This window comes from Rhamphochromis sp. 'chilingali', assembly GCF_963969265.1.
Source record: "Rhamphochromis sp. 'chilingali' genome assembly, chromosome: 2".
Taxonomy (NCBI): Eukaryota; Metazoa; Chordata; class Actinopteri; order Cichliformes; family Cichlidae; genus Rhamphochromis; species Rhamphochromis sp. 'chilingali'.
The window spans coordinates 36,504,390-36,648,568 of NC_137930.1; the positions used below are offsets into that span (position 1 = coordinate 36,504,390).

A 144,179-nucleotide genomic window follows, 5' to 3' on the forward strand; every position below is an offset into this window, starting at 1 on the left:
TGAGTACAGTGAACTCATGTTCAAGAAACCAGCTTTTGCGACATGGTGTGTTATCCTGCTGGAAGCAACCATCAGAGGATGGGCACACTGTGGTCATAAAGGTATGGACATGGTCAGCAACATTACTCAGGTAGGGAACGGATGACGATAACACATAAATAACTGTGTGTAATCTCAGTTTAATACATACTTTAAGTAAGAGAAATAGAGGGTAATTTAAGACAATATTATAAAGATTATTCTTGTGAAAGAAAACCTGCTGTCACTGTGAGGTTTCCTCTCCAGGAAATCAATCTCCAAGATTGGAAACATGTAAATCCCTCTAAAACCTTTTTTTTTTTTTTTTTTACATATTATTTGGTGCACAGATGCAACTCTGGTGCATTTCCAAAATGTCATAATACTCCTTTAAAGTTAGGGTTGCACAAGAAACACTCACATTCATTTCACTGCGGCTATTATGTTGACACAGTAGAAATACCAGTGTGCACCTTCCATTGTCTTCTGCAAAATTATCTACAGTTGCACTAGCTGGTAAATCAAATAGATAGAAACAGGCATTACAGCAGATTAAGATCAATAGCAATGGGCTTTTTTTTATAACTAACCTGCCAATCACCACTAAGCAGAGTAAAAGAAAGATGATCATTGTATCCTGAGTTGTGAAATTGTATTGTGCAGTATTGTAAACTGTTGTGAAATGCTATTGTGTCTGATAAGCATTCAAAATGATTCATTTTAAGAAATATGCATCAAGCTGGCAAATAAATTCTGAGCATTTTGTACAAGTGGAAAATACTACTTCGAAGGTTGTATCTCATACCAGACTAGATTTCTAAACCTTTAGATCTGTAATCAGTCTGTGGATGTTTGGAGATGACTGCTGTTGGGATTGAAAATGTTTGATTTCTTTTACCAAAATAAGTGGTTATAATCATTTTCATACATATACTGCAAATGTGCTCATAATAAGTTGGCACTCAGTCTTCTGAAGGTCATAAGCTTCGTTCGGCGTGACTGTCCGGACTGATATATTGTATTAAAGGGCTTAGAGTGCAGAGGGGTAACTGCAAACATGCTTACACACATAGATTGTGACTAGAATAATTCTCTAGGTCAGAGAGTCCCGAACATGATATTCTAAACCAACTTTGAATCACTAGAATCTTTTCAGTCTCCTGAGAAAGAAGAGGCGCTGCTGCGCCTTCTTTCACTGTTTTACAACGTACTTTAGTGAATACGTCTGTTCATAGACAGAGGGGTGTGTGTGTGTGTGTGTGTGTGTGTGTGTGTGTGTGTGTGTGTGTGTGTGTGTGTGTGTGTGTGTGTGTGTGTGTGTGTGTGTGTGTGTGTTTGTTTAAGGGGACGTGAAAATCTGGGACAGAGTGAGCCTAGGGGTGTATCAGCAGCCAAAAGCCATCACTAAGAATGAGGTTCAATCCTGTGATAAGAACTCTGAGAGTTTATAAAACCTGGCACCACGCAGCCCTGTGGAAATCCCAAAGGCCTGGTGATCAAAATGGGGGAGAAATAGTATCAGACTAAGAGAGGAAAAAAACCTACAGCTGAATTTGGCTCAGAAATTTGTTATTCAGTATTTGGAAAGTGAAACATATGCTCTTACAAAATGACTGGCAGTGAAACCAACACATGGTGCTCTTGAGGTGCTAGGTGATTTCAGTCTTTCTGTGCTGAAATGATAACACATTTGATCTCCAGGCATTCCACATATAAAAATGTGTAAATGGGATAACTCCTGCTTTTCTTATTTGGGTATTTGGATTCAGTACTTATATAATCTTCAAATGTATCACGTTTTATAGATAAAGCCTTATTTCCTCTTTGAAAATAGTCAAGGAAGAGCTAGAGTCCTGAAAAGAAATACTGGGATTTTTTGTTTTTTGCGCCATTGTTCTGTAATTACCACATGTGGCCACAGGGCCCGCTGTTAAACAAATGGTGCAGTGATTTCTTACTGAAAGGACACGAGTATATCCCGCAGACTTCATTGCACTGGTAATAAAGTCGAAAAATATATTGAACACAATACAAGGCTGCTGTTTTGTGAACCTATCAATACATTTAAAAAAATCGCCCAGGTCTTTTTTTCTTCTTCTAATCAGGATAATATATAGACTGAAATATGTCTGTGAAGGTATAGACTGAAAGTAATATACTGCAGTCATTAGTTGTATTGCTTCTTTTATCTGCGTTTATAGTTACTTAATGTAATCATTTAGATTTTTAGGGAGGAGTTGTTTTGCTTTTCTTTTTTGTCTCTTTGTCATTATTTTAAGTCTATCAGACGAATAGAGCCTTTTATGTGTCTTTGGAGTCCTTTTATGATCTTTTGTGTTTGTTTTGCAGTGCAAGTGCACTATTAAACTGAGAAACAACAGCGGCGCGTGGGGGTTGGTAGCTGAAAAAATCTTCCATTGCTTCTTTAACTGAGCGCTGTGACTTTTCCACTAAAAAGGTGTATTATAACCCTATCAGTAATCCAAAGGATAGGTAGCTTAATGAAATCAGACTGAAAATGGAAAACAGGACACAAAAAATAGCCCAACACAAGACACATTTTTGTCTAGGTTTAGGACATGTATAGCAGAATTTGTTTTATCCTTGTACTTTGACATTGTTGAAGGTTTAAAAATGAATCTATAATAGTATTAATAGTATAAAGCTGCTTTCCTCATGATCCCAACAACTCCTTTTTCAGTGGAGTGAGCTGGAAAGTGTTGCCACCCTCACTGGTGAAGGCAAAGGATTTCAAATGCATTACTACATTAGCTACAACCACCTGATTTTAGTGGACTAATAAAGATGGTAGGGTTCAGCAGATCCTATAATGATGCTTCCCGAAAACTTCCTATGCATTTTGGCCTTGTCTGAGTGTTAGGTCTATCTAACACTCAGGAGATTATGTCTCTTGAGACATAAGAGATTATGTGATTTGTTGTAAACGCCTCAGGGTCCCACCAGAAGAGCTGGAGGTGGTGGCTGAGGAGAAGGAGGTCTGGGAATTTCTGCTTAGACTGCTGGCCATGTGACGTGGGAGAAGATGGACGGCTGGATAAAAAGAAAAAGAAAAAACAGATGCACTACTTGTGATCACCCATCCTCCAAATTAGCAAGGCGTGGTGTGGAATTAGCAATATCTTGCTCACAGAATTCAGCTGGCGCATGAACATTAACTTGTTGATTTAGAGTCTGTGCAACATATTGGAGCCAGTAATCTGGACCAGGAGTGTCAAACATAAGGCACAAGGGAAGGAATTGTCTCAACAAAGACAGTAATCTGGCTCCCCTGGATGGCTTTGGAAAACGAGACCTAAATTTTTTAATAGATTTTCTTAATGATGAAGTGGAGCTCCATTGTTGTAGTCCATTAAAGATAAAAGTATGTGCCCTACAGTTTGACATCCCTGATCTAGAGAATACAGAACATAAACATAACATATTCTATTCTAGTACAAGACCATTTAACACATGCCCAATCTTCTAAAATCAATGTAAATGAGAACTAGATTCATAAACAGACACATCATAACCTCACATTAATTGTATTTATTTATTTATTTTTACTGCTTTTCTTGCAGGAGTAGATCAAACTCGTGTTTCCATAAGTTATTTGCCCTTTATCTTTGATACAGCCACATGACAGACACTACTCAGGCTGATGACATCTCAGCCTATAGTTTCTTCATGTTTGATGCTAGCCCCACCCACCTATGCCATGTCACACCAATGAGGATGTGCAATTTTGATTATGCTGTTTCACAGATTTCACTTACCATTAATAATAAGAACAATAATAATTTTACCTCTTTAGGTGTGAAAACAAAGCTTATATACAGCACGTTTGCTGTATATAAGTATCGCAGTCATAGTTACTGCCCTTATGTTTGAAGTATATGCAAAAATATATTCATAATGGATATTGAAGAAGCCAACTGTGTCTTAATTTATCTTTGATTTAAGATAGAACTGCTGTGTTATGATACACAGTTACCAGTTTCTTTGAAGTGTTTCCTGCCATATAAAATGTGCTTTATTGTTTTATTACTTCATGCGGATAGCGAAGGGTTAACGTGTGCCGAAGACGTATTGAAGGAGGAAAAAAAAATCCTCCTCAGCTGTGGCACCAATACCTAACGACCTGACCGGTCTCCGCTCGTTACCGTCAATTTGGGGAAATGGATTTAGCCTTGATAGGACAGGACGGGAGCCGTGCGGGCTCGTGGTTGTAGAAGGAGATCAGAAGACGCGTGGTGTGCGCGGCGAACCCCTCCGTGTCTTATTCTCAGCGCTCCTCTCCCCTCGGCCGGACTCAGGTCTGTGTGGCGTCGGCAGGCAAAAGCGGCCCTTCTGCTCTACTCATTCTTTGTGTGCGCATGTGTGGCTTGCGTGTGAACCGGCAAAATCAGAGAGCAAAGCAGGCCAGCGCGCGACAGGGAAGACGGGCAGTGTTGAGGTAGCCCAGCTAGCAGCCGCACGGTTTTTTTTTTTTTCGCACTGCCAGAGATGGTCACGTCCACACAGGGGATCCTTCTGCTGCCGATGCTAATATGTCTCCAACGCTTCGTTAACGTTCACGGTAAGTCCCGAGCCACCATTTCTTTTGTGTGTGCGTGTGTGTGCATTTGGAGTCACCGTACCGGCGAAACGCGCACCCTGTGCGGTGAGGTTAGCTAACCTTAAACGGAGCTGCACACCTGTCTTGGCTGCTCCTTGAAGAAAAGCCCGTGCTTGGCTGCACCTTGGGGCCACTCAACCCCTGCCGCTTCTAATCGAGGAAAGCTCTCAAACTGCGTCTTTCTTAAGGGGAAAAAATGAGAAATACGTGCTTTAAATGAATCTGAGTCTGCATTATTTTAGCTCTATTAATTATTGGAAACTACAGGGAGGGGGGTGGCCCCGTTGGGTTCAACGCTGCTCGTTGGGTTCAACGCTGCTCGTTGGGTTCAACGCTGCTCGTTGGGTTCAACGCTGCTCGTTGGGTTCAACGCTGCTCGTTGGGTTCAACGCTGCTCGTTGATGCCCAATTAGCCCCACGGTCATTTAATTTAGCCCTGAAGACCCGCAGCCATTCAAATTGTAAACCCTTGTCGTCCTGATTTCTCCTTTACTTAGACTGTTGGGATTTTCTCCTGTCATCTCCACCCCCATCGAGCTTCGTAATTTATTTATTTATTCATAAAGTGGAAGCGGACTGGGGAAAGGGGGTGGGTAGGCTGAAAAGCGTGGACACAGTGCGTTAACACGGAGAGAAAAAGCCACAAATAAGGGTAGCAAGCAGCCCCGCAGTTTCGGGAAAGGAGTATCAGCAGTTGACGGATTTTTTTTTTTTTTTTTTTTTTTTTTTGGGGGGGGGGCGCAAATTACGTACTGCAGGGGATCCCAGTGAAGGCCCAATTAAGAGCAAAGTGGCCAAGCTCGAGCCGTTAGCAGCTGGTGGTACTTGTAGAGCTGTGCGCACTGGGGTTGCAGCTGTTGGTGATTTTCATGATTGGTTGTGGAATGGAGAAAGCGCTCTGGTCTGCAGAGTAACAGAAAATGTCACGGAGTGTCTGTTACAAGTTCAGAGCATAGCAACAATCAAAAGTTAAAAAGTTGCAGGGCTTTTGTTTGTTTCGGGTTCAGAAATGGGCATGTGGAGGTGGACTAAGCACAACTGGGCTGCATACACTCAAATATATGAGCAACTTTTTTTGGGAGAAATATTTGTATGTCACACAAACCCCTCACTTAAATTCTGTGATGCACCTGCTAAGTTATATTTTTTTAAACATTGTATCATATGGATACTTTTACATATGTGGATACAGACAAGGGACTAATTAGAATGAGCTTTAACTGCATTTAATTACTTCAGAACCATAGTCATACATCGATCCCCTCTAATCTAAACTCTGTATCAATGTAAAGATTGATGCGTAGATGTAGAGGGACCTCTAGAATTTATATATGGCTTTCCATAAATGGTAAACGCATCCCTTTTTTTGGCAACATCTGTGACTGAGAATATGAAGTGCTAAAACGTTGAGGAATTAAGCATATTGATTTTGGTCTCTATTGGTGGATTTCCCCCCTTTAATAACTGCTAGAGAAGGTGATTTATTTATTTTTCATTATATTTTTAATAACTCATCTATCAGGTGTCCCAACACAGGCTTTTGTAACAGATTGTCTGTTACAGGGCCTCACTTCATCTAATTAGAGCCACTGAACTTCATGCTGCTTGGAGCATTTTTAATGGAATTGGCTGCCAAATAACATGGCTTGTTGTGTGATTTTTTTTTTTTTTTTTTTTTTTTTTTGGAGGTTTGTTAATGTTTAAGTAATATTCTAGTGTCATCAGTGTAGCATGGCAGCAGCTGTGATGAAGCCTCAAAATCCAGAACATAGCTTGTCTTTTTTCCCTTGATTAGGATGACTTCATAGTCTAATGGTTATCACATTTGCCTAACAAAATGGTAAATGGCCTGTATTTGTATAGCGCTTTACTTAGTCCCTAAGGACCCCAAAGCGCTTTACACTACATTCAGTCATTTGCCCCAGGGCACACACTGGTGCCCTGGGGCGCACTGACAGAGGCGAGGCTGCCGGACACTGGTGCCACCAGGCCCTCTGACCACCACCAGTAGGCAACAGGTGAAGTGTCTTGCCCAAGGACACAACGACTGACTGTCCGAGCCGGGGCTCAAACCGGCAACCTTCCGATTACAAGACAAATGGCCAACTCTTGAGCCACGAACAAAAGAAAGATTACCAACTTGATCTTGAGAGAAGACTGAAATCCTTTGGGATTGTTTTGGGAATAACGGAGCAGCTGAAAGTAGGTTATTATAAAAGTGCTTCAGTATTGCTAGAGTTTGTTTCATGCATCCATCTATATTGGTCTAAACTGAGGTGCATACATGACTCTGGACCTGGTCCAAATGTCGGTATATGAGAGTACTGTCAGTGATTAGTTTCTTTTCTGATAATTGTGCACTGTGGATAGCTTAGTTTTAGCACAATGTTGCAGCCAATACTGGAGATTTTCCTAAGCCTTGTCAACACATACTATCTGGTTACAAGTTTCTGGATGCTTTCAAAGTTTTCAGCAACTATGGCATTACTAGCAAAATGCTAAGTTTAGTCATTTACAAGCAAAGTTTAGGAATCTGGGCAGAACCCCTAAATGATTCATTTCCAAAGGCCTGAAACTTGTCTGAAACCTGCCCGAACCCCAAACTTTGTCCTAGTAATGTGGTAAGCTAATCAGAAGCACACACATAAGCTATTAACAGCTAATAAGAACATGACATAGTCAATCTCGCAATTAACATTTAAACATGTGGGGGATGTGAATATTGATGCTTTCATTGGCTTTTGAACTTGCCCCCCGCCCCCAACTTTTAACAGGTCTTTATGGCATCACATCATGTTCTTAAGCTATTTAAAGTGCTTTTATTTAAGGCTGTAAAGTCTCAAGTCCAGGAAAACAAGATGTTTGTCCTATATTTTTGCCTTCATGCCACTTGCTCAAAGATGGCATCTCTTTGTCCTCATGCAACTTGCATTAAGCTTCATCACTGTTGGATGACATCAGTTGTTTCCTAACCTCAAGGTCAGGTGTTGAACAATACCCGTTACCTTTACAGAATTGAGCAGCTGCAGTATCACATGTGCAGTATTTTTTAACATTGTACTCTAACTTGTGTCTATAGACATGTCTTACAAATTGAAAAATCTGTTAGTCCCTTAGGCCTGGCAGTATGCAGCACACTGGTAGAAACTCTGAACATGAAGTGAAATGCACGGATCAGTTACATCTTGAGTTTGCTCAACAGACCCAGATTCACCATTATGTATAATAAAAAGCATTAAATGCTGTGCTGTAGGGGTTATTGCACAGTTGAATCGATCAAACTAGTAATTTTGTGTGAAAATGGCTACATTGTAGTAAGAATTCAGTAATTTATAAATGTATCAGTCCCTTTAAGAAGCCTAAAAAACCCCATGTGTATCTTTTGATCAGTTTTATCCACTTATCTGAAGTAATGTTGTGGGAACATCAGGGTTTTCCAGACTTTCCAGACTTGGCTCTAATATTGACCAGAATTTAGAAAATAAACTTTGCTTTACTCTAAGACTGTGACTGGTGCTGGAGCTCATGACCTCAATGTCAGAGTAAGGTGAGGGCTTTCCCCCCATAGTCTTGTTTTTGTTGCTTTTAATTTTTATTTTTTGCAGTAAGAGCAGTTGTCCCCTGCTGACCATTAGTAGTGCAGCTTTTAGACACTACTTGGTTGGTGCTTGTTGAAGAAATTTTAGCATTTCCTTTTTGGCCCCAATTACTTATATTTTAATCTATTGTTTTTTTTTTTTTTAAATGTGTGTTTAACATTAAAAGGAAAAAAATGGCAATATTTTCTGTGCTTCACACCCTCCACTGGTGACGGCCCCTCCCTGAGCCTGGTTCTGCTGGTGCTCTACCTGTTAAAGGGAGCTTCTCCTTCCATCAGTAGTTTGATGGTTGGGGTTCTCTCTCTATTGTAGAGATTTATAATAAGAAGGCTCCATAAAACAGTGGTTGTGAGCTGGCAATATGTAAATAAAATTAACCTGTGCACGAAATATTAAATTTAATCATGAAACAAGTTATTGAAAGAGATGATTCCCTGAATTCCAGCCTGCTGTGGAAAAATGGCCTTTGGGGGGAAACTGGTGAATCAGAAGTGCTTATAATGCGCACACACAATACACCCACCAGCAGCACCACCACCACTGTCTCATTCTCAGCTTCTCACCAGGCCTGAACGAACACACACACACAGACCGTGTGAGCCTATTTGAACAAGATGCCACGCAAATTAGGCAACAGCGAGATCAGCAGCAGCAACCCTGGCCTGATTAAAATGGATGTATTTTTTTCCCCTCCATGGTTACTGTGATACCATGCTAGACCCAGATCCTCGGCTATAGAGGGGGGGGGCGGCTATGTGGGGGTGCGCTTGATTCTTGAAGTGGGCGGGGAGGTGGACAGGAGGAGGAGAGCACTGCAAACGTTTCTGTTACTGGGGAAAACTGCATCACCATGACCTCAACTGTGAAAGCAGTTCTATAGCACACAATGAGCTGCTATTTTGGGCAGGAGATGGTTCATTACAGCTCCATGCCTGTTGAATCTGTGGTTTAAATTAGGAGAGTACTACTAGCTGACACAGTTGGGTTGTATTTCTCACAGTAGTAATAGAGAATATTCTGTAAATTAGTCTTAAAGTAGTGTAGTTTTGACAGTTTACTGAGACATTAAACAGTTCGTGCTCTGTGCCCAGTAATGCAGAACAGTGCTGGTTCACAATGCTTTCCACCTCGCAGTGATGGAGAGGGAGAAGTGCTCTAATTTCTCCAGGAATGCCGACTTGGATGGTGGCAGATGGCATCGCTACATTTCAGTTAACTGGTGTACACGATATTAAAAATCTAAATTGCTTAAGCATCTTTTACTGTGGGTGTCAATGAGAAAGGTGGCAACCAATATCTGTATTGCACAAAACATGAAACGATGTCAGTGCGACAGGTTAGAAAATCAATAAAATTATTTAAAAAATGTATTGTTTTTTGGCTTTTTTAAGTTTTGTTTTTATATATTTGAGGAGAGAGTGGCTGCGCCACAGAAAATTAGTGCAGTAGAGTTTGTGGCAGTGTGGCCGTGCACATCAGTCCTTTTCTTCAATTAAGAATACCACGACTGTTTTGTGACAATGAATAACAGAACACAGTAACCAGCAGCCTTTAAGTGCTGATTCAACAGGGTTCAGTTGTGCTGGACAGCAGCTGGTGAGCGTAGTCTTCCTTTTGCAGAGCAAAAGCTTTTCAATTTGGCTCAAATTGTTTTATGCTGCAGTCTCTGAGCTCAGTGTTGTGTCACAGGAGCCATTTGGAGTTATGGATGGGCAACTATGTAGAAATCACACTTGTATTCCAGGTATCATCATCTGTTACTACACCAAAGTTTTGCTCGTGCTGCTTGTTCTGAAAAGTTGAACATTTTCAATCATGGTTGTTCAAATACTCCAGTGCTGCTACTAACCAAATATCCTGTGAATATTGTGGGAGTGAGGTGGATGCACACACTTAAAAGAGCATGCATCAACTGGAACTTAAAAAAGGCTATAAATCGATTTGGTGGAAAACTGCAGTCGGTGCACTCGAGCCAGTATTCTGGAAAATGACAGACCAATCTGAACCTGCTTCTGTGCTGCTCAAACAAAAGTAAACAGCAAATCAGAAATCGAGTTTTTATATACCAGATGGTTGAAAGTGAGACTAGCTGGACAGCAGCAATATTTAAATAATGACTACAATCAAAGAGGCCAGGTTTTTGTTTTATTTCTTGGACGTGTTGGGCTTCAAAAAAAAGCTGTATGCAGAGTCTGTAAAACATGGCTAAGTAATGTGATCTTTAGTCATGTTAAAATATTTAATGTAAAGGTGCAAACAAAGAATGACATTAAAGCAGAGCGACATTTCTCATGTCATTGTAAGCAGTAGTCCTCACTCTGTACAGTCTGGAGGGTTCAGGCTTCAACTCTCAGCTCAAAATTGAATCTGACACTGCAGGGAGAAGGAGCTCGTACAGGTTTGTATACTCGAGCTTACTACTGAGGTGTGTTGTTGCGATGTGTGGATCAAAGTGCAGTTTTCCAGACAGCAAGCCGATGGTTTTCTGTGTAGATATTGGAATAGTAACCCAGGAGGATACGCTCTTAAAGAAGCCAAAAACAGGAATATATTTACCATTCCCTGCAGCTTGGCTTTATGGTTACTTGTATGCGCCGCTGCACCCCATTTACTACACCTCATGTTTACACTAGCAAATGCTGCATATTTTTATATTTCTATACTGTGCTTTGGGCTTCTGTTTTCTTTTTGGATTCACTTTAGAGTCCCACAGAAATTGGAGGTGTATCAGTGTTGCTGCTGGACCTTCTATGATTTCTCTGGTTTACATGGTGGCGCTTTGTTTTGGAGTTAACAGCTACTGTGTGCCAGAGGCTCTTTATGTGATCTCACTCTTTACCTCAGTCAGCATTAAATGTACATCAGCAGTGTGATGAGTCAGGACTTTTGTTCCTGTAACATGCAGATATGCAGTTATTTGTCCAAACCCCCCTCTTCCCCCCCCCCCCCCCCCCCTTCCCCTTGAAATGAAACATGAACAACTGGGCTGAGTAGTATGAAGGTGAACACTGTAAAAGGATGGACACTTCAGGGGACAAACGGTGCGTGTTCAGTGTTAGAAACTTGGAGGCCAAGGGGACTAGTAGGCTTATTCTAAAGTCACTCACCATGTAAGGGTTGTGTTGAGGAGTGAGGGTCATTCTCAGGGTTAACTTAACTGGTTGAAGGACTGCAGAACTGTCATTTCATAATTCACAAATTGTTGCTGCTTGGGTCAGATTTTAGTGAAACTTGTGCACAATTTGGGTGAAAACCAATAGGGTGATCATTGTGCACAAGGTCAAGGCTACATTTGAATTGTGAATGAGCCTTATGGGTGACTAATATCAATGTTGTGGTTTTTATCTCGTTTCCTCATTCCTCCCCTCACCCCAACTGGTCACCCCCCTCCCTGTGCCTGGTTGTGCTTGAGGTTTCTTCCTGTTAAAGGCTTTTTCCCTTCCCAATGTTGCCAAAGCGGTTGCTTAAAGTATGTCATATTGTTGGGGGGTGGCATGGGAGATCAGTAACTTGCAAGTTGCTGGTTCACGTTTCAGATACAAATACTGCTGTAATCATTGCCCTGAGAGTAGTTGCAGTTGCACAGAATTGATTAAACTGTGCCGAATATGTGTAATCACTCGCTGAAAATCAAGTCTTGTATGCAGCACAGTATCCTGACATTTTTTTTTTCTTCTGAGAAAGTTGGAAGTTTGGCGAAATCATGAATAACTTTCTGCTTGTGTATTTTTATTTGCGTAGATGTGAATATGTTCAGAAGATGGGTCAGGAGTTGTTGAACCCAGTTAATGGATTCTGTTGCTCATTGAGCTGATGGCCAATGTCTCTGGCTTCATAACAGTTTAATTTATTAATTTTCTTCATAAAATATAAGGTCTTCCCAGAAACACTGCAGTGCTGAGGGATTAAGGAAAACACTAGGTGCTGGATAAGCCCCCCCCTTTTTTTTAAATTTATTTTTTTCTTTCATTGACACCTCAACACTTTTGCTTGGCAGTGCCTATTGAAGACTTCAGTGAATTCCCAGATCCAATGTGAATGTTAGTGAGGCTCTCGGAGTGCTTTATTTATTCAGCTTTGTCTGCTTGTTTTGGTCATCTTACAAATGGGAAGTCTTTATGTAATTGCTTGACTCATTTAGCAGTTTCTCCTTTTTCAAGGAAATGTATTTGTCATGGTCAGACTTTATTTTCTCAAGTCATCAGAAAATAAAACATTCTGACAGGAGTCATGTTTTTGGATGGATCTTCTTGTAGTAACTTTTTTAATACTAAGTCTAATCTTAGTCTCCTATCATTTCTAATCATCTTGCCCGTTATAAAGTCCATATGTCACTGTCAAGTCGAATGAAACTTGGGACAAATGTGGCCATGAGGATATATAAGGGAAGGTTCTAAAGAAGTTGTGCAAAGTCACAATAACATGTGGAGTCATTTAATCATTCCTTTTAAAAATAGCATTATTTTAATTATAAATTTCCTTCCGCTCTTACAGACATAAAACCTATTGCCTTTTTTTTTTTTTTCAATTAGTTTAAAGGCATCAACCTGACTGATTTCCTTCAGTTGGGCTCTTTTCATTGTCACTTTTGAGAAAGATACTTAATTCCCAGTCTTCTGCAGCAATAAAGCTTATAAAGGGCTGTTAATAAAATCGAAGCCTGCAATGGTAACAAGAGCCGTACTATATCAATGAGTGAAGTTATGGTGTAGCCTGTCAAGTTCAGTGGAAACATTTAAAATTTCAAAAATTGGAACAATGGCCTGTATAAATGTGGCTGCAGTCATAATTGACTCCTCTCAGTAATATGAAGTTTAGAGCTGTTGGATCTTATCCACTTCATTGTCGGTTTCCCACAGTGCCCTCCACCATTAACAGTTGCTATGAATAGTTTTGCATTAGATAAATATACTGTTTTTTTTTTTTGTTTTTGTTTTTTTTTTTTAATAAATGTTTGCAGTTTAAAATAATTTGCCTTTACCACTGACCTTTTCTCTAAACATTTCCTCCTTTCTATGATTTCTGTCTTAATGATTTTTTTTGGTCTCTTTAGATTGATTTATATTTTTAATATGGTGAAATTACTTGCCGTTTTCCTGATGTAATGGAAAATGAATGAAATGAACTCTTTAAGTACAGGTGGTGTAGTCTTGGATGAATGGATGTCTGCAGGCGTGTATTTGCGTCCTGTGCGGTGAAGCTGCTGGACTCTGATCAACAGCATGCTCTGATGAAGCGTTCAAGTCTTTGCTTTGTTAGTGCAGCGCTGTGCTTGTGTTTAGCATCTCTGTAGATGGTTTGACAGGAGTAAATTTGACTTCGGGATAGAAAGCCTGTAGTCACACCCTTAATCTACAAGGCTGTGTTTGTAAAAATATGTGAAAAGGAGAGCTTTGATTAACTTGACCCTGTTGACTCATTAAGAATGTCCTTCCCAAGTGTTTTGTTTCTTACTTGGGTGTATTATTGATTTGGTTGGTGTTTTTTTTATTTATTTTTTTTAAGTAAGCTTAAATGTTTTTATCCCTGAAATAATCCTGCCACCTCCTGTGCTTTAGAATTTGTCAAAGCTCTGTAACTTCCAATATTTTCCCTGTAAAATCTTACATGGATACTTTAGCTGATGTATTAAGCTCTGAAAACGTTAGATTAAAAAAAACAAACAAAAAACAATAATGCTATAATACATTCAACAAATGTACCAACTATAAGTGGGAAATGTCAGAAGTCAAATGCAGTCTTGCCAGGGTGTAAAGCTGGCTTGCGTCATGAGCCCCCTCCCCTGATGCCAGCAGTGACATATTAAAGTTGACAGATTTGCATTTTTAAAGTGTCTGGCCTCTTACAAAACATTTGAATATTAGTCGTTGGTGTTGGCAGCATGTCTTGAAACTGTGGCATGGTTTCATTGATGTAGATCTTGAATAAAGTGTTGCAGCTTCAGCTAAAGGCCCGAAGCTGTTCAGGTTCAAATCAGTGTGGGGTGTTTTTCTCTCTGGAGGAGCTGCTGACCCACTTAAGTATCCTTCAGATGGCGTTTCAGTGTCTGAATGCAGTTTTTAGAGGCTCTTTCTGGCCTGACGGGGCTATAATTCTGGTGTGCATTCCTGCAGTGCTTTTGATCTTTTATACACATCTCAAGTTTTATCGGGGGGAAACTTTTTTTTTTCATACATCTTTAAATTCATTGACCTCAGTGGCATACAGATTCAGTTGGAACCGTGACTTCCTCTGGGCTGCTTTTAATCATTATGTGCTCCAGTTATCCACCTGGTCAGGCAGACAGTCGACACTAAAGCAAGGTCAGACTGTGGTATTTTAAGACCTGGAGTAGCGCCTCCAGTACTCTGGTAATAGACTGCACTGCACAGTACTGTCTACAAATCGGTGCTTTGCTTATGTCTGTTTTACTTGTAAAGTGTCAAAATGAGCTTAAGGTTTTCATTTTAATGTCTCTATTTAAGAGGCTTTGATATCTCATTGCAGGCTGTGGGTAGGTGCATTACAGTGTATTGAAAGTGGGATTGTGTTGTCATTTAGGACACAAGCAGACTTTTAAAACTCATAATTGGAATCTGGTTTTTATGGAGAAGCCTAAGAATCATTCTTCTGGTTAAGCCATCATTTTATTTTTTTCCCACCCCACTTATTTATTCCACCTTACTAAATTATAGTGATGTGGTAAACATGGTAATCTTGGCTGTTTAGGCTCCACTGAATGATCCTCATACTGTCATACACCAGAAAACTGCAATATTAGCTGCTTCTCAGAGTGCCACTGGGGATGGCAGCTGTCAGCTTCAGAGTCTGGTTAGGACAGTCCTCTGGGAGCGTAGAACTAGTCACCAGCTGTAGTCAAACATGGGGATGAAATGTTCTAAGGGGAAGCATCTGAATGACGTAAAGAACCGAACACAATAGCTACTTGGCTATAGGGCTAGATAAGAATGTCTTGGGGCTGGTTTGCAGCCATTATACTTTCAAGATAAGAGTGGGGGAACTGGTGGGTTTTGGAGCAGTCCAAGCACGTAAGAGCTTCCTATAGTTAAGGCACTGTGGGGAAATCCATGTTTTAACAAAATTTAACCCTACTTAAAAAAAAAAAAAAAAAAAAGTTTCAAATTTTTCATATTCTTGTGATTTTTTTTTTTTTCTTTTTATATATATTCCTCTTTTCACTAGCAAAGAGAACCTGTTTGTATAGTATTAAATCAGTTCTGCACGGCAGCATTATTTCAGATTTTTAAAGTTACTCGCTGCATATTTCTGGGTGATGGTTTGACCTTGAGACGATAGTTTGCACTGTTGCCTCACAGCAAGAACATCCTGAGTTCAGGCTGGGGTCTTTCTGTGTGAAGTGTGCATGTTCTCCCAGTGTTCACGTGGGTTCTCTCTGGGTACTCCAGCTTCCTCCCACAGTCCAAAGACATGCAGTTAATGGAGATTAGAGCAGGGCCAAAAATGTTTATCGCAATATAAATTTGAGAATTTGCGATAACGATATAACTGATATAATTGACACTAGACAAGATACTTTACAACTCCACAATTTTATTAGTGCAAAAAAACCAACCAAAACGTATTTTCACTTAAACAAGCAGCTGGGGTTTTTTTTTTGTACATTAAAGTTATATAAAAATGTAACAGTACAAATTCCTTGCTAACAGTTTAACCAAAATGCATTTCCAGTGGAAATTGGCCAACATCCTCACCATAACCATGTTTAACATCCACAAAACTTAGAGGTTACACACACACACACACACAAAATACGGTAATATTATGTTGAAGCACAGTTCACATCACTCCGCGAGGCTCCTGCCTAATATAGCCGTAATGCTCCGACAATCCATCAAGCGGTGCGGCTTCGTAGCTTAGCAAAGTCGTACTGAAACATTTGACAGATTTTCGAGCGCCGTGTACGACATAAAATTGTTTCGAGGTCAGTAAACAAAACCAGAATCCATAAGGGGACCTGTCGATTTTCAGAAAAATCAAAGGATTGTTTTAAGTGTGCCGTATTTTCCAAACAACACGGTAATAACGACGGCCCGCTAGCATGCTCTACCAAAAATAGTGCTTTGTTGTGTATCTGACGGATGAAAGCTAAACCAGCTCCACACCACTGAAGTTGCAGCTTTTTTTTTTTTTTAACAAACAAATTCTGGTTCATCCGTTCCATTCAACGATCTGCTTTCACTCTTATTCTGCACCGTGCCTTTTCTGCCATGTATGTATGAAAACAGACACTGCGCATGCACGTTTTATCCATATTCTATCGCAATATTTCATTTTCCTATCGTTGCCCAACATTATACCGGTATTACCGTTTACGGTATAATATGGCCCAGCCCTAATGGGGATAGGTTAATTGGTAACTCTAAATTGCCTGCAGTAGTGAATGTGAGTGCGATTGGTTGTCTGTGCCCTGCGACAGATTGGCGACCTGTCCAGGGTGTGCCCTGCCTCTCACCCTAAGACGGCTAGGATAGACTCCACTGTACTTAAAGGCAAAATAGGAGCGTATTGGTGAAGTTAAAACAAGCACAATTTGTTATCTTAAGCGGTGAGTCAAAGTTGTTGCTGTAATTAAAGTGATAGTTGCAAAGCCCAACAACTACTCAGTTTACTGTTGCACATGTTTTTCAGTTGACATTGTCATTTCTTTGTGAAATACTAGTGTTACATTTTAGTTGTTGAAGTTTGAATTGTGAAACAAGTTACTGTGGATTTCCAAAATATGTGCCAACTAATGTTCTTTAAAAGGAGATTTAAGCACTGGAGCGAACCTTGATAGAACTAAAACAAAATGGAAATGACATCCCAGACTCCAAATTATATGTGGAAACATTTGGGACTATAATAAGTTGAGTTTTTGTTTTTCTTCTCTCTCTCAAACTGTCTGTCCTCTGTAGGTACGAAGACAGAATGTGAAGCCAATCAATTTCAGTGTGGAAACGGTCGCTGCATCCCGTCCGTGTGGCAGTGTGACGGAGATGAGGACTGCAGCGACGGCAGCGACGAGAACTCATGTGGTGAGGAAAAACACTCAGCTGTCACACAGCAATGCCAACAACTTGAAGTGTGAAAGACTAAGACTAATGCACGTGGCCAGATTTGTTCCATTATGAATCACTGAAGTAAATGGTTTCCAAATGTCCCAGACTATAATAGATTATTATAGTCTGAATTTAAACATTCAGGTCATCAGACCTTTGCATATGTCAGGAAATGTAATTTACCTTTGCCACACACAAATTCTCATCTGTGTTCTTTGGATGAAGATCTTTTGAATATAGCTAATGCCAGATTCTGAAAACTGGCTAAAGTGTATTTAAGAAAATTCAAGTCTTACCTCTGTACACCACCACAGTGGAAATGATCGAGAGAGTTGAAGTGCACACTCTAAACTTTAATTCAAGTAGTTGAAGAAATGTATTCCACTTAAGCTGCTATATGTCTTTGGGTGGTTATCGGCTGGTACTGAGAGGCACTGTCCAAACTACTTTACTGCATTTGGCTGAATCTGAGCTAAATGTTCTGATGCACATCAGAATTCATCCAGCTTCTCTGTACGATGCTGCACATGCCCATGCATCTCATAGACAGGCCTCGACTGTCTTTCTAATGAGGCTGTATGTTCATATCATGCCCATTCAAAGCCTCCGCAGTGCTTACTAGTTCCAGTTATCCTTATGCTGACTGATCTTCTATTATCTCTAAAATCAATGCCATTTTGGAGCGAATCCTGCATTATCTTTTTTAGATATGCATTTTGACAAATTCTGGAAATGGCCTTATTTTGAAACTTACTGGTTTGTACCCTGTGGTGAACTGTGCTCTCGTAAGTTTTCTTTCTTTCTTTTTTCTCCTCCTTGACAGACTTGGATAATGATCTGCGTGCCTCCCAGAGAGGGTTCCTCTCTTGACTGCATGTTCTGAAGGAATTTTTATTGGGGCAAAAGGGATATTTTCAGAATGTACCAACTCTGTAGACTATAAAAGATGAATGTGGTTTTCTGGCTCTGAAAAGCCATTTGTTGTAGGACAGACTTTTTAGTTTTCTAATGACCAGCAAGCACTGGACATTTATAGAAATCTTTGAAACTGACCTCGGCTCCCTTGCTCTGACCTTGATGAATGCTTTGCTGTCCTGAGTCCTTATTTCCAAGTTTGATGAGATCATTTTGTAAATTAGTCCTTGGTGGACTCAAAGGTTTCAAACACAAAGATTGCAAATGTGCTCAACTTGAGATTTTACAGCACGACTTTGTGAACAAAAGGATCGGTGACGTCGAGTGGTTACATTCATCACATCACCCGCACTCTTTCGGAGACACTTTCTGAGAGTGCTGCAGCCTGTAGCTGGGTTGGTTCTGTGCTTAGATCGCATTAACACAGGTTACATTTATACCTGCACACTTGTCTGTATTCTTGTTGTTATGAGTGAAGCTGAGCTGCTAATGTTAGACTTGGAGCTCATTGATCTTTCACCGTTAACTTTACTAAGAACTTTTAACTGATTAAGTCAGAGCTGTGAAAATGAGATGTGTCGTAAACACTGAGAATCCTGGTTAATAGAGTAGTGAACAAGTGACTTCCTTCCAGTGATCAGTAATAGTTTACACTGGATATTGCTACCAAATAGACCCATCAGTAGTTGAGGTCTCAGTCTCTGGAATGTGTAACTACATTCCTGGGATGCTACCTGCCCAGTGTGGGGTATGTGTCCAAGAAGCTTCAGAGTCCATCATCAAATTGGCTCAAACTTTGACCATTAAAGAGTCAAAACAGGTTTTCTGCATCTTAAGTTTTAAATCTATTGTGCTGACATACAGAGCTTGGAATTGCAGCTGTCCAGATATTTCTGGAGTTAAATATATCAAATCTTTCAAATCACCAATGAAGTGATTGTGTTGGTAACACTTAGTCTGCCAGGCTCCAGTTATACAAGGGTCTTACTTTCTGCTGTAGAGCTATGGTTATTGAGAAATGTGTAAAAATATACTTGGTGACATGTTCCTTTATCACTGTGAACACGTGGGAGTTTATTTTGACCCACTCCCACATGCCATCCTGCTCATGGAAGGATGAATTGGTGGCCTAAATGTCACCACCTCAGTTCACTTCTGTGGCAACACAACAAAACTGATTCTGGATTTGGTTGGCGTACAGATTATGTCACAGTCCCATCAGAAATGTAAACATGTGAAGTTAACATAATCCATCAAATGCATTACATGGGTGAGGAGTGAAACTAATAAGCCAGAATAAATTTGTTGGTCCCACAGTCAGGTCAGCATTAGCGTGGAACCGGGGAAGGAAGTAAATGATTAGAATTGCTCTTTTTGTGCTCATTTCATTATTGACTCTTATTCATGAAAGTAGGACCAAACTTCAATTTTACTTAGTTTTGAGGTGTGAACATATGTGACTTTTTTTTTTTTTAACTACTCCAAAGACGCTTGTCCTCAATACAGACAGTGTAACAGTCAAAAATCAGATGGATTAACAAACTGATTTTTATTTGTGTCATCAGTTTAATGAGAATGTCTCTTCCTTACTTGCTCACCTCCTGAAAACCCTCAGCGTCAATGTTTGCCTGGAGCTTGTCTGCACTGCTCTGTGGATCAGTTGCCATTTATGTCTCTCGCTGTAACTGGGCTGGAAACTAATTATTTACACCGTTTGTGGCCTTTTGGAGTGTGGGCGACTGAACGACAGTCCCCCTTGCTTGCAATTAAACGACTTTTCCTGCCAATGTGAACAACATGTAAATTAAGCAGGAAATGGAGTCGAGCTGTCTGTAAAGGTCAGCTCACAGGGTGCCAGATTTGAATTGATTTTGTATTTACAAAACCTGTTAGAACAGGTACTAAAATTCTTAGTTTTGCACTAATTTTTTCTTCTTTTTATGCTTGGCTGCAAGGGACACACTATATATTAAGATTATATTTTTTATTACACCTGCTGATTACTGCTTATCCCATCAATTTATTATGTGCATTGTGTTTAAAAAAAAAAAAAAAAAAAAATCCCTCAAAATTGCCTTTTACTCCTCAGCCATAAAGACAGTCACCATGCTAGATGGGTAGGCAGGCATCCATGGTGCCCGCCTACCCATCTAGCATGGTGACGAAGTTTGAAAGTAAGAACTTGAGTAAAGTGACGTGTGAGGTTCAAATTGATCCACCAATATTTAAGTCATAAAAGGACCTGACGAATGCTGCACACATTTTGTCTGTGATGCAGATAAATGCATTCGAATCACATTGTCCTCTTCTTTCGTATCCTTCACTGAGTTTTAAGAGTGGAGTTGATGGGTTATTCTCCTCTTAACATTTGCACACATGAATATAATCTCATGACATTCAGAACCTGCCATGTTGGCTCAGTCCCCATCAGGAGCTTTGCTAGGTTCCCTTGGGACATGATGACCTGGTGATGTCAAGGTGGCACATAGAGCAGAGCTAAATATAGTTACAGCTGTGTGTGTCTCCTATACTTTCATCTATCTGGGTCATGTGATGGTGCTAGGAGGGAGAAAAGAACAAGGGATGATGGGAGAGGAAGTAGGGCTTTGCTGTCAATTGAAATTATGGCTTCCAACAATTATTAAAAACAAGATAATTGAGATGGAACGATTATATTGCTCCTTTTTAAGAGCGTGTAGGTTTATCAGTACACAGTACTGTGCTTTAGCACTCTCGAAATGGCCATACTTAATTCCCAACAATGTTTTGCAGGATTTCCTGATGGCCAATTTTAATTAGACTGGGAACTCTATTTCAAACGGGTTTTGGAAGTGTACACTATACACAGCATCGAGTGACTGCAGGGAAGATTTGGAGTTTTACTTATAGCCAGTTAGAACAGAAGCAGATGACTGGTTTTGCGAACAGTGATGGTGAACTGAAAACTAAAAATTAGTTTTATTCCTTCACGCTCTCTCAGCTGCTGACGTGTTGTTGTATTTGAGTCTCAGACTGTTATTCTCTCTGGGAGATCAGAGCTGTTTTACTTTCAGCCCAGACTGAACTGAGGCTCACTGATGCGTGAAAGATGAGAATCCAGATTTAATTAATAAAAGAAGAGTTTGGTAATGAGTCCCACTGTGGCTGGCTGTTGTCATGAGCTTCAAATTGGAGTTGGTTCTGAAGTCTGTATTTGTATTCTGGTCAGATGGTGAAGAGGGCTGAAGTGTGTTCTTGAGCCTCCAGTAGAGATGCTAGTGTTGGAGTTTGTTGTTTCACAAGTTTTCTTGGAAACCTTTCTGTGTCTTCTCTACCGACATGAGAAATTAACATCTTTCCACATTTCTAGTCGTTCCTATCAGATTCTTTGAAACTTTGGTTTGGTTGAGATTCATCAATTCAACATAGCCTGGAGACTGCACTTGCATAAAGGTGTATTTTCCTTTTTAATGTGAGAGTGTTACTGAGAATAATTTAAAGGTTGTGTTATTAAGATAAGATAACCTTTATTAGTCCCACACGTGGGAAATTTGTTTTGTCACAGCAGGAAGTGGACAGTGCAAAAGTTATGAGGCAAAAATTAGAATACAATAAGAATAAATACAGTACACAACTGTACAGAATAGAATAAAATACTATATACAGTAGAATAAAATAAAATATACAGTAGAATAAGATAAAAAAATAGAATACAAATACTATATACAACTGAGTAAAAATACAACGATGACAGAAAGTCAAAGGTGTAACCACATAATTAACATGGCAAAAGGACAAGTAAACTATTATACTCCAGACTTTAAGTGACATTCTAGGAACAATATTCTCCTTCCAAAGGGAGTATGTGATCTTTTAGTTTGTCTGTTTGCAGTCTAGCTTAAACACTGGAAGCTACACCAACATTTTCAAATACTGTGATGTAGAGGCTAATAACAAAATGGCCGACCTAGGTACTAATGTCCCACAAGGCCTAAGCATTTGACCTTGAAATTCACTGTTTGCAGCCAAGGTCAAAATTGAATGCCCAGCTTATGGTACCCAAAGATTTCAGCTAGTTCTGCTCCAATCATGAGTAAAGAAAATTCACCCTTTTGGTATGTAATGCTTCAGTCAAGGGTCAGGGTCACACGAATTGGGGAGGAAGTGGATATTTTCAAAACCTCTTAAAGAAATATTAGTTATTTGGGAGATAATGAGCTCAAACGAAGATCGAAAAACATTTTTATACGTGTTATGGCGTCCCCATTAATGACACCTGCATCGTTTTCATAGAGCATTTGTGCCAATGCCAGAGTCTTTGTCATTCTAATTTCCATATTAACAATGCTAACAACGTAAGAAATCATTTTATTATAACCCTCGCCCTTTGGGTGGAGTTGCACTCTGAGTGCTCTTATGCATATACTGTTTGTAGAAGTTGACCGACCTGTAAATTATTACCTAATTACTACCTAGTTTTGTAAACCTTATGTTTATATGGTCTTTAAAATGGGGGAAGCTCATGGCTTTAAATGGTTTTAGCACTTTATTGATATTAATGGAGAATAAAATAAGTGTAAAAGATGGAAACCTGAGGCAGGGCAATAATTTCAAAGGAATGAACCACCAAGCCAGTCGTTCACAACCATTTATGGGCTTTGGGCATTCATGGTTCTTTGGCTATAGCACACATTTATTGTGCTTGGCTGTCTTCAAACACAAGTGAACTAATGTAGTTTCTAGTTGGACCATGAAGATTTGGGTTTAAACATGTGTCAGGTGGGGGCATGTAGCTTCAGCATAGCCTTGCATCACCGTAGTCTAAAAAACAGCAGTGCTTGAAATGTCAAAATGTTTGTGGTGCAATAAATCTGTAAAGCTAAAGCAGTGTGAGAGCTGCTGATCTTCCTTTTCATGACTGTCACTGATATGTTCTGTTTGAAGGGTTGTGAGGTCCCAGAACAGACCTACAACCAAATAAAAATTACACTTTATTTTTGTCTTCAGCCCCCCTTTGATGGAAGGTGAGCGAGACACTCAAACCTCCCGAGGACCGTATTGACTGCATTCCTTATGCAAATGTAGTGTTTGAATCTCGCTTAATCAGAACAGGTTGTAAACTGACCTTTTCACAGGAGAGGAGCAAAAATGAATTCATATTCATGAAGTGCGCCAGTATGGATTTGATCTTTCCCTTGATATTATGTGTTTTTCTTTGTATAATGTGAGACATTTCATTCAAACAGTGATTTCATTTTCTCTCCCATGTTTCAGTTAAAAAGACTTGTGCGGAGTCGGACTTTGTGTGTGACAATGGGCAGTGTGTCCCGAAGCGGTGGCACTGCGATGGGGAGCCAGACTGTGAAGACGGTTCTGATGAGAGCTTGGACATCTGCCGTAAGTAGATGGTTTTTGATGAACGCTGCGCTACACCAACAGTCAAGTGTTACAAGTGCAACTAAAGTAAATATGAATCTTTCGGTCAGAATTTAGTTTTGAACCTGTAAGCTGTTAAAGTGGAACCTTTCAGTTTGTAAGAATGTAATTGTCTAAATGCCTGATTATCTCATTAGATCAACCTTACTTTATTGTAAATTTCACAATGCAATCAATATGAAATGTAACCAACTTTAACGTGGCAGTGGTCATTTCAGTGTGCTGTTCAGTCTGCAACCCCATGTAAATCTTTTAAGAAAATCTAGGCTTGGCTGTAACAGAAACAGGAAGGGGATGGTGCTTTCAGTTTTCCCCAGCAGTTAAGAGTACGGTTATTATAAGACCAATGGGGCAAAGAATTGGTCTTGGGCTAAATAATCAGCCTCGATCGCACACAGTGAGAGCCCCAGAACTGAAGTCTTTTTAGTGCTGAGTAAAAGGTTTGCATGCTGCAAGATTGATTATTGTTCCTGCTGTATCTGCCGCTGGAGAGGACACTGCTGTATGCAGGTCGGTTACTCCTGTTAATTTATAAATTACTTGGAGGAAAATGGGTTCATTCACAGGTTTGCACAGCAGCCATCACACAGATTAAGATTAACGACAAGGAACAATATCATGAACATTAACGTGTGAAACCTGAGCTTGTATACACATCTCTCTCAGGAGGTCAAGCAGCATGAGATACTTTAATTCTGTGAAAGATACAAACAGCAGTGGAAACTGTAGGTTCAGCCCCAAAAAAACTGAGGATAAACTGACCTAAAAATTGTTTGTCCAGCCTTCTTTGGCTCACATCCTTGTGACTGGCTCACATCAGCCACAAGGATGTAGGCCACCACAGACAGGTCGGCCTTCCTCCCATGGGGTCGTGGCAGACACAAGCACGCATCACACTTGTAGCAAGCAAGCAAAACGTTATTTTATACCACATTTTAGTTGAGGTGGAAGTCCATTGTCACCCCAAAAAGCAAAAGTTGCACTATATGAATTATGGAAAACAGAATTGATAAGTGTAATAAGCTGAATTAATAATAGAATCATAACCAGTGATGATATAAAGGCAACAATAGACCGATAAAAATGACACACTGATTTCAAAAACCCAAATTTGATGTAAATGTGATGGCTCGTCTGACTTGTGTGGTTTTAAACGCTAGTCTTCAAATGTGTTATCAGTTAGTCTGTTGCTCCAGCAGCTTGGTGCATGAAAGCTAAAGCTGCTTCCCCATAACTGGTAGTGACTGGGATCCCAGACCATGCATTAAAAACAGTGAAAATATGAAATGAATTCTAAGATTAGAGTTGACAGTTGAAGCACACACGATCAAATGTCTATGCATGTTAGTTTGCATGTTAGTTTGCATGTTTGGTTTGCTGCCTGGTACAGTATTAGGTTTACATTGACTCGAGAAGCAGCTGCTGCTGGTCCTGTAATGCCCATTTGAGACCCACCTTTTACAGTATTAAAAGCATGCTTGCAGCCTGGTACAGAAACTCTTTTTGGGGAGAACTTGTCACTGAACTGGCTGTTCGTCGTCATTTGTGCGTCTTGGTGCATTTTAATTTCTTAAAGTGACCAATGGCTTGATGTGGTTGGTGAAGTTTGTGCTTCAGTTGTAATGAGTTAAATTGATTTAAAAGTTTTTTACTCTGCACTAATTAGCTGGTTTAAGATTTCATGGATGTGGCTTGTTGAAGCACTGATAGCATTTGCTGATAACAGTCCACACACTTTTCCATAAATGGTCACTTCTAGGCCCCAAAAACCAACACAATGGAAGTTCAAAAGTACTAATTAAAAAAATAAAATAAAATTCTTGGCCTAAATTTAATGAAATTGAATTTGCACACTGAAATGTATTCAAATAGTGCAGCGAGATGTTCCCGATGCAGAGCTTTCTACAGATTTTAACTGGTGTAAGTTTCATACCTGCCCTTTGTGGGAAGCTAAAACTGTGGCTGAACTTGTATTTTCAAGCACAGTTGCCTTTACTCATGCTAGAGCACATTTATAAACTTTAATAAGCTTTCCATGAGGTCAGACTGGGTTTTTTTTTTTTTTTTTTTTTTAAAGCTCCTCAAAGTGAATGGTAGTCTCCCTGCTGTTCATAACAGACGCTCATGCTGCTGCAGAAATTCAGCGAGGTACTTGAAAGCAGTGAGGGAAGAGTCCCCCCCCCCCCCCCCAACAAGCAGTACTGTCAAATAAGTTGTTTAAATGGGAAAGCTGCTGTGCTTTAAATATTGTGTGATATGAGGTCTCACCAAGGTGCTTGTTGAAATCAGAGATGACTCATGATGATGATCTTCAATGAATCACTTCTGTGTGCTGCCTCCACTGTGCTGCGTTAATGACAAATGGACTTTGGTGTCTCCTCAGGTGTATAGATAAACATCAGAGTGGAGATGAAAGTGGTTTCACTGCAGCTTTAAAATCTTGATTGCAGATGATAAAAATGCAGAAAGTATAGCTCATGAATGCTGCTGTAAAAGAATACTGAAACTCTGGTCTGGCACACATCAACACCCTTCCTTTGTTATTTTTAAAGCAGAAAATCAAACTACGTTTTAGTCCTGAATTCCCATTATGTCATTTCTGTGACCTAGAACTCGACTTGCATGGCAGTGAAGGTTGGAAGGAACAGTTTTGTTGTGGGGGTTTAAATTATTGCAATAAATGGACTAAAATAATGACTTTACAGTTAGACAGTTTCAAGCTTGTTACAGACATGACTTTCAACATTATTTGGGGGAACACGAGCAAATGGTTAATGTTACAATTATAGAACCAGGCACTAAATTTAACTTGGAACACGGGGGTGTCAACACTTTTATCAGTGTTTGGAGTGAGATTTGCTGGGGCAGCAGAGAATCTCAGGTGTCTGACAGGGTTGCGCACCAGCTCTGAGTTTTCACAATGAGCAGTCGTGTGTCTGGTATAGTCCCTTTCCTCCCACTGCAGTATTTCAACTCAGCAGGTTCAGTGCACAAACCTGAAAACGATACGAAAGTAACAACCAGCAGAAAAGCAACATCTTAGAGTTGGGGCCAATCCTTTCTGCACTCCTGTGAGGGGATGTTTGGTGCTTTCTGCCAAAACATGAGCGGGACCCGTTGGGGAGTCGTTTCAGCAGCAGTTGTTCCAAGCCGTTGGCTGTTAGGTGTTGCTGAGGCTACAACAGAATTCCTACAGTTAGAAAGACAAAGTGGGTGAAGTGAAAACAAAGACTTTTAGGCCTATAAAATGGAGAGAAACTCCACTGTAAAGTCGTCAGTGAAATGAATGAAAAGGAATTAAATCTCTAATTCATCCCCCTGTGCATCAGTTCAAACATTGAAATAACTTTGTATAATACAACCACTGTTAAACAAGACTTGGCTGACCACCTGCTGTTATCCATTCAGTAACTGCAAATCAGTGTATGGCTTCCCAGATGGGACAAATGAGAACTAGAATGTCTTGGAATACTAAGCAGCCAGGTCGCGTTGTTGGATTGAAGACAAACCCTTCTCTGTGTATTTGACAATAAACACGTCTTATTGCCTGCGCACCACATTTTGACCCAGTGTAAAGCTGATCATGTTGAATGTGACAAAGTAATGATTAGACTAGTTTGGACAGTTGTGAGGTTTCAGTGTTCTGGCTAAAGCAGACTAATGTTGGAGTAACAAGGTTCTTTTTACTTAACTGCCAACTGTAGTGAAGCAAGTTGACATGGCTGAAAAGATCCAACAGTAGTTGTGTTTTTCTTTCAGTCGCTCCACTATTTGTTTTCGCCCGTGACGTTCAGTCAGAAGGCAGAAGCCTGATGGATGCTGGTTTGAACACCTGTTGGGAAGCTTTTGTTACTTATAGTAACACAGCATGCTGTGGTGACACCATTAAATATAATTTGACTTCAGCTGAATCTTGTCAGCTCCACACGCCGACGTAGGTTTCAGGTGCAAGAAAAGGAGAATATGGTGACTGTAAATGACAGCAGGATGCAGCAGTCGAAAGACTCAGTAAGGGGAAAAAATAACTTGCTGTTTTCTTTCACTGTATTTATCCTCAGCCTGTTTAGTTTTGGCCTAAGGAAAAGCAAATGCATAAGTGATGTCATCTTAAAGACCTTTGTTACACTTTGATTTTGTTATTTGGTAAAATAATTAAGTTGAACTTTGTTTTTGGGTTGGGTTTTTGTTTTTGTTTTTTTGTTTTGTTTTTTGTTTTGTTTTTTTTAACCCATAAAATGATTCGGGGACTTCATATTTTAGTGCTGGTAATGAATTTGTACCAGATGTATACAAATGCCCGTAACAATGTATTGGATTGGACCACAAGTGGAAAAAGTAGTTATAGGTCACCAATTTTTAAAAGTATCAATACTCAACAGTAAAACCTGACACTGGACATTATTTTACTGTTAATACAAGAGCACGAAACCCCATTAGGGGCTCCAAAGGACACGAAGGGCCAGTCAGGCAAAACGCTAAAATAATGGGGGCGCAAACAAGGTTGGTGAGCTGCAGGTTAACACTCCTGTTATGTTGCAGGTCAGATTGACCCAGAACAGAAGAGATGTCACATGTCATCTGCATCACTACAGAAAATGAAACTAATCATAATTATAAAAGAAAATTGTAAAATCAATGCCAGTGTTTCTGACACTTTTCGATGAGTAAATTTCTCCCGGGTCAAATTAACCCAGAAGCATAACTCGTGTTCCTGGAAACCAACATAACAGGAGGGTTAGGAGTATTTGGGAGTGCTTTCAGAACTCAACCGCTCCTGTCAAAAAGCAGCTCTCATAAAGTTGTGCGTATGTAAAAAGTGTGTCTGTCCATCCACTAGCTTGGTTACAAAATGCAATTACAAATGCAACATACGCAGCACATACGTAGGCCATCAAGCAAATGTTAGAGGTCTGTATTGCAACATTATCAAGGTTTGAGCACAAAACAATGGAATAGAAAATATTTATGAATGGGAACTTGTATATAACTGGTGTTTAAAAATTCACATTCATAGATATTATTTATAATCAGAGGTGTTGTTTGTGTATTTATGAACATTAACTGACGAGTTGTTAGAGAAGCTTGAAGTGGTGAGACTCTCTACTGTAGTAACACATTTGAGGAGAATAACAACCCCAGGATAAACGGGAATGTTGGCAGGTGAGAGTATGGTCCGGTGGGTTGGAGGAGCCACATTCCCAAGTTTAAGAACAAAGTAACTTTCAGTTGCCATTTAACTGCCCCCCCTTTTTTTTTTTTTTTTTTTTTTGTTTTTCTTTCACCCCTGATTGAAGTCATGAAACTTATCTAAGTGTTTTTCTCTGAAATCAGCTTGAGCTTTTGTACGGTTTATGCTCTACAAAAGCTTGTAGTGCATGTCTCACTTTTCACTTGGAAAAGTGTCTCGGTCAACTGAAGGTCTTGACAGGGATATCAGTTTGCAGTCTGTGTGAGAAGTTCCAGTCATAACTACAGTGGTGTACGTGCCAGTCAACACTGCTACTGTAGCATTTATCGCTGTACTGTTTGACCAGCTGTTGCTCATGACTTTACAGCAGGCAACAGAGTGACGTCGTCTGAGTGGCTACATGCCTGTTTTTCCTTCACATTTGCATGAAGGACTTTTGTACTGCAGTTGCATTTCTGGAAATTTCAGTTTATTTCCCTGTACAAAAACACTTGAGACCTCTTGGTAAACAGAACTTGCAGAACAGGCGTAGTTTCACTATGTGGATCTTGGCAGGATTCTTCCATGTTTGCTTTGTCTCAAGTGTCAGTTTTATGTGGCTAATGAGAGAAATTTAAATTGGTGTAAACTCGAGGCTTGGAAAGTGTTCATGATTGGAAGTAGCATTAAATAAGATTAATAATTTAAAGCTTGCTTCCTTGAAACAGTGTTAACATGTATTTAATCTTGTGGTATAATTGTTATACCAGTCTCAATTCCATTTTAGATTCTACGTAATTGGTTACTGGGAGCACTTATCAGTGTATTGAGGAGAAACTGCATGTGTATGTTAGCTTGGAGGGGCTCAGAGCTACGTTCAAAATCAGTAAAGACAAATGGACGACACAGAGCTGCCATTTGGTCTTTGATTTAATCACAGAATCAAGTCAAAGATTAAGCCAACAGCTGTGTTTTTGTGTACATGAGTGTTTCAGTTTTCAAGATTTTTCTTTCCTCAGAAGATTCCACAAAAAGTCCAGTTGGATTCAAAACAACAGTTTGGTTTTTCATAGTTCAGACTTTACAGAGTTAATAAAATATGAAGAATTTTCAGGAAAAGGTAATGGAGGTTTTACCTGGAGGCAGTGATTTGCCATGAAGGTTAGAAGGAAGGGTCCAAATGGAGTTTCGTTCAAAGCCAGCTTCACTGTGGAAACATCACTAGTTTATATAGACAAATGATTTATTTATTTTTATTTCTAGTCTAAAGGGAGATGAATGAGCCTTTGTAAGCCCCTATAAAGGCCTCCTTAGGCAAAAATGTTAATGAGAAATGTTAATGTCATTTGCTGTGAAACTACCATAATCTTAAAATGCCATAATACAAATTTTATTCAGCTCAATTGTAGTTTGTTGGAATTTACCAACTGCTAACTCAAATTTGACTTCAGTCACTTCATTGTTGTATACCTTGCTAGTACCTGGTTGGATAGGGATGGGAATAGAGAAGCAGTTCTCTACAAGAACTAGTTCCCAGTGGTGCAAGTAGTTAAATTTCTTGGTCTTGTTAAGCTTGGCATACACGGTGCGATATTATTATTATTATTATTATTATTATTTATTTATTTATTTATTTATTTATTTATTTATTTTTTGGCCCATTTTGAGCCAATTTTTCAGTCGTCTGACTGTTTTGGGGGTCGGCCCGAGTTTCGGCTTCATCGTGTGTCGTGCATCGTGTAGTATACGTGGGGTAACGAGAAGCGATTAACACCTCACGACCAGCTTCCGATCATCAATCGCTTCGTCGTAAGAAAATCAAACCTGTTTGAAATCCTGTTGGCCATCGTGAGGGTGTCACCGCAGCCTGTCACACCACGCATGAGCAAACACAGAAATGAAAGTGAAGACGGAGTAGCACAACAGTGCAGCGTGTGATCTGGACACAAGTGATGAAAGCACAACTTGTAGAGCTTGCCAAAGTTCTACAAGTTGTGCTTTCATCACTGTTGTGCTGCTCAGTCTTCACTTTAATTTCTGTATTTGCTCATCCGAGCCTTTTCGATGTGGCCTCACAAAATTATCACGACCGCAACAACCGTGAAAATAGTTGGATGGACATTGCTGCTCAATCACAGCTGCCTAATCAATGTTTTTCATTAGCAATTTAGCAAAGTTGATGGTGGTGGTCTGTGTGTCACTCAGAGCGAGAGACAGATTTTGTTATAACCTTCATGTTATGGAGGCACAGTGTGAGCACTGAGGTCGCATCAGAGCATCGGGCCGTATAGTGTGAGACCCTGCATCGTGAATTAGGAACTTCTAACCCCTGCGAGTCAATCGTACAGTTTGAGCAGGAGCTGAATAACGCGACTAAAAAAAATCGCAGTGTTTGCCCAGCTGTAGTTGGCTTGCCTATCGATTCTGCTTATTGGTTCCACTTCCACCGCAATCAGCTGATTTCAATTCATGTGTCTAAGTGGGAAAATAATGGCACAGTTTATAGCATGGACAAGAGCGTGGTGCATCCAGGACAGAAACAACTGCATTATTCTGCTAACACAATTTCAGCTATTTGCAAGCATCTGCATAGCCAGCCAGCATGCTAAAGTTAAGCTAGCCAAGAAAACAGTGAATGCTAACCCCAGCCCAGCAGCCACATTCTGAACTTAAACGGGTAACAAAATCCCAGCATATCATCTGAAAGGCTCAGGTCAGCCTGTCTGGCACCAACAAGCATGCCATTCAGTGAAAACCTTCATTCTGATGCAGACATCAAACCAGCCTGCTCAAGTACTTTGTGTGCGCGTGCAGTGTACAGACTATGCAGAAACTTGTACTCTACTGATTAATGGCTGAACTGGAACTTTTCACCCTGTATTCTTAAGAGTGAAGAGGAGACTGCAAAATCAACTAGTCAGTGATGGGGATAAGTGTTAGTGCGCACACTGGCTCCTGTGCACTGTGTGTGCAGTGTGCAGCTGAGAGACCAAACTGGGTTCAGAATTATGTCAGTATATCACCAGCCTGGCTTATCACCCAAACTACAATTCTCATAGTCAATAATTCATACATCTGTGGGAGTCACTCTTCTATTCACCTTCATCTGCTGCTCCACCGAGCAGCTCTTATCACTGCACAGCCAGTTTTATGTGCATGCTGCTTATCTCCAGTGTGAGATGAAGGGATAAGAAGCGAACTTGATCTTGGAGCTGAAATTTTATGGAAGAAAGTATTGTTAGGGGAATATGTACCCTGGGGGAGGAAAAAGGGGCTTCCTGATAGTTCAGTAGAATTCTGAGTCGCATTTCTGGAGATGGAATTTAACCCCTTTTCTGGCCATAAAGGGGATCGTATTGTATTAGTAGCTGGCTTTTAAAATAAAGTACATGATCAAGAAAGTTGACAATGCTAAAACAAAACCGAAGACAATGGAAAAGATGATGTACATTCTGACAGATTAACCTGGAAAATATTTGCACCGTAAACATGAAAGGAATCTCAACACTGGTGTATAAATAGTATTTTGCTGCATCAAAGCTGTTGCTGTTCCAGCTAAATGGATTATCTAACAGCTTGCAATTGTATGGTTCTTGAGGTGTTGTGAACATCTGACTTTGTTTTCAGTCGCACCTCAGTGCAGCATAACGTTGCCCCGAGCCCTCCAGCTCTCACAAAATGTCAGTTACTGTCATTGGGGCCGCCACGAATGAACCTAAAAGGTAACGGAGTCGCTGCAGCCTTTAGATGATACAGTGTTTTTGTTCATCACATAAACATGATGTGCATCGTTTCCTAAACCCATGTAAAGGAGTCTTGCATTCTTACCTCTGCTTACAAAAGCACGCAGACAGTTGAGCCATCTCAGCTTAAATTGGTCCTTTTTAATATCCCTGTAGAATACATCATTCATTGGAACAGCACCAGCAGTCAGCTGGACTCTTAGTGGTACATTTTGGCCTTTTAGTGACTGCAGCAGAACGCCAAACATCTCTGCTGTTCTGTCTTTTTGATTTCCTGTGTTGTTGGTAAAGGGAGAAAATATGTAATTTACAAAATATGTTAAACATTTAAAAAAAAAAAAAAAAATATATATATATATATATATATATATATATTTTTTTTTATACACACACGGAATATATGACGGAGCATGAAAATATCTAAGATCTGTTTGTTTTCTTTCCATACAGACATGAGGACATGCCGGATGAATGAGTTTAGCTGTGGCGCCGGCTCAACCCAGTGTATCCCAGTCTTCTGGAAATGTGACGGTGAGAAGGACTGCGACAGCGGCGAGGACGAGGTCAACTGTGGTAGGTGGACGCTGTTTGGCTTGGAGTGCACATGACTTCAGTTGATTTCAATAACTGGCTATTCATTTTAAGTGATGAGGATATTGTTCGGTGTTCTTGAAATCCTTTGGGATTTAAAACATTCCCAGGTTGCCATCAAACACTCGTGTAGTTTGTCACAGCTAAGCAGTGACATCTTCATTTCTCATGTTTGCTGTTCATTGATGAGCACCGTGATGCTGGGAGCTGCAGAAATGCTGCCGTGGACGTAATGAATTGAGACTATCACTGTGAAGCCATTTGAAGTCTCCTTTAGAGCTGCAGCTGAGCAGTTTTCTTTGCCATCTCATTAATATCACAAGTGCGCATAAGTTCTTGGTGTGTTTAAGTGTTTCAGAAGTGTTCGAAGTACTGCTTATTACTTGTAGCATTTGGTTTCCAGCTTTTATTGAAGTATTAAACCTGCTTCTAATCGCTGGCATCAGTTTGCCGCCTCCAGCTGTTTATCCTAAATTCTTGCATAAACAAGCTAACGGCTTTTCCTGCACAGCCCAGTCTGAACGATAACACAATCTGACAGTGAAGCACCCTGTAGACATTTAGATTTTTAATTAGGGCAAATGATTACTTCACATACACATTAAAATGGCTTGCATACTTTTAAGCCATATCTTGGAAGATTTTAATAATTGGCTTTGCACATTTGTGCTGAGTGCGTGACTCATGTTGTCTAAAAGGTGCAAATTTTGAGCATTAGCACTAATGTGTGACACTATACATATATCATTGTTTAAATACTGCTTAGTATCAGCTCTGAAGCAGCTGAAAACACTCAGAAGCTCAGCTACGGGTAATTGTTTGTTCCTGTTGAGTCTGCACCCTTGTTGTCCTTGAACTGTGTGCTGTGATGACTTACTGCAGCGTAGCGTGCTTAGACGGTGACTTTTTTTTTTTTTTTTTTTTTTTTTAAAAGTGAGCTGCCACAATACAGTGTAAATCGCAATCTTGCAAACTCAATGTCTCGCGCATTCTTGGAGCTTCCAGTCGCTGCACTAAACTAACACTGGTGTTATTAGAGAAAGCAGAGAGGTGCACACATGATGGGTTTTGCTGTTGAGGTTTTAAAAATGGCTGTGAACTGGTCATCAAGCTGGACTTGTAAACACAAAATGCAGTATTTTAAATATTGAATATTTTGGATGGAAGTCGTTAACAGGCACACAGCAAGTTGTTGACTCGGTTCTGCCCTGTGTGAACTTTTCAGGACTCGGTCTGTGTGTGTTCATGTGACAAATGTTTTGCTCCAGCTGAAGCGTGGCATTGCGCTTGTTAATCTGAGACATGTCCTCTGCTGCTTGTCCAAGGAAACAAAGGCTGAGGCTTGAAACTTAAGTTTAGCCTATTGTTTTAAAGCTGTAATAACAGTAAACAGAGGTCATAAATTCTAGCTTTAAAAAAAAAATGTCTTATTACTGTTACTGCATTAAAAATTCTGTGCTGTCAGTCCTTTCACAGCACACTCACATTTTTCCCATAACCCTCTCCAGGAAACATCACATGTGCCCCAAATGAGTTTACATGTGCCAGTGGACGCTGCATCTCCCGGAACTTTGTGTGTAATAGCGAGGATGACTGCGGCGATGGTTCGGATGAGGTGGAGTGCGCGCCGTCCTCCTGCGGGCCCAGCGAGTTCCAGTGTGGAAACTCTTCATGCATCCCGGCCAGCTGGGTGTGTGACGATGACGTTGACTGCCAGGTAAGAAAGAATGCCACACACTAATTTGCAACACACACTCTGACACAATTCTTAACTGAATATGGTCCTTGTGACCCAGCCTGTCTCAGTTATTTATTAATGGGAGCAGATGATTAGGGTCTGACTAAAGTACGGTCGCATGGCAGGAAGTGTTTTGGTGTTATGCTGATTCAAACTAAACAACCCATGTAGGAAAAAATTCTTATGGTGTTCTGATCAGTAAACCTGACCTTTGACCAGTGTAGCTTTTTAGTACTTATTTGCTTAATCTCACAACACTGTCAAAACTTGCCTTTGACTTTCTATGAGAATGTGTCGAACCCAGATCAGTGTTTGTTTTTAGGACCCAAATTTATTAAATCTAATGAATACAACCCAGCTGCAACCTCCAGGGCCAAAACATTAAGCCAACACAGATGTGCCAAAAGCAGTTTCCACAGTCTCGTGTTCTTTAAAACTGGATTTTAGAATAGAATTGGTGTGTGTGTGTGATGAAGTTGTGTTTAGAGTGAAATTCTAGTGTTAGTATCTTGAACTAATTAGAATTACAAGATACAGCGGTACAGTACCACTGTGGCGTCGCCAGTTGCATCACTGCTGGGCAGCAAAGGAGGTTGTTGTGGTGCTATACTATAGACAACATGTGGATCAAACACTTGATATAATTGACATTTATTTTTGACCATAATTGGTCACTGACAACATCCATCAGCACAACCATATTATGACTCCAGCTTGCTGTTCAACTGCCACAGTGCACGCCACCCTCTGATCTAAAAATGGTTACTTCTGGTACCAAACAAACTACCATAACAGCAACTGAAATACTACAGATGTAGTGCCAAAATGTGGAGTTGAAACCCAGTGGATGATGTCAGTTTTAACATCTGTCTTTAAAACTGTCGTATGGACAAAACAGAAAAATGAATGCTGGCTCTTCAGTGGGAGCAGTAGAGGTGAGGAGAGGGATGAGGGGGATGTCGGCTGCAGACAACGAGTGCACCAATCCAGAAACTGCAAACTCGCTGAGTTAACTGGTCACAGGGCTCGTCCTGTGTCAGCATTATACACACCCACACACAAGCTGGAGGGGAGATGCATCTGCCACATGTCAGATGACACAAATCTGATCTTGCACTTTATTCTAGAGAACACTGAATGCCAGAACTGAAATCTGATTCAGAGGCGCTGAATAATGGCAAACTCCATGAAATGGATGGACATGACAAATCATTTTACATCAAGATAGTAAAAAGAGAACCTTTGTCAGGGTTGCAGTAGGGATACGGTCTTAATTTGAGGCAGACTGCCAATCAATGGTCCGATATTTAACACCCCCACATAGTTATTAACTGATACTTACTATACGTATTCATGAAGAGGTATTAAATCATTTTCTGCTCTTGTAATACTTGACCCTTTATATGCATTGTCAACTCAAACTTTAGTCTATCCTTAAAATACTGATGTTCTTCACATGATGAATAAAAGCTTAAGCTCACTCTTTCCTTTTTATGAGGAAATGTTTTTGTACATGAATACAATTTAGTCTCTTCTAAATCAGTCTTTTCTTTTATAACATTAAAACTTTATTTTAAGATCCTACATTGAATAGGCAAAATCTGTGACTGAGACATGCAGAGTTAAAACTCGGGTTTCCTGACTCTGGCTTTGCATCTTCACTTTGTCTTCAGGTGTTTTTGTTGAGCCTTAAGTATCTGCGGTAGAGATGGCACGATACCACTTTATGTTCGATACCGATATCATAAATTTGGATTTCTGCCGATACGATAAGAATCTGATATAGTGTGTTTTTAATCAATGAAACTGGTTTTTTTAATATCTTGAGCATGACTTTATACAAGATGCAGCAAGTTTAAATAAACAACACGAGAAAATTAAGCTTGCAAAACTGGTGTGCATGGATGTGCACGCCTAGGGATGTCATACTGCTTTCTTTACAGTGAGGCTACACACATTTAGGAAATGAGGGAGTGAACTTGTGCATCTTTGCTGAAATGCATGTGGGAAATCCAATGCAGGTGTACAGCAAAGAAAGCAGTATGACATCCCTAGGCGCGCACATCCATGCACACCAGTTTTGCAAGCTTAATTTAGTCGTACCACCCAGCAGCCACTGACCTGCCTCACACACAAATATTGTCACACACTGCAGAACAAGTTCTACTGATGCAACAATATGCTGCATACCCATTAATTGGCTCACCGGACACAAACACTCACCCACAAATATTTAAAGGGCTGTGTTCAGTGGGAATGTCGTTATTGTTCCCTCTCTGCTTCTCACACCCCGCCTGCCCTGTGTCAGTATTACGGAGCAGCAGACACGTGCGTTCTCACACTCCATTAATCTGCTCCCATGTGAGTCGGTGACTTTGTGAGATGATGAAAGTGTGAGAAACTCCTTCGTGCTGCTTCTCTTGCTCCTGTTCTGGTCTGTTTGGCAGAGATTAATTCTAATTAATGAGCTAATCATCAGAGATCTAAGTGCTAAATGCTTCTGGCTATGTTATCTGTGACCTGTATGCCCCCCTCCACTTCCAGATCATATGTAAATAATAGTGTGAGGAACCGTGTGTGTGTGTGTGTCTGGGCTCTGTCCTTCAGTGGCTGATGGTGCAAAACTTGGTTTAAAAGTTTTAAAATGTCTCATTAGAATTATAAAACCCACAAATGGCCTTTGACATGCAGCTTGACTAAAGTTTCTCATACACTCAAACCAGACCCTAGTAAATAAGTTTGTATTAAAGTATTACATAACAGATGTGCTTGTTTTAACTTGTTTCAGAGCTGGTTTAATAAAGGACTCGTTTGCTTTTTAGTCATTGTATTTCAGATTACAGTGACTTAAACCTCAATTTCACACTTTAATATGAAATAAGCTGCTGATGGCCAGAGAATGTTTTGGTTTTTTAAAAAAAAGAACACACCTGTCATTGCCAGGAACATCATCAGTAGCCTAGATAAGCAAATGGCTGGCCAGCCAGCTTGCCTGATAGGTGAACTGAGTCTGAGCCATCAGCTCTCCCTGCCAGGTTTACTAGCTTTAAGTTAGACACAATTTTGAGTTGGGAGTTTGCCAACAAAACTTTAGGATGATGCACTCAATGTTGCTTCTCTGCAAAATTAACTAGAGTTCAGACCTGTTGTATTTATGAATGGTGAAGGGAGGCAGTCTGTGCCTTCAGATTGTTCCTGTCTACTGGAATAATGTAAAGAAACCTTCACCCTCAGCTCCATCACCCACAGCTGTTGATACTCCAGGATGCCTCAGTGAAATCACTTTATGGAGGCTTTGTCAGTCGGCATAATTTTAAAAATAAATAAAATATTGTCAACATGAGTTGCTCGTGTGTGGCAAACAGTGTTGTTACACCTGGCTTGGCAAATCTTTTCTGTCTGCTTGGATCAGCTGGAGGGACTTAATGTTGCTGTACTGCTGTGCAAATTGGGAGTTTCTGTGAGGCAACTGGTGATGCTGTGATTAATTGAAAAGGTGGCACAACGGCTGTTAGACTTAACTTTTTTTTTTTTTTTTTTTCTCTGACAAGCAGTCTCAAGTCCCCAAAAACCTCCTGAATTATGATTTTTTTTTTTTTGCCCAACTGAAAGGATGAATGGTTTCCATGGGTGGTCTCTGTAGCTTTCAAAAGTCCAAAAGACAGTCAGAGCGGAGTCTGACACCACTACAATGATGCTTTGTTCAACCAACACCTCAGACCTTTAAATTATGTAAAAGTATTGCAGAGTTGCACATTTAAAAAGCTGGAACCATTAAATTTCAGCTTTTCGTTATATAATTTACATGTAATTTTGGTCAGCACTGTGCATTTCCAGGGGATTTATTCAAAAGCTTCAATTCTTAATGAAAGCTTCAGATTGAAAGTGTAAAACTGACTAAATTATATATGCTAAATCAAAGAACTCCAAGGCACTCGTTTCAAATAAAATTTGAAGTGCTTTTATTCTCATGACATGGCTGTGCTTAACTTTAAACTCAACACAATTCAACAGACAAGTCTTCCAAACCCTTCCAAAGACCACGTCAAATAGAAGCGGTTTGAATTTGTGGTTTGTTTGTTTTTTTTTTTTTTTGATAACTAGCACTGACCAAGAAGACAAATGTCCTTTTTAGACTGTACATGTTTGCTTTTTGCTCCTGCTGGCAGTCTTTAATCTGATGGTCGCGTAAGGTCAAACACTTATAACCCGTTTTCCATTGTAACTGGTATTTACTTTTACTTATGGCAGGCTCCCTTCCAGAAAATTGCTAGACGAGGCAAGAAAACTGCGCACAGAAAATTTTGCAAACTGAATATTTGCTGAAATAAACATCGCAAAACACTTTAACACCATTTAACCAATCAGGAGGTCCTATAATATGATTATGTCAGTTTCTCTGTAAAGTAAATGAGTATCAGCTCTTGCGGTGCCCTAAAAGTCACCTTGTGTCCTAACAGGACCAATCAGATGAGTCTCCATCCCGCTGTGGTCGGCACCCAACACCCCCAGCCAAGTGCTCGCCCAGCGAGATGCAGTGTCGCTCAGGAGAGTGCATTCACAAGAAGTGGAGGTGTGATGGAGACTCCGACTGCAAGGACGGCAGTGACGAAGCGAACTGTCGTATGTACACAAGCTTTGCTTGATTCACAATCCCAAATAATCTTTAGCTGATACTGGACAGAGGATAAACTACAGCTTACTATCTGAAACAAGCAGTTTGGGCTCCTTTCCAGCTCCATTTGATCCAGTGTTGTTCTGATGGGTAGCCTTTCCCAACAGCCAGCGGGTGGAGCTTCTGTTTGCACATAAAGTGAAATGGTCACACAACGATTATCACCCACCATTTTGGCGGCACTTGGCATAGAGCCACTACTCCTCCACATTGAAAGGAGGCAGTTCAGGTGCTTGACATCTTACTAGGATGCCTGCTGGATACCTCCTAGTTGAGTAGCTTTGGGCATGTCTTACAGGGGAAACGGTCCTGAGACAGACCCCAGGACACATTGGAGAGAGTGTCTCTCGGCTGGCTTGGGAATTCCTTTGTAGTCCTCTGAGGGGAGGTTCAAGGTTCTTTATTCATCACATGCATAGTTATACAAGTGTATATAACACAGTGAAATGTAACCTGACACGCTCCTTGACTTGTGCAAAAGGGGGGAGAGAGGAAGAACATTATATATTATATACATTAGGTGAATGTGCAGTAGTAGCATTGTATGCCGCAAGCAGGTGAATTCTGTACATTAAGTGAATTAAATAAGAAGAGACAATATGAACATATTTAAAATTAAAGGAATTTGAAATGTACATTGTGCCAGTGGGTTTAGTGTATAAAAGAGTCTTCTCAGTCACTTATGGATTATGTGAGAGGGAGCATGAGTTAGTGTGTCAGGGCCCGGATGGCTTGGGGATAGAAGCTCCTCTTGAGTCTCTCTGTCCTTGCCCGGATGATGCGGAACCTTCTACCAGATTGCAGAAGTTGGAACAGTTTGTTGCCAGGATGGGACGGGTCCTTCAGTATCTGCGCTGCTCTAGTCCGGCATCTCCTGGTGTAGGTGTCCTGAAGCGGGGGGAGAGCAATCCTGCAGCAGCGTTCTGCTGTACGGATCACTCTCTGGAGAGCTTTTTGGTCCCTCACACAGCTGTTCCCAAACCACGATGTCATGTTCTGTGTGAGGATGCTCTCCACAGCGCCTGTATAGAAAATCCTGAGGATCTCTGGAGAGACCCTGAACTTCCTCAGTTGTCGTAGATGGTTCAGGCGCTGCCTAGCCTTTTTGGTCTGGACCTGAATGTGGGCAGACCATGTTTTGTTTTGTTTTTTGTTTTTTGTTTTTTTTAATTGTCACATCACATGTGCAGGCACACTGGCACAGCACATGCGAGTGAAATTCTTGTGTGCGAGCCCCACAAGCAACAGATGTGCAAACACAACAACACAAACGAGCAAAATACAAGAATGGCCAACCTGAAACTAATAAATATATGTACAATATATAATAGTGTATGCATTTCTGGATGTTCTGAGGAGATGTGGACACCAAGATACTTGAAGGACTGCACCCTCTCCACTGGAGCTCAATTGATGATAATGGGCTTGTAGTCTCTGTGCTGACTACTTCTGAAGTCCACCAGCAGCTCCTTGGTCTTGCCAACATTCAGCTGGAGATGGTTGTCCTGGCACCATGATGCCAGATTCCTCACTTCGTCCATGTAGGCCACCTCATTGTTGGAGATGGCACCCAACACCACTGTCATCAGCAAACTTTACAATGGTGTTGGAGCCGTGGGTGGCCACACAGTCTGTAGTGTAGAGGGAGTAGAGCAGTGGCGAGAGGACACATCCCTGTGGTGCTCCTGTGTTGATGGTGATGCTGTTAGCGCATCTACCCACCCTCGCCACCTGAGTTCTGCCAGTGAGGAAGTCCAACACCCATGCCCAGGTCTGGGCATCTCTGCTCCGATCGCTGCCCTCTGTTAGCCAAACGCAGATAAATGGCAGAAAGTGGATGCACACTTGGATATAGCATCAAACAGCTGTTCTAACAAGTGCTGAGTATCAATTTCTACAGAACAGATTAGCAGTATTGCTTCTGTAGAAAACTTGGCTTTCACTTGTTTTCATTTCATCTGTATCAAAGGAAAATGTTTGGTATAAACTGGCTTAAATTATTTCAGTGTTAAAGAGGTTTAATAAAACAAACCCTCCAGCTGTGGGTGCTACACTCCTACGTTTCTTCCATTAATTACCTGATAATCTGTTCATTGCCTATCAGTCGATGCTCTCCACTTTAATCCATGCTGTGATTAGGATTCAGTAAAAAAACAAAACAAGATGTCAGTCATCTGCACATTTTTAATTGGCTTTGTTTTTTTACTTACAAGAGCTTTCGTGGCTGATAATTTTAATATGGTGCTCATGAATACAAACATAATTATCTAGTGATGTTTTTCTTTTCACTCTTTGAGTGAACAGCTATCACAAATTGGCTGAATTCAAACAAACTTGGGTATTTTAGTTATTCTGCACTGATGAATGGATTTTGAATGGTTCACTGAATATTCACAAATGTTTAGTGTTTAAAGAGTAGCCCATGTCAGCACATGTGCAACTCATGTTTGTGTCCTTGGCAGCTGTTCGCACCTGTGGGTCGGATCAGTTCAAATGTGACGATGGAAACTGCATCCTGGGCAGCAGACAGTGTAATGGCCTCAGAGACTGTGCAGACGGATCAGACGAGGCAAACTGTAGAAACAGTAAGTGTTGTGTGTTGGTGTGAATGTTCACAAACGTATCACCTGAGTGCATTATCAGGATGTGGTTTTTTTATTTTGGGGGGGGAATTCTTCTACAACATGCAAGTTTCCATTTCTACATCTTGAGGCTCACCTGAGGTACCAACAGTGTTTAATTTTAAAGCTGCTCTGGGCATGCAAATGTTGACATTTTTCAGGGGTTTTTTGTAACAGTCAACCTCAGGTGGTGCTCCTTGTTTCTTCAAAGGAAAGCTGTCACTCTCCAGATTTGTGGCAGTTTCATTTTTGTGTCCTAATCTAGAAGATGTATATTCGGTGAAAAAACAAACACCCAATTATCTTTTGCTGATTTTGCTCCAGTGTAGTTTTAGAAACTTGTGATTACATTTGTTATGTAATATTTACTCTGACAGATGGAAAAATTAATGAATATTAAGCAACTTCAGCTTTTTAAAGCGCTGAATGCTTATTTTAAACAAGTCTAGTTTTAAACCATGAGGTTAGTGCATATAATCCCTGTGAGACGTGTGTCTGAGAGCAGATGTCCTGTAAAATGGGTCAGGCACACACCTTTAGCTTTGAGTTTAGAAGCTCTGCCCACATGTGCTTTTCCAGGATGTTTAGGGGCAGATAATGAGAAGAAATTTGGCTTAAAGGGGGAGGAGCTAATTTTCACACAGGATAGACTGAGGGCCTACAACAAGCCCTAAAGCAGTTTAAGTACAACCTTCCATAGTTGTATTTGCCTCCTTTTGCCTTTAGAACTGCCTTTGATATTTAATTGTATGGATTTTAGGTTTTACTGAGATTTTGTTCCATGTTAACATGATGGCATCAAACAGTTGAGGTCTTTACTTAACCACATCCCAAAGGTGCTCTTCTGGTTTGAGGTCTGGTGATGCTAGAAGCAGTTTGAGTTCACTGTACTCAACCCGTGTCACAAATTTCCATGTTCAAAAACTAGTTTGAGCTTTGACATGGTGCATTGTCCTGTTGGAAGCAGCCATCTGATGAGTTCATTGTAAACATAAAGGGATGGAGTAGCGATACACACGCAGCCTGTGATGTTTAAGCCACGCTCAGTTGGTACTAAGGAGCCCAGAGTGTGCCATCCCCTACATCATCACACAACCACAACTAGCCTGAACTCCCTGCTTTCATGTTTTAATTCTGACCCAAACATCCAAATGTTGAATGAGGTTATTCTTCTTCCTCCTACTCCTTCCTCCTCCCTGCAGTGACTCAGTGTAATGGTCCAGAGAAGTTCAAGTGTCGCAGCGGGGAGTGCATAGAGATGAGCAAAGTGTGCAACAAGGTCAGAGACTGTCCCGACTGGAGCGATGAACCGATCAAGGAATGCAGTAAGTGTTCATTTTTATTTTTTTAATTAAAAAATGTAACTGAATTCATCCATGACTGATTTTTCAACTCCGGGTCATGCCCCTCTTAGGTCACAGACTTGCTCCTTTTCTGATTTTGACATTGATGCCTCACTGCAATGAAAAGATGAAACGTGTTCAGGAGATGATTTGCTTTTCAGCGAATTCAGATGTCTTTTCCCGCGGGCCTGAAAGTATCCGGGAGAGTTCATTTCAGGCAATGACATTCCTTCCTCTGTGCTACACATGGATTTATGCTGATAATATGTGGATTTTTTTTTTTTTTACGTAAATCAGTCCATGAATCTTTCATGCGTCCTACAGTTCAGGTCTAAATAATTCTCTTTCATGGATCAAACAACTCAACCAAAAGTGACTATCAGGCTTTCCACAATCAGAATACTAAATATATGAATTCAGCTGCAGCTCAAACAACTGAAAAGATCTGGAAATAATATAAAAAGAAATCTACAATCACTCATGAAGAAACTTTGACAAATTTGCATGACAATTCATGACTATTTATGTAAGAATGTTACAGATTGTTGTACAGAACTAGTGTATATTGTCAAAATGCATATTGGGGTACATAAAACTTATTCTTGGTGGCCAAACAAGTGTTCAGAGTGCTGAAATGAAAAGCAATGGTGACATCCTAACCACCACCACCCCACCCCCTAGAAATAATAACAGCTGTAGCTTGAGCACGTGAAAGGATGTTGGCCTGTGGCTCATTAAGCCTTACACCTTAATAAATCACACTGTATGTTCTTAATGATGGTGAATTTCAGCCATCTCTGTACTGACACTCTCTGCCCACAGACAAACTAAAGCACCGTGATCTGAAGTTTACGCCAGCTTCTAAGCTGATGCCATGCTGAGGGATTTTCTTCAGTTTGTCATGCATTTGGTTCATTTTCTTCTATTTCAGCTTCGGGAGGTTTTTAGAGATTTGCTCTGACCACCCAGAACATGTGCTTACTGTTGTGATCGCAGGGTTCTGGGAGATCAGTCTCTCCCTGCTGTTGGGTTTATTCTCATAATAATTATAGTTGTGCATTTTAAGATTTCAACAAGCGCACTAATTACAAACATGGTCTTTGTGCTGTAAGTACAGCCTTTGACTTTGTGCTGATGTAAATGATGGTCAGCCAAGTGCATGTTAAAGGAGGTTAATCCTGACAAGGATAGCAGTTGTTGGTTCTTGTTGCTGCCTGTTTCATACACATGCTTGATGTATAAAGAACAAGAGGACGACAACTTCAGAAAGCCAGATTCCTTTAATACAACAGGATGAAATTGCAGTTTTGTTTTAAAGCAGATTTAAAAGAAATTAGGCCACACCTGTTTACCCAGCTTTCATTATGGCACTGATGCTCCAAAGACCTCAACACAACACTGGTTCGTGCCTTTTAGTTACCACTACATACTAAAGGCAAATAAGTGTCTTAACAAACATTGCTCTGAAAAATGAGTAAAAAAGCAGTTGGTGTCCAAAGAACCTTTAAAAGACATTTAAAAGCTTTGAGAATAACTAGTGTCTTTCCTTGGAAGCAAAATATTAAAAATTGGGAATGGCTGAACAGTCGCTCGTCATCACTCTGGTTTTCCAATTGGTTGCTTATCATCTGGCTACCTTACACAGTACATTGCTTCACGTCCACACAGGTTACTGATGCACGTTTTAGCCTTTTTGGTTTTAAATGTTTTTCTTAAAAGTTATGGGGCTTTTCCATATTGTGTTCCACCCTCTGAGTCTACTAACAAATGCCAATTCATGATATTCAAACCTCTTGTGGTTTGAAGATCTTTCAGTGAATACAATCCTCGTTTAGCTTCGACTCAGACTTCTCCCAAACCACCTTATTGTAACCTTTTAGATCTAATTGGACACACAACTACAGAGCTGTTTCCTGTGTTCCAGATTTTAACGAGTGTCTCCTGAACAACGGTGGCTGCTCGCACATCTGTAAAGACATGGTGATTGGCTACGAGTGTGACTGCACGCCTGGGCTCCAGCTTATAGACCACAAGACCTGCGGAGGTATGCGATCTCTGCATTACACAGCTTGGTGAAAAATGCTAAAAGAAAATTTTAAATCAGTTTTGACAACACTGCAGTATTTAGCGTTGGGAAACTATTACTCAACACAGGATGAATGCATTTTTCTAAAAGGGTTCAAAAGTGTGAGACTGTCTGAATGTACACAAGTATAGGCATCCATCCAAAAACCAAACAACTTTGATACACTGAATTCAATCTAAAACCTTTAAGACTTAAGGAATATTTAATTATGCTTGCCCTCAAATATCTAATCACATGGGTCAGATGGGCTGGTGGTGTTGTGCACTTCTGGCCTCTGAAGGGTTTGGCGTGTAATGTGATTGGGCGTGTCGTAATCTGTTTTCCTAAAAGCAGAAATCCTCTTGGTTACGTTTAGGAGGCACTGATCCGTCACAGTTCTGTTATTGAGCCAATCTTGGCCTCAAACCCTGCTTTGGATATTTGGTAAACGTGTATAATCCCATCTGTATGAACCCCACTGGTTCCACAGAAGTGTTAATCTACTCCAGGATGTAGAATGATCACTAAACTCTGGAAAACGTTTGATAAATTTACATCTAATTCTGATGAGAGCAGCTCGTCGAGTGTTTTGGCAAAACATCAGCGGCAATTAAAGCAAGTTTTAATTTGCATTTTGTGTATTCGAGGCTCAAATCACTTTACACTCATGCAGTAGGAATCCCAGGAACATCCTATTTTTGAAAAGCAAGATAAATTTTCATCAATACACACGGACTATACAGCTGTTGAGCCCCCATAGAAAGATTTGATTATTCAAACTGAGGCATTTAGCAGATTTGATAGATGAAACATGCCGCATACAGCTGTTCTTTCTTCACACACGCCTCATGATTCGCCTTTCTGCTACTCTTCTGCAGATATCGATGAGTGCATGAATCCTGGCATTTGCAGTCAGATCTGCATCAACCTGAAGGGAGGGTACAAGTGTGAATGCCACAACGGCTATCAGATGGATCCGACCACCGGCGTCTGCAAGGCTGTTGGTGAGTTAGCAGCTGGGTGATCTTATTAAAATTTCACCTCAACATTTTGATCATATTTGTCTATATTGTTGGCTCTGCCACTGTCTGGGTCCCGATCTCTGGATAATAACGGTCTGAGCTGACCCCTCAGATCCTGCAGGAATAGTCCTGAGCAATGCAAACTTGGGCTCTTTTGAAAGATTATGGTGAAATATCATCTTCATGGCAGAAAAGACATTTCAGGATATATTCATGTACTGGGGGGGCAGCGGAGTCACTTTGATGCTCACATGTGTAACTGTTCATATATGGAGACGTCTGTCCAGTACAGACCCAAAAACTTGGATTTGTCCATCGTGATCCAAAATTGAGCCTCACTTACTCCTACTTTTCACAAACGGCTGCATCCAGTGTGTCTGAGCTGCAGTGGCTTTAGATGACACTGAACCCTTACAGATTGCTGATGTGACTGAACTGGCAGCTTCATGTCTGATCAGGGTTATGACCTTTGGTGTGCGTATGATTTGCTGCCAGACAGAAAAACATCTAGTGATTCACACTCGGTGTCTGAAGACTCTGTGTGGGAGAAAATTGTAGGCGTTGCATTTGGTTTGTCATCGCTTATAACCAGCAGCTTTGAGGCTTTAGTTGACTAACTGCTTCAGATACATCGAGGTAAGAGTGCTGAAAACACACCCACAGATCTATTTCTTCTTTGGGGGGAGTTCACTCGGATTCTCCAGCTCCTTTATTGCCAACAGTAATATAGTTTGCAGCCCAAAAGAACTAAGTGATAGAGTTCAACCACTATACTGTGGGCTCTCACTCCGAAGCGCAGCAAGTTCACACCATTGACTCAAAATGGTCCATAATTTGCGGATGCAAAGTGATGATAGTGCCTTTGTATGTCAAATCAGTATTAAACTTTTAGGCTTGTTCGCTGCTAAAAAAAACCCCAAAACACTTTAATGTCAGGAGGAGGGATGTTGACAGCATATGAAGGTCCACAAGTTGAAATGGTCCGTTTCTCTTTTCTGAAAGGCTTTCAGAGTGGAAAGCAGCGTTTTAACACAGGGCTCTTGTTGGATTGCATTAGTATTAAATGGGTGAAGCTAATTAACTGTAAAAACTGTGGTTTTAATGCAGCTTTCAGCTATGGGGAAAAATCCAGCAGAATGACAATTCTGTGGAATAATGGGGAAAATGATGGGTTGGCACTAGAGCTGGGTGGTGAATTGATTTTTAAGGTGTATATTTTCAAAGCAGGCTTAGGATCACAACAATACCACGGCTGAACATTTTCATTTGTAAGTCGTTTTTTCGGGGGGGGGGGGCAAAGAATGAGTTATGTACAACCTGAGATGTACTACTGTGTATTTGACAACACAGGGTCTGGTGTTATCTGGCTGCAGGTGTCATCCATTGTAGGTCTTATGTGTTTCTGCAGTTAAAAAAAAAAAGCTTAATTGTTCAGCTTGTTGACAAAGATGACGCCTGTTCCCTTCCACTACTTTACTGATGAATAGAAATCAATGGGTGAAAACAAGCTCTCCTACTTTAAGCACACAATAATCCCAATTCTTAAAATAGTTTTAAGAACTATGACCAATAATTTTGTCCTAAACAATAAATGGAAGGCATAAAATACTTTGGAAAGATTGTCGTCATTCAATAACCCCTTTCCTGTCCTCAGGTAAGGAGCCCTGCCTGATCTTCACCAACCGCCGTGATATCCGTCGTCTGGGCCTGGAGAGGAAGGAGTACACTCAGATTGTGGAGCAGCAGAGAAACGCAGTGGCTCTGGATGCAGACTTTGACCAGCAGACCATTTTCTGGGCTGACCTGGGCCAGAAGGCGATCTACAGGTAGGGTAGTAGGTGATTAGAGGGAATGACGCAGGCAAACGGGCAATAGAGTATTGTTGTAGGACTATGGGAGGCATTGACAGTGCAGCACAATGTAGTTGTAACTTCACAGGGTAAATGGATTTTATTTGTAAGGTAAACTTAAATTTTTTCCTCTGGTCTGTTAAAGCAGTAAGTTTTTCTCGTGGCCGTGTTGCAATTCAGCTGCTTGATATTTTCATCAAAAAAATCTAAATGTGTAGAATGAAAGGTTCTATTTTACTGAGCTGCCTGCAATAGTTTTGAATTTTATGTGATATAGAGGTCTCAGACTGAAAGGATAATATACTGGGAGTCCTAGCAGCATTTGAAAAACTGTATACATGTATAAATTCTCTATGCATCTGTCCGATGCTGAACTCTTCTCCACTCAGCACTCTTCTGGACAAGCGTGTAGACATTGGCACCCATAAGAAAGTCATTGACAACGTGCAGACTCCAGTGGGAATCGCTGTGGACTGGATCTACAAGAACTTGTACTGGTCTGATCTCTCAACCAAAACAATCTCTGTGGCCAGTTTCAATGGTACCAAGCAGAAAGTTCTGTTCAACAGGGGCCTCAAAGAACCGGCCGATATTGCTGTGGATCCGCTGTCTGGGTAAGTGGACGGCTCATTTTGGTGTTGGATGAAACCCTTCTGATCTCCCGCTTATGGTCTGCTTTTACTTATGATTGTGTCGGTCCTACAGGTTTCTGTACTGGTCTGACTGGGGAGAGCCAGCCAAAATAGAGAAATCTGGTATGAACGGAGTGGACAGACAGGTTTTGGTGGCGACAGACATCCAGTGGCCTAATGGAATCACACTGGGTAGGAACAAACCAACAAGTCACTGCACATTTTTCTTTAAGTCTGGGGTGTCTACAGGTCATTTAAAAAAAAAAAAAAAAAAAAAAAAAAAAAAAAAAAAAAAAATCTTAAATTCAGTCTGGATTGGTCTTAAATTTTAGTGATGTCACTGTGAGAATTTCAGCACAAGCACTTAAGCTGCCTGTGATTTTAATACTTTGACTATAAATCGCTTGGTATTTGAATAGTTCACTCTTTAACCTCACAGGACCTGGCGTCCACATATGTGGACATCACATTTTGGGTTATTTAGACCAAAATACTGAATTTTGCTCTACGTGGGCCTGATATCCATTTACGAGGACATTATACCGCTACTGTTCTATCAAAATTTTAAACAAATGGCCTCATATTTGGCTCTTAAAAAAAAAAAAGGTTAAAAAAAATAAATCTGGTAATTCTTTGGTTTTACATTCATCAGGCCCCAATATGACCAAATATCAAAGAAATTAAAAATGCATGCCGTGGAAGAGTTCAGGTCTTAGGAGGTAAATGAGAAAGAAGAAAATGAGTTGCAGAGAATCTTTGAAGAGGACGCTGCTCGACCCTGGCTTGCTGTTGTTTGAGTCTATTGTGTGATCTGTCAGTCTTTGATGTTTGCCCTCTGATGGAACTGTGTGTGGGACTTAACATGCAATTTGAATGAACTTTGGCTTGACTTTGGCCTCCTTTTCAATCAATTTTTGTAAGCTAAATTCTGAGTAACCAATTGTGCAGTCTCTAAGAAGAGTCCTTTTTTTTTTTTTTTCTTTTTTTTTTTTTTTTTACCAGGTAACAACATAAGAGGGCGGCTGTAGTTAGGGGATTTTACATTAAATAAGCTGAAGTCCTGATGTATTCAGTTTAACAGAGTTGGTGAATTCATAGTAATACTAATCAATAGGCTAGTCTTGTTTTGTTTTTTGTTTTGTTGCGAAGTGATGGTTATGTTGCTGTAGCAGCTGTAGGTTAGTCAGGCGTTCTGGTGAAATACAGATTCAAATATGTGCCTGTACAAACCAGTCTGAGTCAATGTTCATTTTATACATTGTTTCCAAAAATGTCACAACTCCTAGGTTAATGTGTTTTAAAAAGTTCTCATTCATCTGATTGTTTTGTTACATTGTTTCTAGTAAAATGGTGTAATCTCAGTATATACTTACAATAACTACAAGGTGCTGGAAAGCTTGAAAATACCTTACAGGAAATGCTTAGTGTTTTAAATTGACTTGGACAGTGACCTTTTACAGAAAGAAATGGGTAAACAAACTGCAGTGCGGCTTTCTTTTGTGACGTTTGCACCATTAAGACTAAAAGTCAGTTGATTCATCCTGTTAAAGAATCATCAGTACAACAATTTAATCTTTCATCTCATTCCACTTTTCTGTCTTTCTACTTTCCTTCCCATTGTTCTCCCTTCTTTAGTCTTCCCATTTAATTCCTGCTTTTTTTTTTTTTTTTTTTTTTCTTTTTACCCCAGATCTGATCAAAGGCAGGTTGTACTGGGTCGACTCAAAGCTGCACATGCTCTGTAGCGTCGACCTAAACGGGGACAACAGGAATAAAGTGCTCCAGTCTTCAGAGTACCTCGCTCACCCCTTTGCTCTCACCGTTTTTGAGGTACTGCATTTGTCTTTTCTCTAAGCCAGTCTGGGTCAGTTTATGTTGACAGCTGGAAGATGAACTGTCTGACCTGTATGTTGGGCATTAGAGCGCTTTACATCACATGTCTGAGGATAATGAACAAAACATTTTTAAAATGTAGTTCTGATCCAGGAAATTGGTTTCATGACACAATCAGTTATTGCACATTGCATTTAAGAAATCTGTCTGGGAAAATTTGCCACAGACCTCATCGCCTGTGTACATGAGTTTATTTGCATGTTTTTAAATGTGTCTTTGGTGCCAGTTGCCTTGTCCTTGATGACGTTTCATCTACCAAAACAAACTGGTCCTAGTTTTAAGTAAAATTACAAAAATCAAACACAGGAAAGGAAAAGCTGCTCCCAGCTTCAAACCATGTACAAGTATGATAAAGACTTTTGTTGCACAAAATCCTTTAATCAACCCAGTCGCCCTCAATGTGTATTGTACATGATCTGCCAATGACCCACACAGCAACTATATGCAGACTAATGGAAAATGAACCAAAAAAATTTTTTAAATCTGTTTTTTGCATATTTTATAGAACTGCAATGTGCAGGTACAGTGTTGACATGTTTTAGTATCCACCAAAACACTTGATGTTGTTTGTGTTTAACAACATGCAAAACAACTAGAAGATATTACCTTTCAAATCGAGTGTTCTGTGTACATTTTTACCTTCCAGTTCTTGAATAAAGACTTTCCCATGTGTTTGTGTGTGGGGTTTTCAGGTATTCTGTATAAAAGTATAGATGTGATGGCACATTTATTCACACGATGGCATGAGGTCTAAAACCATCATCAGATTTCTCCTAACAGCACAGTTTATAAAAATCCATCCATTTAATATCATCAGGAACATTTATGTTGAAGCAAAATTTTGCTTTATTTTGTCCATAAAGCTTTTCAGGGGTTAAATTGCGTTCAGTCATTATAAAAAGTCCTCGTCCTTATTTTATATTTTAATATATTAACACATGAACAGGCTTAACGTAAGCATCAAAAGCCATGTGGCAGCTTCATCAGAATATTTAGATGCAACTTTGCGTGCAGTGCAGGAACACCACACATGATCTGAGCAGATGTGACTTGTATTACTGTGGATTCATAAATTTCTTACAATTGTTGAAGGGCTACTCAGTTTACAGATTATTGTAGAATTAACTCTTATTTTATATTGGTATAAAACAATATCACAACAAATGACATGTAATTGTTTCTAAGATGTATAAATGTTGGTATGTTATGGCACTGAAATTGTTTCTGATAATTTAATGAGTCATATTAAACGTGGTGTTGGAGGACTTAAGTTATGATTTACTTCTTAAGAAGTCATGTATTGCTTCCTGAAGGGAATACATTTCTTGTGCTACTTAGTGCTTTAGTGCTAACTCTGTTACAAAATTTCAGAATAAAGCCAAAGTTTTCATCAGTGTAAAAATCTGCCCAAATCTTAATGGGAGCAAGTTTTCTTGTAATAACACAAAGCTGACACTTTATTGGCACTTAAGCACTTGTGTGATGACAGTGATTTATGGAAGTTTTGTATTGCTGTGATTGAGAGGACTTCAGTGTTAAAGTTTTTGTTTATTCTTCTGCCCTTTGTCCAGGATCGAGTCTTCTGGACTGATGGGGAAAAGGAAGCAATCTACGGTGCAAACAAGTTCACAGGCTCTGACGTGGTTACGCTGGCCAGCAACCTGAACGACCCCCAGGACATCATAGTGTACCATGAGCTCATTCAGCTGTCAGGTAAGAAAGGAGGGAGCTGAAACTAGCAGAGGAGGAACTGACGGATATTAATACTTAAGCTTGGAAATCTTTACTCCTGCAGGCTCAGTGACATCACAGGAACCCCAGTATCAGAGCTGATGTCACTTCTGAGTTAATGAAAGCTAATGAGGGGAAAGTAATCAGAAATTACTGTAATTACACATGATCAAGGTACAAGGAGTGCCAGTGATTATAATTTTAAGCTGTGATCATGTCGCCATTATTGACGCGAGTTTTAATAGCTAATGATGCAACCAAGTTGAGAATCATGTAAAGGGTGTAACAGAGGAGGCTAGTACGTCGAGCCCCAATCTTTAATTTATCCTCACATGTTTGTGAAGCCTTACAGTCACATGTTGTGCTCTGATTGGATTATAAAGGGAAACATAAGCCAGTCGATCCTCTTAAAGTTCTCATAAGAAAGGTAAAGATCCATGACCATTGAGCTCTGTCAATGGGCTATACCTGTATCAATGAGATCACCAGTGGGTCCAACACAGTACTTGTATAGAAACTCAGCAGTATTTGTTTCCATGATGTACAGTATACTTATGTATGCAATACATACCACCACTTTAATTTTGTACACTTAGAAGCTGTAGTTTCTTGATATTTTGTGGTTAATCTGTAATATTTAAACACTTAGTCTATCAAAATGTGTCCTCTTGGTTTATAATGATCATGTGTGCGAAGATCCATAGGATGAAAATGTCGACGATCACACTATGGATGAGACTTAAGCCCTAATTTTGTTCCGTCAACCTGTGGATATACTTCATAGAAGAGGCCGTTAAAGCTCCTTTCACTGTGGATTTAATGTACCCATGTGACACTTGTTAACTGAAATGGTTTGATTAGCTTTTATTTGCTAACCTTTGTGTGCAGGTACTAACTGGTGCTCAGAGAAAGGTGAAAATGGAGGCTGCAGCTACATGTGCCTGCCTGCACCACAGATCAACAAACACTCCCCCAAATATACCTGCGTGTGTCCTGAGGGCCAGGAGCTGACTGACGGCTTGCGCTGCAGACCTGGTGAGTCACGGCACCCTCGCGGGCTTGAGTTGTGTTTTGGCACTTCATCTGTGTTTACACCTGGCTGAACCCCGGAGCAAATCTCACCAAAGCTGCAAACTTGAATGCTACAACATAAATTTTGACATGTTTATATAACTGAAACAAATACTGATGATTTGTGAGCATTTGAAGTACGAGCAGTATTCAGATACATCTGAAATGTGCCAGCAGCAGTTGTTTATAAAGTCTGATGGTACAAGTCATGATCTGCGTACAAGCTTATACTGTAAAATGGTCCAGCGCTTGTAAAGATGCCATACAGTTTTTTGTTTTGGTGACATGAATTTCATCCAGCTCTTTAATGATCTCTCATGTTTGGACAAGCATTTGCACACATACTGTAATTATTATCTATCCCATGCAAAGGCGATGTTCTGTTCTCTGCATTTGTTTTCTCGTGTTAGCAACTGTCATTAATTTGTATACACAACAGAACTTAGTTGCAGCCACCATTTATAAACAGGGAGTCAAGACTCTGGAGACGGTACCACAGGCCTGGCAAAAACCAGACAGGGTGGATCTTTGCTAGTGAAAACAATGCTGCTGTTGCACAAACATTAGCTACACACTTGGTGAGCTAATGACATTGACTTGTCATTAATGTTAAACACAACACTGCATGCTTATGAGTGATGGCTTGAGATGGTGCATGCAGTATTTGGGCAGTGTCCAGCCTCTAGATTGGATTTTTTCTTCTTTTTTTTTTTTTTTTTAAAGTATTTTCCTACTTTTAGTCTGGTCAGATGGTCTTGTTCAATAAAAGCTGTATGGCCAACCACATGACACTGTGTGGATTAGTGGAACAGCAGAGCTGTCTGTGGTTCTCACATTACTGCTTCTTCACAAGCATACTTTTTTTTTTATTTTATTTTTTTCCCCCACTTGCAGCATGAATTAAAAAGTAATGTAGGGTTGTCAAGAACATAAGAGCTACAAGTTCAGGAAGTAGCCAAGCAAGCATTCACTTATGTTAAAGCATCTTAAAAATAAATGGTAACCACTCCCAGTGCTTTGGTTCTGTGGGCTGCCGGGCTTGAAATATGCTGACGGAAACCCTGGACTGCATGATCTTAAAAAATGCAAATGCGGTGTTAATCTAAACACAATGAAATATTTTATTAGTTGTAACATGGAAAGAACATGGAGGGAAAGTAAATCTTCAGATTTACATGAAGAGAAACCAAATTATTCAGCAGCAGGAACATCCCATCAGAGGTAGAGTGGTTTCTTGATGAATTGTGAGAAAATTGTGCACACTCCTGTCAGTTCTCATTTCAGTCACTATTGTGAATCTCCAGCAAAGTGGCTTTAAAAGCTCTGCTGTTTTTGTAGTTTGGACATTTGAAGCCCTAAAACACAATACAATTAGTAAGACATTAATACTGCATGAAAGTATTAGGAAAAATGGAAAGCAGGGAGGTGCCAAACCTCAGCGGTTCTGAGAATGTGTACACCACCTCATTGTGTTCACACATCCACCTGGTTTTTGTTTTTGTTTTTTTGTTTTTTGTTAAGCCAATTGCTTCCCTCCCTTTCTGCTTCATACCCCCTGCTGCTCATTTCAAATGTGACTCTATTAAAGAAAAGGTAAAAAGGATCTTAGGTTTCACAGGTTAGCCACCAAAACACAAACAGCTGGAAGATGGAATAAATTCAGTCTAATTCTACGGTTTTCCAAGCATGTTTCCATGGTGTGTGCTCCCACTGTGTCTTGGTTTCTATCTGTATCCATGCCAGCCAAAACCCCAGCTGTCTGTTTGTATTAGTAGTCTGACAGCTGAACAGTAGCTGAGTCACTCGGTGTTGTGATCCAGTTTTTCAGCACCTTTTTGGCAAGTCTCAACATCGTCCTCCTTCACATCTCAGCTGCAGCTTCGTCTCCTCCTGCGTTGGGAAGTGTTTCATCCTGACAGCTGAAGTGTCGGATCCTGACGTTGATCCCTCTTCCACTCAATTGTTGCGTTTTGCTGCTGAAAGTAACCCCCAGCTCTTGTTTTTGTTTGGTTTTTTTCCCCCCTGGGGGTTAAGTCCCACCCTGTGCAGTCTTCATTTCTCTGCACTGAGTGGAGCGTGACTGTTAGTGCTGTAGCTGAATGGACACAACACCAACCATGAGATTGTTAAAGGTTTTCATTTCATTTTTAAATCATGAGAGCAAGTCTGTGGCTGACCTCAGCTGCTGTGGAAAGATCTGCCACAAGATTTTGGAAGCTGATTGCAGGGATTTGGTCTGGTTCTGAGAAAGTGCTTCAGTTTATCCCTCCAGATCTCTGACCTCAACCCTTTGGGACAATGATTTAATTGATACTATTGCCGTCATCAGTCCTTGTTCTTTATTGACCAAGTTATTGAATCCTGATTTATTTCTGTTTTCATAAAAAGGCATGAACAGGTCTTTACAAATGCAGTGCAGCTGTCTTGTCTCAGATTCTGAATGCAGAATCTGAAAATGGAATTTGTATGAAGTCCTTGCATGTGATTGAGTTGTCACACCAACCTGCCAGCCTTGATGGATGAATGAAGCTTTTCTTAATTCAACATCCTGAGTTAAGGCTCCGTGCATACCAGTCATACCACAGCCCACATCACTCTGGGCCTGGCTCGTAACACCGGCAGCATTATGTAACACTGGGTCAAAAAGGCCAAACAAACTCTTACCATAGTGTAATTATAATTCAAGACATTTATCACTGCTGAGCCTAATGGGTCCAAATTCTGAAAATGGCCCCAGGCTGAAATCTTGTTTGTTTCTGATGAAGAATAAAACTAAAACCTTAATTTCATGAGAGATGAAGTTGGCTACTGATTTCAATCTACAATCCCCAAGCAGGGACGGATATTATTAAATAACTTAGAAAATGCAACTACATACCAAAACGAAAGCTGGAACCAAAGAAACATAAATTATGAAGAAGCCCTAAAAACAAGTACACAAACTGTACTGTGTGTAACACCCTCCTTTCAGTATTAACCAGACTGTCATAGTTGAACTATGCTTACAGATTGATGGGATGACTGGTTTAAAAAAACAAAAACAAAAATGTGCTGGACTGGCTTAATCTTGACATGAATAATGGAAAAGGCTGATTGTGCCCGTTTCATGAAAGACTTGCACAGTATTGTGAAATGAACGTCCTTAGGAAATAAACTTGTACTCTGAACTTTTGAAGCTTGATTATGAAGGATTTCACCGGTTCCATGATTCCTCTTCAGTGACTGGAGGCCTCTTATTCACATTAACTCAAAGAAACAGTCTTTTGATTGTTTTGGCACCGGGACCAAATATTCTCCAGTTCAGTTGTTTAACTGCTGGTTCCCCTTTTGTAGACAACTAGTTAAACCACATAAGACACATCCTTTGCGTGAGAACTTCTGTAGACTTCAGTAAATATTGACCGTAACTATTGTTGAACTGGAGTTTAGTTTGACATTATTGAGAAGATGAGGGGGTTGGTTTCGGAGCAGAAGCATTACATGTGGCCGTGCAATAAACATCTCCTACTTTTTCATTTTTATTGGTCCGTTGAATTGCATACTTGTGCAACACAACAGCTTTACTTACTAGTAATTAAAGCATTGAACATTTTCCCTGAAAGCAATCTTTTCGTCTAATTACTTCACCAGTGTTGGGTAAGTTACTTTAAAAAAGTAATTAATTACTAATTAGTCAATATTGTATTTAAAATGCGTATCTAATTACTGTCAGAAAAGTAACTTAATTACTAAATAAGTAATTTAACTAAATACTACTAAAAATCCCTGTAAACCTTGAGTGGACAAACAATAGAAATTAAACTCTTTAAATAATAAATTTTTTAAAGACTGAGACTCTACAGTACGCAGCGGTAGCATCTCTTCCACAACGTAGCCAGCAATCATTTTTTTTTTTAAGCTCACCTTCAGACTCTTTCTGTGCTGCTGAAGTAAAATCTAGTTTTGCCTGCTTAGCAGGAGTTGCCGTGGTGTTATCCATGGATGATTAACAAGGATCAAGTGTTCGTCTATGCTCTCGTGTCAGGCGCTTCAGTAGATTACTCGTGCTATTAACAACGGCCGACAGTTGTTGGTTTTTTTTTTTGGGGGGGGGTTTGTCTCCCCAGGACATAGCTTACATATTACTGTAATGTTCTTGTCTGCTTGTTTCAGAAAAGTGAAGAGTGTGTCAATTTCATAAAACCGCCACTCGCTTCAGCCGAGTCCGACATCTTCCGCTTTAGAATACGACTATGCAGCAAACTGGCGAAATGACGTGCAGCTGCACTACAGCGATGTTAAAGCGGCAGAGTTTACTTCTACGTTTAGAAGACAAATTATTGAAATTAAATAATGATATTCAGCGAGTTTAATTTACAATGTAACACAAGTACATTGTAAGTAACTGTAATTAAAATACCTAAAAATGAACAGTAATTACTACTTTTTCAGTGGAAAAGTAATTTAATTACAGTAACGCATTACACCAACACTGCACTTCACTGAAGTGTGCTTTGTGCTCTGGATGAGACTGTTTGCTGATTTTTGGCTGCAGAGAAAGCTTACACTGTGGCATACTGATAAAATGAAGGCAAACACTCCTGTTCCTTTTACTGAGGCTCATGCTTTAAGATGCACGGCATGGTGCTGAGATGGATCTAACAAGCCTGTATATGGAACCTACATGTAATATATTTGCAGGCAGCTACCATTTAACGATTATATGGGACCCTAATCCCTTCACAGCATTCTTCAGTAACTCTGACTTTAGTTATGGACCTGCATGTATTCCATATTCTGAGATATTATAGGGAAAGCGGGTTCAGGAACGGGTCCTTGGAGAACTCCGCACTCCCACTGTTTGATACCTTTTCAGATGTTTCCAGTAGCACTACTGTAGTTTAACCTTGTCTCTGTACTTTGACAGCTGAGATGGCTTTAATGTGATTGCAGATTTTGCAAAAGATAAGTTTCAAGTGAAGTTTTCAGTGTTTGTCTAGAGCAAGACTACATCTGCTTTAGGGCTGCCACGATTAGTCGACTAGTCATGATGACGTCGACTATTTAAAATCGTCGTTTGTGGCAGCCCTAATCTGCTTGCATCGGCACTCAAATTTCCGGCAACTTCGTAAGATTTATTTTAACTTCGAAAGCAAGGAGTTTGGACACCAGAAATGGCCAAGTACCAGTGTGTTTGTTACTGTTAGATCTGAGAATTGTAAGAATTGTAGTAGTGCACTAAAAAAAAAAAATCAAACTGCAGCCCTTCTCTCCTTCTGCCTCTTTTATTTGCTAGGGAAAGGTTGCCTAGAAACACTGTCCTCTTCCCTTAGTAGTTTCTGTCTTGAGCAGTCCAGCTCCTTTTTTGCTGCCACAGATTATCCTTTTCATAGTGAAGCACTGTAAGATAGGAACCTGACAGCTGAATTCAGCACACACTCTCTCCTAATTGGACTAGAGCTGTAGACCAAGACACTGGTGTACACAAAGTACTGGAACATCTCCGTGACGACTCTCTGCACTCCTGTCCTCCAGTGTGAAAGTCTCTCTAGTTAGCCTGTTCGGCTTTCTTTAAGAGTCTTCTCCACTTCCCTCCTCATTTTTGAGTTCTGGGAGTTTTGACAGGTTTTACAGCTTTTCTTAGTGTACAATATCTGGTGGTTTTTAAAGTTTCATTTTCCTCAGATCTATTTTTTACTCCCCCCCTTTTTTTTTTCTTTTTTTTCTTTTTTTTTTCTTTTTTTTTTAAATATATAGGTGAAGTTTTATCAGAGTCCCTTGGCCTCGTGCACAGCAGGTCAGCTCTGTAATGGTCTAAATGTTAAAGGCGGGAGCTCGTGAAAGGGAAACTCGCTGGTTCAGTCAAATACAACTGTTCAACAGTTTCCAGCTGATTTTAAATATGCTTGAGTGGGCACTCAAAAAAATTTAAAATTCCTCACTGACCTCAGCATAATCCTTGCAGCACGTTCCAGACTTTTCAAACTTGATCCATTCAGCTGCCTCTCCAGAGAGCCTCAGGCCTCCTCCAGCTGTACCGTCTTGGACTGCAGCTGGTGATTTAAAGATGTGCTGCAAGCTGGAGGGGCACTATAACCTGAGCTTGCAGCAGATGGAGAATTGGCTCATGTGTCACTGTGCTGAGCAGAGCAAGGACTAAATTTGTCAAATGCAGTCAAAGATGATGCCTAGAGACCTCAGCAGCAGATTCTATTGTTTTGTTGCAAAATATTTGCCGAAGAGTGTCCAAAACTTTAACTGAAGGAATGTCTTTCTGTAGGTGTGCATGCCTGCATCTACAACCAGAAGATCAGAGTAGGCCCATAGTTCTCAGTGTGGTCCACAGTGGTGGCCCTTTAGAACACTTTATGAAGCTCAGAGTGCAAAAAGCATCCACAATAGGTCCTTTCTCTTCAGATTCTCTGTTCAGTTTCTCTTTAACTTATAAGATGAATTCTAGATGGTCAGCTAGAATGAAAAGAGAAAAGTGCAGGTAAATGTTTAAGCGTTTTAACTTGAATTCAACTTGGAGCATTTTGTTTCACTCATTTGATTTTAAAAATTGAAGTGTGGGGCATGAGCTCTAATTCAGCTTTTGGTGGGTCATTCAGAAAAAGCTTGAACCACAGCTGTAATAGTGTCAGGGTGGTAGAACATAGTTATCACTGCTGTAGTTAGAAAGTTTTAGTCCAGCCTCCGACATTGCTGAGCATGCAGATTGATGCTCCTGGGGTTGCAGAGGGGCATGTAACAGTGTTTTCTGCATGATGGTGGTGGGTAATACTGTGGTTATGAAGATTCCCAGTTGGCATTTGGGTCATTAAAGCTTTGATGCCATGAACTGTGCACCAATAAATTCCTGGTGCTCTGCAGCAGACTTTACAGCCTGGGTTCTTTGCAGATATACAAGGCCTTCGTGTAGTGAGCATCCCTGCAGCCTGAGTCACCATCTCATAGACTGTTAGGGAACCTCGAGCTGTCTCCAGACTCTAATAACTGGAAGTACCACCCTGACTGGCGGGATGTGAAAGTGCATACTTGTCTTTATCTCCTTGGCATCTGTGTTTGCAGTTATGAGATTGATTCTGTACAGACCTGTTTGTATATAGTTTTTTTTTTTTTTGTTGCTGTCTTTATATGAAACTGTATTTTCACGCCTGTCTGTCCTGTTAATAAATAGTGAGAATAGTGTGGGAGGAGTTAAAATGGGATGCCTGTCACTTGCTAAAAGCGCCTCCACCTTCCTCGTAGTCAAAGGCTTCGTTGTCACAGGCCTCGTTGCTCTTTACTAAACCAGCAGATAACACATTTATCCCATTTTACAGCCGTCGCAGCTGGACCGAATGGGGAACTGTAGAGTATTGTGCAGCTGCAGTTTGGACCGGCCCTAATCTTGTTAGTGTGGCACAGGGGGAGAGAGAGTAATGAGCATTGCTCTTCACTTCAGGGTTTGGACCTCAAACTACTACAGAGGGATTCGTATAACAGTCTTTAGAGGCAACTGGGGAGTGTTTTTCCTTCAGACTGCACCATCTCAGGCTGAAATGCAGTGCGTTTCATGGATTTTGCAACTCTGCTGAGACTTGTTCCACTGTTTATCATTTGGTATCATTCATCACAGGTTCCATCTTTCTATAAAGCTGCCAATATTATATCCAAAATTTCTGAATTATCTGAATGAAACATTGTCTAATTAAATATGCTTTTTTTTTTCTTGCCGTTCATACACAAACCTATAAAAATGACAGGCTGTTTATATTAAGCAAAATGCATACTGAGACCACTGTTTTACAGACTCTCCTAAATGTCCTTGCCTTTTATCAGATAAGTTTTCATTGCATTTGGAATTTATTGATTATTGGATTAAAGTCAAATGTGAAAGTCAAAGGAGTGTGGCAAACACGTGCTTTACCCTTCTGCAGATTCAAAGGCTGAAAGCTTGCTCCTGGCTTTTCCTGTTTGCCCAAAAAGTAAAGTTGAACCAATGCCTCAAAGATGAGCCTTAGTTTGCAGGTGCTTGCTTTGTCTTTTTTTTGTGTGTGAGTTTGGGGACATACTGACATGTTGGAGTGTAAAACCTTTCTAGGGTCTGGAGATGTAGTTTTGGAAAGGAGATATTTGGTGTTGGAAGGAAAGAGGTGAGCTTACCAGACACATGTAGCACATTGCTTATCTCTACTTAAGGCTATGCTCGGGGTTATGTTAGCTGATGCTTGTATAACATACCTGAGACTTTGATCAACCCGTCAATGGTCAGGGTTACGTATGTAGCAGGTTTTTCATGATGGCAATCTGAGCTTTTTTTCTAAAATGACTGCATTTGAGCCTAATGATGTAAAACCAGAGCGGTGTACATTTTGCTTCCCAATTATACATTTGCTTTTGTTTCCCATTGACTGCTTATAGCCATCCAGCTAGCCCCACCTTCTTCATGACATATGACAAGTGTCATAGAAAAAGTGGTCTGTTATGGAAAAGGGAAGTTTTGACCTGACAGTCGCATCATAACGGCCAAAAATATTGTGCCGTCTGAGTAAAGATAATTGCAACCAAAAGAATTAATGGCCCTCACACAAAGTTACTGCAGTTCAATTCCAATTTTAATCTTTGCAAGTTTTATGAGTGATTTGATCTGAAAATGTTTTTCTTTTGTAGATAAAAGTTTTGGAAACTGCTTTAGTTTGGTCTTGACTGTGTTAATATTGCTTTTTCAGTCTGACTTGTTCATTTCAAGCCTTGAGACATCCTAACACTGCTGCCTCTGCTAATCAAGATCATATTGATCCAGCTATAAAGGTTGTATTGTTGCTGTAGCTGTCCTTCCTGGTTGTACAGATGCTGGTAGAGACGTCCTGATTGATGCTTTTTTTTTTTTTTTTTTTTTTTTTTTTTTAATATAGTGCGCTGCAGCTTTCAATCTGTGAAATTGCCTTTGAGTCGTCCTCTCACTTGTCCAGCATTCGTCATATCAAAGCAGGAGAACCACAAGGGTAATGTTAAAGATGTGACATTGCTGCTGTTGTGATGGTTCTCTACTTGGCTTGGCTTTCCTCTCACTGAACAAAAATGGATCAGTGCTTCAGAGCATTTATTTACTAGCTTAGTCTCCTGAGATCTGGTCTATATTCAAAGAAGGCCTACTTGCATGTGTGCTGCTTGGGGTTTTTTTTTTTTGGGTTTTTTTTTTTTTTTTTATAAATAGGACACCCTCTGTTAAGTTTTGTGTGTGTGAAGCATGATTCTTGGCTCTCTCTGTACAGACCCTACTTTCAAAGGTCCTTCAAAGGATACTGGGAAAGGTCTAATACAGCCACCCTCAGGTAAAACTGTTGGCTGCGCTGCGTTTGTCTCTGGCTCGCTTTAAAGAATGTTGGGCTTGGTTCAAAAATGATTACAAAAAACAGGCTTTTCTCCTCCCTCACCATGGATCAAGGAGGCATTTTCATTTGAATTGTTAACTGGGGAACATCTGACTTAAATGTTTTTGGGTACAGCCCATCCTTCCCCCAACCTACTCATTTAATCAGCTTTTTGTTTGATTAAAGCCAAAATTAAAGGTTTCTTGTGTCCATGGTGCTGTGGAGATTTTTAACCGCTTGGAGCTTGCTCTTATTTTTTATTTTTTCACGTCTGTTATGCTAGCTTCTGCTTGTGCTTTGGTGTTTATCTGTGCTGAAGATGCACAGAAGGTGTTTGGGTTTTGTTTTTTGTTTTGTTTTTTTTTTTTTAATATAACACAGTGGGCTGATTTCAGGTAGTCAAGTAGCCTGCTGGTGTCAATATTAACCCTTTCAGGCATAGTGGTCACTACAGTGGACAGCTATTCAAAGGCTGTTTTCTTGTATTGGTATCAGTGCTGATGATATGCCTGCACATAAACCACTACATTGGACCCTGATGTCTCACTCCATACGCTGCCACCCACTGGTTGTTTAATTTTACTATAGATGTGTGACGTGTGTAATTGTAATTATCTAACCCTGTCATGCATGAATTATGACATCAATCAGGATTTTTTTTTTTCTCAAGTATTTTCATCTTTTCATGCGGGTACAGGCAAAGAGGATGGCCATTAATGTTCCATGAATCTGTAAGTTCTCAAATGTGATTAATTGGCCTTCGATTACTGTAACGCACTTGGTTGATAAGCTTGCAGGAATTAGAATTGCAGACACATAACTGCAGTGTAACGGGCAGTTGTTGCATCAGTGTCTCTGTACAGCAGTATTTGTGCTCAGTGATTTTAGAGTCCATTCCTCTAGTGTTCCCCTTATTGCTGCCCACAGAAAATGATGGGAACTCATCTTGGCTTTGTCCAAAATATAAATTATGGAACCCAAATCTAGGGACAGTCTGCTCTGTGTATACACATATTTAACAAAATATGAAAATGCCTGGGCCACAAAATATTTGCTCACCCTCTCAACATCCAGCAGGTCAATAAGCTCCTTAACAGAACTACCTGTAGCCAAAACGACACAGTAACTCTAGACGAGTCACTCTTGACCTGATGAAATCTTAGTCTGAGAATATCTGCGCATGAACATTAATGAGCTGATATAAGTCTCTAAATATATTTGAGTACTATACATTTTGCACAGAAAAAACGAATATTTCATCCAAAGGGACAAAGAATCTATTAGTTTATTTAAAAAACAAAAAAAAACAAAACTAGGATTATGTCTCCTGTGCTGTTAAATTTGATTTTCAGGTCATGTTATCTAGATTTCATTTATTTCACTCAGGTTAAAATTTTATTTAACCTCAGGTTAAAATTTTATTTAACCTGAGGAGCTGAGAATTTTGTTAAATCTCAGCTGCATAAATGTGCTTCTAATCTCAGGTTCATTGTTTTGTGCAGATAAATGTAATGTAGGACTGTGTGTGAGGAAGTCCTCTCAGGTCTCTTGTTGCATGTTTAACGTTTGTTGGAAACAAAGCGGGCATCATGTTGGATGTGTGACTTGTCGGCCATGTGTCAAACATATCAGACTCACAAGGTCTAAAATGTGATTACTGCATAAACAACTTCAGGAACTTTGTTCTAATCCTCTGTAAAATGCATACAGCAACCCTAATCAGAAACACAAGGTCTGCTGATGAGATCCTCCCCGTTTCTAAAGTGGAGTTTGTTCTCATGAATCTCATTTGACCACGGAGGGTCAAATTAGATTTTTTTTTTTTTTTTTTTTTATGCTGTACTTAGAGGGAAAAGCTGTTGTTTGCCTCTGTTTCAGCTGATTAAACCACAGTTCATTACACTATTAAGAGCACAGCACATGAGCAACACCTAGTGGCAGGAACAAGGAAGCTTCATCACTAGAATCACTTTCCCATTTAAAGTTTGGCATAATCTGGTAATTAAGACGTGACTGTTATATTACTGCAACACAAAGGGATTGTAGCACAAATCCTTCAGGCATCATCAAGAAATGAAGTCGTGCAAGAGAAGCAAGAATCAGCAATTCTCAGACTGTAACCCCCTCCTTCCCCAACGCTGCTTTTCAAACTGTGATCTCAGCTTTCTTGGGAGAGCATAACATTTGTGCTTACACCAAGAGTTAAAGAAGTCTTGCAGTCCTGAACATCTTAATGTCCTATTTTTAGATGAGGTGTTGCAGGATGTCAAAAATCAAAGAAAGAAAAATAGACTATCAACAAACGACAGAACAATGAATTAATCCTCCTATGAAATCATGCCCAAGTATCCAAAGCCTGCTATATCCTCTTCCTGTCACTGAGCTCCATTGTTGCTGCAAAACACTGTTGCATTGTTCTGATATCCTTCATTACCATAAAGACACAGGCTGTAGTTTAGTTTGACGCAGCTCCAAACACTTTCTTCTGCTGATGGAAATGCTTTATTTAAACTGTAATAAGCTGTTAAAGAGCTTCCACTTTACTCCTGACGGGTTTTTTGACACGTTATAGAAACTAAAAACCATGTATGCTGGTGAATTTTAGAACTTGACAGTTTTGTTTGAATTTAAGCCATCATTCTATTTATAAAAAACTGTCCCACATGGAACAAGAGAAGTCTGAGCTTATAACTTTGTCCACAAAAGCTAAACAAAATGCCCTAAAGTCTCTTTATCCAAGTGAACCTGGATCTCAGACTGAAATCTTCTCGAACACAAAGACTGTTTGACTGTCTGTGTGTTTCGCTTTGATTTGGTAGACAAGACATTTATTGCAGCATAATGATTCTAGCTGATATTTGGTAAACAAAGTGAAGCTAAGGATGTTCTAGCTTTAATAAATCAAACCAAAGATTTGGACAGATTGAACTTTGATTACCTCTATTGATTTTGTCACATATGCGGTCAGCACTCCAAAATGATGGTTTACGCTATTTGAAGGGTGAGGTATGAATTCATTGAAAGGATGAGGCCAGAAGTTTAATATTTTACTCTGAACCAAAATGTTGACATGTTGCAAGAATTTAATAGTTTCACAAAGGGGGCCAGCTGGTAGTACGAGCAAATCCAACTTTCTCTTCTGAGGTCTGTTACTGCGTTCAGCCAAGCTTCTTTTCCGCCCTCACTTGACACTGATACAAGAACACACTGGGTAAAGTAGACTGGGGAAATGAGAGACTCATCAGATGCTGTTTTCTTTAAAAGATTAAAAACCAGTTGCCAAAATGATTTTGGATTTTCACTTTATTCTGCTTCTTGATTGGAAACCTAACTGGTAGTCAAAGACTAAGGAAATGTTTTTAAACTTGTTGGCTGTTGGCATGTGCCTTGTTTTGTCTTTCAGAAGCCAATGTGAGCACATCAATTCAAGTGAATTCGACAGCCAGAGGTTCTGCTGCTGCCTGGGCCATACTACCCGTCTGTGAGTAGATGCTGCCCACACACTTGCGCAAACTAATTAAAATCCTCATTTCAGATCCTTGGCACTTTTTGGGGGGGGAGTTGATTTGACTCCTGACTGTTCGTCTCTCCTCTCAGTGCTACTGGCGATGGCGGCAGCAGGCGGCTACCTGATGTGGAGGAACTGGCAGCTGAAGAACCAGAAGAGCATGAACTTTGACAACCCAGTCTACCTGAAGACCACAGAAGAAGACCTCAACATTGACATCACGAGGCACGGCGCCAATGTAGGACACACGTACCCCGCGGTGAGTGAAGAATCCACGAACAACGTTAACTCAGGGTAGTGATTAACAGTTCGTTCCAGATGAAAATTTAGACTGGGAATTTGGAAATTTCAGCTCGAGACATTTTGTTGGTGAAACTTTGTAAAGGTCTGAGCTGCAGGAACAGTTTAAATGACGGAGCTTTGATTCACATGTTGGTGTGCAAGGCATCAAAATAATAAACTATTCTAAGCAAATAAAAACAACCCAGGAGTAACTCGGTGCACCTGTCACCTTAGGTTGTGAGCAATCACTTACAAAATGTTAGCTCAATTTACTCATAAACTATTGGAGCTGTAAATAAACCATGGCCTCAAATCACCAGAGTAACTAAAACACGCAGCTGCTTATTTATGCAAACAATACCATCACTGTACATGCATTCAGTCAGTAGGTAACCAGGCGTGGGCAGTGGTAGAGGACTGGTAAAGAGTCCTTGTAAGTTGTCCTTAACAATGCCTGTCTGTTTTTTACCCCCTCATACACCTCGCCAGCGTTTTGTGTAATCCTCCCAACAAATGAACTGAACCAGTCACGTAACCTCCTCAGCAAAGGTGAAAATAACCACGAGCTGCAGTTTCTGAGCAGCTTAAATGATTCCAGCCAGGCTTCGGAAGATGGAGCCTGCATGTTAATGACCTCCACTCTCACCATGACCTTGTGGCCCGTAGTAATCCTTAATGTTCATTGTTGGCCGTCTGCAAAGCATGTATACAGATTAAACGGATTAACCTAAGCCCGGCCGGGGCCACAAGATGGACACGAGCCTCTGCTGTCGCCCTCACAGCTGCAGCAGACGTTTCAAAAGGCAACATGAGTTCAATACCTGCAGCACACGCCTTCCCTTTAAACCAGCACACTGTCTTACTTCATGAATGCAGCAGACGGTGCAGCTTGGAATGAACGAGCCTTTAAAGTGCTGTTGTTGTGAGCATTTCTAAACCGGTCTTCCTCTCTCCTCCCCCTCCCTTCATCTTCCTCCAGATTTCGATAGTGAGCACAGAGGATGATTTATCCTGATCGTGTTGGGTCTTTTTTATTTTTTCACGGTCACACCGCGCCGCCTCGTTCCAGTGCCGACGCTTGACCGTAGCAGCAGCAGCAGACCTTATAGTACGACCACATGCCTTCTGAAGTACATTAGACCACTGTGTGTGGTGAAGAGGAAATGTTATTTATATGTAAATATTGCAATGAATTCTGTCCCGACTGGTTTCATTCCACATCCAAAGTTGTAAGGATTTCTTTTCTTTTTTTTCCGTTATTTTTGGGCCACAGACATTTTCCAGTCATTTCTTTGTCCCGCCCTCTTTAAGAAGCTTGCTGGCATCGTGTCGCAACAGTTGAAAGGGATGAATTGTCAGTTTGATCTCCTCATCTAGGCTCCCAGAATCTGACACGGTGAATGTTTGAAGACTGCACAAAACACGAGGGGTCAAGGGTCCTTTAGAAGTAAGGCTTTAATGAGGAGAGGATGCGGTCCAGATTTTGTTGCTTCCTCAGATGTGAATATTTATGTACGATCATGTTTGGGCAGTAATATCTCAAAACTAAGTTTTCTTTCATTAATTTGAGTGTTTTCTTGCCATCACCACCTCTTAGAATGCATTCTTACAGGATTATTATTATTATTATTATTATTATTATTATTATTATTATTATGCTTGTGAAATAACCATGGTTACAGCTTTTGTAAACACTGTACATATTTGCCCATCCTTTGGACATGATCGTCAATCAGGACTCTTCAATGCACTTTGATCAAATGCTCCTTGTGTAAATAAGATTGTATACATTTGACTTGATCAGTTTTTTGCTATGGTTGGGTGTCATACCAGCGGCTCAGATGTATTTAAGAAGGAAAAAACAAAACACAATTAATTTGGTAAAACTATTTTGTATGTTTGTGCTGTTGCTGTGAACTTTTTCTAGCCTTGTACAAAGAAGGGGGGACACCAATAAAATGGGAAGACTCTGTATCTGTAAAGAAACTGATCTGCGAATCACTTCGGAATTAAAATTTAATCCACAACTTTGCTCAGAAAATCTTGTTTGTTTTTTGTCATGCATAAATGTTTTGTGATACATGGCCTCTATGACCTCACCCACTGATTTGTGGACTGTTTTAAAGCCTGTTCCTGAGCTGTACAAATTTTTTCTTTTGTCAAATCTTGGTTATCAAGAAAACTATAGGTGGTAGGTTGCAGGCAAAATACCAGAATTTCACTCAGCAGAGCTGATTATTCTACAAAGCAAGTACAACATTACGTTTGCTGATTTGACAAATGCTAAAATCCCACTTGTACATGACTAATATAACAACAGTAGTTGTAACTTTGTCTGTTAACCAATGACTGTAGAAAACAGTCATTGGTTAACCATTACAGCCATACTATATCTGCATGATGCTGGGCAATGTTGTGCACCAGCAGGAACCTGGAGCTTAGGACCCACTGCATCAGCATTGGGTCTGATGGGGTCAAAGGATTTCATCCCAATACTTGATTGCAGTTGTGGTGTTGTAAAGATCTGTACGTCCCTGCATGGGTATTCCAGACAATCACAGACCTACCAAAACAGGTGGTGCAAAGCAATGTTTCCATGGTCTCCCCAGACGTCATTCACATGAGAGCTGGTTTGCCACGAGTGTGCCAATTCTGTTATGCTATGGCAAATCCCAGGCACTGAACAGTAGGCCCATTAGAGGATTTTGGGCCCTCAGGCGACCCTCATGAAGTCAGTTTGTTTGTTCAGACATTCTCTGCAGTGCCCAGCTGAAGGTCATTTTGCTGTGCTCATCCTGTTCCTCCATGCACAAAGGAGCAGAAACATTGCTTCTGCCCAGCTCTCTTGGAATTTTCTCCGTGTCCTTAAATCTGTAAGGGGTGGGAGAGCAAACCTGACAATGGCACACACTGATGTGCCATCCTGGAGGATTGGACTGCTTGCACAACCTCTTTAGGGTCCATGTAAAGCCTCATGCTTCCAGTAGTGACACTGACCTGAGCAAATGCAAAACTCCCTCGAGGGGGGGGGGAAAAACAACAACACAAACCTACACACACAGAAGATGAGGGAGAAATATGTGATTGGCCTCCACCTGTAAAGCTATTCCTGTTTTGGGGGTTGTCTCATCGTTGCCCTTGTAGTGCACCTTCATTAAAACAAAACCAGCTGATTAACCAACTCTGACTAAACTGGCCAGATGGATATGCCAGAGATTTAGTGCATTTTGGGTTGGGTTTTTTTTTGGGGGGGGGGGTTGTTTAAAGTTGCAGTGTATTTACTGAAAGCATAACTCCAAAAATATGTAGTTCTCATGCTCAAAGCAAATTATAAAGGTAAATTTGGGTGCAAGAGAACTAAAAATGTTAATGCATGTGCGTGCGCACCTCCCCATAGACCGAGTGGAACAAGTAACAGCACAACTTTCATCTAAGTCTAAGGACTTCCCCTGCACAAGCAGGACTGACTCTGTATGTAATGACTTAAACTCTCCTCCTCTGCTTCCAGCACAGTTTAATCTACCCTCAGTCAGATCAGGGGCAAACATGAGGATGCGTGTATGTAAAGGGAAGTGGGTCGAGAAACTGAGTTTGCCTCCATCTTTTTATTATCCCTGTTTAACTGCAGGAAGGATTAATCTCCACCTAACTACTTGAGTTATAATTGCAGCAACTGCATCAAACGCACACACTTGGATTAAGGCACAGATTTAAAATGCGAAAGTCTGTTGCATCTGAAGGAAGGCTACATCAGATATTTGAAAATCGAGGTTTGCTGTGATGCATTTAAGGAGCGCTCTGAACAACGGGAAATACTTTCCCAAGATCGTATCAACTGAAATATCCAAACTTTGTGTCTTAAAACCAAAAATGTCTTTTATTTGACTGCTGGGAACAGTAGATGCTTTGCTTTCCATTTTTTATTTTTTTATTTTTTATTTTTATTTTTTTAGAAAAACTAATTTACTACATAAAATCCATCTGTTCATCCACAGTTGGCTCAAGGTGACAGCAGGTTAACCCTGCTGTTATGTTGCGCAACAGGAGAGATGTCACATGTCATCTGCATCACTACAGAAAACAACAAAAAAATCAAACTTATAAAAGAAAATCAAAGTCATCAATGCCAGTGTTTCTGACACTTTTGGATGAGTAAATTTGCCCTGGGTCAAATTAACCCAGGAGCATAATTGGTGTTCCTGGAAACCAACATAACAGGAGGGTTAATTTAGTTTTTCCATACTGTGGAGGATCCTTGAGTGTCTTCTGGATCTCTTGCAAGCTGGAAACCCTCAAATGATCAGATGCCCGATTCATGTCAGTTAATTCAAAGGAGCGACTCAACCGGCTCGGTTCCCCTCCAAGCCTCAAAATACATTTTTCAGTGAAGTGAGGCTTCAAACCATGTACTGCATAAAAGATGGACAAAGATGCTGCAACATTATGTCAAATCATTGATATTGACAATTTTTGATGAGCCAGAAATTACCATATTTGGACAAGGCGATGTGCCGAGTTACTAGCTCACAAGTTTCTTTCATAAACTACGCTATTCAAAAAAAAAAAAAAAAAAAAAAAAAACCTTAAAGGAACATTTTAAGAAAGACTGTAAGAACACAAAAAATCAGATCTGAGTGGGGGGGGAAAAAATCCCAGGTAGGGACCAGGGATGAACGGAGGTGCAGCCTAGCAGCATTGGTACTCTGTTTGTCCCACCACGTGCTTGTATGTGTGTCTGTCAATGTTGGAGAAATCTCCTAATGACACAGTGAATGAAGTCTAAGGGGATCATCTCCCAGATTTAGACTGAAACATAATGTCCCTGAGATGTTCTATTGGATTTAACACAGGGGAGTTTGGGGCCAGTCAGTGGTTTTCCTACATCGTCCCACTAGTGGCAGATCTAACAGTTCTGGTCTTCTATGGCAAATCTAAGTCGGACTCCACGGTGTAGTGAGCACAGAGCTTACTAAAGGATGTTGGGCCCTCAGATCAACCTCTGGAAGCTGTCTTCTGATTGCTTGGTCAGATGTTCACACCAGTGGCCTGCTGGAGGTCATTATGCAACTGTGCTCCTTGCACAAAGGAGCAGATACTGGTCCTGCTAAAGTACCTTCTACAGGCCTGCCCAGCTCTGCTACAGTAACTGCCTATTACCTGGAATCTCCTCCATGGTTATGAGACTGTGCTGGAGGAAACAGCAAACCTTCTGGCAATGGCATGTATTGATGTGCCAGCCTGGAGGAATTGGGCTCCCTCTGGAAACACTGTAAGGTCCAGGTATCGCTAACAGTAGTGTCATTGTACTAAAATGTACACCAAAGCAGATGAAACTGATCAACAATCCCCTCAGCTACTTTACGGACCAGATCAATGTCCATGTGTAGTGAAGTATAACAATGACAGAACTTTAGATCTGCATGTGTTCTGTAGGGTACAGAGATTTTGACACCTACAGTCACCTACAAAGAAATTGCTACTCTACTTTTTTCCTATGCTATCTGTTGGCAATGAATGTCAGAACTGCATTTTATAGCTGCTCTGTATCATTACGTTTCAGATGCTGTTGTAAATTAAGAGTTTTCAAATACTGTCTTGTACAAAGCAGTGGACTGACATCTTAGAATAGTATTAAAATGATCACATTTATGACCCTAATTTACCAGATTTGTAAACTTATGTGAAAGTGGGAGGAGAGGGAGAGCTTGAGAGATCAGGAGATGGACAGAAGAGGATAATAGTATTTAAAACTTTAAGCACCCGGATCATCTCAGTCAGCAGCATTAGGCAAGGAGAATCACTTCCCTCATCACTCTGCGTGTGATATCTCTCTGTCAGCTGCGTGCATGTGTGTGAACAGTATGATTTCTTTATTACTGAATGTGTCTGTGAATGCGACGTGTCTCTGTGCAGTTTACATTTAACACTTAAAGCAGCGATCATGTTTAACCACCTCAGAGCTCGAAGCAGGAGTTTATTCTCCAGCTACAAGCCCGGCAGCCGGACTCAAGAGGTCAAAGAAACAGTGGAACACCTGGACTTGATCAGCGCCTTCATTAAACCATGGAACTCCATGCAGGTCAGTCACTCGGTCCATTTGGGATTTGTTTGATTTGATGGAGCTATTTTTAAAAAACAGATTTGAGCTATACCTTTGGATTTTGGTTATGTTTTGTTCAGATTCAACAAGTTCAGTGAGGCTGAGACAGCTTCCATGGTTTTACGGCTGTTGTGTTTTTTCAGCATTGAACCACATTCTAGTGCTCAAGCTAAGACTCTCAAATATAAGATAAAGTAGGATTCATGGATGCATAGATATGGAGAGGTAAATGGGTACTTTATTGATGCCACAGGGGAACTTGCCGTCTCACAGCAGAACGGTAATGAATAAAAATAGTACAGGCTACTATAAGCAACAAATCAACAGCAACATTAAAGTAAAACTGGAACTTAAATATACAGATGTGGAGCTCTTCAGTGAAATCTTTGACAAGGATGCCAAGCAGGAAGTGGAATTGGACTTGGTATTCCATCTGCCTTAAGCACTGTGTTTTCCTCAAATCCACGGCCAGTTCAGAATCTGCTATTTAAATTTGCTGAAGTACTCAAAGCAAACTCCACGCAGAAGACTGTAGATGACCAGGTGAACTGGGGACCTTCTTGCTATGATGTGAGGCAGAAATGCTATTTAGTGAACCACCATGCCACTTGTTTTTCTCATAAGTTTGGAAAGTGATCTGTCACGGCAACCAATAAGGTAAAAATTACACAACAGGTGCTACTCTACACCAGGTTTGGTGTAGAGTAGCATTCACCTAATTGGAACTGTGATGAGCAAAAACAAATCTACTACTTTACTACGATCATATCTAAGCTGATATTTTTCAGTTTTTCTGTTCATTTTGTGTTTTGTTATATTTTGAAGGACCTTGGCAGAGACATCTACGATATTTATGCAGAGTATGAAAACGAGGAGGTGGAAGATCGATTGCCAGTGTCTCCCTCCCGCTTGCTGAATTCTCCAACCAAACACTTCATTCTCAACATCAATGTTGGAGGAACGGTAACTCCGCTTAACTTTTGCATAACTGCTAATATTTTTATTTTACTGTTAGGACTGAACCTGACACTTATTAACAAGCAGCAGAGGTGGCACTCATACATCATTATCAGACTGTGAGCTGCATATCTGTCACAGCCGTCTTGCTCAGATGTTACTGCTGAACCCGTGGAATCAGTGGTTCTGATCCAATCCCATAGAAACTTACAGATTCAGGAGGTCTCCTCTGAGTTCACTCTGACTTTTTCCAGTAGCAATGAATAAAAACTAGATTTTTTTAAACTGGTTTTGTACATTGCATATTTTTTGTGATATTAGCATTTTGTAATTGTAATGAAAAATTTTCTATGTTTTTTCAAATGTCTATGCTAAAGAGAAGAGACTAATTCTCTTTTTATTTCTCAGGTGTATCACCTGCCTTACAGGTTAGCCGCCAGGTATCCGAAGACTCGGATCGGTCGCTTGGCCACATACACAGACCACAGCAGGAAGCTGGACCTCTGTGATGACTACGTCGTCCAGCGCAACGAGTTCTTCTTTGACCGCGACCCAACAATTTTCCACAACATCTTTAATTTCTACAGGTGACATAAAACACGTGAGGTTATAAGTCAACACAGGGACACTTTAATCTCCTTTGTGATATCTTGGAATGATCATGGATGCTGTTTTCCTGTCTCTTTCCTCTCTGTCAGAACTGGAGTGTTGTGGATTAAAGACGAGCTGTGTCCCCGAAACTTCCTGGAGGAGATAAACTACTGGGGGGTCAGAATCAAAAACAGCCAGCGCTGCTGCCGCATCTCCTTTGAAGAGAGGCAGGACGAGCTGAACGAGCAGCTGAAAATACAGAAGCAGCTTATTACAGAGATGGGCGATCTGGTGAGTAATGTCACACTTTTTGTGCATTTTTACTTAAATTGTGTGTAATAAATAAACATTTACATTATTGTGCTCAAGTTCACCTCAGTTGAACAGACTTAAAAAACCTTTGCATGATTCACAGTTCACAGTATTTATCTTATACCACACCGTAGTGCAGGCGCTCAGTTCACCATCTGTCTGAAACAACCTTTATAGCTCCCTGTCTCTTTTCTTTAAACCAGTTTTCTTCTAATTGGCTGACCCTCATAAATAAATATTTTGAATTACAGGTGGGTGGGGCTTTTTTCATGGATGCTAAATGTTAGAGGACCAAATAGGAAACGTATCTTTTATGTGCTGCGTTTTATAAAAGGTCTGAAAAATAAGTGCAAGATCTCATGTCAGGATCCCTCATGTTTATCTTGTGACCCTTTTGGGATTTCCGTCTTCAAATGTAACACACACACACATATACATGGCCATGGATTTTTATTTGCAGCCCTCACAGCCTAGAAAACAGTAACTTTCCCTTCTCCGTAAGAAGTGGATAATCCACAGGACACAGGAGGCAGTTTGTAATCAGTGACTTTATTTATTTTACCACCGGTTCGACTCCATATGTTTAACAGTGCTGCAAAATAAAATGTCACGGGTTCATCACCTACTGCTGCCTCATTGGTTCAGCAGTTATTTTTTTAACTCTGATTTGGCAGTAATCTGCTGGCTGACTCTGAGTCTGTTTGACCTACATTATAAATCAGCGCTCTGCTCTGCTGTCTTGACAGATGGGGAGAAGAGAATAAGCTTTTCCTTGGCACAGATTTATACAGATGTTTCCATTACAGTTTGCTGTGCCCGTTTTTTAGTTTAATTCAAGCGCGTTTCAGTTTGGTGACTTGTCTTGACATTTCATTCGTCTAGTTTTATCCTCAATGAAAAATAAGATGTTTTTATACTGCCTATTTTTCTGGTTGTTTCTAGTGAGCATCAAGTTTGACTCCCCTCTAAAAAGCAAACAAAAAATGCTGTTTGTATCCTGTTGCTGATGCATTTCCATCCTGCAGGTAGAAACAGAGGAGAATGAGGTGTTATTTAACGGCATGGCCTTTGGGCAGACCCGGAGGAAAATCTGGAACCTAATGGAGATGCCATTCTCCTCGATCACAGCCAAGCTTGTGGCAGTCGCATCCTCCATGTTTGTGCTGGTGTCGCTGGTCGCCATGACCCTCAACACCGTGGAGGAGATGCAGTACAAGGTGTCTATAACACTAAAACCATGACTGATCCTTTATTGTTTCAGAACAGAAGCTGTATCTTTATATTCTGTGTTCTAGACACCATCAGGTGAGCCCAGTGGCAGGTTCTACGGCGAGTACGTCGAGACGTTATGCATCACCTTTTTCACCTTGGAGTACCTGCTGCGCCTGATCTCCACCCCTGCCCTGAAATGTTTTGGACGCAGCATGCTGAACACAGTTGATCTGATCGCTATCCTGCCACACTACTTGCAGATGATCTTGGAATGCTTTGAAGACAAGGACATCCACGTGCACTCTGGAGACATTGAGACAGTAGCACGTGTCGGGAAGGTAAAGAAAAGATGGGAGAGTTGTTGTTGTTAAACTTTAAATATGGTGGTCTTATCCATGTTTAGTAGTGTTTTTTCCCTCTCTGTAGGTTGGGCAGGTTCTGAGGATCATGCGTCTGATGAGAATCTTCAGGATCTTGAAGTTGGCTCGTCACTCAACGGGCCTCAGAGCCTTTGGCTTCACGCTAAGACAGTGCTACCAGCAGGTCAGGGTTTATCTGCAGGTTGAGAGAAATATGAAGAAAGTGTTTAACTAAATGCTGAAATTGCTCTAAAATATCTCTCCAGGTGGGATGTTTGCTGCTCTTTATCGGCATGGGAATCTTCATGTTTTCAGCCATGGTGTACACAGTGGAGCACGATAGCTACAACACCAGCTTCACCTCCATGCCACAGGCATGGTGGTGGGCTGCTGTGAGTCGACACACAATTACACCAACAATTTTTGTTAAGTACACTTGCTCAACTGCTCATTAATGCAAATAAGTGGTGGAACAGGAGAGTTGCATCAGGGATGTAAGTCCAACAAATCTAATGCTATCATGTTAATATGGACCAAAATCTCTGAGGAATGTTTCCAGCAACTTGTTGAATCTTTGCCAATTAAGACAAGCAAGGTGTAACAGTAAATGTACTTTTGCCTCTTGGCATCTATTAATGTCTGTGTTTCTGGATATGAAACCCCTATTTATGACTTTTAACTCATATCCACTGATTCAACGTACACAAAATGAAGATCTTACACTTCATTTTAGAACCAGTGTTTTACATAAAACATAACAATGTATACAAGTAAGTGTTTGTGTGGTGGGACAAAAAAGAAAGACATGTTTCAGTAAATCCTACCTAAGATCATTCAATCTCTGTGTCTACCTTTGCATCTTTATAGTTATTGTCTCTTTCACCCCTCAGGCGAGTATTTCCACAGTGGGCTATGGCGACATGTACCCAGAGACCAACCTTGGACGTATCTTTGCCTTCGCCTGTATCTCCTTTGGCATCATTCTCAATGGCATGCCCATCTCCGTCCTTTACAACAAGTTCTCTGATTATTACACTAAGCTCAAGGCCCATGAGTACACTGCTGTGACCAAGGCTCGTGGGAAGATGGGCTTTGCCAGGAGGGCAGCAAAGAAGTTCTCAGAGTTCTGCGATGACAGCATTCACCAAAAGTGATGACAGTAGCTTGTAGAAGTTTTAAGAGAAGAATTACAAACATGTGTTTGTGACATGTGTGACAGGTTCCTGATCACACATACTGCAGACAGTACCTGAAATTTCCATAACAGCTAGACTCTATCTGGATGAACTGCCGGATGGTGAGATGCTTCTGGAAACTTCCACCACCAACAACACTTTTCTGATATCAGTTTGGGGGTGTACAGGTAAATAGAAGCCAGGAATTGTACTTGTCATTCTACCTCTTTTTTTCAGGTTATTCAGTTATTTTTACAAATTGTTCTCACAATGTTCAAAGCAATATTATTGTTCATAATAGAACTATTTGACTATTCAGATGCCAGCAGTGGTGGAAGTGGAAACTAATGTGGCAAGAGACATTTCAGTGAAACAGCTTCCAGAAGCCATTTAAAGTCAAACTTGAGGACTTTCTGGCCAAAGAATTGGCAAACCTGTTTATTTATGCATACTTTCATCCATCCTCCCATTATACATGATGTAATCCCGCCCATTAAAAAAAAACAAAAACACAGGTGGTTTAAATTTGGTTACTATACTCTTGCTCTGTTGTGCTCCCTGCAACTCCTATTGGCTTCGCAGTGCACACCTTTGGGGGTGTATGACCTCAACAGATAACCATGGACCTGATAAACTGACTTAGTTGGTGTTTAATGCACCACCACTTCTTCTTGCTAGGTCATGCTCTCCTGGCTGCAGTGTTTAAATTTCTTTGTGTGTAAACTTAGATTATTAAGAAATTGAATAAAAACTAACATTTCTAAATGAGCCGATGTCAGTCTCAATTTTATGTTTTAGCTTTGTGAGCTGGGTAGCAACAAAAATTCATGTTATAGGCCAGAAGTACCGATCCTGGACAAGCCCCCAAATTTATTTTTAACCAAGGTTTAAATACCTTTTGTAGAGGCATATCTGCCTCTGTTCATGAACACTCCCACAAATGCTCCTGGTCACATTCCTGACCCGAAGTATCCCAGGTCTCAACTCTCACAAGCAATGATCCTTGGCACAAAAGTCAACGGTTAGTTTTACACAGAAGGGATTTAAAATGATCAGGACAGGATTTCTAGAGAGTGACCCAAACTGAAAGCAGCACTGTAAACAGTTCAGTGGTGCAAAAGGAGATAACCTTGAAGGGGGGCTGTGGCCAAATTTATATGTAGTATCACTTTTGCTTATTATTGTTGTACAAGGTTTTTTTTTTAAATTCCAATTCTCAAAGTCAAAAAAATGTCCTCTGAATTAAAGGTGTTTATTTATTCCAAACCTGTCTGTGGTGAAGCTGTTAAAGCCTCCATCCCCGACATGGGACCCGATAACATTGAAACATCCAACATCTGGACAGTGCCTGAGAGACCTGTTTATCTGCCCCATGAGTCTCTGTAAGAATGAAACTGTTTCTCATCATCTTGTCTTCAACAGTTTGTGTACAGAACTTTCTATCCTCAAAATATGAACTGTATCTCTGGAGCCGACAACCTTCTTTTATAAAATATCAGATTTTTTTTGAAGCAATTTCTTGCTTCAAATGGCAAAAAGAATTGAGCCAGGTTCTTTCACAAGAAAGCAACATTTTAAAAAAGCGATGTAGTCAAATTACACGTATGACATTGTCAAAGAGGACCCATTATGTTCATTTCCCCTCCATATTTTTATTCTTAGGCTCTACAGGAGTGGCTTTGCATGATTCAGAGTTAAAAATTATTTATCTTACAGGTATTACCAGTCCATTTACCATGAGCACCAACCATTGGAACAATATCTATGGCAAAAATGTGACAGGTTCTTCCGCTCACTGAAATAAACCAACATTTTAAAGTCTACTTTGACAATGCTCGTTGATTACTTGCTTGCTCACACTCAGGTTTTGGGGTTCTGTGTCAGCATCACATAAATAAATCTCTTATTTAAAAAAAAAAAATCATAATTCATATTATAATTGTCACAATAGTCTTTATTTTGCAAACACAGTAACTTTGTAGCTGATGCTTACAACATATAAAATCTTACAAACCAAATCTGAAGGCTGATCAGATGAATCCTAGTTCACACAAATTACCAAAAAACTTTGGGCTTTGTCATGTTATGCACATGGTTTTACTTGTCCAACCTGCAGAGTGTTGGCCTGAACATAGATTTTAAAATCAAGTCAACTGGAGAAGACCCCAAGCATAAAATAAGCAGGATTTTCTCTTATAATTACAGTAAGTATAAGAGACCTCTGTTCATTTCTTGAAGATCTTGTCATGATTCATTCAGTCATGCTAAGCTCATCAATCACAGACAGAGGCCGTTTCCCATTCACTAATCAGCTCTGTATCTAAACATTTTAGCCTCTGTCCATGAAACCCATCACTTTGTCCAGATTTGTTTAATGTAAATGATGAAGTGCTGAGTTTCAAAGACAGTAATGGACTCGAAACTGATTATCTGAGAATTTATGTGTGTTGTCCGTTGACTTTTGAACTGCCAGCTGTTCTTCCATGTTTGTAATCTGTTTTCTTGTAGCGGTGACCATTTTTCCAAACACTTTTCCTAATTTCCCAGATTCCAAACAAATTCCCATCCACTGTAATTACACAGCAGTGTGTCAGGTTGTATCCACTTCCTGAAAAATGTTCCCATTTGCTGCTTCAATCACTCAGTCATGCAGGTGTTGGTGCCACAGAGGCAGCGATGGGTTAAACATCAGCAGTTTGTTTGGAAGAAACAGGTCTACTTGTTCAGATTCTCCAGCAGGATTTCCACGCCTTTGTTGTTGCTGATGCTGCTAAGCTCCGACCTGATGGACTCCAGCGCCGCCTTCACCTCCGCAGCCACAGACTTGTCACAGCTGTTCAGCAAACTGCAAAGAAACCCCGCCCCCCAAAACTTTAATTTACAAAAAAAGAGGGCAAACGGTTTCTTTGTGATACCAGAGTCGCCCCCTGTTGGTCCTTAGAACAAACACATGGTTATCTTCAGTTTAAAATCAGCTGGAAGTGCCATGTTTTCACATGTTCTTTGAGCATGTTTTAAAATCAGTATCGATTATCTGCTCTTGATAGATTTTTAATCACCGTTTTATCATCATCTGATAATATCTAGGATAGAAGTAGGCAGCACGCAGAGGTTATTTTGTGCTAAAGAAGAGTCATGTGACATTTGACATTATGATACCCTTCATCCCTGACTGGGGTTTGAGTTTTTGTCCAGCCAGTTAATAAAAAGACTATCTGAGATGAACTTCAGTTGTTATACAACCCTCAAGAAACACCCTCTGAAGTGATAGAAATGTGTTTGTTCACCGACCTGCAGAGCACCATGGCTCCTCTGTTGACTTTGGCCCAGCTCTTCATCTTATTTGTTCCTACTGTGTCCACGAGGATCCTCCCAAATCGCTCTGAGAGGGTAAAACAGACAGGCAGAGATTAACAAGATACAGAGATAAGAGATAAGAAGATATATAGTTTCCACTTTCTAGCGCTGATGTGAAGTGATTTTCCTGCAGGTATGTAGGAGTATTGCAGTTTGTGGTGGTTTGTGGTTCTGTTGTTCAGCTCAGCAGAGACACACTCCAAAGCTGTGTGTTTGGCTTTTAGTCCACTGAATACCACCTGTCTGCTTCTGGCGTACTCGTGTTTTTAAAAAGTTCAGTTCTTTCTTTTGATCCATAGCTATAACTGACTAAATCCTCAATCGGGTTAGAGGGGACAGGCACTAAGCTGTTTTCACACATGTGGCCATTAACATTTGGAGACAATGCTCTAGAGAGTTGCCAATGAGAACACAATGTCCAGCTCAGTTGAATCAGGCATTAGCTGGTCTTTAACCTGGCGGTATGTTAGAAGTGTGACAGCTGGACACTGGACCTTGTTTTTACTTTGGGTATAACTATTGATTTTATTTACTCTGAGGACATTTTTATTTGTGATCACTATGTTATTGTTTTTAACATGTCTTTTAATGAGCTTTTGTTCCCTGTTCAACGGATACTTAGCTCTCGTATCTTAGACTCCTCCACAGCTAAGACATTTGCAGATGCTTTTAACCTACTATCTCCTCATAATGATGTTGATTATTCAACCAATCTTTTGAATAATTATTGCCTTTCTATTTTAGATTAAATTTGTCCGGTTAAAATGAGAGTTTCTGCTTGCAAATCTCCTCCTTGGCTAAATGACAGTATTTGTGGTCTAAAACATGATTGTCGTAAAGCGGAGCGCAGGTGGAGGAAAACCCATCTAAATGTTCATCTCCTCTACCTAAAGGACCTTTTAGCTTCTTTTAATAATGCTATCAGAGATGCGAGGGCTGCCTATTTCTCACACTTAGTTACAAAGAGCAGAGGTAATCCTAAGGTGCTATTCAACACAATTAGTGACATTGTTACTCCTGCTCTTCCTGCAGCCCCTATTTCATCTAATGAGGACGACTGTGACAGTTTTCTTTCTTTTCTGCTTGCAATGATGAAGAATGTAAGAATAAATTTTTCTCATTCAGCACCTGTTATGTCGATCTCAACCCCATCTCGGCACGTCATTTTGGATACTTTCTCTCCCGTTTCACTACCTGAGCTGGTAAAACTAGCGAATTCAGTAAAGACATCCTCTTGTCCACTTGACATTGTTCCTGCATCATCATTCAAAAATGTCTTCCAGGTAATTGGTCCATCTGTGCTCACTCTAATCAACTCTTCACTGGCGTCTGGTATAGTTCCGGTTTATCTTAAAAATGCTGCTATTCTCCCACTTTTAAAAAAACCTCAGCTAGACCCCACTCTTTGGAGCAGCTACAGACCTATCTCTAAATTACTGTTAATTGCTAAGCTTCTAGAAAAGGTTGTGGCTAAGCAACTTATAGCAGCTCTGGACAAACATAGCATTTGTGATAAGTTTCAGTCTGGCTTTCGCCGAGCTCACTCCACAGAAACAGCCCTTCTTAGGGTCTCAAGTGACATTCTGATGAGTAATGATGCAGGAAAATGCTCAGTCCTACTTATGTTGGACCTAACATCGGCTTTTGACACTGCTGACAACCGCAGCCTCCTGGAAAGGCTTAAACATTGGGTTGGTGTATCGGGTACTGCTTTGGAGTGGTTCTCCTCATATCTACATCACCGATCTTCTTCTGTGGTGGTCTCCGATTTTAGGTCATCCTCTACTTCCCTTACTTGTGGTCTCCCTCAGGGTTCGGTCTTGGGGCCTTTATTGTTCTTAATATATCTTCTCCCCCTCCAGCATATAATGGGCTCTTTTGAGGACATTTGTTATCACCGTTATGCTGATGATATTCAGTTGTACATCATTTAAGCCCCAGGATTTATCTAAGCTTCAGCTTCTGAATGATTGCTTAGATTCCATCAAACATTGGATGCTGCAAATTTCCTCTAACTCAAACTGAAGTCCTCGTATGCGCTCCTGACAGATTTTTATCCCAGACAGTGAAAGCCCTTGGTCCTCTTTCAGTGTATGTCAAATCCTCTATCAGGAATTTAGGTGTAACTTTTGACACGACTCTCACATTGGATGGGCATGTGAAATCTCTGGTTCGATCTTGTTTTTATCATTTAAGAAATGTGGCTAAGTTAAGCCCTATTTTATCTCACCCTGAACTGGAGATTGCCATACATGCATTTATTTCCTCACGCTTGGACTATTGTAACTCTTTCTTTATGTGTCTAAGCAAAGGTTCTCTGGATCGTCTACAGGTTGTGCAAAATGCTGCAGCTAGGCTGTTGACAAAATTTTATTTATTTATTTACAGCTGCTGCTTCCAAGCAGCTGTCATCTGTCCTGTCTGCTTGTCTAAAAAACACAGTGTTCCCAGCATTGTGAACACATCTAAACCCAGCCTGATTCCCCTGCAAATATCTGGAGTTTGTGTGAAAATGACTCAAGCTAATCTAAGAAACCCACTTAAACAGGTTTTTTAAATGCTCAGCACGCTGTCAGAAATGACCCTGAATTCAACAACATTCTCATTAAAACCAGTTTACTGTGTGTGTGTCAGAGTGTCCTTACCTTCCTTGCCGGCCTCTGCCAGCGTGACGTCCTGCTCTATGAGCCACTTCAGCACCAGGTGTCCTGCTGGATGCTCTGCCATGTGAAGCTACAGAGGGCACAAAGAGCACAGCGCATCAAACATAAAGTCACCATCAAAGCTTTAGTGAATATCCAAGTAAAAAAAAAAAATCCTTTCATATTCATATTTGTTGTTTGTTGACACTTTTGTGCTCGGTTTCTAACTGCTGTCACACACCTCGCCTTTAATCCCTCCTGGTACCAACTCCTGATTGGCCAGCTGAGCCACAGCCGTCATGGCGGGCCGCAGGTCCCCACAGGCCGACGCCAAGATGTCGCTGATGGTGACGCTGGTCGCCTTGTCCATCGCCATGGCAGCTGCGTTGTTACATAGGTACTCCAGCAGCGGTGGGGAGACAACTTCCAGCAGCTCCTTCCTCCGAGTTGCTGTGTCCTTTTTACTGAACAGAGCAGAAACATGTGACCTTCACTCCATCTCAGATTTTTATATGTTAGCATTACTATTTATTTTTACTTTCTTGGATTAAACAAAACCGTCCATATTGCTGTTACCTGTGTGCGTTTCCGTCTCCCTTCTCCAACACCTTGATGATCTCCGGCACCAGGTGAGCCGGGTCTCTGGGGCTCAGCAGGTACACTAGGACCTTTTTACCGTACTTGTTACCTACGACCTCATCCAGAGATTCTAGGATCTCCTGGAAAGGTGGGACACAAATGAGTTTTTAATGGGGATACTTCTTAAACATGTCATGCTTTGCATTCTCTCCCCTCCCAGTCAGGAGCATATGAGTCCAGGAACCATCCAAGTCTGAAGCTAAGGTTTCTTTTGCTGTGGCAGTGTGTGTCTGCCCTGTTCCTGTTCAGACAGATTTGCACTTTGGCTCAGGCCACTCACAGTCATTTTTCTCTACACTCTCTAGTCAGTTTGCAGATTCCTGCTGGGCTCCAAAACCATTTGAGTCTGCATACCAATGAAGTATTTTGCATTTGACTTACTGAGAGCACGGCCTGTTTGACCAGCTTGGTGTCGTCCACACAGTCAAATATGGCCAAAAGAACCAGGTGAGCAAACTCCCCCTGTGGATACATACATATATCAGTCCTCACTCTTACTCACTCTGAGGAATTTTAATTTCTGAACAATGTGACTTTAAAGAGATTAAATAATCAGCTGCTATTTTCTAGTTTTGAACAATTGTGCACATAAAAAGTTGTCTGAGACGTTTTAGAAGATACATCAAGAACAGAGAATTTCATCACAAAACATCTGAAACTGACAGAAATCCACAAGAAAAATAAGACTAATGAGAGGTAGAAGTGGAGGTGAGAATACAAAGTACAGAAATGACAGTGATTATTTTTTGGCAGACATACAACCATGAAGTTATTTTACACTACACTAAAAACATCCAAACTGTTTATAACATACTTTAATTGACCTGCAGACACTTTGCATGAATTGTTAACATATAAACATAGGTTTTGGTTTAATCAATCAACACATGATTAAATGAACTCACCATGGCAAATTTCACCATGTAGGTCTTCATAGTTTTTATGATGACTTTTCGGTCCTGAAACAAAAAATAAAACAATGACTTTGTGTAGCAGACGCTTCCATTTCCTGCCAGTCATCAACATTAGTTACATATATATGAAGTTTGGATGGTGCCAATCTAAAGATTATGAGGAACTGAAGAAGCTTTAATGTGCGGCTGGCATGTTAGAAAATAATTATGATCATCCATCTTCTGCCACTTGATGTCCATCAGGAATCCTAATCAGATGCATGAACCACCTGAACTAGCTTCTTTCAATGAATAAAGCAGCAGCTCTACTCTGAGCTCACCCCTATTCTAATGAAGAACAGGCCATCTTGCATCTTCTAGAGGAAACTCATTTCCCCTCATCTTTTGGTTGCTACCCAGAACTTGAGGGTAAGAGTGTAGATGCACCACTGAACTGACAGCTTTGCTTTTACACCGCAGAAGAAAACCTCTTTGATCACCACAATATCAGTTTACCCTGGGGCTTGTGGTACATGGAACAATTCTGATAGGTAATAATAAAAAAACAACTTTCAGCCTAACCTTTATTTCCCAAGGGGTCACAGTGGATGGACCTGCAACCCTGTACTGGCTTACTAGTACAGGTAAAAGCCTGGGTTTGTGTGTCCTCCTGCTAACCTCATGAACCGATAAATAAACACAGGTGATGACTTGAGGTCATTTATGCCACCGATTTTAAACTGGGTACAAGAGTCTTTATGTAAACAAAATCTGATCAGGCTCTCTCTTCGTGTATTTTGAGCCCATAAGTTTTGTTTTCGAGCAGAGTTTTTTAAATGACTCCCATGGAGGAAAAAAGAAAAGAGTGAAGGCTGCTTCTCAACTGTCTGTAACAACAGAACTCCTGCATGTGCACGTGCAGTTGTTGCATTTGAGCATGTGCGCACCTTGGCTGTGCCGTGCCACAAGCTGTTCATCGCCACTCGGGCTCCGTCATGAGTGTGGGCCATGTAGACGACAGACTGTCTGATGGACTCGATCATCTCCTGCTCGAATCACAACAAACACAGAGCAAGGAGAAACAATTATTATTCCATTTTTAGTTCCAATGAAGCAGCGATATTCAGCTTCTGTTCTTTAATACATGGAAACTTTAAAAAGAGGCTCACCGTTCTCTGTTTCTCAGGAGCACACTGGAAGAAATCCAGGAAGACTTTGTGGACTAGAGAGTGTTTGATCACTTGTTCCCTGAAATACAAAAAAACAGTCCAAGTGATTAACAAACATCCAGATAAAATAAAATATAAACAGAATTTTAAAAACAGAGCAACTGCAGTTAATGGCATTTCCACTTTAGATTCACTTTTCATCCTTCCATTTGACCCATACAGCAATCCTGGCATACAACTTCACTTGGGGGCAGGGATAGCTCAGTAGGTAAAGTGGTCGCCCCATGATCGGAAGGTAGGCGGTTCGAATCCACTTAACGGCTACCCTGAGGTACCCCTGAGCAAGGTACCGTCCCTACACACTGCTCCCCGGGCGCCTGCTTAGTGGGCTGCCCACTGCTTCACTGAGTGAATGGGTCAAATGCAGAGAAAAACAAGTAATTTCCCCATGGGGATCAATAAAGTATCCATTAGTAGTATTATTATTATTACTTCCTGTTTGACAGCTTTGCAGCGGATTTCAGTTAACCATATCTAAAATCCATCTGATAGCTTCTGTGAGCTTTGGTCTGAAGATTAAAAAGTTTGGATAGAATATTTGTGGCATTTCAAAAGAGGTTAAACCTTTAACTTCTAATGGTAGAAAATCCACAGTGGTGCCAAATGACGTAGGCCACTTTCACCCTAGAACTAAACCAGTGCTTCATTTTTCAAACACGTAAAATCACCTCCTTCTTCCACCCATATGCACAACGTGCAGACTTTGAGTGAAAAGAATGACAGTAACTTAGGTCTGAATCAGGGCACCAAAGAGCCATTTTAGCCCCTCAGGCTGAATACTGGGAGAAACAGAGCCGTGTGTCTGTGTCTGGGGTCCAGCCCTGAACGTAAAACTCAGGGTCAAAAATATAGAGATATTTATTGAAAAATAACAGCATATTAAATGCTCTTTTAATGCGATTTCTGTTTCTGAACATCGCTGCAGAGCTTCTCCATATCAGGGCTGTAATATTAATGCAGTACTGCAGTGGCATCAGTCAGGAAAGAGCACCGTTTGGACTTCATGTGGTTCATGTTTGAGAAAACCTTCTCGCATAGGTATACGGATCCAAAGATGGACAGGACTCCGAAATATGGAGAGAAATTTGTCTCAGTGCGTACAATATGATCTGCAAGTATAAATTAAGTTTAACAAATGTGTTCAATGATTTGTGTATAACTTTTGAGGACGCATGTTTAAATCCACACAAATACAAAACAGAAATACCAAATCTGACCTAAAACCATTTTACAAATGCGTACATCCAAACCCGAATAAGTTCAGCTCACCAATCCGATAATTCTGACTTTCAAAAACCTTTGTGTGCGTACAAATGTCTAAAACAGCATGTAACATCTCTCTCACTTACAAAACCTTAAATATGTGTGGACGAATCGACTTCAAGGTTTTATTTGTAACTTTTAAGTTCAGTAATGAAATTTTATAACTTTAACTTTCTTTTAGGTTCTAATTTATCTAAAAGAATTAAATTCTGACCATAAATGCGTCTCAAACCAAATCAAAGTTTCCACATCAGCTCAGATTTGTTCTCATCTTTAGGAAAAACATTTTAAACAATGTTTTTATTGAATCTTTTGCCATTTTACCTCAACTTAATGTGAATTGCTTTATTCATTAGTATAACAAAAACTGAAAGCTTTAACCACACTCTGTCAGAAAACATTTGTAAAGGACTTCAAAGTCAAACTTAGCAGGTGATTCTTTTCCTGGTCTTACTTCTGGGCCATGGGTGTGAGAATCTGCTTCATCTCGTCCATGATGTTGTTCAGCTTGTCCGGGTTCGTCCTTACGACTTTCTCAAGGGTGTTGAACTCGTATGACTGGACACGGACAAAGAGACGCACAACACCAATTAATAAACACACCTCTCAAAAATAATAATCACAATAGTGGTCGGCCTGTTTGTCTGCCCTCTGGTGGCGCTGATACAAAACAATAGTTTTAAGCCTCTGTGTGTGTGTGTGTGTGTGTGTGTGTGTGTGTGTGTGTGTGTGTGTGTGTGTGTGTGTGTGTGTGTGTGTGTGTGTGTGTGTGTGTGTGTGTGTGTGTGTTTACCTTGCAGACAGTGTAGGTGTTGCCGTACAGCTCATCTGTGAGCATGAGTCTCTGTGCGAGCACCGCTTTGTCATTGTACGCATACTCGATGATGGACGAGGCAGCGGCGTGCCGGAGCATCTGTCGCACGTGACCTTTAAACCTGTTAATCACTGCTGCCACCAGCTCTTTGTTCCTGTGGAGGAAGTAAATACATAAATAATAAATACACCTAAGATTACACTTATCTACTGCAGAACTTCATTGTAGCTGCTGAGCAGTTTATTCTGTCATATTTAGCTGAATTCATTTAAGCTGGTTGGACAAAATAATAGAAACACCTGTTTCAAGATGCTTTTGCAGAAAGGGGAAAAAAACTCCTCTAAGCCGACTCACCCGTACACCAGCAGCTTTTTCACCACATGTCTGCCGTACTGTGACTTGCTCAAACTCAGGATGTCATCTGTTAAAAGAAAACAAGGACACAGTCGTATAACTGGATCTTTTTATATCTACTCACATCTTACTTATTGAATTTTGATGTAAAAGGGAAAATGTGCTGCCTGTTCATAATCCGTGGATGAGGTGTTTTGAAAAAAGCGGCAGAAGCTAGTTTCAGTAGCAACAAATATGACTTTGGCGCTGATGGATTTCTGTTGGTTTTGATAAAAATATAAATTTTCTGGAGGGAAGTAGCAGGGAAAACCCACTGGACCCAAAAATCATTCGTTACCAGCAAAGTTATCAGGGCCGTTCCTGCATGAGTTGAAAAGGTCCAAAGGAACCTCACTAGAATTCTAATATTTTTAACCAGTTTTGCTGGTCTGTAGGCCCATTTACTCAAACATATAAGACATTTTTCCCATTCATCCATCCTTTTTCGCTAATCCTTATCAGGGCTGCAGGAGGGCTGGAGCCTGTCCCGGGCACCAGAGGCATGGGTACACCCTGGACAGCTCACCAGTCTGTCACAGGGCTAACAGAGAAAGACAGACAACCATTCATACTCTCATTCACACCTATGGCCAATTTAGAAACAGCAATTAACCTAACCCTGCTAAATATATGTCTTTACACTGTGTGCTGAATTTTTATGCCAGCATAAAAATGAACGTACATTACTCATGCACGCCAGGGTTTTCTCAGATTCTGGCTGGTTAAAGCACCACGTGTGGTCAATTTGTGATTTCCCTTTCTTGCTAAAAGCCTCGTTGCCATTTCTAAAAATTCTTCTGTGCAAGAATAAAAAGTTAAAACAAACAAAAAATAAAAAATAAAGGGAAAACTATCCACTGTCACATTAAAATCCAGAACTGCTAAATGCCCACAGCCCATTCTGAGTTTTCTGTCTGTATTGGGGATATTTTCTAGACGTCACCTCTGAATTAACTGGTGATGAAAAAGCTCAGAGTTTGGGGTAACTCACACGCAGACTGTAACACTTCCAAAGACAGTAGATGAAATTATGATGCTCACCTTTGAGCTCCTCAAACACTTCCTGCCTTTGCTCGTGGTTGCTGAACTGAATGTAACACTGCAGCACTCGCACGGCGTCGTGAGCAAACGCCATCTGGAGGAAGGAAAGCACGGTCACATAACAATCCAAATCATTCCATAAAATTAAAACAAAATGCAAGAAACTGCTTGTTTTCCTCTGTTCTGTTTTTATGATGTTTTATGATCCGTGTGTCCACTTTTAAGCCTCTTTACTTTCTGAGTCAATTGCAGACATGATGAACAATCCTAAGAGAACTACATTTTAAAAAGGTACATCTTATTGGAAGGCTATCCTGTTTGTTCTTTTTTTCCGTCATATATGATTAGGCTAGTGTATGTACACGTAATCCCTGTGAGCCAAATACTTAGATTTCAGGAGGTTTTTTCCCCACTGTATGATGTCAACAAGAGTGAATGTCCATAATATGGTCATTTGAGGATGGGTTCATTTTAAAGAAAAGTTAAACAGGTTTAAAAATAAAGATAAATCCAAATGTGCAGTTTCTAACAAACAGACGAACCTGTTTGACTTTTCCATGGATCAGATCACGAAGCTCTCTCAACAGTTTCTTCTTCAGGTCTTTCTCGCAGTTCTTCCTGTTAGCACAAACATCCAATACTGAACCGACCGCAGCAATACAAACGACGGCCTTGTCTCCGACCCTGTGAGTGAGTGTGTGTGGACATGTACCTCCTGAGGTCTCCCCACATATGTTTGGACTGATTGATGATCTCATACATGTCCTTCCTCTCAGCTTCCTGTCGACTCTTCTTCAGGTCCTTCTTTCTCTGTTGCCTGTTCTTCTTCAGCTCCTCCTTTGTGAGCTTCTCATTTGGTTTAAACCCATCCTTCTTCACCTTCTTAGCCCCAGGACCTGATCTCACACAAAAGAGGAAATACAACTTTTGCTTTTGAAGACCGTCCTCTAACAGAAAGGCTCTCAGGAGAAGCCGAACACAGAATCAGTGATTTAGAGCAGAATGCGTCATTTCAGCAGTCTGACTGTCCACACTGTAGCACAGAGAGTGTATCTCATGTATTTATTTATTTTTACTCTAAAACTAACAAGCAGTGCGTTGATAACATGTGCTGTATATGTGCAGAATGTATGTGTGTTAATTATGTTCAGCTTATGATATACAACCAACTCCAATGTTTACAGTGTCAGATTTGGTCTGTAAAGAGCCGATATTTCCTCACCCTCACCTCCTTCATCTTTAGCATCTGTCAGTTTCCTCTTCCCTCCTTTAGAGAAAGAAAACTTTGTTTGTCTCTTGTCGCCATCCCGGCCCTTCCCCGGTCGGCTCTTCCTCTCTGCGTTGTTGTACTGTTTGAAGGGCTTTTTGCTGCCCGGTTTTCCACCAAATTTGGTCCCTGTGGAATCTGGGCAAAATGAGACACCGCAATCACAAAACTGGTTTGATGTGATGAAGCTTGGAAGCGTTGTTGTAAAAGATGCTTTACCTTTTCCTTTTCCTTTCTGCATGAACTTCTTCCCATTTTTAGGAGAAAACATTTTTTTTGATTGAGTTTCCATCCTAATGTCTGTCTGAGAGAAAAAGTGAGACAAGAGTAGGAAAATTAACATGTCACATACACGCAGGTGACAAATTAAAGTAAAAAAGAAAGAAAGAAAGGATGGAACGCCAATCTCCCACAAGCGGTTATCTGGGTTGAAATTTGTTGGTTATGGAGAGTGTAGCATGTGATCAATATCTCTTTCATACTCATCAAAACCACTGCGTGACCGCTCATGCTGTTACACATAGGCTGTATACAACAAGAGGCTTAGCAGGCACCACAATCCTTCACTGTGTGCTGCAAAGTGATGATGAGATTTTCTATCCATCAGTTACTGCAAGTACAGTGTACTTTGCTGTGATCTGCAGGAGAAGCAGCACTACAGCTGGTGATACTAACAGACTGTACAAACTGGAATCACGAAGACTGGTTCTGTGATTGCAACTGATGAGAACTAAAAACTTGCTATGCTATCACTCTCTATAACACAATATATCTGAAAAAGAAGCACCTGACAGATGTTAATAATAATAATAAATATTAGTATCATCTGATCATTATTTAAACTGCTTTAATAAGTAACCAAATATGGGAAAAATAAAGTATTCCTGAACATCTTACCGAGGCAGTGAGAAGCTTTGTTGGACTGGGCGAAAGTGTCTGACGATAACGTTTCTGATTCTAATTGGATTTAAACTAGAACCACAGACAAGAAACTACACCAAGCTTTTTTTTCTTCACGTGCTGTTAATGACGAAACTCTGCTTAAATTTTAATATTAATGAACCACTTTTCCATCAGTTATAACAGTTTTGAAATGTGTTTTCGATCCATAAAGCGCTTCTGGTGCTTTTACCCATGCTACTTAGTTAGCAACATATATAACACAAGTTAGGAACTGTTATTGCGCAAATAAAAATAGCATTTTGTTATAACATAACGACGTAAACGTGATTTTTTCGAGCAGTTAACTCACATTTCAGATGTACACGCTACCTCAGCTCCGTCCCATGTGTTCTATAACCGACACGGTTTACGGCACCAAGCGTCCAATCAAACTGAAACTCCACTGCCGTAAAACGTTGGTTGTTGCGACAATTCATTATCGCCCAAAAACGCCGCACCGATAAATTTATTCGTTTCAGCTCCCAATATTTAACACTTTGAGTGGTTGTGCAGTCCCAAAGTGTACTGACAAAAAGTGAACTTTTTTTTCGATTTGTGGAGCTCTGAGCCACTGTAACGCGGCCAATGTTTGTTTACAGACTGTCATTTAAAGGGGCAGACCTCGTTACTGTGGTTACATCGATGTGAATTAGAAATTGACATTCTTTAAAATTCCTTAAAAATCAAGTTAGTTTAATCTAATATTAAAGTTAATCATGTTTGTAAAAATTATGTCATTTTCTTTAAAATTACGACCCATTACGCTCCAAACGCAAGACAACGGTTGAGAACTACATAACCCACAAGGCTTTGCAACTCACATGTTTCCCGTTGCCCGGCAACGTAGCAACAGACTTTACGGAGCCATATCCAGAAGATAGGACTTTAAATCCATCTGGTGGCATTGTGTATTATCATATTCTAAAGTTTAACTTCCTTCATTTCAAGCTATAAATACCTTTGAATAATAGACTGCCTGTGTGTGTTTCACAGAGCAGGTAACAAACAGGAAATGTTGGGAGAAAACGGAGCTTTTGTTAGTGAACAGACTGAAAGCACACGGACATCTTCACATGAAGGTCAGGCAGCTTAATGCTATTTTCCCCCAAGTTTAATTAATAATTGTTTTTTTAATGTCAGCTATTTTAATTTACTTTATTAACCCGCTTTATTTCAACTTTTAATGAATGAAAACCCATTATTATTAATTATTAATTTATTTCATATTTTAAATTTACATATTTACATTTTAAACTTAAAATGTTGTATTTTTGTTCTAATTTTCTCTTTTTACTTTATTGAGACATTTATTTTGATTTTGAATTTTATTGTACTGTAACGTTCACAAGAACCAGACGGTTGGATCTCAGTTTGTCCGTTTATTCGGTAACACAGGCAAACGGGCCCTCGTACAACACTTCACTTCAGCCCCGCACCGTCACACAACAACAAGGGCCCCCCCTCCCCTTCCTGCACACATTAACTCCCTATTTCCTGCAGCACAACCAAACATGTATCTTAAAGAAATAACAACCGTGTGCAGAGATAACCAACATGTCACTGTAAAATAACATTTAACCATCGTTATAGTACATAGCAATTTCCTCATTCTACCTATTTAAGCTTTGTTCTAGTTTGTGTTAAGTAGTTTTGGCTAATGTAGCCCAAACTTTGGGGTAAATAAAGCATGTATTCTCATGAATGTACCAAGTTAAAGCCAATCAGTTTTAGATACTTCGTTGTTATTGTAGTTTGCTGATCATTTTATGTCATGCACCACGTAAAACCCCGTTTCACTAAAACCATTTTACAATACCCGATATCGGTGTTTTACCTTTAGTGTAAAGTTTGCGTTGTGAGGTGGTAGCACTATCACTTTAAAGCAAGAAGGTCCTAGGTTGAATTAGAAAATAAGTTGTGAAGACAGTGTCCTGGAGGAAAGGTCTTGGCTGTAGATTGTTACACTTGGAGTGGGTGTAAAATTGATACATAAATGTGATTAAGCACTAAAAAAAAATCATGTGGCTATCCCTTGTAGTTCCTAAGTTATGAGTGCTAAAATGCTGGAAAAATAAAGTTAATTAAATGGTACAAGTCACCAGTGACTAAAAACTGTTTTCACATCTTTCCTTCCTGGCAGAATGTGATACCAAGCACTCAGCAATGCAGCAGGAGGCTGGGAGCCAATCAAAAAAGCAACTCCCTGCAGACATGTACTACAAATATGAAGAGCTTCACTCCAGACCGTACATCACACCCGATTCTGAAATCCCAGAGAACCTCCTGCATCTCTCGTATCCTTTGCTGAAAATTTTTTTACACCTTCCATTATAAGAATAGTGCACATAGTTTATTTTGAGTAGTTTTTAACTTCAGCTTTTATGTATTCAATTCAATTAAGTTTTATTTATACAGCAGCAAATCACAACAACAGTCGCCTCAAGGCACTTTATATTGTAATGTAAACACCTCACGATTTTATTTAAATATGTTATAAACACTACCTAACTCTATATCGTGCTAATGTTTGCAGCCATTATATGTTTAGCTTGTATTATATAAGTGTATGTGTAAGTATGAATGCTCAGTATAATATACTGTACATTTAAACATGCGTTGTGTATATTGTAAGTAATATGTAGTGTAGACTAAGCAGTAATATTGTTTAATACAGTAGCATTATAGTGCCATTATCTTATGGTATGTGTCATATATTTCTCTGCTAATACTAATGCTTCTAAATTAATAGTATGTATAAACAGTATGGGGGCCAGAGATATTAGTATATTTATACATTATTATAAAAAAGCAGTTGTCATTTTCATGGGACTTTTGCTAAAAAACATTTTTCTATAACACTGATGTGAATTTTAACTTTGATATCCTTAATTAATGATGCAATCAGTCACTCCTTTGGCTATGACTGTGGACGCAGGGCAAACCTGAAGCTGCTGGATGACAGAACTCTGATTTTTATAGCGGGGAACATGCTCGTCCTGCTCGATGTGAACACCAAGGAGCAGAGATACTTGCGCTCCTGCAGTGGAGGGGGAATTGGAGCAATCACGGTAAGGGGAAATTACTCATCATGCAAGGGAACTGTCCCACGGAATCTGCAATCTCTGTGACGGACAGCAGGCACGTTGAGGAGTTAAATAATGCTACTGGGGATTTAAGCATTAGCGGGAAATCTACGGCACAACTACACCGTAACCCCAAATTCTATCGCTTTTCTGCTGTAGTCAGAGGAGCTTGCAAAGAAGTTCTGCTGTAGTTTTATAATTTAACAGTGCGGCTAGCATCAAATGTAAAACTCCAGGATAAATGCCAGCAACCTGGTCGGCTGCTTATGTGGGTTATATCGTAGGCACTCCAAAGATTTCCTGCAGAAGTGTACATTTATGCACCTACAGTTTTCAAGCAGAAATGATTGAGGTACACACAATTAATACCTCAATTGTTTTAATGCAGTATTTACAAGAAGATTTACAATCCCTTATTATAAAATGCATTTGGTCCAGTTGCATAATTAATCACTTGATGACTGCATTTTCTCAGACGTGTGTGTGTGTGTGTGTGTGTGTGTGTGTGTGTGTGTGTGTGTGTGTGTGTGTGTGTGTGTGTGTGTGTGTGTGTGTGGTTAAAGGCCCACCCTGGCAAGGAGTACTTTGTTGTAGCAGAGAAGGGAAAACAGCCCAACATCATAGTCTATGGATATCCTTCATTGGGACCTTACCGCATCCTCAGAGGTACATCGGATTCATTTTACAGTTATTATCTTAATGTTATTTGATGCTCTTGATTTAACCTGCATGTCTGTAGGTGGTACTGAGCGGGAGTACAGTTTTGTGGAGTTTAACCACAACGGAAGCATACTGGCCAGTGTGGGGAGTGCACCTGACTACACGCTGACACTGTGGGACTGGAGGCAGGAGGAGGTGATACTGAGCTGCAAGGCCATTTCACAGGAGGTCTATCGAGTCAGCTTTTCCCCATATAACCCAGGAATCCTCACAACGTCTGGATTTGGGCACATCAAGTAAAGTCAGAGTATAGTCCTCTGAAAATGTTGCAAAAACAACTTTGAGTTAGTTTCTTGTTTTATGCAGAGGATATTGTGGTAAACTCTGGGGTCAGAATAACAAAAAATAACTGCAGTCATTTCTGACTGCAGAGTTGAGGTTTTTACCCTTTTGCAATGTCGAATGTTTTTGTTTTCTTTCTCTCTCTCTCTTAGGTTTTGGAAAATGGCAAACACATTCACAGGTCCTAAATTACAAGGACTTATAGGACATTTTGGGAAAACTGTACCAACTGATATCGAGGGCTACGTGGAACTTCCTGATGGAAAGGTCTGTACTCGAGAGCCAGAGGCTACCTCCAAGAGAACCTCTTAACTTCCCATTAATCCATTTAAATTGAAACTGGCCACACATCATGTAGTGAAGTCTCCAGATAAAAAGCAAGAATTTTACTTTTTTACAACTATAGTATTGATTACATGTGTAAATTAAAGTGAATAGGTGATTTGTTATTAACTGTAGATAAGAGGTAGATTGAATTATACAAGTGCATGAAATAAAGCTCTGTGTGAAAGTATGGTTAAATGTAGCTTTTAGTCTAAAGTCCTTTGAGAGGTCGGTGACACTCAGAAAGAAGTATTTACATACCACTTCATGTTTTAGTCAAGAGTATGGAGCCTCGCAAGGGACATTGGAGCAAAAAAATGAAGATGAACTTTTGCGAGATTGGCTCTGTACAAGAGAATTAATATTTCACCTCATCTTCTCCTTTTAGGTGTTGTCAGGAACAGATTGGGGCAATTTGCTGCTGTGGGATGGGAACACCATCAAGGTGGAGATTTGCCGTAATGATGGCCGGACCTGTCATGCAGGGACGGTCCAGCCGTTTTCCCTAGAAGATGGACAGCTGATGACGATTGGCTCTGATGGTGTTGTCAGGGTAAGATCCTTGCTACACCAATCACAGCATTAAACCATAGAGTCCCCTTATTTTGCCAAAAACAAAAACATTTGACCTGTCAGAGCATGGCCATGTGTCCCCTGGGTGTGAACAGTAGTAACTGCCAGCAGATACTTCTTGTCCTTCAGCTTGTTCCACCACATGCCAAACATGCTTGATCCTGATGGAGGCTACTGCCACAGCAAGTCAATTTTGTACAGCTAAAATTAACAATGAACTTTTTCTGAAGAAGGAAGAAATGATTATTCTTTCGGAAACTATGTTGGGGACTATTGCCCTAGTGGATTAAAATACATTATTTTTAATTATTAGTACTTTATTGGACAAGCATACATTTTTTTAATTAAGGGCTAGAGTAGAAATATAGAGGCACTTTCTCTTTCTCTTAAAGAAACTGGAATTTGTGTTGAGCGTGGATTTGAGCAGATGGATTTATTGAGATCATGTCAAGCAGTTATTTAAAAAAAAATGCTGACATTCTCTGTTAAGATAATCTTGGTGCTTACAGTACAACCAATTTTCTGTAATATTTTCACCATGACCATTTTTATCAATACCATTCTTTTTTTCTTTCTAGTTGTAAAATTGTATCAATGTGTGAATAGCAAAAGTAAAATTTTCCCATCAGGTTTGGGACTTTGAGAGGATCAACACAGCTGACAGTAACAGTGACGGCATTAGATTTGAGATGGAGCCCAATAATGAGCTGGTGGTCGGACGCAATGTGTGCCTCTCTTCTGTGGTGAGGAGGAGCTCCCTGCCTCACTCCTTCGTTTGGTTTGCCCAGGTCAGAAAAAAAGCTTTGCACTTGGAAACCATAACACATGATCCACACTCACCTCGGTCCTGATCACTCTCCTGTGTGAACTTGTAGGATTCTAATGGAGCCATCTGGAAACTGGACCTTTCATTCACCAACACAGTAAGTTTCCTGCATCTTTTGTTTCTATGGAGAAGCTATGTAAATGCAGCAATTTGTTTATTGGGGATTTGAATGAACAAGTAACAGTGCAGGCATTTCTAAATGGATGGATTGTAACTGATAAAGACCAAAATGTTATATTCTCCGTTCTTCATAGGAACTTCGTTAAACCATTGTGTGTCATAATACAGTGCGCAGGTTCCGGCCTGTGTAATAAAGTCTTTTGTGTGCAGAGTCCTGATCCAGAGTGCCTGTTTTCGTTCCATGGTGGGATGATTCAAGGCCTGGACGTATCAAAGAAATCCCACCTGATGGCAACAACCACTCTGGACTGTGAGTCCATGTGTGCTTACATACCTGTACCATGCTCTCCTTTTCCATTGATTCAGTGCTAGTGGCCAGTCAACCACTAGCAGTTCTATGCATTTCAAAGAAAAATGCTGTTACACTTAAACTGTCGCCGCACCCCAAAGCTATTGGGCCCAGATTTGGAACCACTTTCATGTCAGTAGATATTAGAAAAATCACCAAAATCACACATGCCTGTTCTCAAGAGCTAATACTATAGATATATAGTTTATATAAATATACTATATATGTGAAAACACATTCAAACTCTGTAAGAGCTGCTATTTTGTCCATGTCATCCAGGCTCTGTCAAAGTTTTTGACTTCCTGGCAAAACGAGAACTGACCACCAGACGCTTTAATCAGGGAGGAACTGCTCTCTGCTGGGCTCCAGCTAAGGTGAGTGTGTCAGTGAAAACAGAATTCTTCTTCCAGTGTGACTCAAAAGGCTCAACAATGGCTCCGGTGTTGGCTTTAAGGTGAGCCAGAGTGGAGGTTTACTGGTGACCGGCTTTGAGAATGGAGTAGTTCGCTTGCTGGAGCTGTACAACCCTCAGAGGCTGCAAACTATCACAGGACAGAGCCCCGAAGGAGATGCCGAGCTGCGCCTTAGACAGCCCTTCAAACCACATGATGCTGCTGTTACAGCTGTGGCATATGAACGAAATGGAGAGATCCTGGCCACTGGGGTAAGCGGTTTTCTAGTTTACTACTGTGGAAGCATATAATATGGAATACCAGTAACAAGGCTTCTTCAGATAGGCTAAATTCATCTGCTACACAAAGCTAGGTTTTGTCAGCATTTATTGGCTTTGGCAAGAAGGAATTTCCACCCATTAAAAGTTCAGCTAGAGCTAAGCTAGCTAGAGGTGAAGTTTGTAAAGTTTCTGTAGACACTTTATCAGTCTAAGGTTAGTTTTGGTGTTTGTTGTATCTTTCTGATATCTCTTCTTATTCTGATCTTTCTCCTCAGAGTGCTGACTGCACTGTGTTCTTCTTCACTGTTGGAGAGAACTACAACCCCATCGGTTTTATCCACGTCCCTGGGCTGGTAAAGGCGCTGGAGTGGTCACCGCATTCTCACGTAAGCTCAGTGTTTAATCATTGCTGCTGTGAATGTGAACGGTCTCTGTGATAGATTTGCATAACGTTGTTTTTTGTACGTTTTTATACAGAACGATAACAATCTGGTCATCCTGTGTCAGAGCGGTCATGTGGTTGAGGTGCACAGTCCTGATCTGGCAACTCAGAAACCAACCAACACCTTTCATCTGTCAGAGCTGCCCAGAAGATCCTTCAAGTTTAAAAGCATCAAGTCTCGAATCAAGGTCTGAAAGTGGTCTTTCTTGACTTTAGTCTGTTTGAATAAATAAATTCATTTTCGTCAGCACCGCTAAGGTAAAGAAAGATCAACCTTCACTTCTGCGAGTGTTCATATTTTGGCAGTACAGCTCTGTGCTGGGTGGTGAGAGGTGAAACGTCTTTAGGCAACTTAAAGAAGTCCAGATGCTCCAAGTCAGCAATAGCTGAGCTGTGACAGAAGTGGTTTGTGAAGAGGCTTGCAGGTTCACAGTAACCGTGAGCAGGTTAACCAGCTATAAAATCTTAAGTATGTAAGTTTTACTACTTGGATGTGTAACCACTAACTTTATCTACCAGTACTGTGGCTAAGGTTAATTGTGCGGCCTTTTTGAATTATCGCTGTTCTTAACTTTTATGGCTCCATTAACTGTGTTTTTGTACTCGGTGTTTCTTTATTTCCTGCCTTTTTACTCTGTTTAAAAGAACTGCTGCTTGAATATGAATGGAAACGTCATTTCAGATCAGATGTTTTGCATTTTAAATTCTGTGTTTCAGAGAGAGGAGGATTTTGCAAGAAATAAAGCTATAAAGGAGGAGAAGAAGAAAGCGAAAGAAGAACGGTTAAAAGATACAAAAAAGCTGGATGTAGAGCAAGAAGAAGAAAAAGAGGAGAAGGAAGAATTACCTCCTATCTATATCCCTGATCCACCAAGTCCTCTCTGCTGTGGCTTCTATTCACAGCCTGGACACTTCTGGCTCTCCATGGTATGCATACAAACACAAACACACACACCCATAATATGTCTGTTTCTTAGAGTCATACAGGAATATGATACCAAGTTCCTTCACCCACAAAAGTAGAAAATAAACTAGAGTACAACCTGCATTTGCTGTCAGTGAGTAAAAACATGTAAAATTCACAGTTAAAAAGGGTGAGGTACCAAATCTTTTTTGATAGCTATCAAATCTGTTCAAAAAACAAACCATTGTGCAATATCAGATATAGTCCAAAAACAAGAAGACTAGAAAACTCATCTCCACTTTCAAATATATTGTACACTCTGAGAGTCTTTAGTGCAGAGGTTCCCAAACTTTTTTTGCTGGGCCCCCCTTTGTTTTACAAGAAAAATGTTCACATCCACCCCCCCCCCCCCCCTTCCACGCGCACGCACGCACACGCACAAACACATCCTCCAACCACACACACCCGTATTTTGCTCCATTGCGGTTTATTTCACACCTCAAACATTTAGTAAGCAATTAAGCAAATACAAGTAATCTGCAATAAATGACAGGTAGTAAGAAAATAAACTACTAACTCTTTTACGTTATATCTGCACCTACACGGGTATTTTTGAAAACTCAGCTGTTTCGTCCACACATAAACGGCGTTTGGAATCACAGAAAACGGAGATTTTTTAAAACTCATTTTTTGCGTTTACGTGCGGACGAGGAATACAGAGTTCGTTACGCAACGTCAAAGGTATGTGCCTTTTTCACGTCACGCTGTGCGCCACGTTATTGTTTACATGAGATGAATTGCAGAATGGCAGATAGAGACAAAATACTGTTAATCTGACTATCTGCAGGTTTTACACGCTTACATTTACACGCAGTTACTGTCCCTCCATTTGCAAAGGCAGAGGCGTCACGGTGTAATTATTTTACATGTAGTTGTTTTTTTCTTGTGTAATAATATTCAACATTGCTATCAATACATTTTTCAAAAAATGGCTCTCTGTGCAAAATGGGTTTAAAAACATAAACAACTGTAGGATACTGTTTGTCCGTGATTTGGAGAGCTCAGCTGTGCTGACGAGGGGAAAATCAATTATGCAGGGGAGACCTACCTTGGCATTTGTGCAGGTGAAACCAAAGGGAAGATTTGTTTCACCATATTTTCTAGTCTTTGGCTTAGAATGAAGTTGGTTTGGAAACATATACTGTTAAAAAAACATCTTAAAAGAACGGTAATATTCCGGCAGCTGGGGCGCCAAAATACGACCGTAAAATAACAGAAAATAACTGTCCCATAAAAATACGGTTATTTTCAGTAATGAAAATAGAGTTTGTTGCGCTAATTTTACATGGGATTCTGCCTTTTCCAAGTGCTTTTAGACATTAAATTAGGAACATTTTAACGTGATCAAACAATGAAATTACCTATAAACAAGGTCAATGAATGTGGCAATATGAATCATAATACGTAAATGTACAGAAATATACAGTTAACAGTTGGTTTAAATAATAATGGATTGCATGCCCTGGGACAGACTGACAGAGGCGAGGCTGCCATATCGCACCATCGGCCCCTCTGGTCATCACCAGTAGGTGAAGAGTCTTGACCATGGACACAATACCGAGAGTGTCCGAGCCGGTGCTCGAACCGGCAACCTTCTGATCACAAAGTGAACTGCCAACTTTTGAGCCACAATCGCCCTAAATAGCAATGATAATAATACTTATGTGATGTAACACAAGCTTATAGGAATCATGTTATATACTTTTCCATAGCATTACATTTGAATTCAACAGTTCAATCTTTCAAATAACAGACAGATATTTGTGAAATCATGATACATTTGTGAATGTATTTTTACAATCTAAATATGCATATGTACAAGAAAATATATTTACAAAACAAGTAAATTGTGTTTTACTATATTTACAGTGATGTTATGTTATTTTACCTTTGACATGTAAAATCACAGTCTACTTATGTAAATTTAATGATATTCTAGAAAGACAATACAAACTGTAAAATACACAGTAAGATACTTTGACATTACTATTTTTTGGAACAGTGTATTCAGCAATGCTTCATCTCCCGCTTTGCGTTTGTGTGGGCGCCCAGTACTAGCAGCGTCCAAGCCTTGTTTTTTTTGTTTTTTTTGTTTCCCTTTTCATATCCCCCCCCCCTGCAATGGCGGGCCCCACACTTTGGGAAGGTCTGCTTTAGTGTAATTGAATGCAATGGCCACACATTACAGTCACATTCATCAACAAGGAGTTAATGATATCTGTTTAGCTCTGGAAGTTGATGAGATATAGGTAAATATCCTGAAGTGTGATTTTTTTTTCTTCACGACTAACTGTTTTCTGTCTCTCTGAACCCTGTAGGGAGGCTTTGACTCAGGCTTCTTATATCACTGTAAGTTCTCTGAGAATCAAGACGAGGATCCTGAGCAGCGGCAGGATGAACCATTCAGCTTTCTGCCTGTACATAACGCAGAGGATGACCCCATCTGTTCCATCACTTTCAGGTAGCCTGAGGACAGACGAGCTTTTCTAAACTTTTGTGCAGCTGTTTACACTTTACATGTTTTGAATGAAAAGGGTGGTGATTGAAGTGCAATTCCTGGTGCTTTGCAGCTCCAACAGACAGCTGCTTCTCTGCGGCATGAACTCGGGCTCCATCAGGATTTATCCCCTGCAGCCTGGTGATCACAGCCTCACCTCCATGCAGGCATACTGGACTCTCAGCGTCCACGACAACCAGTATGGACACCTGCGACACATCCGCTGTAGCCACGACGACCTGTTTGTGCTGACAGCGGGAGATGACGGGAACATCTTCTCCTTCAGTCTGCTTCCTCCGGAGGAGATGCAGCAAAGCCTACAGAGAAAGAGAGCCAAGATTCCTTCACCCAAGGTCGGTCACATTTTGATGGCGCATTGTCTTTAAACCAGTTATATAATAATCAGCTTGAGTTTGTAAGGGACTAAAATTGAGCTAGTTCATAAGTTTAAGTTTAGAGGGGCACTTTATAGGCCTAAATGCTGAACTCGTGGTCACGTGTTCCCAAGTAAAACAGTTCAGTAGAAGACAGACCCCCCCCCCCCAAAAAAAAAAAAAAAATTAAAGAAATGTTTAATAAAATTGTTTTATATGTGTGAGGTTGTATCAATATCATCTTTTTTGCATGATTTAGATAACTCTTGGGAATGAGACTGAGGATATTGAAGATCCAGCAGCCTACAGGTGAGAATAAATAGCAAGTTTAGTTATAATTTTGTATCAATTAATAATTTCTTCCTCTGTATATCTACCATTTTCTCTTTTTGGGACTCTCATAAACTGTATATACAGGTGAAACTCAAAAACTTGAATATCGTGCAAAAGTTCATTTATTTCAGTAATTCAACTCAAAAGGTAAAACTAATATATGATATAGACTCATGACTTACAGCTTACCCCAAATTCAAAATCTCAGAAAATTAGAATATTGTGAAAAGGTTCAATATTTTAGGCTCAAAGTGTCACACTGTAATAAGCTAATTATTCCAAAACACCTGCATGAGGTTCCTGAGCCTTTACATGCTCTCTCAGTCTGGTTCAGTAGGAATCACAATCATGGGGAAGACTGCTGACCTGACAGTTGTGCATAAAACCATCATTGTCAGCCTCCATAAGGAGGGAAAGCCTCAAAAGGTAATTGCAGAAGAAGTTGAATGCTCCCAAAGTGCTGTATCAAAGCACATTAATAGAAAGTTATGTGGAAGGGAAAGGTGTGGAAGAAAAAGGGCTAAATGAAAAAAAGAACTGGTCTGTTGCTCAGTGGTCGAAGATCCTCTTTTCTAGTGAGAGCAAATGTTGCATCTCATTTGGAAACCAAGTTCCCAGAGTCTGGAGGAAGAATGGAGAGGCACACAATCTAAGATGCTTGAAGTCCAGTGTGAAGTTTCCACAGTCTGTGTTGATTTGGGGAGCCATGTCATGCTGGTGTTGGTCTACTATGCTTTATTAAGTCCAGAGTCAACGCAGCCATCTACCAGGACATTTTGGAGCACTCCATGCTTCCTTCCGCAGACAAGCTTTATGGAAATGCTGACTTTGTTTTCCAACTGGACTTGGGACCTGCCAACACTACCAAAAGTACCCAAAACCTGCTCCAATGACCATGGGATTACTGTGCTTGAGTGGCCAGCAAACTCACCTGACCTGAACCCCATAGAGAATTTATGGGGCATTGCCAAGAGAAAGATGAGTGACACGAGACCGAACAATGCAGAAGAGCTGAAGGCCGCTATTGAAGCAATTATAAAAAATAAAGGTTTCAAATATCTTGCTTTTCATGTAATGAGTCTATATCATATATTAGTTTGACCTTTTAAGTTGAATCAGTGAAATAAATGAACTTTGCATGATATTCAAATTCAGCTTCACCTGTATATGATGGACATAGCTCACCCGATCTGAAACATGAAGATACCTTAATCCTGCATTATTTCTAATGGCCAGTAGAAGGACACTCCTGTTTCACAAAGACATAGAACGAAAATAACCTTACAACCAACACATCTGTGACCTAAGTAAACATTTTCCTGATGAGTTAATGGTCTCAGTCACTACTTTTAAGTCTTATTAATGCATTATGTTTATTTTGGACATCAGAGTTACACATACTTTACAGGGTTGACAAGTAGGCAGAATATGAGCGTGCAGGGTTCCTCGGATTCATAGCTCGTGACATCATGTTATAAACTGCCAAAGTGGGGGTGTTGAAAGCTTGACTCTTCACAATGAAACTTTGCTGTGGCTCATGAAAAGTATCAAGTTTTCTCTCTTCTAACTTTCTAATGTCTCCTTGTTCCAGCTTAGAGATGGCTAAGCAAAAGCTGCAAAATGACCAACTGCAAAAGGAGGCTGAGCTAAAGGTTTCTGAAAAGCAGAAGAACCTGAGTGAACTCCAGAAGAAATTTAAGAAAGTGCTGAATGACAACCAGAATCTGTCGGAGCACATTCGCCTGAAACCTGAGGTACAAATGCAAATCTGGGATGTGTATGTGTGCACTATCCCTGAGTTGGGAAATTCAGCTGCGTTGCCACTGAAACTGAGATTCAATGAGATGTGAAAAATAATCTGATCTGGAATGTTTTATTAAGGGATAGACACAGTAGATTGTTGTTAGATGTATGTGTTGTTGTGTGTCTGTAGGAGCTGCAGCTGGACCAGCGATGTTACAAACAGGCAGAGAGGCTGAAGGCCCAGCGCATGATGGAGGTCAGGAAGCAGCTAGCCTGGGAGCAGGAGCGCTGCAGCATAGCACTCAAAAAACTACAGGACTGGTACATGCAAGTTTTTATTCTACAACTATTTATATTATTCACAAATCAAAAAAATAGTAATTTGTCTTAAAAAGAGCCTTTTTGGTGTGAAACAAAGTGTTAGCTCCTCTCCTTCTAAGGTTAGCGTCCCTTTCAGCCAGCTTTGTTCTGATTCTGACTGCCTGCCCCTCAAACAGAAAGCTTGAACAGCTGGTGGGACAAAGCTGTGTTCCTGACTTGACCACTGACCTGCACAGACTACATTACTTGAAACTTTGGCCAAGTGAAATATGAGCGTGCATCTTTAGAATAGTGTATGTAGCCAAATGACAAACACCTATGCTTGATGTCAGGTTCAGGGACTCTCTTGGTGGAAAAATGGTCACTGTGGTTGCCATCCAGACCAGCCACAGAGTCTCCACTTACCATTTACCGGAGCCTGCCGAGCTTTCAGCTCAGGTCAGGCATCGGAGCACAACCAGAGAGCCTGTTGGACACAGAGATGCTGCACTAGATTGTAGGAAAGTCAGAGCAGAGACTGCAAAAGGCAGCACCAAAATTGACGGTAAGAAAGTGATTGTGTCTTTGTTTTACACATCAAAGATATATCTTGACCTGCATTGTCACCTATGTGCATTCAGAGGAGGAGGTGTTATGCCACCCAGTGATTCGTACAGCCAAGATCAAGCTGGGAGATCGTCAGGAAGAGAGACTTCGAAAGGCTGCAGAGAAAGCTGAGCAAGCTCGAGCCAAAATAGAAAAGAAGAAGCAGGAATGGGCACAAATGTGAGTGACTCTGCAGTGTCAGGTTAACCCACTAAGGAGTAGCTGGAGCTTAAATGATTACTATGATGCTGGTTCAAAAATGTATTTGGATTTTTGGTGTCTCAGTTACGCAGAGAAACCAAGTGAGGACTATGAAGATCCGAAGGACGTGGAAGCCATCCGTGAAGCCAAAGAGAACATCGGGGACTACATTGGGGTGAAACACCGGAGGGTGAACGCTGAGATGAAGAGAGAAGAACTGATTTCCTTGGAGGAAAATGTACAAACTCACACTAATACCCAGATGTTCACATCTGCTTTAAATATACTTTGTGCTATCTATTTCACACCTACGTGCAGGCATATAATTATGGTCCTTAAATGTCATTATTAAATTATCTGGATAATCTAATGACTCACTCCATCATCACTAGATGCATGAAAAGCAGAGTGAGCTGAACAGACGGATCGTGGCATTGCGGGACTCCAAACTTCGTCTGGTGTCTTGGTTGCGTGCTCAGGCTCAGCGGCTGCAGAAGGTCCAGCAGCGCCTGGCGGTTCATCTCCGCCGGCCTCCACCCATCCTGCCCAACATGTTAACAGAGGAAGTGCCAGAGGAGAAGCTGTGGTACAGCCACTCCACCTTGGAGCGATACCGGTCACTGAGGGAGCAGAGGTACAGAGGATGGCTGTTCTCTGAAAACCAAAACTTTAAATGGTTTCAGTTGGTTTGCTTGACATTGTTGCTACAATGACATGAAAAACATTAGAAAACAAAAACTGTAGATTTTTTATGTTTTGTTTTTAAAAAGGTTTAGGGATTTGGAGCAGGAGGGAGCAGCGAGTTTGTTGGAGCAGCTGGAGAAAGAAATGGAGGAGGATAAAAAGGAAGAAGAGCAGAGGAGAGATGTAGAAGAAACTCCCAGATTGTCTGTTTCATCTGTAACCAGAGAAGAAGAGGAGACACCAGTGGACGAAGGATCTGAACTGAGCGAGCTGGAGGAGGAGCTTCAGAAGGAGGAGGAGATCAGACTGCTGCATGAGCAGAACACTCTGCTGGAGGAGGTCATTGTCATTAATTTGATTTTTAACTGAATAACTAGTTGGAATGTCTTCTGGATAATAACTGATGTGGGGATGGATTTTATCCTCAGATGGAGACTGCGGTTTGTCAGTTTGACGCGGAGCTGCTGCTGCTGTGTCGACAGAAGCTGCATCTGGACTGGCGGCTGAAGCTGGCTGACCTCCGCCTGGTGACGCTCTTTCAGGAGATGCTGCTCCTCAAACAATTTCAGAGGAGAGAGGGAGGCTTACATGAGAAGCTCAACACCTGCATTATGGAGGAGAACAGCATCACAGTAGGTGGATTGAATTAGCCTGGAGTTGGTGTTTTTATTTAATAATACGCTATAGTAATCTGCTTAAAAGGATATAGCAGCGTTCTTATGTTTTAGCTCACCTATGCGCATCCACATGCATCGTTATTTTGAATGGACAGTTTAGGGATAAAACAGAGTGGCTCATTTGGTGACGAGCAGAGGAGAGATGTTGGGCTTATTGAAAGGTAGATGTTAAAGATGGAGAAAGAGAAAGAGGAGGTTTTTAGTGTCAGAGGGCATGCAGGTGACTGTCATAACAGGAAGACGTGGAAGCAAGTGGTTTGTTTGTTTAGGGTCGGCACAATTGTCAGCTTTTAAAAAGCTTGTCACTTGCATTCATCAGTAGTTGTTGTACTCTTGATGCTTCTGGTGGCTTCATACATTGCTATTTTACAGTGACATTCCTTATTTTATTTGTTCTGCTGCTAAATGTGCTTTAAAATAACACTGACTTACTTTAAATTGATAAAAAAAAAGACTTGAAAACAGACCTGAAGCATGAAGATTTTATCAGATATGTGACTCAAATTTACAATTCATTTTTTCCACACATAACTACAATAACTGTGTAGTGTTTGCTGCCAAACACTGGTGGCCTGGAAATCATTATTTGCCAAAAAACTGTGTAAGCACAACACTGGACCTGCAGTTATTGTAGTCCTCACACTTCCTTCCTCTGATCACTCACAGTCAAAGCTGGGAGAGTGCAATGAACAGCTGGAGATGAAGAGGAGAGACATAGCCAAGCTGCAGGAGAGGGAGAAGGCTCTGACCGCTGCCTTCCAGGCTTCGCTCGGGGAAAACAATAAGTATGAAGAGTTTCTGACCAAAGTCTTCAAGAAGAAGATCAAACGTGTGAAGAAGAAGGAGCAGACGGGAAATGAAGGTGAGGGAAAGTAACACAGTGTGTGTAACGATGTGTGCATCAGTACTTTATGATCACAGTGTGTGTTTGTAGAAGAAGAGGACAGTGATGGAGACAGTGATGGAGACTCTGAAGAAGACGATGACTGGGATGATGATTATGACAGTGAAGAAGGAGGAGCTGCTGTAAATGACAGTATTTGCCCTGAAGGTCAGTAAAGTGGTGAAAAACATTCATCTCCTTTAATTTTTTAACAGTGAAAACTTTTCTGTTGTTCCAGCAGGAGCACAGAAACGTTTCAGTACTTTGAAATGCACCATTAAAGACAGATTTCAGGTCATTTCATTTTTCAGCCTGAAAACAGGTCTCTTTAATTTGACTTTAAGCATAAGTCTGTGTTTGTGTGTCTCAGGCTGTGAACCTGAGCTGTTTGAGAACACACTGCAGCTGCGTGAACGTCGACTGGACCTGGAGGAACTGTTAACAGAGGAGAAAAAGAGCGCTGAAGCTCTGAAGAAGGAGAGCGACAGCCTCGCAAAAAAGGTCAAACTCATCGGTTTTCATCACTGTTGTGCTTTCTGTACCTTGCTCTTGTTATCACTCGTGTGTTTTGCACTCATGTTATTGTGCTTGTGTTTTTGCGTGGATTTGATCTGCTCTGCAGGAGAAATCGGTGAAGAGCAGCCGGGCTGCACTGGAAGACGACTTGGATTTAATCAACAGGGAGAAACTGCAGAAAATCAGTGAACTGGATGTTGTGGTTCCTCTGAGATTGCACCAGGTAAATGGGATGTCATGCTGGATATTCTCTGGTGACAAAACTGCTTCAAGCAAGTCATAACAACACATAACAGATGATTGTCTGCCTGCTGTCAAAAATACTTATAGTGAGAAAGTACAACCAGCTCAGTCTGTACAAAAACAATTGATTAGTCCATTTCACCAAATATCCAAGCTTTTACAAAATCTATACAAATCCTGCCTTTTTTTTTTAAATTAAAAAATTAAATGTATGTTAATTAAAAATACACTTTAGAAATTATAAATTTTAAAAGAATATTGCAGGAAATAAAAGGTTTTTCTCAGAATAGGCATTTGGACCGTGGCGATCACACAATATCCACAAATTTTAATAGCCATTAAAAAAACATTCTGTGTACATGTTTTTTTTTTGTCCTCGTAGAGATGTTTAAGTCTTTAAATAAAGTGAATAAAACAAAAATTCAAATGAAGAAACGAAGTAGAAGAACACTCTTTTGCATGCGTGATTTTATTGATCTTTATTGATCCAAAGCCAAACAGGATTAAAACAAAACATTTTCATGGATTTTACAGATTTTTATTATGAATATTGACCATAATAGACTTCCATGCAATACTTTGTGATGTTTTATTTAAAAGAAATGGTTACAGTGCAGTTTAGTCTATATTACAGAAATTCTTGAACTTTTTCTTTTTGTTTTCTCCTTCCTTCCACTTTCACCCTGCGTCTTCCAGATTGAGTATGTTGTTAATGGCTCAGTGCCGTCAGATCTGAATGAGGCGTTGGTGCTGGACAAGAGTGAGCTGGACAGGCTGAAGGGGCGCATCCAGCAGCTGCAGGGGGAAAAGCTTCATCAGAAAGATCTGCACCGTCAAGCTCGCCAGCAGCACACCAAGCTCATCCACGACCGCAGAAACATGGCTGCCACGATCCAGAGTAAGAGTCTCTGACATGGAAGAGCTGAAGTGTAAAGATATACGAGAAGTTCACAGGTCACATGTAGACATTAGCTTTAAAAGAAAACACACATGCAGATGAAAACAAATCCAGATTTGTGTTGCAGGATTTGCCACATGGCTTCAAGAAAATATTCCTGTGACTTTCTTCATGCGTAGATTTGATCATGTGTTTGTTAATCTGTGCTGTTGGGTGCCTGCTTGTATCTTGGTGCAGCATTGGACCAGCAATGCAACGAGTTGATGAGAACAAAGTTTGGGAGGCTTGTGGATTTGGAAGCTTTGCAGATGCTATCGGGGAACAGGAGGCTGGAGGAGCTGAAGCAGGAAAAACTCCTCAAAGAAGCCGCATACGCCAAGGAGATCAGACAGTGGGATGTATGCTTATCTGTGTGTGTGCGAGATGTCTACATCTGTGCTGTTTTGATCATTTGCAAAATGAACATTTTAAAACCACTTCGGGTTACATTTTTTAAAATCTTCTACTTGGGGGGTGTGTGTGTTCAGGCTAAGGTAGAAGAGGCACGTCAAGCTGTGATGGAGGTGACCACGTGTAATACGGAGCATCTCCGCAGTGCAACGAGTCTGAATGAACAGAAGAAGGAGCTACAGCTTAAACTCAGCACCAGCCAAAAGAAAATGGTAAACAATGTGCAAGGCTGATGAGCCTGGGATCCACGGTGTCACACACACATATATAAACAAATAATGCAGTTTATTTTAATAGTGTCGTTTAACATAAATACTTTTAATATGTTAATATTTCATTTTTGTTCCGGATAAAAAGTGAATCCCGCTATAATTATGCAATTCTGCTTTTCTCATTCAGATCCAGAGACTTATACAAAATATACAAAATATTTGTTGCTATCATGTGTTACTTTGCCCATATACTCTATAATCTATATATGTGTGAATGTATCCAGGGCAGACAACAGTTCCAGGACTACAGGAGACGCACAGACCAGGAGGCTATCCAGAATCTCCAAGACTTGGTGATAAAGCAGTCTCAGCAAGCTGAAGCCCTCAGGAGAGAGATCCACCTCCTGTCGTGCAAAGGGGGTCACATGTTGCCCCCTGATCAGACCAGACTGCCACCACTTTCCCCCTTGCGCACCCCCATAGGCAGCATCAACACTGGAAAATAAAGAATGTCCACATAGCGCAGCTGAACAGAGTACGAAATATACATGTACCCATTTATATCATGAACACTTTGCACACCAATAAGGCTTAATAATCATGGAGTGTTGCTTTTCAGTGACCCTCATCACCTTTTCTCTTCTGCTCTTCTGCTATTAACACACCTAAAGAAACATTAAACGAATAAGCACCCAGTACAGGGACACTTATTTAATGAGATATGATTAGAAACATAAATGAAGTTATGAAATATGTAGTATTTCTGTATTTTGACCCCACAAATTACAACACCACAACCAGATGAATAGAATCAACTTTTTGGGACTTCCTTACCTGCATGTTTGAGCATGCATCGAAACTTCCCACAAATTACTGTAATTAGTCAAAGAAATGATCATAGAAGCATAACAAACATCATCATGATTAGTGTAGCTTCTATCCACTCGCACCAGCTGTTAAATAACTCCAGTCTATTTGAGGTCAGACAGCTTAGCAGTGGATCCCATATCTAGTCCGAGTCCGGCACAGAGGGGCTGAGTGAATGTGGTCTGGACTCTGTGGAGGAGAGTCATGGTGCCAGAGACTCTGTAGAAGGACAGAATGCCTCTTCTGTGATCCAGGTACACTCCTACTCTGGACGGCCGGCAGACTGAAATGGGAGTCTTTCTTTTGTTATGTTTGAAAAAGCATCTTTGGTCAACACATTGCAAAGCCCAGGATTTGTCATTGTGTCCGAATTCACTTTCTTCTTGTTGCTTCCTGCTGATATCCCGGTATGTGACTGCCACTGTAACCCCTCCGCCGCTCCACTCCACCTCCCAGTAACAACGTCCAGTCAGAGTCTCTCTGCTCAGCACCTGAAACCTGTTAGTGAAAGCATGTGATTCTGGTTTGTTGGCATATAAATCCACTGCCAGTTGCACTGCCGCTAGCAAAGTGGGCATTCCTGTTACTTTCCTGTTCCCTTCGGACAATATCAATAATGAGTTTGCCGTGCTCTGATCCAGTGTGAGCTGACAGGAATACTGTAAGAATGTAGCTCTTGTTTTGGGATCTGGTTGTGGCAGTAAAACATCCACTTCACTCACTGTCTGTGAGATGTTGGTATAAACATCACTAAACATTTCCTGCATTTTATCCCTGGCTTTTGCCACAGCTGCTGTCACATCCTTAAAGTAGCGCAGAGGACGGATGTTGATGCTCGGTGAATCTGTCCATTCGCTGATGTGTGACAGTGAGGTGTAAGTGCAGAGAAACTGTGTGTGGTCCTCCGTATGGAAAAGCTGCTCCAGCTCAGTGTTTCTCCTCCTCAGCTCAGAGATCTCCTGCTGCAGCTTCTCCTGAAGCTCTTTAACCCGACTGACCTCAGTTTTTTGCTGAAGTCTGATCTGCTGGGTCACATCAGATCTTCTTTTCTCAATTGTTTTAATCAGTTCAGTGAAAATCGTCTCACTGCACCTCACAGCTTTATCAGCAGAGTGATTAATGGCCTCCACCTCCTGCTGAAACACTCTCTTGGCTTCCTCTCTCTCCTGGAGTCTCTGCTGGAGTTTTTCATGACTTGCCCCGAGTGCTTTCTGCCTCTCTTTCCTTTCTGCTTCAGCGGAGACAGTGCAGTGACCTTTATGCTCATCCATGGAGCACAGATAACAAATGCACTGTTGATCAGTGCGGCAGAATATCTTCATCACCTCATTGTGGCGAGGGCAGATAATCCTCATCTGGGAGGGGTCCACCAGCTTGTGTTTTTTGAAGGCAGGAGATTCATAGTGAGGCTGGAGGTGCTGCTCACAGTAAAAGACCAGACACTGCAGACAGGACTTGACAGCTTTCATTTTTTCCCCAATGCAAAAATCACAGGCCACATCTTCAGATCCAGCATCGCAGTGATCAGCAGGAGGAGCTTGGAGTCCGCTTTTCTTCAGCTCCTCCACTAATTCTGCCAACATGGTGTTTTTCACCAGAGCAGGTCTTGGTATGAAGGCTTGTCTGCACTGAGGGCAGCAGGGGATCTCCCTCAGATCACCTCTATCCCAGCAGCATTTGATGCAGTTCATGCAGTAGTTGTGTCCGCAGGGAATAGTCACAGGATCTTTCAGTAGATCCAAACAGATCGAACAGCAGAGTTTGTCCTGGTCGAGCTGAATTCCTTGCTGCGCCATTTTACCTCAGAGAGAGTGCGTGTGTGAGAGTTTCACTTCCTGCCACCCGATCCAAACCAAAACTCAGTTCCTTTTTCTTGCTTTGCTATCTTGTCAGTTGTCTGCACTCTGGCATATATTTGGAAGGATCAGAAAACAGGAAGTTATGTTGATCAAAGGGCAAACAGGAAGAAGGGGGAGGGTATTTTATGGTTCAGATAATTCCAGGAAGAGGAGTGGTTTCACGAAACAGGGTGTGTTTTTATGTCCTGAGTGTTAGAAATAGAAAAGAGTAAGTGTGATATAAAAATGCCTGCAGACAAAACAAAGCAGAACCAAACCAGTGAAACCAATCATCACTGGTTTGGCTGTAGTGTTGATCCATGGGTCTGTAGATCTGTTTTCATTGAACAGTTTGTGGCCTAAATTGATTCATGAAATACTAAACATGATGATGTACCAATTCAGTGTAATGTAAATCATGTTTGATATGTAATATGGGTATCGTGTTTTTTCCTCTTGTAATCAATGAAGCAGTTTATGGGAAAGTGCTCTGGTGCTCTTAACACATTCTTTATTTTATTTTATTTTTTTAAAGCTTATGTTTGTAATAATAGAAGTAAAAATGATTAAAAAAAAATCAGTCACTTGGTACACTTGGTCTGCTGCTTGTTAGTGCAAATGTCTAATCAGCCATTCATATTGCAGCAACTTGATGCATTTAGATAGGTAGATATGATCAAGACAGCCTGCTGAAGTTCAAACAGCATCAGAACGAGGAATGTGATGAAACCCCAAAAAGTTGATTCTGTTCATCTGGACGTAGCGTTTTCAGGTGGATAAACGTTTCAGCTCTCCCACTGAAAATGCAACGTCCAAATGAACAGAATCAACTTTTTGGGGTTTACTGACCTGGATGATTAAGCATGCATCAAGAATGTGATGAAAGTGACCTTGACCGTGGCGTGGTTATCGGTGCGAGACAGGCTGGTATTTCAGAAACTGGCAATCTATCAGGTCGATAAGCAGCAGAAGAACAAACCAGGTGCCATTCCTGTGAGCTAAAAATACAAAAGTGAGGCTTCAGTTCACACTGATTCACCAAAACTGCACAATAGAAGATTGGTGAAGTGCTGCCGGATCTGAAGAGTCTCAGTTTCTGCAACATTCGGAGGGTAGGGTCAGAATTCGGTGTAAACAACATATGGCCAGCAGATCTGTATGATCTTAGCAAAATCCCTGAGGAATGTTTCCAGCAGGCTGTTGAATCTATTTCATTCAACTGGGTACTAGGTGATTTTTTTTTAGGCCCAAGCATCCCTCACTAATATGATGCTGAATCAACAAATGTGGAAGTGAAGTCAGAATCAAAATCAATCAGATGTCAGGTGGTCTTGAGATGTTTTCTTGAAGCAAATCCAACCAGGATGTAAGGTGATCATAAAGATTGTGACTATCATAACTATAGAAATCTTTAAGCAGTTGTGTTCAAAGTTCAAGGTGTTCCTCTTCCAGGACTGTGAAACACTCACGCTGTTATTTAGTGCATATAAATCAGCTCATTATACTCTGTTCATACTCTGTTCAGTAAAATGCACAAGTTTACATGTTGTTCCATTAAATTTGCTGCTTTTTTGTGTCGTGAGTTTCGCCAACCTCATTTTCAGTAAGAATTTTTTAGTTTAGTTTTATTTAACTGTTTACAGTGGTATGCAAAAGTTTGGGCACCCTTGATAATTTTCATGATTTTCCTTCATAAATCATTGGTTGTTTGGATCAGCAATTTCATTTAAATATATCATATATAGAAGATGAACACAATGATATTTGAGAAGTGAAATGAAGTTTATAGGATTTACAGAAAGTGTGCAATAGTTACTTAAACTAAATTAGGCAGGTGCATAAATTTAGGCACCCCAACAGAAAAATTACATCAATATTTAGTAGAAATACCAGCCTCCAAACACTTCCTATAGCTTCCAATGAGAGTCTGGATTGTGGTTGAAGGTATTTTGGACCATTTTGTTTTTACAAAACATGTCCAGTTCAGTCAGGTTTGATGGTTTCCGAGCATGGACAGCCCGCTTTGTCATGATCTGGGTGGGTACCTGCAGGTCTCCAACAGCGGCTCCTCCTTTAGGTGGAGTTTGGTTGCTCCTCCCTGGCTGACCACCTGTGAGCAATTATTCCGGCAGTATATCAGACCTGCGCACTCAACCGTTCATCGCCTGAGTATCTACTATCCCCATGTTAGTCAAGTGGAGCATTATTGCTCTGTCCAGAACCTGTGTGATGACTTGTTCTCAGAGGTAGCACCTGGAGTGGAGGTCTTGTCTCCCTCCTTTCCTGGACCTGGGCCGCTTGCTGCTGATACGACGTTGCCTGCCGGCCCACCACTCACTTGCCTGCCTCCCCACATCTCGACCGCTTCCGGGCCTTCCGCCCCACCTGTCCCCTCCACCTGAAACCAAGTAAGGCAACTCAGTTTAACTGTGGAGGATCGTTGATTGTCTGCTGGATCCCACTGACCGTGATCTCCTCTCATTCCAGTGCCCCGGCCCCTACATAGTCCTGCTTCCACCTCCCCGCTGCCTCTGCTGTTCAGCTGTCTCCTAGAGGTGTCTAGGTCACCCTTAGTTATCTTGGATTATCCTACGCGCCACTAGTGTGGTGGCGTCGTTTTGTTTTTGCTTGTGTTTGCCTGTGGGTGAAAATAAATCCTTTGTTCTCTTACCGTCTCGCTTCCGGGTTGGTTTCTGCACCTGTGTCCATCTCTGTTCCCTCGTGCCGCTGGGCCGTGACACGCTTTAAGTAACACCTAAGATCTTCAATAATATTCAGCTCTGGGGACTGAGATGGCCATTCCAGAACGTTGTACTTGATCCTCTGCATGAATGTCTTAGTAGATTTTGAGCAGTGTTTTGGGTGGTTGTCTTGTTGAAATATCCAGCCCCGGTGCAACTTCAACTTTGTCTCTGATTCTTGAACATTGTTCTCAAGAATCTGCTGATACTGACTGGAATCCATGTGTCCCTCAACTTTAACAAGATTCCCAGTACCTGCACTTGTCACACAAACCCCACAACATGATGGAACCGCCACCATATTTTACTGTGGCTAGCTCTTGGAATGCTGTGTTCTGTTTCCGCCATGCATACCGCCTCTTGTTATGTCCAAATAACTCAATTTTAGTTTCATCAGTCCACAGCACCTTATTCCAAAATGAAGCTGGCTTGTCCAAATGTGCTTAATCATACCTCAAGCAACTCTGCTTGTGGCATGTGCGTGGAAAAGGCTTCTTCTGCATTACTCTCCCATACAGCATCTCCTTGTGAAAAGTGCGCTGAATAGTTGAATGATGCACAGTGACGCCATCTGCAGCAAGATGATGTTGCAGGTCTTTGGAGCTGGTCTGTGGGTTGACTATGACTGTTCTCACCATCCTTCGCCTCTGTTTATCTAAGATTTTTCTTGACCTGTCACTTCCGGCCTTAACTAGAACTGTGCCTGTGTTCTTCCATTTCCTCACTATGTTCCTCAAAGTGGAAACTGACAGCTGAAATCTCTGAGATAGCTTTTTGTATCCTTCCCCTAAACCATGATGTTGAATAATATTTGTTTTCAGGTCATTTAAGAGTTGTTTTGAGGCTCCCATGTAGCCACTCTTGAGAGAAGATGCAAAGAGGGGAAAAACTTGCAATTGGCCACCTTAAATACCCTTTCTTATGTAGGTCAAGGGTCAATGAGCTTACCAAACAAATTTTATGTTCCAATAATTAGTGCTAAAGGTATTCAAATCAATAAAATGACAAGGGTGCCTAAATTTATGCACCTGCCTAATTTAGTTTAAGTAACTATTGCACACTTTCTGTAAATCCTATAAACTTCATTTCACTTCTCAAATATCATTGTGTTCCTCTGCTATATGATACATTTAAATGAAATTGCAGATCCAACCAACTGAAGATTTATGAAGGAAAATCATGAAAATTATCAAGGGCGCCCAAACTTTTGCATACCACTGTAAATGTGTGTTGGTTGCATTCTAGGATAATATTGGAGTATTTAAACTCAATACATATTCATTAATACAGTTAAATGTATGACATTTAAGCTTATTTTTCCAGAAATGGAACAGTTTAAGTGAAAATATCTTCACTCAAAATTCTCTTCTTAAAACCATCTAGTTTCAGCTGCAGCAGCTCATCCTTGCCTTTTGATCATGGGGGCGTTAAAATATCCAAACTGACTGTTGTATTATTGGACTGCACAGCTGAGGTCTTTTGTGTTTTCTGACAGATGAAATTCCTCACTAGGTGTGGACTCTGTGTTGCCATGTTTTTATACTCTGACACAAGAAAGAATGGTCTGATAGTAGAAATGTAGCTGGTTTCCTGGTGACATCTATGCAGTAATAGCAGCCTCGGTCCCACTCCCTGTGAAGCGCTCCCAAGATCTTAAACTCCACATCTGAATTTGGGTTCTAATTTCCATTTGTTAGCCTCAAACGAGTTTGTAATCAGCATTGAAATACCTAATGATAATCTTATGGATCTGACAGAGTGATAAATGCAAAGCGGTACTCACTGATCCATTTTAAAGAACATTGTTATTTTGAAATTGTCTACAAATTGTCAAGGACTGAGTTAAGGTTGTGTAAGGTGTCTAGTATTTGCATCTTATACTCTGTGTTGTCAACAGTGGGTAGAACCACATGGTGCTTTTCTCAAGAGTTGTGGCTTCGTGGCATGACTTGCAGGCTGAAAACTTCCTCACTATTCACAAAATCAACCAATTGCGTTCAGTCTCAGTGTTTTTCTACAGCTTCACTCTCACAGATCTTCTCAGAAGTTAAGACATCAGGATGCTGTTACAAACGAGCCGCAATGCAGATATTGAAGCACGCATAAAGAAGATGTAGTTTCTGTGTAATTTGCTTTTAAAAAATCTTTTTTAATTTTAATGCGGTAGTACTATATATATATATTTTTTTATCATTCTGTTATCTGAGAGCGATAATGGCACGGCAAACAAGCAGACTGGATGAGAAAAAAATCTGCTGTTCGATCTGTTTGGATCTCCTGAAGGATCCGGTCACTGTTCCCTGTGGACACAGCTACTGTATGAAGTGTATTAAAAGCTACTGGGATGAAGAGGATCAGAAGAACATCCAGAGTTGCCCTCAGTGCAGACAGACCTTCATACCGAGGCCTGCTTTGAAGAAAAACACTGTCTTGGCAGAGTTAGTGGAGGAGCTGCAGAAGACTGAACTCCAAGCTTCACCTGCCGATCATGGCTATGCTGGACCTAAAGATGTGGCCTGTGATGTCTGCACTGGGAGGAAACTGAAAGCCATCAAGTCCTGTCTGCAGTGTCTGGTCTCTTACTGTGAGCAGCACCTCCAGCCTCACTATGAATCTACTGCCTTTGAGAAACACAAGCTGGTGGACACATCAAAGAGGCTTAAGAAAATCATCTGTTCTCAACACAGTGAGGTGATGAAGATATTTTGCCGCACTGATCAGCAGTGTATCTGTTATTTGTGCTCCATGGATGAACATAAAGGCCATGACACAGTTTCAGCTACAGCAGAAAGGAATAAAAAGCGGAGAGAACTTGGGGTGAGTCGAAAGAAAATCCAAGAGAGAATCCAGGACAAAGAAAAAGACATAAAGGTGCTTCAGGAGGAGGTGGAAGCCATCACTCAGTCTGCTGATAAAGCAGTGAGGGACAGTGAGAAGATCTTTAATGATGTAAAACAGCAGATCAGATCTCGTCAGAAAGCTGAAGTGTGTCGTGCAAGAGAGCTTCAGGACAGAATAGAGAATGAGATCACTGTGCTGAAGAGGAAAGATGCTGAGCTGGGGCAGCTCTTTCATACACAGGATCACACCCACTTTCTCCAGACGTACACCTCACTGTCACATGTGCATGAATCTGTTGGATCACTCAACATTAAAACATGTACTTTGCAGTACTTTGAGGATGTGATGACAGCTGTGTCAGAGTTCAAACGTAAACTACAGGAAATCCGTTTTGGCACCGCAGTCTCACAGTTAGAGGGGGAAGTGGATGCAGTAATGTCTCGACCTGAACCCAAAACCAGAGCTGAGTTCCTCGGACTATCTCAAGAACTAACGCTGGATTTTAACACAGCAAACACAAGTCTCTTATTTGAAGGGGACAAAAAAGTCAAATGTATGAGTAAAAAATTTTTATATAGTCATCACTCAGACAGATTCATCAACAGACATCAAGTCCTGAGCAGAGAGAGTCTGACTGGATGTTGTTACTGGGAGGTGGTGTGGAGTGGAGGAGCACTTTCAGTGGCAGTTTCATACAAGAATATCAGCAGAACAGGAGATGAAAGTCTGTTTGGGAACAATGACAGTTCTTGGGCACTGGAGTGTTTCAAAAATGGTTATGAACTGAGACATAACAAAATCAGAACTGTCATTTCAGGCCCTCAGTCACCCAGAATAGGAGTATACGTGGATCACAGAGCGGGTATGCTGTCGTTTTACAGTGTCTCAAAGACCATGTGTCTCCTGCACAGAGTCCAGACCACATTCACTCAGCCGCTCTACGCTGGATTTTGGCTTTATGTTGGATCGTGTGTTGAGCTGTGTGAGCTCAAATAGTCTAGAAAAAGAGGTCTCTCCTAAAGAGGTCAGGCAAAATATATAGCATAGATTATAAGTGCAGTGATGTAGCATGGGTCTGTGTTACTTGCTATAAAAATTAACAAAAACAAATAAAAGTAATTAAAAATCTTTAACTGGAGGTGAGCAGACAGTGTGTCACAGCTTCCCCATTTAAGCAAAAACAAAAATTGCCTAAAATTGATTACCTCAGTAAGTGTGTGTGATATAGATGACTTCAGATGTTGAGGATGAACTCAACTGCACAAGTCACCTGGACTGTTAAGGACAGCATAAGTGCAGGCCAGTGGGAGAGTGGGGACAATTGGATCGTCCTGGGTCATTTGAAGCAGCGTTTTGAGCTTTCTTGTATTTTAGTGTAATTTTGTATTATGGTTTATGTAACTGTCCCTGAGACAGTTAAAATAAAGTTGGTTATTTCATGTTTCTGTGATAGATTCATGCTTAATTTAGTTCATTTATTTATAACATAAGATGATAAAAGTGTAACATTAATTAAAAAACATGTCTAAAATATGTGATTACAAAATATGGGTTTGTTAAATATGTAAAGTGCTGTAAGTTTGTATGAGCTAAAGTTTGTAATTGTCACATGACCAGAGTTTGGTTGAGAGCACAACCATGGCATTGTGGAGCTAGCATGGATACATGGCTACAGATGCATCTACAGCCTCAGCGTTAATGTTATTCTGCATGTGGTCCAAGAGGCGCACACGGTATGGTTTCATGTATATTGTTTGTATAATGTTGCATACGTGTTCTACACTGGTAATGAGAGGACATTTTTGTGATATCCATTATTGTGCATTTTTCTGTTCTGCTTGCACAAGACTGTTTATGGACACTGATATGAGAGACTGATAAGCTCAAAACATTTATGTTGTAAACTTTGTGTTTCTTCAGTTTTCACGGTGTCTGAAGACAAGAGTGAGAGAGAGAGAGAGAGAGAGAGAAATAAATTTCCGAAGACATCAGTATGATGCGTGGCCATTCTTTGTTGGACCCCTGTAGTTACAGTTTATGTTTAGGTTCATTAGTTGGTCAGGAATTTATTCTGCATTTTGAATTGTCTAGTTTCCCCCGTTTTCCCCCCTGTGTCTTTGTCCTGCGTCCCTCTCTAGGGTGGCTGTAGCTCAGGAGGTAGAACGGGTCACCTACTGATCGGAAGGTTAGTGGTTCCATCCATGGCTCCTCTAGTCTGCATATCAAGTATCCTTGGGCAAGATACTAACCCCAAGTTGCTCTCCAATGCATTCATTGGAGTATGAAAGTAGTTAGGAAGCACTAAGTATAGAAAGAAAGAATGTGGCATGATGTATAGAGCGCTCTGAGTACTCGGGAGAGTAGAAAAGCACTATATAAGAAACAGTCCATTTACTCTCTTTGGGTTTGTGTGTGTGCGTCTTGATTTCCTTTTCTGTTCCCATGTTCCCCCTCCTTGGGTTCATTCCAGTCCTCTCCTGTCTGTCATGTTTATCCATGTTTCTGCAACTCCCCTGTCTCTTGTCCCCTCTCACTCCTTCTCTCTCGTGTCCCCTCTCGCTCCCTCTCCCTACCTGTTCCCTTGTTGCTCTCCTTGTGTTTCATCTCGTCTCCCCGTTTGCATCCCTGTTTATCCCTGGTGTGGTGTCATGGTCTTAGGTCTGCGTCTCTGTGCTTCCTGTTTTATTTTGACAGTCAAGTGTCCTGTGTTCAGTGTGTTCAGTTTTGCTTCCTCCTGTTATGTCATTATGTTTATTCACCCCAGCTGTGCTACCCGTGTGTTTCCTCTTCCCTCTTCATCCCTCTGTGTATTTATGAGGTCCCCGTGTTTGTTGTCCGTTCGTCTGTTAACCTTTCCTGCATCTCCATGTTTCATGTACTCAGTTTTTCCAGTTCAGGTTTTATGTTAGTTTCTCCCCTGGTTATTTCCTTTGTTTGGCTTGTGTTTTTGTTCTTAGCCACAATAAAGGCTCATTTTTCATTAAAGTTCAGTTCTGCCTCGTTCGTCTGCATTAGGGTCCTCACACCACAACCTCCACGCGATCTTGACAATAATGATGCTCCAGGAAGAAATAAGGCAACTGTGCATGATATGAGTTCACCCTTACAGAGTATTTTGCAGGGAAGAATGTTTAAAAAAGACAAACTGAAGCACTCATAGCAAGCAAAACTTGCTACTGACCACACAGTAAGTACCAATGCCAAGTCAATGGCTCTAGGGTTAGGATGATAGTTGGGACTTGGTTTACGCTCAGCCTATTTTGCAACAACGAGTTGAAAAATTAAAATTCCTATTTTAGATGTCTCTAAAAGAAAACCCAGTACTCTCCTAACCGTGGACCGGTCTTGTAGTCTCAGATTTTGGATGATGCCCCATCTGTTTCCTGTTGTCCATGAGTCCTCAGTGTCTATAAATTTTTCTGAGTACTTAGCTGCTTTGATTCTTGATACTTACTTTTGGATCTTTGGCTCTTTCATACAGAGGCTTGCTTATTAACCCTTTAGAGCCGGTCGGAGCGGGCACGCTCTGTTTTGCGTAACTATTTTTAAATCCCGGTACCTCTGCAACCATGTAAGCTAGCGCAATAATTTTTTTTGCATATGAAACCGGAGGAGTTGTACTTACATCTTATGCCATCAGCTTGTCCTAGGTCACGGTTTCCTTCCACATAAAGCTTTGCAAAAACTGCATAAAAAGCACTTGCAGCAACAAAAACATAATATTCCAGAAACACGCTTTGCCGATCCGATCAGCTGTTCATAACACTTCCTACGTTGGAACAGACGTCAGCGCGAACTTTTGCATGTCCGCCATTACCTGCCCGAAACCGGAAGTGACGTCATTTTCGCGGAAATGTAGTTTTTTGTTTGTTTGTTTTTACCATCAGGGCCTTATGAGCCTATACTGGTGTTTTTAAAAGTTATGTTTGACTTTATGACTTTCTGTGTCGTTTCTGGGATGCTTAGGACTCATATTGCACTGCTGGAAATATTTAATTTAGATGCAGATGCTGCTTTTTTGCAAATTTGCATTATAATATTTATTTTTGTTTTTCCTGCAGTATATAAAAATTGGTGTATTTCAAAAATAAAACTATGAAGACACTCAAAATAAATTTCCTGTGGTGGGAAACTATTTTATGCAACTTTTTTGTATTTACAGTTATGAGGGATAAGCCTCTTAAATTTCTCTAACTAGAAATATATGTTAAAAAAGCAAAAACGATTTTCAATTATTTTGTAGTTTATTGCACTTTTTTGCAATTTATGTAATTACTATGCACTTAATTCAGACATATTATTAAAATTTGGGCTATAATGGTTGTATTGATGTATAGCAACTTGAAATGCTCCCAAAAAATGGCTCCACAACATGTAAAAATATAATATAAGCTCTGGCGGGCTTGGTTCTATGGTAGGTCTTAAAGGGTTAATTTTTGGTTTGCTTGCATGTGCAATTAGTTTCTGTAAAAAAAGAAAAAAAAAAGAAGAAGCCTATTCCAGTTTGGCATGGCCTGATAAATTTCACAAAAATTAAAAAGTTAATGACAAAGGTAATGTAAAAAGCTCCCATAAAAGCATAATACTTCTTACATAAAAGATCAAAATACAGTGGAACCCCGGCTTACGAATACCCCATTTAATGAAAAATTCAAGTTATGAAGGCACTTAACGGCAATATTTCTGCCTGTGGTACGGCAAAATGCCCACATAACGAAATCCGCTGGCTGCGCCCAGAATGCCTTCCAAATCATGTGATAACCCCTTGGGTTTCGTACTTGCGTTTCGCTGTTCCACATGAAAGACTGTCAAGAGATGTATTCTAAAGACACTTCTTCAGCTGAGAGTCAGAGAGTAGAAACACACACACACGCTGCAGTTTTTACTTGCAAGGGCAGTCACAGAGCGCTCACACGAGAGTGGGGGCCCTGTGATGTGCGCTCTAATTTTGCTCTTGTCTTTATTTATAGACAAGGGTAATCAAATCAAATCAAATCACTTTTATTGCCACATCACATGTGCAGGTACATTGGTACAGCACATGTGAGTGAAATTCTTGTGTGCGAGCTTCACAAGCAACAGAGTTGTGCAAAATACAATAATGTAAACAAGCAAAATACAAGCTACATCTGAAACTAATAAATATATGTACAATATATAATAGTGTATGCATTTCTGGATGTGTATACTAAATATTTTTCTACGTGTGTGTGTGTGTGTGTGTGTGTGTGTGTGTGTGTGTGTGTGTGTGTGTGTGTGTACACATATTTTACAAATTAAATAGAGTAAACAATAAATAAAATAAAATATACAGAGTTGAATATGTGCAAAACAGTGGCATTACTGTACAGTATGGAGTGCATAATGTTAAAGTTCCAGTAGTGAAGCTGAGGTGTCTATGACGTGTTCAGCAGTCTGATGGCCTGGTGGAAGAAGCTGTCTCTCAGTCTGCTGGTACGGGACCGGATGCTGCAGAACCTCCGTCCTGATGGAAGTAGTCTGAACAGTTTATGGCTGGGGTGACTGGAGTCCTTGATGATCCTCCCCGCTTTCCTCAGGCAGCGCTTCCTGTAGATGTCTTGGAGGGAGGGAAGCTCACCTGCAATTATCCGTTCAGAGCACCGCACTACTCGCTGGAGAGCTTTGCAGTTGTAGGCGGTGCTGTTGCCATACCAGGTGGTGATGCATCCAGTGAGGATGCTCTCAATGGCACAGTGATAGAAGGTCCTGAGGATGCGGGGGCTCATGCCGAATCTTTTCAGTCTCCTGAGAAAGAAGAGGCGCTGCTGCGCCTTCTTTCACTGTTTTACAACGTACTTTAGTGAATACGTCTGTTCATAGACAGAGGGGTGTGTGTGTGTGTGTGTGTGTGTGTGTGTGTGTGTGTGTGTGTGTGTGTGTGTGTGTGTGTGAGTGAGAGAGAGAGAGAGATTCTGAAGGAAGCGGCCCATTCACACTGAAATGATCTGAAGCTAACTGTGTGCATTTAGCCACAGTTAGCTTCAGAGAGACAGAGAGGTGATCTGATATCTGGAGATTTTTATCCTCAAAATGTGTGTGATGTATGTTAAATGTTAAGTTTTGAACCTCCAAGCTTTTAAAATCCTACTGATATTTAAAAAATAATTACTTTGTCTTAGAAGAGTGTAATTAACATAAAGTAATTTAAATAATGTTCTTACTATTTTAGAGAATTAAACTAGTTCACATAACTGTCTTTGAGAGGTGAAACGACGCAGCATGGAATTCGCATGGACCCTGTGGACACAGCTACTGTATGAATTGTATGAAAGGAGAAAGGACTGAAACGGCAAAAAGAGGTCAACTCAAGTCGTGAAAAAACTCAGGAGAGAATCAAGAACAGAGAAGGAGATGTGATGGTGCTTCTGCAGGAGGTGGAGGCCATTAATCAGTCTGCTGATAAAGCTGTGAGGGACACTGGGAGGACACTTCAACAACTATTCCTTCTCATCAAGAAAAGCATTTCTGATATCCAGCAACAGATCAGATCCCAACAGAAAACTCAGATAGATGAATACTTTACATCTATCTCAAGCCCTCCATCTTACAGAATTGGAGTGTAACTGGATCACAGAGCAGGTATTCTGTCCTTCTACAGCATCTCTAAAACCATGACTCTCCTCCATTCACTCAGCCGCTCTATGCCGGATTCAGGGCTAATCACTTCTTAGGTGAAGGCTCTTCTGCTGTGTTCTGTGACCTTGGGAAATCAGAAGCTGCTATGGAATGAACTGGAATTCTTCTGCTTTCAGTTTTTAATTACTCACCATTGTTGCTTCTCTAGCGGTTTGCATGGGCTGACTTGTGATGATGCTATTTCTGTTTTCTGTCGATGCCATTTTCTTTATAATCCTTATACTTTCTTCTTAATCTTACCTTACTGGGGCAATAACCTAGTTTTACTTGAGTTTTATTTCACTATTCTAAATCTGGTTGGTTTATTCTAATGAATTGGTTCTAACATCATTATTATCATCACAGTCAGATATTGATTTTGCTTACTTTTACATTTTCCTTGTGCAGTTTTCAGTTAATCTGTTTAACAAATAGATGCAATGCTGCTTTCACTGCATGGCCCTATGTGGATCTAAGTGTAAAACTAGGTGTCGCAGATAGTTGTTTATTTCATTTATTTTCATTTTTAACAATGCAAATGATTTCAAAAATATTACAATGATATAATGTTCATCAAATCATATGTTCACTAAATAAATGTATATTTCAATATATTTAACCATATTTTAAACATATTTAGTACATGAAAAGTCTGTTGTTCTTCCAGTGTTGTAAATAATTGAAAATTCTGAAAAACAAGCTTGCTGTAATTGCTGTAGCTCAATTATAACTAGCTTGTCTATACCATGTCAATAATTGGTAAAGTCACTTTTCTAATAACAAATGCGTTACCAAAATAACTGTTTTTCAAACATATCTCTTGGGGACAGTGAAAGTGAAGGCGATGGGGCACTTTCTGTGGCCTAGCTGGAGGCCAGCAACAAAGCAGGAGACTGACAGTGCTGACAACAAGGAAGGAGACCCTCTATAGAGTGGCATCGTATCAGAATCAGAATCACAGAATCTGGGGACATCTCAGGCCCTCCAAGGTTTGGAGGCCTATCTTCCCCTACCACCACTTCCCCTGCCAGTGGCGGACCCCCTCAGACATCGGTGCGTTGGTGGTTCTTTGTGTCCGGGGATGGGCGTCCAGGTACACACCGGCTCACTCCTTGGCGGCCGCTTATCGGGGCCTGGAGCCTGGGGCTCGCTCGGGCCACTTCGGAGGTGGGGTGCCCCCGGCCTCTCGGCCTGGGGCTCGGTCACTCAGGTGCAGCTGGCTGCCGGTGGAGCTCACGGGCGCGTCACTGCAACTCCCCCTGGCTTCTGCTCCGCGGCTGCTGAGTGAGCCCTCATCTGGGACTCTCCTCAGCTCTTTCCGGGACAGTGGCGCAGCTGCCCCTCTGTTGGTCTTCCTTGGTCTCTTGTGTTCTGGGGGCCTCTGGATGTCTGGAGTTTTGATCTCATCCACACCTGCTTCATGCCCTGGAGGACGGGGCTGTGGCCCCCCCACACCCTCTAGCAGATTATTACATGAAGGAACCTTTTAAAAAAACATAAAACAAGCGCGTCCATGCTCACAGGTGTACACACGGGTGATCACACCCACAAACTACACCCTTTTTGGCTCCTACCTCAAAGCACACTGTGTTCTGTTGATCTTATGTGCTGCACAATAATGTTTAACATTTAGTATTTACTGTCATATTCCCATATATCATTGTGATGTTGTTTATTCTATTACTCTTGTTCTCTTCTGCTTGCTTTCTTTTTTCTTTCTCAGCAGGTGATCCAGGTGATTGATATATGCATTTTTTTCTTCTCTGCTCATTCTGTTGGTTTTTGTCTTTTGCCCTTCTCCCCCGTCCCTCTTCTCAGCTGTTTCTCTTTTCCTCTTTCTTTCTCCCCTTCTTTCCCCCAGTCAAGTCTGTCCCGTATTCAGTAAGTGAAAATAAAATAAACAATAAAAGGTGAATCAAATGGACCATTACGGCAAGGCTGGGATGGTCAGTTTGGTAAAGTAAATCCGTTGGGCATCTTTCTTTGCCTTTAGACAACAATTCTGATGGCAAAAGAGCCAAACGGGACAGGCAAAAGAAAAAAAAAAAGAAAAAAAAAAAGAATCAGAATCACAATACTTTATTAACCGTTATGAAAGTATGTGGTTACAGTTCAATTCTATTTTAAATTTTACAGCACCAAATCACAACAACAGTCGCCTCAAGGTGCTTTATATAGTAAGGTAGACCCTATAATAATACATATGTTGCTCCAAGACAATAAGAACAGTAACAGACTGTACTAAATTAAATACAAACGATTACAAGTTACAAAATATAAGGAACAGCTCTAATATATACAGTCTATGCAACTGTGGCGTCTTTGGCAAAGGAACAAAGCATGACGTCTTGCAGTGCACTGGGACCCTCTGCAGACTCAGACTCATCATGAACAGTTTGCGCTGCGGTCCCATTCCTCCCCAAAAGTAACAGTTCTGTTGCAACAAGAACAAAAACTCTCCATCCACATATTTGAGAGAAAGCAATTAAAATAAACTAACACTCTACCCACACCACCTATTCACACAATCAAACTCTCACAAGGAATCTTTAAGGCTGCAGACCCTGAGTTGGCAATTGGGGGTTTAATAAATTTGTCCATATTTCTAGCTGCTCCATCCAGAGTGGGATGGATGCCGTCTCTCCTAACAAGACCAGGATTTCCCACAGTATAATTCACACCCCCATTAGTGAATAAATATTTCTGCCATTTTACACCATCAAACTTAGATAGCTAGGGATGAAGAACATTTTGTTCTTTAAAGAACCATTTGTAATAGCTGAAGAGCCATCCAAAAAATAAAACGTTTTTTTGACGTATGATGTTTCTTTAAAGAACCATAAAGACATCTGAAGAACCATTTAAGAAGCATAATTTTTCTGAGAGTACTTGCCATGTGTCGTAGCTCTCTTGTCCAACTAGAGCCTAGTTTGACTCCACAGCCGTCATGTTCGCAAAACTTAGGAAACCGATTCATACTACAACCAAAAGCTTAGAGTTCCTCGGTGAAACTCAGGAGAACAACATCCTCACACAGGATCAGGATCTATTTTATCTATACTTTGGACAAAGTTCTCCTTTTTGGATCTGCAAAGGCTCTGATGTGCTTTTCGATCACAAATCAGTTTCTCCTCCTCACTGTCATCTACTGGTTGTTCATGTTATAATTGCCACTCTCCTCTGCAATTATAAATAGTATCATTTGTCTACAAATTTGTTACTATAAGTACATTGCTGCATAACATTGTAGCCTTATTAACATTAAAGAAAACAAAAAAGAAATATTAATCAACTTAAAGCAAAGAATAACTTTACGAATATTGCTTTTTAGTCTGTAACAGAAAAGATTTAAAGTGCATGTAGTCACAGTGAAGCCAAGCTACATACACTGGTTATATTTCCTTGTCTTAGCTTTCGGGAGACTTTGGTTTGTCTCATTATCTCTGTCTCTCTCCGCCTTTCTTTTTGTTAACTGTTAAATATTTTTCCATTTATCTTGAGGGTTTGTTTACTGCTAGAGGTGGGCGGATCGATCCAAATAGTATCAATACCAACTCTGCTATTGGTATTTGATTGATACTAGCACAATTGAATCGATCCTTCAGGTTCAGTATGCAGCCCACTGAACTGTGTTAATTATTTCTTTGTAAAAAATAAACCTCAAACTTGCACTTTGAAAAATGTTTGAACCTTTATGTGTGCTTTAGAGACCAGAAAAATGTACATTCCAGGTCTCCAAAAACCCAGTTTCAAAACACATGAAAAGGTGAAAGGTGTGTTTTGTTGTGTTAACTAATTGTTGTGGAAAGTAACAATCACAGTGATATAGTTGTGTTGTGGTGGACCACTGGAAGGCTCCACTCACACCCAGTTCTCAGGAAGTGTTGTTGCTGTGTTTTGGAGGCAAAGTGTTCAGTTCTGTGGTGATGAGTAATAAACGAGCAGTGTTTATCGAGAGCTCTCGGGTCGTCTGTGTTTACCTCCACAGTGTTTAAATTGTGTTCAAAATTTGCAAATAGTGAATTCATCTCATACGTCATGGCACACTACTTTCCTCCAATTAGCTGCCCGAATAACTTCTGCAATACTGGCCCTGCATTTACTTTGTATTAGACTGATACCAACATTTGTACTGTGAATGAGGGAAATTGTGAATGTTGAATTTTCTTGTTGAAATGTCCAGGCACGTATATACATGTTAAATGACAAGATATACATGTTCAAATAGCATCAACTAACAAAAAACCTTCAGTTTTTAATTTCTATATGATAATTCAACAATAGGAGCAAGTAGTCTGATGTCCTGTGATTATTATGAAGATATAATTTAAAATACAATAACACGTTATGTTTTTGTACAAAGTATCAGTATCGGATCAGTATCGGCGACACCACCCTGAATTTTGCTTGGTATTGGATCAGAAAGGAAATCAGTGGTATGGCACATCACTATTTACTGCACTTTCATTTCTCCTGCTCTGTGCTGTGCGTGCACATGCTTGGTGCAAAAATAAACCCTGCCACCTACTGTAGTGGATGTGCAATTACAGTTTATTCTAGTATGGCGATAAAAGCATCTTCCCATACCCCCTGACATCGGCCCCACTATTTGAGAAAGACTGCTCTAGAGAAAGACCGGGCAGCACGGTGGCACGGTGGTTAGCACTGTTGCCGCACAGCAAGAAGGTCCTGAGTTCAATTCCACCATCAGGCCGGGGTCTTTCTGTGTGGAGTTTGCATGGTAAATGGTAAATGGCCTGTATTTATATAGCGCCTTACTAGTCCCTAAGGACCCCAAAGCGCTTTACATATCCAGTCATCCACCCATTCACACACTGGTGATGGCAAGCTACATTGTAGCCACAGCCACCCTGGGGTGCACTGACAGAGGCGAGGCTGCCGGACACTGGCGCCACCGGGCCCTCTGACCACCACCAGTAGGCAACGGGTGAAGTGTCTTGCCCAAGGACACAACGACCGAGACTGTCCAAGCCGGGGCTCGAACCGGCAACCTTCCGATTACAAGACTAACTCCCAACTCTTGAGCCACGATCGCCCCACATGTTTGCATGTTCTCCCCGTGTTTGCGTGGGTTCTCTCTGGGTACTCCGGCTTCCTCCCACCGTCCAAAGACATGCAGCTTGTGGGGATAGGTTAATTGGATAATCCAAATTGCCACTAGGTGTGAATGTGCGAGTGAATGTGAGTGTGAATGGTTGTCTGTCCCTATATGTTAGCCCTGCGACAGACTGGCGACCTGTCCAGGGTGTACCCCGCCTTTCGCCCTATGACAGCTGGGATAGGCTCCAGCGCCCCCCGCGACCCTGAAAAGGATAAGCGGAAGCGAATGGATGGATGGATGGATGCTCTAGAGTCTTTAGCTGACAGTACAGAGAGGCGTGAGGTGGTTATTGTGATTAGGAGCTATATAAATAATCTGAAACTGAATTCAAATAAACAGTCCAAAAACAAAACAAAATAAAAAGTTGCAGTAAAATATTTTCAATAATTTATCTTTTACTCAGTTGTCTTAATGAGTTTGGTAGTGATAGTGTTAATTTGTCAAAAACAAGTTTAATAAATAAATTAATCAAATTATGATGTGCCTTTAGAGTTCTATTCCATGGAATAAAGTCCTCTATGTTTTACACTGTATTAGTTCGAGTTTAATATGTGCATACATCTACAGTGTTTTTATTCTTCTAAGAACATAATTACTCAGATGGATAAATACATTCTACTACAAATTTTATAATTTTTTAATCATTTATTGTGTTGTGCTTTGCAAAGACAATAAGAATCATTTCAGTTTTTCATGTGAAGCAGTAATTGAGAAACTAAGCAGCTTTAATGTGAAGGAAAAGAAATGCTAATATTGCCGTGGTAACCAGAATGTTACTACTGTTCTATGCTCTAATGACATCATGCTCCTTCATGATGTCATTTGAGTTTAACACACATGATGTCACTCAGATGGCTTTGATGTCTGGAATCCTTTCATCTTTCTTTATTCTTAAATATAGGTTTGGACTCATTTCACAGCACTTGGTTCCTCCATAAAACAGGTATTTTATGCTTTACTGCTACGTTTCGTAAAAAGCGGCACAACGTTTGTATTACAAATTTTCTTTCTCTTCTACTGAACTGACTATAAGCAGACATGCCCCTCCTGCTTTTGTCTGCGATTTCGTGGGCTGCTAGACGTGTTGCAAATGTCATCAGATCAAGTCTTGGATTTGATCATCCTGATTCATCCACTGCCCACCAAACAAAAGGTGTGCCATGTGACGTAGCTCCACCAGACTACTGTCCAACTAATGGTCAGTTTGACCCCACACTCTTCAGCTACACAAAACTTAGGTCACTGACTCATTCTACAACCAAAGGGTTGGAGTTAGTCAGTGAAAATCAGGGAAACAAAACAGAAAATACTCACACAGAATCAGAAAAATCTATTTTATCTGGAGTTTGCACAAAACTCTCATATTTCTCTTCCCTACCAAGAGCTGCTGCTCTGTCTGTGGGTCGTGCAATAATTTACATCACCAGGACAACAATCAATAATTCATGCAGGGCAGTTGTGGCGATGTTTAACATGCTCCTGGCAACAATTAGACGCTCTTTTTCTTGGTTTTGGGAAAGAATTGCAGCTCTGATTTCCAGAATCAGAATGGCTGCAAAACAACTGGTGGCAACAAAAGTTGCTTTTACCTCTCGTGGAAGCAAGATAGTAATTCCACTTTTTATGGTAATCACATTCACACCAATTGCAATTTTCCATGCAATACTTAAGACTTTAGTAAAACTTACTAACTTAAAAAATGAACAGGCGAAAAATGAAAAATGTGAAATTTTAATTTCCATGGCCTGTAACAAAAGGGCAAACAATGAAAGTGTTGGATGCTGGATTTTCAAAGACAAGAATCTGATTTTTAGATGCATTAAGCCTCAATATCACCAAGCGAAAAGCTTAAATTCGCTTGATTGGTACCATATCGAAGGAAGACTTGTGGAAGTGGCTTGTGTCAAAGATCGAAAGAAGCGCCAGGGAGTCTCTTACAAGTTTTTGTAAGAGACTCCCTGGAGAAATCCAGCAAACCAAACTTGCTGTAAACCCCCCAAATTGGCTCAATCTTAATTAGGCTGTAATGATGTTATTTAGGCTCTTATCATACAAACAACAGTTAAAAATGGTTTATCTTACAGGTAAACTAACCCAACCAGTCGCGACAGATGGCTGCCCCTCACTGAGTTTGGTTCTGTCAGAGGTTTCTTCCTGTTAAAAGGGAGTTTTTCCTCTCCGCCATTGCCTAGTGCTTGCTCATAGGGGATCATTAGATCGTTGGGATGCTCTCTAATACTTTAGGGTCTTTACCTGACAGTATAGGTGACTGTTGTTGTGATGTTGAGCTATAGAAATCATTTTAAATTCAAATAAACATTATTTTAAAAAAAGAAAAGAAAAAAGATTTGCATATTTTTTAAGCGATATCAGTGTCACAATAAAACTCAGTTGTTCATATAGAGTGTTGCTGTTTTGCACTCCAATAGCAAGCCGGAACCATGAGTGCCACAGATACCACAGATAAGCTTATACAGTATGTATGTCAGAGGACAAGATACTTTGATGTTTCCCACTCCTTTGGGTATCATCAGTGGTGATATATAGCTTTTTTAATCACAGCAGTGCTATCTGCCGAGTCAAACTGAAGCACCCGATTCTTCAATAGAGTAGAGAGAAACATAAAATGGCAGTCTGTAGAGAAACACTGTGACCAAAAATACAGCTCATCAAGAAATAGGTAATTGAGACAGTGGAGTGTTGGAGTGGCCAGTCACATCTGGAAAAAGTTCCTTTTTGCAGTCCACCCTGCCTCTTTCAAAGAATTGACTATGTGCACGTTAGCATATGCTACTTCCGGTGCGGAAACTCCTGTGGGGAGCTTTGTTTCCGGTGTCCTATTCGCGCCCTGTTTACGCTCCAAAACAAGTTAAGCAAATGAATGAATCAAGCGGCGATTTGCATTTCTATAGATGTCTTGGGCATTTACCCAATATGTCTGTAAATGATGTTCATCGACTTGTCAATATTTTTTCCCCGCGCCTCAGGGCAAAAGAGAAAATGGATTCAAATGTTATATTTCTCAGCTGTCCCTCGTTTATCGCGGGTGTTATGTTCTAGAAATAACCAGCGATAGGTGAAATCAAGTAGCCAATTTTATTTTTTGACGAAGCAAAACATTTGGTGGACATCGTGGACATACAGTACTGCACTTCAGAGTCACACTGCTAGCGATCACTGCAGCGATTCTGTACTGTACAGGAGAGACGTCACGGAGGAGATCGTCTGCAGCGATCAGGACGCAGGACACAATGTGACGTAAAAAAAAAAAATAAGCATGCAAACTTGCACTAAAAAAATCTGCGAAACAGCGAGGTGAAAGGTGAACCGCGTTATAGCGAGGGACCGCTGTAATTTTGAAGGTAAGTCACAACATACCCTTCGTACATACTAATGTATAGAAACCCTTACCAGCAATCATTCATTTTTTGTGTGGCTTTTTTTTCACGGTTTGTTAACATGCTGTGTAGGTGTGTACTTGACTAGCTGATCTCGACATAACGGGGAAACATCTGGTTTGACTATTCTTCACCTGTAGTTTGAATGCTGAACATTTGCCTGTTTAAATCATAAGACCAGTCACTATACAGAGATGTGCTTCTGAATGTGGACGATGTGTCTTCTGCTGCAGTAATGCAGTTCTGCTTGTGTTGAGTGATGTAAACAACTGATCGATCTAAACTCTTTAAACGTCAAAATTGATCATTAGATTTTTTTTCTTTTATTTTAGAAAAAAGTCGCTAAGGGGTCTGAAAACTCGCTAAATATAGCGACAAAGTCGCTAAGTTGGCAACACTGCTCCCCTCCCTCTCCTGTTGCTACTTTAATCATGAAACTGATCAATGATCAGCTGATCGGCTTTTCCCTCTTGTTTATTTATCGTCTGCTTTGCGCCAGAAAGAGGAAACCACCGGATGTCACGTTAAACAACAGCAGCACGTTTGATCAGCTGTTGTTAGAATTTATTTAATATTAATTTCTAGTATCAGCTGATGTTTGCTGGAGCCACAGCTGTAAAGCTGCTGGTCATGATATGGTTTGGTTATCTGGTGAGAGGGAAACATGAAGATGAAACCAGGAGATGTCCTTACTGAATCATCAGAGCTGAACAGGTGATGGAGAAACAGGTTTACCTTTTAGGTGACATGAATGAGTTGAAGGGAAGTTATGAACTGTTTCTGAGAGACAAATAACACCAGGATCCTTTTCTATGTAGCTGACAGCTGGTAACTGTGCAGGGGCGGGTATAGCAAAGTTTTGCCAGGGGGCCAGGTGGGGTGGGGGCATTAACAGGGAAAGGGGGGCACAAAGAAATACTTTCTTATTCTCATTTAAAATATCTAGCTTTTAATAAATAATTATCTGAGTCTTACAACAAACGATTGATAGATTGATACATATATACCATCAAGACAGTGTACATCACTGACACAACAGTGTTTGTTTTCATTCAAAGGCTTTATGATTTTTGCTATAATGGTGGGCCGGTCTCTAGTCAAAATGCCCGGGCTGATTTTTTGTCCCAGTCCAGCCCTGTATGCAGCTCATCTGCAGTCTGGTGTTGCCTACATCTTCCTATTTGGAAGGCAGAATTTCTGAGTTCTGAGTACATTTAAAAGCACCACGACTGCAGTTTTTGTGTTGGATGTAAAAAGCGCACATGACGCTGTAACGTAGGCTAGAATCATGGCGGTGGTCAACGACGGTCCAGGCGTGGGATTTCTCTCGTGGAAATATGCACATTATTTTTTCCCTTGGTAGGTGGCGCAGTGCACTTGTGGCAAGTAAGCAAGCTAGAAGACTGGCACTCTTGCTGGGTATCCAGTTAGCAACACATTAACAAGAGAAGTCTGAGTAAAACCAAAGTTACTTTCCCTAGTAACTAGTTACTTTGAAAGTAACGAGTAACTTGAAGTAACTGAGTTACTTTTGATGGAAGTAACTAGTAATGTAACTAAGTTACTAATTTAAAGTAACTTACCCAACACTGGGTCTGTTGTGGTCTAATGATCGTAGCGTATGTCTGTACGTATTTTTGCATGTTCTTTCTCTCTTCCTGCACAAGTGGACCAATGTTGATCAACTTTTGCATAAACATTGACTGGGGCTCTGTGATTGCTAACATCTGTACTGCCGACACAAATATTTGTTTACCAACCCTATAGGTTTGTATATGTTACAGTTAAGTTGAGCAACTAATAGAATGTCATTGCATAGAATGGAACGTGAGATTAGAATAGTGTGACACAACATAATGTATCATAGCATCATGCTGTATGCTGGATTTGGTGTGTGGTAGTAACAGGTAAATGAACTTTTTTTTTTAAAATTATTTAAATATATATGAGTGCTTGTGTATAAATACACAAACAATACACATATGCTTTCAATTGTGTAATTTAAGTGATCTAGGTAGCTCTGTTTTGGAAGTTCAGTTAACTCTAGAAATGTGTTTTAGAGTTTGTACGTGCTTTGTCTCTAGGAGCCACAGCATATATTTATATATAAACATATATAAATAAACCACTTTTTTTTTACATTAGTAATTCCTTTTGTGCATAATTTTATATTATTGTTAATAATAAATTAATTAAAGCAACAAAACAACCTGAAGAGTTGGTTTGGAGTCAAAAGACCCGGATCTTTTTAGTGAGTCGAGCCGAAAGAGCCGGTTCTCTAAAAAGAGCCGGAAATCCCATCACTAGTGCTGTGCTCAGTCGCCTAGTGCCTGAGCTCGGATCATACCAAAATTAGGGGGGATTTACGACTGTGCGCTATGTGCTTCGAATATTGTGTGTAGTTTTTGTTTTATACAGTTGTCAGTCAGGCATCTAACTATGAAACAAATTGCACTCCAAAAGACCCCGGGCTTCTGAAAAAATGACCCGGGCTTAAGCCCAGTAAGACACCCCCCCCCCCCCCCCCCCCCACTCCGCCGATGGTTGACTCCAAATCTCCCGACCACTGTGTCGATCTGAGAAAGCAAGCCCAAGACAAGACCGAGGGATCTGAGTCCGTCGAAACCAAGACAAGACCAAGACCACGTAAAAGCAAGCCCAAGACAAGACCGGTCTTCAGAGTCCTTTCTTAAGCGAAACTCGTGTCTCCCCAGACCCACTGAGTTACATGTTCACACCACCTCCACAGTCATGTTTGAAGGTAGATCTAAATGTTAAACAGGGTTTATCTGTCAGCATGGGGAACAAATGTATTTCTTCAGTGGAAGAAAGAGTCTGCACGGGAAGGCAGGAAACCCACAAATCTTTTCTATGTTCTTCAGCTGTACTGAAGAAAATAGTCTGAAATACTTTCTTTAAAATAAAAAACTACTACAACTGTTTAATACACTGCTTAATATTATCTTAATGTACTTCATTCTTGTATTTCAGTGTTTCCTGCTCATACACTTTGGTTTGCAGGTTTATTAGTGGCTCCCGCAGCTCATTTTTGATTGCTCAGACAATAATGTTAACAGGAAAAGGAAGAATTCCTTTTTAACAGGAAGAGGCCTCCTCAGCAACAGGATCAGGGAAATGCTGCCATCTGCTGGAAGTGTTTCAGGTTTGAAAGGAAAAGAAAAGAGAAAAGAGGAGCCTTAACCACACCAACCCTGACTGTAAGCTTTCACACACATGAAAAAACAAAACATTGATGTTGACATTATACATTTAAATGTTGATCGTCTAAACTCAGTTTTTAAACTGTGTCACCTCTCTGTGGTATGTTCGATGCTCACCTCTTCTTCAGCTTTCCTGCTCTTTTGGTATCTCGTCAATCTGCTGCAGTCTGCAGATGTGAACCCAGTGTGGGAACTAAAACTGTCACCATGTAATATACCAGCTTGCATATGACTGCTTCACCAACATTGTGGTTTTATACAGCTGCTTAAAATAAAGACAAAAAAGAGGTTTAACAAAGATGAAGAGCTCAAACTTCAAGTGTGCATTTACATTTAAGCCCTTTTTATTTAATATTATAAGTGTGTTTTTCTTCCTTTCAAGTTGCTTCCTAAAGCCTTAAAAGATTACTTGAAATTGGTTCAAGAGACTTTTAAATGATCTGTTTTGTGCCCATTTTAATGAATCAGTTCTTTTGGCCACTTAGGATCACATGTGAACATGTGTGACCAACCAAGATGGGCAGTAAGGCGTAATCCGATTACTTTTTCCAGGTAACGAGTAATGTAAGGGATTACTATTGCAAACCGGGTAATTAGATTACCGTTATTTTCCCGTAAGCACACTGCATTACTGCGTTACTAAAACCGTGACTTTTTTGCGAGTGTCTCATGACAATGACGTAAGCCAGTGTGACGTTCGTGACAACAGCTGTGTGCAGATCAACAATGGTGCTGGAGAGAGTATGAGCCTGCAGCATTTAAAGCGTGGAAGTACTGACCTTACTTTGAGTTTGATTCCATAAAAAGTGACAAAAACATTAGTGTCTGCTGTTCACCTGTGTTGGTCAAGTTACTTGAAAAATTAATCAATAACTAATTACCGATTACTCCCCCAAAAAAGTAATCCTGTTACTTTACTGATTACTTATTTTCAAAAGTAATTAATTACTTAGTTACTTAGTTACTTTTTAAAAACACGATTTACAACCTGAATAGGTGATAAAGTGATAGATCTTTCAGCCCAATTCTACTTTTTCTACATAATCCATCATACAAAATGTAATCAAATGGAAAAGTCTCTTTTTAAAACTTGTTTTATTAGTTTTAATCTTTTAACTTTATGCATCAAGCAAACATTAAATTATATGCAACATTCTCTGACTTGAAGAAATTTGTTTAACATTTAAACTTATTTTCTGCACATTCCAGCACATAAAATATATTTTTTTGTGTGTTTACACTCAGTCTTTCAAATAGATGCAAGTAAAACACAGCAGAAAATAAATAACATCAAAGACTAGCGGTCCTGTTGCTCTATTTTCACCTGTAAAGTAGGAGTTGCATAGGCGGAGGTTTACCCCGGTGCAGGTGTGCCACAGCGGTCAGTGGAAGAATCCGCGAGTTTCCCTGTGAATTTTCCATTACATCATAGCGCACTCGGTGCTTGCTTGGAAGTTTAGGGTTTTTTTTAAAAAGAAGTTTTCTTCCCACGCACGATGGACGCTAATGTTTTTGTCACTTTTTATGGAATCAAACTCAAAGTAAGGTCAGTACTTCCACGCTTTAAACGCTGCACGCTCATACTCTCTCCCGCACTCGATATATTATCCATTGTTGATCTGCACACAGCTGTTGTCACGAACGTCGCACTCGCTTACGTCACTGTCATGAGACATTCTTGCAAAAAAATCACGGTTTTAGTAACGCAGTAACGCAGCGTTCCTACGGGAAAGTAACGGTAATCTAATTACCGTTTTTGCAATAGTAATCCCTTACTTTACTTGTTACCTGAAAAAAGTGATCAGATTACAGTAACGCGTTACTGCCCATCTCTGCTGTTCACTGCGTGGGAAGAAAACTTCTTTTAACAGCAAAAAACCCACTTAACTTCCGAGCAAGCACTGAATATGCCACGACGTAATGGAAAATTCACAGACAAACCTCTGCCTGCTATACAGGTGAAAATAGAGCTCTATTTTCACCTGTATAGCAGGCAGAGGTTTGCCCTGGTGCAGGTGTGCCGCAGCGGTCAGTGGAAGAATCTGTGTGAGTTTGTCTGTGAATTTTCCATTACGTCGTGGCATATTCAGTGCTTGCTCGGAAGTTAAGTTTTTGGGCCTAGGTCCATCTCCAGGACTGAGTATATACGCAGAATGGTACAATGGTATACGACGGTTTCTGTCATACAGGGTGGCAAAGTGGTATTGATTTTCATAGTGCTGACATAATGCCTGGTAGTCTCCACTGATGCCCTGTGGTATCGTTTCTGCGTAGAAAAATTCAATGCATGGTTTAAAGTCAGTAGTGATCTCTCCATAGAAGACAACACTTTTTAAGTTAAACAGTGATAAAAATAAATAAATAAATGAATCAATTATCCACATCCTTCCTTTGAGACAGCTCTCACAGCAAAGTAGAAGGTAGACTGAACCTTTCTTCTGAAAGTGAGGGTTGGAGTTAAATACTGTCAGCCTCTGGGTGGTGGCAGTGATGGTGGCTGGTACTAATGCAGATAGATACCAAACACACAGTCTATTGTTTAACAAAGGACAGTGTAAGCATTGTAACATAATGTTTTACTTACAACCTTAAAAAAATATGCAAACCATGTTAACTGTATGCCCAGAGAGCCAAAGTGAGTGAATGAGTGTGTATGGGGCCCCATACTCAGCTAAAAACAAACGGAGACAGAGCCTTCTGTTCAGTGGCCTCCAGACTCTGGAACTTTTCTCTCTTCCTTTCGATTTGAGACTCTGTGATCTCTTTTAAAAAATGAGTTAAAAACAAATGTTTTAAATCTGCTTTCTATTAATTTTGCTTGGTTTTTATCCATTGTTAGGTCTTGTGAAGCACTTTGTGAATATATCTTGAAAGTTGCTATATAAATAAAATTTTACTTACTTACTTAGTTAATATATACAGTCTACTATACAGTTTAAAGTGTCATATCAAGTAAAAAGCAACTAAAGAAGAAACTAATGGAAAAGACAACAATTTCTTAACCCTGGGATGTATTTTTATTTTTCTATAGTTAATTTTTCAATTTTTCAAGTTTTAATGAACGCCTTCTGTTTCTATACATAAGTTATTCAGTTCATTATTTTATAAAAAATTATTTTACAATAAATGGTTACTTGTTTACTGCTATAGTTTAGGACACTGACATAGTCTCTGGTATAGTGCGTACACTGTTCACTGTTATAGTCTGCTCAGAGCGCTACGCTTCCACTGCTGTAGATATACTCATAGGACTCTGTAGATCTGTTACCACACACCAGCACATCTGTATATATTTAGCAAATCTGTATATTTGTTCATAGTACATCTGTATATCTGCCCATCTGTATAGCAATATAGAACATCTGTATGCTATACAGATCACCTGTATATCTGTACATATGTACAGTACATCTGTACATTTGCCTGTAGTTCATTTGTATATTTGGTCTCTCTGTACATAATCTGTTCATAACTATTGCCCCATTTATACTACTCTTATCTGTATATATCAGTATATCCATACATTTGCCCGTAGTACATCTGTATATTTGCTTAACTAAACTGTATAATTGCTCTTTTTGCACTTCTGATTAGATGCAAACTATATTTTGTTACACTGTATTTATACATGTGTAATGACAATAAAGTTGAATCCTAATCCTAAAGATACCACACATAAACAAATTCAACTTATGTGTTGTTTATTGCTCTTTAAGGTGGTTAAAATCCTCCTCTTTCACATACTTCTGCCAGTAAAAGCTTGTTCCACCATTAAATATCTCTGATTACACGGATGACACTGAACTCTAATAATGAGGTTTAATATGATTTTTTTTATCTAAAACCTGTTTGCTTTTTTTACTTGAGCAAAAGAAATTTGTTTTCATCTGTGTCAGTCTTATAACAAAGTCATGGAGTTGGCATCAACAGAAAATAAAATCACCATGAGAAAAGAACACCTTTAAAGTTCATCCAGTAAACAAAAAGGACTGATCATTCTACTGAGTGTAGTCAGCTGCTTTGCCTACATGACAGATAAACGTAGACAAAGAAGCCAGTTGAAAAATGACACTTCGGGTAGATATGTGAATGGAAAAACTGAAAACTTCTTATTTACTTTTGACCACATTTGCCTGTGAACTCACAGTAGACACAGTATCTACTCAGTAAGAAAATGAACTGATTAAATGCTGCTCATGCATGGCTGGAGGCTGAGGTCAGTTTAAAGTGATGTCACTCCAATCCATTCTTTTTTTGCAGCTATGAATAACCTTTATCAGATTTGATGGTTTTGTTACAGACTTTTCAAAAAAGTCTTTTGCTTTTCTTCCACAAATGTGGGGATTAAATTGTGTTAAAATGTACAAAACAGTGATGTCATGTTTTGTGACGAGGACCCAGGCACAGAGAGACTTGATGAATTTAAGAATCTTATGATTTAATAAAGAAATTTGCAGACTTGCACAGAGATGGTAAAATTATGATGACTGTTAACAAAGACGAAGACAACAGACGATGAGGACATTGAGTAGCAGGGGTTTAAATGCACCAAGGAGGCAGTCAGAGAGAACTGGGGACAACTGGAGACATTTAAGGATGCAGGGACTGACAGAGACAGGGAAGAAGTCTCATTGTGACGAGTAAAGTTTATCTTGCCTGGCTAGGGAGCTCTCCGAGTGCTCAGCACCCCCAGACCTCTGATCCTAGAATCGCCCCTGTTTTTAAGTATTTATTAAGTTATGTTTATTGTATGTATTTGTGTTTGTTTTTTTCTTTCTAATTGCTCGTTTCTACACTAAGTACTTGGCTGAGGCTCCTTTAACATGAGTTACTATATGATCGTGGTGTGGCATGGAGGCAGTCACCTTGTGGTACTGCTGAGGTGTTTTTGAAGTCAAGTTTTGATAGCAGCCTTTAGCTCATCTGTATTTTTGGGTTGGCTGTTTCTCATCCCTCTGGTCAGCAGACCCTCTAGTATTAGCTTTAGCACTGTGAGGAGGTGCTAGCATGGTTGAAAAAAGAAATGTGAGTCTCCATAAAGCTTGTCATGAGAAATAAAGTAATCTAAAATCTCCTGGTAGGTGATTGCATTGACTTTGGACTTGATAAAACACAGTGGACCAACCACCACCGCAACTCATGACATGACACCCCAAATCATCCAAAACTGGGAACTTGTGCCTCTCCACTCTTCTTCTACACTCTTCCAAATAAAATGCAAAGTTGACATCCCTCTGAAAAGAGAACTTTGAACCACCAAGTAACAGTTGAAATATTTTTCTACAGAGTCAGTTGCTACAGACCTTCAAACTTCATGTGGCCTTCAGATTATCTTTAGAACAGTGAGTTGAGAGCTTCATGGAATAAATTTCCATGGCTGAGCAGCTGCATCCAAGTCTTACATCACCAAGCATAATGCAGCGAATCAGATGCAGTGGTGCACCCAACTTTGTAGGAACAGTTTTAGGATGGCCCCTTCATGTTCCAACGTGACTGTGCACCAGAGCACAAAGCAACGTTGATAAAGACGTGGGTGAGGAAGTGGGGAAGAACTTCACTGGTCCTGCCCCAAAGCTTTTGGATGAATTCGAGCAAAGACTCCAAGCCCTGCCTTTATGTCCAATATCTGTGTCTAACCTTATAAATGCACTTTTAGAAAAATGGTCAAAAAGTCCTATAAACACTTCTAAACACTTCTAACCTTGTGCAAAGCATTCACAGAAGGGTTAAAGCTGTTATAGCTGCAAGGTGTCGGATGACGTCATATTAATTCCTTGGATTAAGAATGGGATTGCAATAATAAACTCAATATCTGCTTTGGGGGTTGATCTTCATTTATTGAATGAAATAAATTATTAAATGAAAGTTAAATCATGTAATTTGAAATGGAATGATGATCATATTACATTTTTGTCCAAGAAGCACAAGAACCAAAAAAGCGTATGTTGGAAATTCTTATTTTATATTTGATTCAGTTTGCCAAACCTGTGTTGCTGCAGTGAAACCAGCAAAAAAGAATCAATGAAGCTGTTAACAGGTTGGAGCATGCTAACATTCTCAGATTTAATTCTCCAGACAGCTCATTTGTTCATGGTGTAATTTAGACTGCAATCAAAGTGTACCTAGAGCATTCTGATTATGATAAAAAACAATGATGAGTGCAGACCCTCATAATCAGAATGCTGTAGGTTCCAGAAAAAAAGAACCATTGCACACAGGTGAAAACATTGAGATGCTCTTTAAAAAAAAAAGAAAAAAGCTGGTTGTTGCTTCACACAGTTACAAGGAAGAGTATATGTTTATCTGCACAGGAATGAAGACGGAACTTTAAGTACCAAGCTGACATTTGGTTTAAAAGTGAAAGGTAAAAAGCCATTGTCATGGGTCCATGTCTTTAGGACATCCCAGTAAGATTACATTTTGTTGTCAAAGGAGCTTGCAAAGAAAAGCGTCTGGACTTCT

The 144,179-nt window shown here is 40.5% G+C and overlaps 6 protein-coding genes across 13 annotated transcripts; 4 read left to right on the plus strand and 2 right to left on the minus strand.

The window, feature by feature from the left end:
* The first annotated feature begins 4,102 nt into the window (after positions 1-4,102).
* On the plus strand, positions 4,103-68,935 carry vldlr (very low density lipoprotein receptor). The gene is made up of 19 exons (XM_080864718.1): positions 4,103-4,597; positions 17,151-17,270; positions 23,463-23,585; positions 32,985-33,107; positions 34,634-34,842; positions 39,324-39,486; positions 42,001-42,123; positions 43,362-43,484; positions 45,427-45,546; positions 46,446-46,571; positions 48,244-48,415; positions 48,829-49,053; positions 49,145-49,263; positions 50,762-50,901; positions 52,536-52,677; positions 53,584-53,730; positions 66,508-66,585; positions 66,702-66,871; positions 67,874-68,935. The coding sequence occupies exons 1-19, from the start codon at positions 4,525-4,527 to the stop codon at positions 67,907-67,909; spliced, it is 2,532 nt and encodes an 843-aa protein (XP_080720844.1). The 5' UTR covers positions 4,103-4,524; the 3' UTR covers positions 67,910-68,935.
* Positions 68,936-72,835: 3,900 nt separating this feature from the next.
* On the plus strand, positions 72,836-77,948 carry LOC308393019 (potassium voltage-gated channel subfamily V member 2-like; the record flags this gene model as incomplete). The annotated part of the gene is given in 12 exon segments (XM_080876452.1): positions 72,836-72,973; positions 73,820-73,957; positions 74,360-74,538; positions 74,650-74,833; positions 75,880-76,071; positions 76,150-76,404; positions 76,493-76,609; positions 76,692-76,817; positions 77,316-77,510; positions 77,645-77,665; positions 77,668-77,788; positions 77,920-77,948. Coding segments are annotated over 12 exon segments (1,695 nt in total).
* Positions 77,949-79,533: 1,585 nt separating this feature from the next.
* On the minus strand, positions 79,534-92,484 carry pum3 (pumilio RNA-binding family member 3). 5 transcript variants are annotated; one of them, XM_080871125.1, is made up of 18 exons: positions 92,391-92,484; positions 91,358-91,442; positions 91,094-91,276; positions 90,584-90,767; positions 90,414-90,489; positions 89,872-89,965; positions 88,792-88,858; positions 88,417-88,591; positions 88,078-88,181; positions 86,301-86,379; positions 86,079-86,177; positions 85,144-85,197; positions 84,620-84,700; positions 84,176-84,318; positions 83,841-84,063; positions 83,603-83,690; positions 80,892-80,982; positions 79,534-80,445 (listed from the first exon to the last, which is right to left on the minus strand). In XM_080871125.1, exons 2-18 carry the CDS (start codon positions 91,428-91,430, stop codon positions 80,316-80,318), a joined length of 1,944 nt encoding a protein of 647 aa, XP_080727251.1. In that variant the 5' UTR covers positions 91,431-91,442; positions 92,391-92,484; the 3' UTR covers positions 79,534-80,315. The 5 variants fall into 5 exon arrangements, with proteins under 5 accessions (XP_080727251.1, XP_080727255.1, XP_080727253.1 ...); XM_080871129.1 differs by having other exon boundaries at positions 91,100-91,276; positions 92,391-92,481; XM_080871127.1 differs by having other exon boundaries at positions 91,358-91,438; positions 92,391-92,440.
* A 446-nt stretch (positions 92,485-92,930) lies between these two features.
* cfap44 (cilia and flagella associated protein 44) lies at positions 92,931-111,559 on the plus strand (the record flags this gene model as incomplete). Of its 4 annotated transcripts, none has more annotated exons than XM_080867530.1 (34): positions 92,931-93,159; positions 94,221-94,374; positions 94,986-95,148; positions 95,727-95,829; positions 95,903-96,119; positions 96,318-96,432; positions 96,878-97,042; positions 97,692-97,850; positions 97,938-97,985; positions 98,219-98,318; positions 98,637-98,731; positions 98,812-99,021; positions 99,306-99,416; positions 99,508-99,660; positions 100,190-100,399; positions 102,755-102,897; positions 103,007-103,286; positions 103,567-103,616; positions 105,232-105,394; positions 105,574-105,704; positions 106,037-106,248; positions 106,325-106,469; positions 106,575-106,728; positions 106,883-107,124; positions 107,261-107,513; positions 107,603-107,806; positions 108,518-108,713; positions 108,786-108,902; positions 109,105-109,235; positions 109,357-109,473; positions 110,190-110,391; positions 110,629-110,801; positions 110,919-111,053; positions 111,338-111,559. In XM_080867530.1, the coding sequence occupies exons 1-34, from the start codon at positions 93,093-93,095 to the stop codon at positions 111,557-111,559; spliced, it is 5,340 nt and encodes a 1,779-aa protein (XP_080723656.1). In that variant the 5' UTR covers positions 92,931-93,092. The 4 variants fall into 4 exon arrangements, with proteins under 4 accessions (XP_080723656.1, XP_080723658.1, XP_080723657.1 ...); XM_080867532.1 differs by having other exon boundaries at positions 110,629-110,789; XM_080867531.1 differs by having other exon boundaries at positions 108,789-108,902.
* Positions 111,560-112,024: 465 nt separating this feature from the next.
* LOC308387532 (tripartite motif-containing protein 16-like) lies at positions 112,025-115,317 on the minus strand (the record flags this gene model as incomplete). Its single annotated transcript, XM_080867641.1, has 1 exon — positions 112,025-115,317. The coding sequence occupies exon 1, from the start codon at positions 113,714-113,716 to the stop codon at positions 112,025-112,027; it is 1,692 nt and encodes a 563-aa protein (XP_080723767.1). The 5' UTR covers positions 113,717-115,317.
* Positions 115,318-118,713: 3,396 nt separating this feature from the next.
* On the plus strand, positions 118,714-120,336 carry LOC308387539 (E3 ubiquitin/ISG15 ligase TRIM25-like; the record flags this gene model as incomplete). The annotated part of the gene is made up of 1 exon (XM_080867651.1): positions 118,714-120,336. The coding sequence occupies one exon, from the start codon at positions 118,714-118,716 to the stop codon at positions 120,334-120,336; it is 1,623 nt and encodes a 540-aa protein (XP_080723777.1).
* Between the last annotated feature and the right edge of the window lie 23,843 nt (positions 120,337-144,179).

Coding starts and splice junctions, on each gene's coding strand:
- vldlr (XM_080864718.1), top strand. CDS start 4,525: ATGGTCACGTCCACACAGGGGATCCTTCTGCTGCCGATGCTAATATGT. Junction 43,485..45,426: donor TGAACCGATCAAGGAATGCA/GTAAGTGTTCAT, acceptor CCTGTGTTCCAG/ATTTTAACGAGTGTCTCCTG. Junction 49,264..50,761: donor GCCTAATGGAATCACACTGG/GTAGGAACAAAC, acceptor TTTTTACCCCAG/ATCTGATCAAAGGCAGGTTG.
- pum3 (XM_080871125.1), bottom strand. CDS start 91,430: ATGGAAACTCAATCAAAAAAAATGTTTTCTCCTAAAAATGGGAAGAAG. Junction 86,380..88,077: donor CTCACACCCATGGCCCAGAA/GTAAGACCAGGA, acceptor TTTGTATTTCAG/GGAACAAGTGATCAAACACT. Junction 84,064..84,175: donor GGAGACGGAAACGCACACAG/GTAACAGCAATA, acceptor TGCTCTGTTCAG/TAAAAAGGACACAGCAACTC.